The sequence below is a fragment of the Rhea pennata genome, chromosome 12 (assembly GCF_028389875.1).
Source record: "Rhea pennata isolate bPtePen1 chromosome 12, bPtePen1.pri, whole genome shotgun sequence".
NCBI lineage: Eukaryota > Metazoa > Chordata > Aves > Rheiformes > Rheidae > Rhea > Rhea pennata.
In genome coordinates this window covers 7,420,595-7,564,773 of record NC_084674.1, presented here as the reverse complement: position 1 = coordinate 7,564,773, position 144,179 = coordinate 7,420,595, and the positions used below count along the sequence as shown (strand labels likewise).

Below are 144,179 nucleotides of genomic sequence, written 5' to 3'. Positions count from 1 at the left end.
CACGGCCACAAGACACAGAAAGCAGCAGGGGAGAGGACCAACAACCAAGGTTCCCAGGGTTTGAGGCCTTGTGATCTCCAGGGCTAAAGATTCAGCCATTTGCAGAAGAAAGCCTGGACTAATTAGATTTGGGTCAGCGACCCACTGTAGTTTAAGGCTGCTCACTTATGAATTCCTCGGCCACCCTTGTCTCTAGTTCAGACACCATGTCTTGTAATGAAACAGCATTACTCATTAGCTGTTGCAAAGTTCTCCTCCACACACAAATATATTGGAATGATCTGTTATTTGACAGCGATGTTATTCCCTCATTACTGTTTGTAATACCAGCAGGGGGGAGAAATGGATAGTGCAATGTGACTGACTGAATGGGCAGAATATAAAAAGACTTTCAGAGGGAAGCAGATCACTTACTGTTTAGGGGATTAGAGACCAACCATACCTTAAATCATTCTGGATCTTAGGAAATGGACCTAAAATCTCCTGGATCACATGTCTTTTGATATGAGCCCAAGCAAACCTCTTCTTCAAAAATGAAGTTTTCCATTCTCAAATTTATTACGAGAAACATTTTATTTACTTATAGAAATGACCTGAGAGGTGAACTGTGAGATCAGAAAGACAAGGGAAGAACGAGGTACCATCAGAAAACTGATGTGCAACAAGCTTCTAATTCTTGGACAACACATTAGAGCTCTGAGACTCTTTGCAGCAACCTTTACAAGGAGATAGTGAGATGACTGAATATCTGGAGTGTCCTGCTCTAGCTAAGCCTTCATCTCAGCCCCAGTGGACAACTATTTCTACTCAGCTTACAAACACATATCTGATCTTTCTGGAGCCAGCAAAGGAAGATGGACATGACCTTCACCAAGGACTTTGCTACGTAGCTTAATTAAGCCATGTGCCTTAAATATATTAGGCTAGTGTTTCATCTGACCAGTGCTGCTGGCTGCAATGCTTGTGTTGCAAAGGTGCAACACTTTCATGTAGTGCTTTGTTGTCTTATGATATCCTAGAAGAGGTAGAAGTGAAGAATCATGGATATCCTTGCTATTAACAGCACAGAAAGTCGCTAGTGAAAAAGGAGGAAGGAAGGACAAACAATTTGTTAGTCATCACATGCCTTTTAAATCCTCCATGAGGTATTTCACAGCAATGCTAGATCCTCCAGCAACAACAATTGCAGGCATATCTGCATAGACATTTTAGCCTGAATCTATTTTCTGCATTAGTCAGTACAGTTGCACCTTCAGCGCAGTGTGGATGAGAACCCCACCACGCCGGTCATCTGGATTCCCTGCTCTCTGGGGCTTCTGCAACGATGGACCCAAAAGGCAGGGTTACAGGTAAACAGAGCATAACATTTTGCTTAGATTTTACCTATCAGCTAAACTTTGCTGCATCTTGTGTCATTTCATTCCTCTGTGCTACTATCTTTGTTCATTGGAGAGGCACATCCTGTGCCATTTTCCCTGTTCCACTTTAGTCCTAATATTGCCCATGGAATGGATTAATGGCATACTATTTTCTAGTCTAGTAATCTTTGTCACAAAAGTGAGTGAAAGCATACAGTGAAAGTGAAGATCCATCAGCACCACCAGCTGACTGATAGCTCACTGATAGCTAATGCTGAGATGAGAACAGAAGATGGAAAAAAAAGGAGGGGGGAAGAGAAAAGTCCCTTCTTATTTTAATACCAAGAACAGTACACAGCACATATATCGATCTTTTTGACACAGGCTGCAATGAAAATAGCAGCATGCTAGAATGTCATCCTGCTTCAGTGATGGGCTTTTCACACCTCTCCATGGGCACCATGGAGGGTCAGCGATTTGCAAGTGTGCAAGGTAAAAATGTTTGTTGCTCTCTCCGCCTACTGCATCTTGGAATCACTCAGATGACATTTCGAGCCCCGTGCACCACACAAGGTCCTATTTTCTGTTAGGTAATTGGGCAGAGTCACAAAGTAGAGCATGCATCATATTTTCCCCAAATCTGCAACTGATATCATTTGACCAAAACCAGCTAGACAACAATATTTTGAAATGAAATTCATTACATGCATCTTCAGCCTTCCTGCCGTAGGCATGTTCTTCACTGACCTTTTGCTCTCTTTCCAATTTTAGCCACACCACAAGCTTATCTAAAATTTCAAAATAGTTTAAAAATAATAATAATAAAGTACTTGTTTTCCTTATCTCCTGGCAAATCTCTTCTTACTATTTCCTTTCTCCAAGAAAAAGTCATAGCTAGCTACTACAAGGCTAAGACTGATGTTGTTATCCTGAAAAATACCTGTGCAAAGTGGGTTTAGACATTGGCTCTGCTGGTTGAGAGTTTTGTGAATCTTGAAGAAATTGCATGTGTCTGGATCCATTTTGGGAACAGAAGCAGCCTTAGGCTCAGAGAGAAGGTGCATAACTCGTATGATAAAGGAATGAATGATGCTGGATGATGGTAGGGTGCAGGCTATAGTGTTCATCCACTCCCTTCTCCTAGTAAATCTACAGCTTCGCTCAGTTATTGGGAGCTCTTTCCCTGACTGGTTTGGGGCCAAGCCTCAGTAGCTGAGCCCTTTTACTTTCTCCCATCATAACTGGGATATTCGCTTACTCCCCAGGGCCTGGAGAATACTGCAGTTACTCCTTTGGGAAGGATCTCACCAACATCTGGGATGGGTGCAAGCAGGAGAGGCAGCCAGTGCAGAGCTAGCTTTTCTGGGAGGGCTTTTAATCCCCCTTCAACAGCAATGGGATTGTCACCCTCACTTCTGCATCTGGCAGAGTTTCAGCAGGGGATGAGTTGGGCCCAGCACACTTTCTCCCCTAACTATATCTGAAGCGATTTGAGTTTGCCAAGACTCTGGCACTGATGGGCAGTTGCACATATTTATGACTCACTCTCTTTCCAAAAGCACGGAGCATTTGGCAGCAGTTCAGGTACCTTTGTAAGGGATCTGTCCTAACCTCTCAAAAGCCCTGGGTTTAGTAATCCCCACTCAATTGTTTCCTCCTTCAGCCAATTTACATAGTAGTCATTAGGCCTCATTTTTATTGTCTTCTCTAAAACATGCTGAGGACAGGACTAAATGAGGAGAAATTTGATTGCTTGGTATTTCATCTGTCTGTTGCTATCAGTGGGGAGCAGCCATGCAGCTTGGCAACAGTTTGCCAAAAGCCTAAAATATTCCAAAATTAGGAAGACCCAGATTCACACTTCTCCTGACTCCCCATTCTCACAAGCAAAAAAAAAAAAAAAAAAAAGGGGGGGGGGGGCAGAGAGAAGATCATTTGTTTTCAGAATATTTTTGTATGTATACATTCTGCAAAAGGTTAATTGGAAAGAGTGTTTCTATGCCAACAAGGGCTGCGCACAGACGGCTGAACTTGGAGAATCATCCACCCCCGAGCACACATTTTTGATGCATGGATGATGTGGCCTGGTGGCTAGCACATGAAATGGGTTGTTCAGAGAAGTGACTTCTGGGCCAGAAGTCTTCCTGCCTGCAAGTCTGGAGTTACATGACTTTTTCCCTCCCCAACTCAGCCTGGTGGATCCAGCTAAAGGGAAGTCCAGCCCTCATTTTTTCAGACCTTCCCCTTACAGTCTGCAGCAGAAGCTGCCAGCCCTGTGCCCCTGCAGAGGAGAGGCAGGTCTCCTGTCCTACACAGATGTGGTACCTGCCTTGGGAGTTATAAGCAGAAGCCAAGGAATAGCTCAAAGTTAAACAACAGCTGAAATAGCTGCTCCCCTTCTCCATCAAAGGAAAGCAGTCTCTCAGATGACCCCACCACCCTTAATTTCCCCTTGAACTATGCCAAATCCAGTCCCTCCAGATCAGAGACCTGTGTAGTACGTTTGCATGTAACCTGGTACAATGGAGTTCTGATTTTAACTACAAGATTTAGATGCAAATGTCTCATGAAGAAATTAATCTAGTATCGCTTTATTAACCTGTGTAATATTCAGATCATTGTTCATCTGCTCTACAACCCTATCCTTTGAAAATATCTTATTTCAAGTCTGGGGAGAAGAACAACTGGGCTTTTAAAGGCAGATCATTTTAACAAGTACATATTATATCAAATCTCTGCTTTAAGTTAAAAAAAGATTACTAGGAGAACTTGGCTAAAACTACTCAAAAAGGCTGAATACGTTGAAGTTCTTACTGACTCATTTCTCATGAAAGGACTACAATTTGAGCTGGCTCTTGGGACTGTTTGACAGAAAAAGCCTACTCCAGATACTTTTGCATTTTGAAATATTTGAAGTGCAGATGGGGAATGAGGTGGTTGAGGCATGCCTTTGGATGCTATGTTACAGATATGCTCAAAAATTGAAGCATAAATCATTTATTGCAGATTTCTGGGGTGGGTTATGCAGTATTTCTGGTAGATCAGTCTCTAGCACACTTCGAATCATTGTCTCCTGGTAAAGTTCAGCGCATAAAATACAGGGCCATACCCTAGCACAGGTGTTCAAAGCAAAAGGTGTGCCCTATAAGGCCAGCTGAGGCCTTGCAGCTGGACTGGCCAACATCCCCTGGATTGAAAGCACCTCTGAACTATGAGTGTTAGTGGGAAAGAGATGACCTTCCCCATTGCGAACTCAGGTAGTGAAAACAGCTTCAAAACATGTAGCAAGTGTGTCTTGTTATAATGCCAGAAAGAAACCAAGCACTTAGAGCAGCTGAGTGGCACAAACCCCACCTAACCTCGATCTCATTGCAGTGCTATTCTGCTCAGTTCTGCTGGCATGCACAATAGTTTTCTAGAAGGACTTTTTCTAGGTGATTTTGGTTTTGTGCGCTTGGCTCAAGGCTTTCATCTACTCAGCGCTGATTCACCAGGTAATTCGCAAGAACTCACCAGTTCTTGCTAGTTCATAGCTGAATCCCCTTGAATAATCAGACGGACAGATTTTTGTATCATTTGCTCATCTAGACTTTTACACGTGATGATGATATGCCTACAGAGCCTGCGGTGGATGAGGAATTGCATTAGACAGACCACACATGCCAGTCAGGCACTGCATGGACAACTGCAACAGATCCATGTGACAGAGATACTTTGCAAATGATCTACATCAGAGCATCCAACACAGAAGCAAAAAGCTCTCTTGATAACATCTGAGGCCTTCATCCTCGTACCAAAATCAATAGTAATGTTTCCACTGAACAGAGTGGGTACGATCAGCTCATTACAAAACTGGAGCCAGAACCTAGTGTATATTCATAGCCCTCAACCCACCTTTGGGATTCCAGGGCACCATGCTTTTGCTCAAAGCCATTTCTGATTTAGCTAAAGTATGGGCCGAGTTAAATTTAATTTTTGTTTTGCCCTAGCTAATATCCAAAGAACCGATGTCATTTCAATAAGCTTTTTCAAGCCAGTCTTGGAAATCATTACAGAGAGACAGAATAGCTACAAATCTGTACCATATTTTGTGATTGAACCATTTTTAATATCAAGTACTTTGGTGCAAGCCATGTCCAATAATGAAAGCAACTGAACAGCTCTGTTCTAACATGAGTGCACCCAAGCCAGTTTTCCTTGCTTTGTAGCATCTACTAAGGTACCTTCCCGGAAGCAGGGTTGCTGTACCTCAAAATTTTAACTGTTACTAGTGGAGAGCTGCTCAATCCTTAACATTCATCGCAAAAATATGTTTTTGCCGAAAGCTTGCACGGTACACTCATGTTGTCTGTTCTTATTCAACACACAGGTCCTGTCTGCACCTAAGCTTTGCCAACGTAAGTATACAATGATGTTTTGTTTTATTTGAACAATAAAGATATAAGCTATACCAGCAAAAACACATCGACTATAGCAGCAAATAGTCTCCAGGACCAAGTTATAGATAAAAGTTTTGCCAGCAGAGTAAAGTTCCTTAAGGATGTGATTTTTTTTTTCCTGACATTTCTGTGCCAGTAAAAATCATGTGAATGCAGCTATGCCAGCATAAAATTTCTTTTGCCAGCACAGAAACGTTGGACAAAAAAAAAAGAAAAAAGAAAAAAGAAAAAAAAAAACTTCTTATCTCTTATTGCTTTCCCAGGGAGAGTTTCTAGTGCAGACTTAAGAGCAATTTGTATATTGAGGACAGAGTAAAATACTGCATTTGAAATCACTTCTATAAGGAAGGTAGGCAAGGCATTTTAAAGCGCATTTATTCTGTGCAAGTCTGTGCTATTTACAGTGTTCTGACATCATAATTTTCTCATTTGCTTATATAGCTAGAGCTTTTCCACAGGAGCTTTGTAACAAAGTAAGTGTTCCAAACAAATAATTTAAGAGAGGAGGAATTTAATTTGTGCATGCTAACAACTTGTCAGAGAACCAGCTAGTGCCACCAGCCTTCTCGTTCCCTGCAATGGGACGGGATTTAAGCACGCCCATAAGCAGCACTCAGAGCATCCAAGCTGGACAGCCCTTGGGCATCTATTAAGCATCTCTAGTACATCAGATGGCTGCGGTTGTTGCTTAAGGCCTTCATCCCAGATTTACATCAGAGACTCCTGGACTTACAGAATCATTCTCTGGGAGGCCAGGCAAGGTCACTACTGATATATTTGACAGTAATCTACTGCTGCAGTCTGCACCAGAGGAAGTTTCCTAAGATGAGGCTTGCACTGCTCAGGAACAAAGTGATGAAGTGAGGCCAAAAGCCAAAGCACAACTGGAGCTAAAATGAGCAAGGACCACATAGTATAGCAAGAGAGATGCTGCAAGTACATCATCAGCAAAATTAAGCGCAAAGAAAAGATGAATTTGTTGCCAAAAGGAGAAAACTATGACTATTACTTTATGGGAAGGTTTTTGACGGGTTCCTTAATGAAATGATGGCCTGTGCAAGACATTGGCAGGCTTAGGATGCCACGGTGCTCTGATCTTGGGCCAGAGAGGGACTATTTGGGTAACCTGAACTAGAACTGACATGTAGAAGCCAAGTGAATGTTAAGGGAACTTCTCTCATAGCAATGTTCAGAGAAATTAATATTAGGGTATGAACCCCAACTTTATAAGGTAAGACTTCTTCAAGGAGGAGATCATAAGGAAAGGAGGACAAGCCAGCACTTCCGTATGGTTAAGAAGCCTGAGAACATAACCACCCCCCCCCCCCCCCCAAAAAAAAAAGAAGTCTTCAAATACATCTAAAGCCACTGGAAAGAGGAGAATGAAGAAAACAAGGATTAAAATGCTTATTTAAAGCAAACAGTATTTAATATTAGAGTTAGGAACAAATTGCTAGCCGTATGGTAGTTATGCACTAGAATGAATTTACAGAGAACTAGGGGAAAGCCTTGTCCAGGGAGATTTTGAAGAACAGTTTGGACAACATCTGCCCCAGTAGCTGGAAAAGGTACAGTTGATTCTACTGCTACAGCACAGTGGGATTTCTGAGATGACTTGGCCTGTTGTGATAATCCAAACCCTGAGCCATCTGGCTTCCAGTGCCACAGCAATTTCAAAAAAAAAAAAAAAAAAAAAAAAAAAAAAGAACCCCACACACCCAAACTATGGAATTCACATCACCCAGGAGCATTGATTCTTCATCTCTGTGTTTAATACAAACTTTGTTCGTGAGCTTTGTCAAGCAGGTACCTGCTCCCCTTGGTCAGCTCTGAAGCACCCAGCAGTGAGAGGGAGGAAGGGAGGAGGCAGTGCTGGCACCCTGTTTGGGATTCACCAGGGACACGCAAGGATGCAGCGTCTGCGCTTTTGGCCGTGCTAGCTGGATTGTAACGTTTGCTTTTCTGCTATCCTCTAGATGCAGGGCAATAAAATTAGCATCCACATTCAGATTTATAGCCCAGTAAAGGCAAGTTCACTCTCATAAAAACAAGCTCCTTTATGAGACCAGATTTCAGGCATGACTTGCAAGAGGGGAAAATAACATCCCTGTGTAATCCTGAGGCTCATACCTCAGTGGGCAGACACGATAGATATTTTTCCGCAGCTCTGCTTCTGCTGTCAGCCTCCTCTCATCTGCGAGGTCCTCCTGCACCACTGCGAGCTTGGTGTCGACAGCGCACCGCTATCGCCGTCTGACGGCCCCTGCCGACACGCTCCGCATCGCTTCCTGGCCCCGCTAAACACACTGCAACGAGCGTTTTGCCTTATGCGGCAGCCGATCGCCGCGGAGGTGGAGGAGCGAGCCTGCCCGCTGCTGCTCTGCTGTTGGCGCCCGCGCCGTGGCTCAGCACTGCTCAAGGTGGGCAGCGTGGTGCACGCTCCACGTGGTGCGTTTCGCCTCGGCTTACCCCCGTGCAGCAGAGCATCTTCTTATCCCTCTCTCCAGGGGCTCCCTGATCACATTTTTTTTCCTTCTACCCCATTTTAAGGTTATCTTGCTCAGGGAGCTGGTAAACGCAGCTGGAAAAGTCCTCACTAGCCCACCAAACGCAGAGGCAAGAAACAGAGTTTAAGCCTCGATGTTGAGCCTGCCAGGCTGTGATCTGGCCAAGCTGGCCAGGGCTCTGGCTCATCAGTGTCAGGGTACCCGTAGTGATCGGGGCTGAGGCTGTTCCCCCCATGCACATCGCCCGCTGGTGCACCCAGGAAGCCCTCGCCACCTCCAAGCCTCCTTTCTCCAGCTGGACACCCACTCCCCAAACCCATCTGCCCACGATGTTCTGCCACCTGCATTGAGGCCAGGCCTGGAGAGGGGACCAAGGGGACAGCACGGAGTGTCCCCTTGGGAGAGATTTTAGGCTCTGGAAATAAAAGGGCTGTGAATTACAGGGCAGAGAAGCTCAAGCAACCAGAAGACTAAAAGCCACTATTTCTCTCTGTATTTACTATACTGATAAAATACCTTCTTAGCAGCTGGCTGTAATGTAAATCCTCTTTAAGGACTAATGGCTGTACAGGGGACCATTTAAAAAAAAAAAAAAAAAAAAAAGACAAAACCCCCGAACCATCGGCTCCATCAGTGAGGCGTTGAGCTGGGAGATTGCTGATACCGTTGCTGTGCAAGGCCACGCAGACGAGCTCTCCGCAAGGCTGCACGGAGCGGCTTAGAGAGCCCTTCGCTCCAGGATTTTACTGCTAGCCCCAGCAGCACAGAGCCGCTCGGCTCCCCGGCCAAAGCACCAGACAGCGGCTGGATTTCAGGGGGGAATTTTCTCTCTCTCAGAGCAGCACTACTCACCAGAAAAACAGCTAAACCAGCTCCTCTCTCCTGCTACGCACTCGCCTCCTCCTCCGGCAGCAAGCTGCTCGCTGTCCCCAGCCTGCCACTAATACCTGATCCCGCACAAGCCGGGGGAAAGCTAAGCGAGCACGGACGGGGCTGAGCACACACCATGCCAAGCCCAAACCCTTTCTCGGGCTGCAGCACAGGCCGCAGCAAGGCAGCTCCCTGCTGCATCTCTTTGCAGTGCTTGTTCAGCAGGCAAAAAGGCTCCAGCAGCCTTTTTTTCCTGCCAGTTCTGTGAACCCTGGATATATTATCAGGGTCTCTGCAATGTAACACTTCTGTGGGTGCATTTAATAAATAAATAAATACAAAAAAAATCCACACACCTGAAGAACAATTAATTAATTACAGCTTCAGCTCCTTTTGAAGGAGTAGTGTAGTCAGTTGCCTCTCTCTTCATTCCTAGGGCATCTGCCTTTAATCCAAAGTCTTACAGGCTTTCCTAACATATGGAGCTTCTTGTCATTACAGCACTTAGCTTCCAGGATGCTGCTCTCTGAGGATACCCTTCCAAGGTGCACCAGCAGAAACACAGAGGCCCCTGTCAAGCCCACTACATTCTGGGGTAAGACTTGGAGTTCTTAGTGCAATATGTCTCAAAAGCTATTAAAGAGTAGGGATACAGCATACAGGAGTGCAACAGAAACAATCCAAGCAGAGAGCCAGTGACACTGCTGTTTGAAGGCCTCATTCCAATTTCACCTGCATAGGAGGGGATCAGGGAAAACAGTGACTGAAGGAAAAAAAAAGAAGGAAAAAAGAAAGAGAGAAAAAAAAAATCAAAGCTCACAGAGGAGAGAGAAGTCTGGAGCATTGCACTGATCAAAAAGCAATCACCTCTCTCTGTCTTACCATATTGCATTTTTTAGCTCAGCCATTACATCAAATAAAGAGTTGTGTCATTACCTTCTTGCAAGCTGTGACTATTACTGGGTCTTGGATGACCTTTGATACAGAAGTCACCTTAGTTGGGGGATAAGTTGTCCCATTAGCAGTGCAGCTGCTGTATCCTGCTGTCCCCCACACTGTGATAAACTTCAGCACCCCCCACCTTTTAACTTCTAGCAGGTCAAGATGGGGCGGCTGTGCCAGCCAGCCAGCTGCTACTCATGCCCATCGGCTGGCCAGCAGCCCATCCTCGTTTGCTCATGCTTAAGCCAAATTAAGCAGATAATTGCTGGACTCTTGCTGTGGTCCTTCCTGCTGCAGCAATCTGGGTCATCCTGCTCTCCGTAAGACCTAAATTCATTAATACCTCTGAGATCTCTTCACTGCTCCTCAGTTTGGTTGATGTTGGTCAGTGAGTTCAGAAGGTGATGAGGAGAGGAGGGATAGGCAAACAGTACTGAGCCTTAAATCTTGTTTTCTGTCTTCACTAGCCACAGATGAGGCTCCCATCTTACAGCTGTTGTCAAGCTGTGGACTGCTAACCTTTACAGTACTATGGGCTGCACTGGTAATGGTCTTATCTTTCAGGTGATGGCACAGATGGTGAGCCCAGCATCTGGTGATTACAAGTTCTCCCAATGACTAGAACCAAACCCCATGAGATGGCACTTGAATCTAGCACATAGCTGTGGGTTCAGATTAATGCTTCGCAATCTGCTTTCAAGCAGAGAAGTTGGCACAAATAACAGTACTCTTACAGGATTCTGGCTGACTGTTGCCTGGCAAGATTTAACAAGTTATGTTCATGAAATCTGACCCAGTCTGCACCTGCTGACCTTGGCCCAAGACTTGCAACATTTCAAATGAACATAAACCTGCAGATCTTTCACTGTCTTTTTTCTAAGGGACAGTGTATCACCCAGTTAATCTTGATGATCTTCATGTAATCAGTGTACAGATTCCTGCTCGTATTTCTCAGATATTTGCAGAGAAAGAACCTGCTGCGTCAAAAAACGAAAAAGATATCCACGGAAGAAGCAAATGAAAAATAGTTGCTTCTTTGTGCAAAGCTCCATATGTGTAATGGAGAAGAAAAAAGCTGGAGTTGCTTATTATGAAGCAACCAGCCCTGATTCTTCCCTCTGAAGTCCGTGTGGCCTCATTCCTCCGGGTGAAATCAGCTCAGTGACCATTTTGACAGAAGGAATCCTAATGATGAAGCCTGGCACCACTGAGAAGATACAGCAAGAGCAACCATTTCTAATGAAGCTCTTCGCAAAAGAACATCATCTGCTTCTGAGTTGCCTCAGCTGATATTGGAAACATATCTCAATGAGGAAAAGTAAAGAAAACATTACCTTTGAAGTCTTTTAAAACAGCAGTGTAAAGGCAGCCACTCTATGAGGTTTATTTAGATGGTGAGTTTGATGGTTTGATATTATTCTGCTATTGATATTTTTAAGATAATAAAATGAGCCAGCAAAATGATGGGTAGTCAAATAAAGGACCTACTACAAATGCAAGCTCGTTTACTAATGTTCTTAAAGATTAGCAGAACGTGCATTCTGCATCTCAGGACTGTGCAGGGTAACTCTGAGGACAGTTGTCATATAGACTAACACGCCAAATTCCTCTTTCCTTTTCAAAACCCATCAGATCTTCCCTATGGAGCTTTATTTGGCACTTCCACAAATAATGATATCACCTGCCGGAATGTCCCATCTCTGCTATCAAATGTTCAGATTTGTTTGCAATATGACTGAACTCAGTTTTAATTCCAGTATATCTTATCTAATGCTGTCTATGCTTAAAGTATTTACTGTAGGTAGATATGATGTTGTAATTATCTAATTTTATGGCCTACCAAAGTTTTCACCTCGATCATTACAAACTACACTGCAGAACAGATGGCTAATTGACACCATGTAATTTGGCTTTATCACAGCATTTCTTCTGCTTTTTTTTTTTTTTTTTTTTTTTTTGTGAATCTTCTTGCATTTCAAGTGTAAATGCCATTAGAAACCATGTAGTAATTTTGCAACTGAATATCCACAACCACATCATTAGGAAATGACCTTGGAATTAAATGTTTTGCTATGAAGTTTTTACTTGGTAACATGTTACTGAATTTCTATGCTTGGGGAAACTCATTATGTGAGTAGGTAGCTGTAAGATTTTCTGAGTCTGCTTTCCAAGCTTGGCTAATCACACAATTTTAATAGCAATAAATCATTATTTCAACAAAGGGTTGTCTCTTCAGCAGAGATATGCAACTTCTAGTCACAAACGTCTGGATTTATCATGTTTATTAATAGACGTGCTCTACAGCTTTGTCTTGCTTTGTGTACTGCAAGCGGTGACTCAGCTGCCCTGCCATGGGCACGTAAACGTTATTAATAAAGCCTGATTCTGCCACATTTGGACAGATTATGGACAAGTGATAAGGAGGTATTTGCATATGAGCAATGCTATCAGAAGTGCTTGAGAGAGGGTCATATTTTCTGGTGAATTAGATACGTCATTTTCATTGGAAAAGGTCTAAAATTCAGGTAGCATATCAGTAAGTGTATCAAATATGGTAAACATGAGCTGCTAGCATTCCCTGAGGTATTTTGCTCCATCAATAACTTGGAGATGACAAGAGCGAGCGAGACCGCGGCCCTCTGCGCAGCCCTGTGCGGCACAGCAGAGGCATTGGGTTGTGTGGTAGGTGAGCAGTGCCTCCAGTGGCAGCAGCTCTGCTCTGCCTGGCCCTGGCTACACGCTGCAGAATTGAGCAAGCTGAGATTTGCTCATTGGCTTTGCGCAGAAAACATGTGGAACTGCAGATATTGATTAATGGAAGCAGATTTCTCTTTGGAATTAAACAGAGATAGTTTGTGAGTATCCTTCAACCTCGTGTTGAACCTCACAGGAGACAGGCAGCCACCCCATCCTTTCCAACGCTCTGCTGGAGGAGTAAGAGTGGGGATCTCTCATTTTACAGTGAAGCATTTCATGTTGAAGCTTTCATCCCTACTTCATGGCAACAGGAAGACCTGATTGTCACCCAGATCTTGCTGCTGGTGTGGGAACCCTGAGTGAAAACATTTGGCTCCATCGTTATTTCTATATTGCATGGCTGTGCTGCCAAAGGGAAACCAGTCGGTGCTGATGATGGTGATGAGGTCCTAAAAAATCTATACATGGGTGCTCTCAGCATCTCTCTTTGAAAGCCTGATAAGAGCTAATAGCATGAGAAAACCTACAAAATACTATTAAACAAGGCTTCCCAGGAGGGAGACAGACTCTCTTCCTTTTCCTTCTTATTTTCTCTCTGCATGCAGGCAAATTTAGCAGTGAGCCAACATTTACAGCTCTAATTATGAACTTTAGCCCAAGCAGTCATTCTGTAAATATTCTCACTGGGGAAATGCAGATAGGAACTTTGGTGTATGCAGTGAGGTGTACTACTGTGTCTTCAGCTAACTGTGTCAAGTTCTGGTCCTTCATTAAGCTGATTTCATGTGAAGGGATTTTATCTTCCTACCTACTGCTGGTGACAAGCAAAAAAAAAGGGGGGGGGGAAGTAATCTCAATATGTCTTTTACTTTGTTATCTAATAAAACAGCAGAAATTAGTCTCAGCAGCAAAGATTAGCCTCCTTCTAGCTCACACACCTTAATTAAACATGCTGAGCTCTGGCTGGCAGCAAACCCAAAATGTTTTATGCTGTTAAAAACTGTTCACTTGTTTCACTGTCCAGTGTTTCACGCTAATTTTTATACACAAGCAGATCAGGACTTCTAGCAATAGCCTGATGATGATGGTGGACTACCATTTAGAAAACTCCTCGCTCATTTCAGAGAGAACATTTCAGGCAAGAAGCTAGAGATATTTTTGTAAAAATGTCACTTGTGAACCATTTTTCAGAACTGCGCTGCAGACCACTGACACAGTGCCCATAGATCTTTGTATTGCAATATAATCTATTTGAGATCTGTATCTCCAATAAACACTATAGATAACACTGATTCATCATTGCAGTGATAAACCAGCTCCGATTCTGTACTGGTAAGGTAGCTATGCAACCGCGCGTACTTCCTTGCAGCAGTCCGTAAGTCAGCCGTGGCCGGGTGCTGTGCTGAGTTCACTGCAGACTTTGGTTCTGCAGACAGAGGAGTCAATGTGGGAATACAAGCCATCTGGAAGCGCTTTGTGGCATTGCACATGTAGGGTTTTTAATAAAATACTAAGCTTTCTGTGCAAGAATAAGTATGATTCCATAAGGGTGCAGTGGTGTCAGGAGCTTTTTACGATTTTGCAGAACTTAATGGCAAGATACTTTAATTCTCTTTTGCAAAAGGTTTAAGGGACTTCAAGAAGCCTAGGAAAGGGAAAGAGGAGCTGCTCAGGGACAAAAACCCTAGCTGCAGCACCCTACCTGCCCAGAGCTGCAGAGGAGGTATTATTGATAGTCAAACAAACAAGCACAACAAATGAAACTAGCATCTGGGCTGGCCACACTGGACCACAGAGTATGGTCATGATCAATTTTTGAAACACGTCTCTCATCATATCTATTATTCATTACACACTACAGAAAAGGGACTTGCCATTCCCCATGGAGTCTAGGTTGGGCAACACTGCCTCAGAATATAATACATGAGCACGGTCCCCCACCCCGGACAACCCAATGTGTATCTGATCCGCAGCACAGAAGCAGAAAGGAGCGTTTTCACTGCATAAAGACGACATGCTGGGAGGTTTCATTATGTCACATTTGACCTTCCCAGCTTTTCTAATAGATTGTTCTTGTCATCAGGGTCTAACAAAATGCATTACCTTTCTGGCATTTGCAGCTCAGCAGCAAGCACAAATCTTAACTCCGCTAGATTCGTCGGGGGGTCCGGCACTCTGATTTAGTCAGAGGCTAAAAAGCTTATTTTTTTTCCTCTGGAAAGATTGAATTTTAAATCTTTTTGTAAGAAGACAGTTGTAGCTGAGCACTCCTTTTAAACTATACTTCATTCTTGATAGGAAAGATATTAAAGTACATTAGAAAATGTTCAACCAAATCAACTTCTTAAAAATTACTGTGCATGAGATAGTAAAAGTGCCTTTCCTGCCCTGTGTGGTCCAAGAGAGGGCCTCCTAGGACCCTTTTTTGAAGTCCTTGTTCTTTTTCTATTGTGCACTAGTTCATACCAAATGTCCTCTTTACTATTCTTTGAAGACTCTCAGTTTTATGCTTTAATTTTTGATTCCACCCAATAGCTAGCTCTTCACTTGTGTCTATGGCCTGTCTCACCAAAGTCAGCAATAGAGGTCATGTTTTCAACTATACACTTTAAGAGTTATATCACTTCTTGATGTCTATTTTGATGGCAGCTCCATTACACTGAAGACAGCTGCAAATATGTTTACTAATCTTGAAGTAATTCTGTTTTCTGAAGCCCTGTTCTTCTCTCAGCCTCTCCTAAAGGCTGCTAGATATAAATCTGTCCCCTCAGTGTCACCCTCCAGTGGTTGCCTGTTAGAAAAGAGCCTATGAGCACTGCTACTACTGACAGTAGTTATCTTCAAAAAATCTACAAAGTTATCTTCAGCCCAATTAATATAGCCATTGGCTTTAATCTGTTGGTTGTTAGATAAAAGCTTGCAAATGCATAAAAGAGACACCACACCAGTAGGTTACAGATGGATTTCCAAATGCAGCAGTAACCACTGTATTTCTAGGGAAGCAACTCAGGACAGTGTTGCTTCCACTCCCCACATCACTGTAGAGTGAACCAGCAGCCCGTTTGCAACAGGACGCAACACCAGATTTGGAGATGCCAGACCGAAGGGCTGTAGTAAGAGCTCAGGAAGAAGGTAAAAATTGCTGTGCACTTTATCTGCTAAGATTAGGACTCTGAAGGCTCTTCAAATTTTCACCTTTACCTTCTCTGTAGATAAATACGTACATATACCACCACTCTCAGTCCCTGTGTGGAGAGCTGGCATGAAATTGAGTATAAATGCTGTATTTCCTTTACTAGGAAAATTATCTGGAAGAAATATTGTATTAACTGGAGTTCACTAATGCACAGCCAAAAGCTGTCATTAAGTGATACATCATGCATTAAAGATAAAGTTATGGGCTCTAAAACAGATTTGGTAAAGAAAAATTTAACTTATACTAAATTACCTATGGAAATAACTCACCTAAACAGTGACTTAATTCATTATGATCAGTGCTATTATAATAAATATCAGATATATTCATAATTGCACAGCATTTATCTTGGGTTAATGACCTGTAGGAAGGTTATTACACAGGTTTTATCCTTTGGTTGCTGTAAATGGAAATATGCATTGGGCTGGCATGCAGCCTCACTCTTCATCCTGCAGAACAGGTACTGCTGAACTCTCCTGCAGCATGACCAACATGTGGACCAGATGGTAGCTCAGCGTTCACCCAGTGCTAATATACTCTGCACACAAGGTCGAGGGGAAAAGCAGCTTATTTTTGATTGCTCCGGCCAGGAGCTACAAGGGAGTCCATGGCTCAACTCCACCTGCTCCCTCTGCAGCTGTGTGGACCCCCCCCCACACACACACACATATACTTTCTGCTCTGCAGAGTTCAGCAATGTTTGTGCCCCTTTGTGCCTCTTCTGCTTTGCTGCTTTGTTTGCTCTGCAGACTTGCAGAGCACGTTGCGAAGTGCAGAGTTTGCAACTGAGCCTGGTATTAGTGATGTTGGTTCCTTCAGCACAGTTTACCTGTGAAAAGACGGCCAGAAAAAAAAAATAAAAAAAAGATTATCTCAGGTTCATTCATATAGCCCAAGGCTTCAGTAGTATCAATGGAAAACACAGGATAGATATGTCCTATCCCACATCAGTGCTGGATATGTAGAGGAGTTTACTGCTGCTTCCAGAAACTGAAATTAATGATCACCTGGGTGGCAAAGGGATCCAAATAAGGTCAGAGGAGTGAAAAATCAGCTATTTTGCCTGATTCTGGGCTTCATAAAATAATCATACCGTTAGCTGCAAGTTCCAGAGATCCTTTCTGTCAGGATAAAAAGACAGAAATCCATCCATTTTCCTTGTGTCACTAGTGACATGCAAGTTGATCATCCCTCGCTAATCCAGTGCCCTTCAGCCATGTTGGTTGCACTGAAAGCAGAAGCATTGCCAAACAGCAGAAGGTCTTGAGAATCATGGTCCAAGAGGCTGCTTGACTGAGTGCTCTGCCAAATGGTTCATCTTCTGTGGCTGCATCTTTAAGCATAATCATAAGTTGTCTTGGGTTTTTTAAGTCTCAGCAAAGCAATAGGTGGCCCAGAAGACTAAAAAAACCTTTAGTTGCTATTAATTCACTTCCAGGTCTTTCGGTCCTCCTGGATCTTAGCCTAGTGATCATGGTTCACATTAGTTCTTGTACACTTAACCCAGCTTGTCCTGTCACTAACCACAGTTAATGCTTGCAGTGTGAAGAAAGCAATCACCCATCCTGGAAACCTGTGGCTTTTCCTTGGCTAATGTTTTGTCTATCAATCTTTACCTCTCTGGATTCATTTTAGAAGTTGGATTCACTTCCACCTCCATAGATGATCTTTTCATTTTGTAAAGATGTTTGGCTTTATTCACCAAGAACTTAATTTAGAGACACTCTTCAAATCCCCTCTCTGTTTACATAGGCTTCACACTTTTTCTTTACTTTCTATTCATTTTCTATCAGATAGATAAGTCAGAGCTCTGAGGACCCACAGCAATGCTGGAATAGGAACAAGTCTGTGGAGGAACAAGGGCTGTGGCACCTGGTACGCTGAGAACCACTTCTATTCGCAGCTGGATCAAGAATTCCCCAGCCTGATGAAAACTGATAACGCCTGGGATGCTGGGGCCCTAAAGGGAAGAGAGCGAAATAGACATTTTGCAGATGACAAAGAATTGGGAGCAGAGTGTTGGATTAGATGGTCTCCAGAGATCCCTGCCAGCCCCAACAGTTCCGTGATTCTGTGATTTTTGCTTCCTCTAAGGCAAAGCTTCTATTATTGAAAGCAACAGGGACATTTTTTTCTGAAAATGTTTTTGTCATTATCTGAATTTCTTTTAGACATTGCTGTTTCTTTTTTAAGGAGCAGTAACCATCAGTCATGATACCTTTTACCTCCTATCAGCAGGCATAGTAGGGAGTAAACAGCTAAAACTGGAAGTGGTTTATTGTTTCTTAGTATTTGACTGAAGCATGAAAGTTTATATCTTTACTGAAAATCTCCGTTCACCTTTGCTGGATGTTCTTCTTACAGGTATATATATAGCTCTTTTTTTTTTTTTTTTAACTTCCCAATAAATTCTTGGCCTTAACAAGAACCCCTGGGGGCCAGGAGTCCCTGAAAATGTGTTATATTAAAACAAAAATATATTCCTTACAAAAAGTCAGTCCAGGTGCAATGGATTCAGTGAAAATTTGCTTGGATTCTTCCAAAAACAGGACCCAAGGGCTTGGGATGGAGGAGAGCTGTGGCCTGAGTGGCACAGCTACCTGACCCTTGACAGGAGAGTGCGATCCAGCGACAACAGCCTTTCATTGCAGTATCAGATTTGTTCTGGTTTTATTTAAATTGGAAAGGCGAGAGGACTTGGGAAGCTGCCAAAGTTAACGCTATAGTCACTGACAAGGTAAAATGTGCCTTTAAAAGATACACAGCTCTCTTTTTTACAAAGGCCATCACATCACTTTAAAGTTGAAGCTAAACATCTCCACCAAGCAGTTATGGGAAGCATGGATTGCACTCATTCCTGGCTGTGGACGTTCAGGAGAGATTCGCCACCTAACATAACTGCTAGCCTTGTGCCAGATAGGATGGTGAATAGATTGACCAATCTGCATAGTTTAATCGCCCTCAGCACTGCAGTCTACAGCAGTAGTTTGTTAAATTATGGCTAGTGTTCAGCTTTATTTCTTTGTGAGAAATAGCAGCTAGTAATGAAGTAGAACATTTAGCCAATAGTAATAAATAAAAATAATGTCCTTCTTAACCAGAAAATTAGAAAAAAAAGGAAGCCATGAGTGAGTGACCAGTCTGTTCTTCTTCTTCTCTTCTTAGAAATATTACCAAGAAAAAGCCAAGCAAGAAGTTTTAAGGAGACAAATGCACACTCAGAAGTTTATTAGTGTGTCATAGTAGGTTCTTCAGTGATGATTTGCCATCTTATGTTTAAACCTTAAGCCTGTTCTCTGTTAGCCATGCATTACAAAAAAGATTATAATTCTGTGCCCACATAATGCTTTCTTCCCTCCTGCTCCTGGTGAGAGTGGAGTCTCCTACAGCAACAGATGTCCCCCTCTTATCTACCAAAGACATGCTGCTTTTTGGCTAATGCCTCCCATTCCCTGGTATTTCTGTCATCACCATTAATCCTCAGTTCCTGCTGTAGCTCTCTTGTGCCCAGGGCTACCCCCAGAGCTGTGCTGGAAGAGGATGAAGGGAGTAGCACCTCCCTGGAGCATTTCAAGGCCTGTGTTACATGTCTTCTCTCAAAAGGAGGAAGGCTTCCTCAGATGTGTTTTTCCACCTGTATCAGTGACTGACATGGCTTCCTGTGAATGCCTTGGGCATTTGCGCTGTCCTTAACATTTCCACATATTCAGCAGGGCCAAAGAAAGGTCGAGAAGGAAAGGAGCTAGGCTGATAGCAAGAACTTGCTTTTGGGGATCAAAGGACCCTCAAGATCCAGACTTCCGTTGTCCAGAAGAGCTTAAATTTTATCTAAAAATAAAACAAGTGACTGAGTTGCTGTGTAAGCTGACTGCACAAAGGCAATTTAGAATTAAGAATTAAGAATAGACTAAATGTCTAGGGATATTGTTGGCACTGCTTGGTTCCTGTGTATCTACTCATTAGTTCTTTATATGCTCTATTCTGCAAGTGAACGAGATCAGTGGTTGGAGAGATGGGACTCAGGAGTTACTAACTTGGCTTCCTCTCTTCTGTGCCTCATTAGTTTTCTCTCTTGGCATGTCAATAAAATGTTATCTCCCAGATAAGCCAAACACACTGCACTATTGTCTTGACTTCTGCAATAACATTTGGCCTCTATTTCTATGAGAAATAACATTAACTGGAAAGGGTACCTTCTAAAGCACGATTAAATTATCTCCTTGGAGGTACCGTCTGTATGTCACCACTGCAAGCAACTGTGTCTGAGAGGTGATCTGAAGATGAGCACCTGGCAGACATCTCATCCCTACTGCACACAGCCAGAGTACAGCCATATGATGTGCTGCAGAGCCTGCCACAGGCAGGAACATGGAAGCAGAGGCAGGAGGATACGAGAGCCGAGTATCAGACTTTGGCAGATAGTGTTAAATAAGCCCTGATTTAATAGCCAAGTGTGTTGCATGGGACAGGGAAAGGCAAGGACTGGTGCAGCTATCTGGGAAGGTGATGCTGCACACGGGTTGTAAAGGAGTGGGTGTGAAATGAAGGCTCCCTGCTCTGCCAGAGATATACTTTATATTCTTGTGACTTAGGGCAATTTGGGGTTTCCCAAGGCCACCTAACCGCTATGCCCATCAGTGCTTTCTGCAATATTGGGTTTAAGCTGCTTAGCCGCTGCCTGTGTTTGTGCTTGGCTAGTATCCAAGTGCTTTGAACACACAGGATTTCAGTGAGGTCCATGGCATGGAGGAAGCTTGAGTATCCCAGCATGCAGGCTGGGCCCTGACTCCACACTGGGTAGGCAGCTCTGGGATGGAGACAGGAGGCTGAAAGGAATTGGGGGCTGGCAATGGAGAACAGGCTGCATGTACCATCAAGGCAGGAGCCCACCACAGCACTTGTGATGCATCTGCTGGAGGCTGCTTGTCCTGCTTGGCTTTTCCTAAAGCACTGTAGAGGCTGTGGAGGGGGTGGCTGGAGTTTCAGCTGTGGGAGGGACTGAGACCAAATAACAGCAGCGTGGGGTTAGAATGGGCACACTAGGTCCAGGGAATTTGGATCCATATTTCTCAGTGGCCACACAGAGCTGCTGAGAGCATTACAAGCATGTTACAATTGCGGGGAGTGTCATTGGCTCCTCTCCCGCAGGCTTCAGGAGTCTCAGTTTATTCGTCAACACTGTGCTCATAATCAGTAATCTCTGCATTAAGCCCAAAGGAGCTGCAGCTACCATCTCCAGCGGAAGGGGATTAGATATAGCTCTTCATCACTACAGCAGGATCTGAGTAGCTCATAAAAGGCTCTGTGCCATAACGGGAGGCTGTGGATACCAGGACTTGCAGGGCTTCCTAAGCTTGTCTCTGCTCTGGGGTAGGTGTGGAAAGCTCCCCTTCCCGCTGAAATTTGCTTAACCTCTTCAAACAAGACTCCAAAACACAAGCTCTGCCTTGAAAAGCTGATGCTTCACAGAGGCCCCGGGGCCCTCTCTCATGGGGTGGCTGGGAAAGGCCTGCCTTACCTGCTGAGGGGGTCATACATCCCTGTGGCAGGGTGAAGTAGAACTGGCTCAGAAGAGACATGGCTCCAAAAATCACATATTTTCAAGGTGTTTTTAAAAATATACTCTCATTATCTGTATGCATATATGCATCAGTAAGCAGCAAAACCCACCACCTAAGACCCCTTCATGTGCTTTCTCTACTGCTCCTGTCCTGGCTCCCTGACACAAGCACACAGCATGTTAACGAGAGATGTGGGCTCTCTTCTGCAAGCCTTTCAGTGATATACGACCATCAACATTAATATAGCAGGAGAAGCACCATAACCATCTGCAGCACTGACAGAAATCAGGCTTGGTCCATGAGAGCACTGTATGTTTTCAGCAAGATCAGAAAAATCAGCTTACCAGAGTGAAAAACAAACAAACAAACAAACAAAGGTTGTCATTTAATACCCTTGTCTTTTCACCTGCTCCCGAAGATATGAATTTGGACTTTGGGACCTTCCGGCTTTTATTTTGTTCAGCTCGCAAGGGGATGAAATGACTGGGATCCTCGCTCCAAGGAGACGTGCGTGGCTAATATGCAGGTAGTGCCACTGCTAGCAGAGCTCCCAACCTGCTGTGAGGCCTCCGAGCGATCTGTGTTCAGTGGTCTCTGAAGCTGGTTGAAGTGGCTCATCTCTTCCCTAGCAGAAGTGTTTTATGTTCTCCATAGGGGGAAAAAAATGGAGAATAACTGCATAAATTACCAGTGGAAGCAATTTCTTCCCCGACAGTCTTCCCAGTCCTCTCTGCTCCTGGAGGAACAGTATATACCGATTCTAATCAGGCTTGTCGGCTCGTGTCGGGAATTTCAACAAGACCAGGGATCGAAGAAGCTCCCTGCTTTCAAACAGCCAGAAAATCTCCTGTATTGCAGATTGTTCCCTGGTGGCAGAGGCCCTTTACCCTCATTGATCAGAGGAAAAAGTTGCTCATAGGCATTAGCTAGTTACCTTGGCCTTCATTTTCATGAGTAACATGACTGTGACTGCTTTCTGCTGAGCGCCGGGCTTACATTTTAACAAGTTTGATTTGTAGGTGGGACGTGCTTGGTACTGCCTGAAAATCAAACTGATTTCCACTTCCTCAAGCAGGGCTCGCTGCTCACTCACACAAAGCTGAGCGCAATGGTCTTCAGCACCACAGAGGCCGATGCTACAACAGCGAAAAGGCAGTGATTCGCTGTGTATTTTCAAGTGAAGAAAAACAAGATCATAAAAGCTCCCATTACAGATCTCCTATTCTAACCCAGAGGGAAACTTCTTTCATTTTTTACTTCAAGTTGAGGAATTCCAGGGGCTTGTAGAATACTTTAAATAGCTTGCAAGCTCTGCAGAGGCAATGACTGTGTTATGTGATTTAGCACCTGCAAAAATCACTCAGATCAGCAACTTGCCAAAGCAACAGAGTAGGTAAACCTGATATTTTTGCATCTATTTAGAACATGCTGTTAGTGGGAACCAGCTGAGTCTTTCCAGAAGGTTCATATTTCTTTGCAGGAAAAAAAGTGAATGGCACAAAATCCCTCTCCATGTACTTTAAAAAGAAAGCTAGGAGACACCACTTCTCTCCTGTATGAAACATTCAACAAGGCCCAAACTCATTATTTTCCACAATTTTGGTATAAACCTCTAAGCAACAAGTGCATCTGAGAAAAAATGCAGCCTACAAACCATAAGACACTCATTTGGGCTGTACTGTCCCTGTTTCTGCATAACAGACTGAATGGCAGTGTATTGATAGCCATGATTTTTCTGAAAAAACCTAAGCCTTGTTTCAAGTGAGGTAGGACCAAGTGATCCCTTTGCATCAGATCTGCATGAAACTCTCTTCCTTAGTACTGACATATTAGAAGATGCTGTAGGAGCCACATACCTTGAGACAGACTCTTTGTAACACTCACGAGCTCCTGAAGTTACTTTCTGTGTTAGGAGTATTGGGATATTTATATATGGAAACGTACTTCTTCCAAGCGCCTCCAATATCACTAAGCTTAATATCACTAAGTTATTACATCAATAACTTGCAACTCCACCAACTGCAGCAGCACAGCAGAGAAAAATCTGGCTGAAAAGCTGCTGTGAGAAAGTCGGATGTACAGCTGATATGAATCATCATGGGGCTGTTTACTGAGCTATGACTTCTCCAGGTTTCTATTCCACCAGCTCTGCTCCAGTAATTCACACATGACTTCTGCAAGAAGTTAGAATCCCTCTCTGCTGTTCTCCACCCTGACATATGGCCCATGAGTGCTCCTCTGCCACCCTCATCATCTACAGCAGGCAAGCAGCCAAGGATGTCTTGGATGGCACATGGCTAGCCGGAAAGATGTGGGAAGACGACAAGGTGTCTTTTGTTTCTACTTTGTAGCCTTCCCAGCCTTCTCGCAAGTCATGAGGTTTTGGGGTTTGTTCGAAGAAATGGTGGAGTGGAAAAAAAAAAAAAGAGAGAGAATACAAATATGGAATAGTTGGGGGTTAAGTGTTGTCTGAGGCTGAATGGCTGGAGCATGACTCATCTGTGGTTTGAGATGCAACTGCACATTAGGTGAGAATTCAGTATTAAACAGCTTCCTTTTTCTGCTTGGGCACCACCTGCTGGCATGTAATTAAATTAGCATCAGCAGTCAGATACTAAACTCTGCAGTCTCTGAGAGTGTGCCAGGTTTTTCCAGATTATTAAGCAAGGTAAAGATAAGACTTTTTCTTTAATCACCGTGTGTACATCCTGTACTAGCACTTAGTCACTATAAACATATCTCCTTCTGCACCCCTCATGTTTTTGAGATTGTGGCAGAGAGCTATTAGGAAGAACTTTTTCCTCCCTCTAAGGCTGCTGATAGCAGGCAAGATAAGTTGGTAAGAGTTTGAGCCCTTTGGCATGGACATGGAGCCTTCTGGACGAACACAACCACTACCCTTTCAGCTTAGTACATAAATGAATTGATACAGAACCAAGGCAGTCATTGGACCAGTTCCTGCACTCTGCTGATAGCTGGTGAGGGCACTCTGCACAGAGAAAGGGACCAAAACTTCATCCCTTTGGCACTACCTTTGAGGCTACTGGAGAACCTCTAACTGGAGTCCAAAGGAATTACAATTCCCACTGTAAGGCAGCTTATCCCATAGACACTTGTCACAGGTTTCACACATTTCCTCTGAAGCAGCTGGTGCTGATCTATAAAGTTGTGCATTATGAAGGCTGCTGGCTTCTTATTTTAAGGCAATTCATATATCCTGCCACCCAAAGCCTTAGGAAAGGAGCCTCTGACCACCCTAAGGCTGCAATGGTAACCAGACACACTGGTCAGCAGGGCTGCGTCAGAGGTACTGTCAGACATGAGCAGCCCCTCCTTTCTAAGAACCTTTGTGGACCTGCAAAATCATAGCTGGAAGAACAAAAGCAGGACTGGAAGAAAAGTCCTTGGAGGCAAGGGCAAAGTACACAAACTACCCAAGGTCATTTAACCTTCTATAACCCCCTAAATGTAAAACCATTTGGCTGAGAAACAGTGGCCTAGTTCACACAGACAACCCAGAAGCAGATGCAGGCTGCAGTAAGAGCACAGCTGTGGAACTAGTGGACTGGTCCTGGCCCAGGAGGTCTACAGAGGAGATAATGGGGGCAAAGCATGGTTATGGGACATAACTGCTGGCCTACAGATCTGAAGGTGTGGATGTAACCACAGCAGAAGGTTCAGGCCTGTTCCAACAGTCTTTCCTCTTCTGGAAGTCACATATGTTGCTCCCTTTCCCTTGCAGAAGGAAAGGGAAGAGTTTTCCAACCACAGGCTCTTCTCCAAGAGTGAAACAAAGTGGGAGAGGGCAGCTAATGAAAGGGTTTTTTTACCGTGAGTATTAAAAAGCTGCTGATGGTGCATATGCTGGTGGTGGGGTAAGACACAGCACATGGTATCCCACATTCATCCCACGACACTTCTTACTCAGCTTTTGGCTGAGAGCTTCACAGCTGGTCCCAAACACTGTTCTGTTTCTCCATATTGAGGGAAAAAGGTCTTGAATTTGGAAGGCTTGGAGGAAATGAGAAGTGACATCCAAATTTCTCATTGCCTGCAAGATGTGTGTACACCATAGGAGGAAACAAGCCAAAAAATAAAACAGAATTTAAAAGCTTCACTTGTGAGAAATTACACTGAGAGTGAAAAGCCTCCCATCATTTTTGCTAGCAATCTGCTGTAGAAGGCTTGTGGTCTTGTCTCCACAGTACTGTGGGAAAAGCTCCATGTCATGGCTCTGTGAAAGGCCAGGAAGGTCCCTGGAGGCATATGAGAGCATTTATAAAATATCTGCCATTAGTTATCTGGCTTCAGAATAGTGTGACTTTGAGGCAGTTTTTTGAGGCCCTAATCTTGCTGCAGAGCAAATCTTTGTGCATTTTCTTGGCTATAGCATCAGGAGACACAAGACTAACTCCCTGAACCCAACATGTGCATGAAGCTCCCTGGGCTAGGGACAGGCTGAAGCTATCCCAATGTAACCACCAGCCTGTCTGACCTGCCAGGTCACATACAAACATACATATAAAATACCTAAAATATTGTGTAGAGAAGGGCCAGGTGTGCCCCTAGCACATGTCAGCTCCACAGCACACAAGCCATTTGGTGTATCCCTTGGGCAAACACAGCCCCTTCCTTCACAGGGCAGAAAGCACTTGGGAGAGCCAGAGCTTTCAGCAGCATCCTTCCCAGGATGCTTTTAAGAAGGCATAAAGCCTTCTGTGAAAGTCCTCTGAAGTCTTTAAAACAAACTGGAAGAAACAGATGGTCAAGTTTTGATAGGACTTCTATTATTAAGGAATAAAATCTATTCATAAAGTAATGCTGGAAAAATACAATTTCTGAGAACTTTGCACAAAGTGCAAACTTAAGGCAGTTAAAGCAGAAATGTTTCCTTCTTATCAGGCACAGGAAGAGAAAACCAAGCATTTAAAAAGCAAGTTCTGGAAAGGATCATGCAATGCGCAGGATGCATGGAGCTCCAAACACAATTTGTGCAAAGGGATACAGAAACAACCTGAAGCTGACGAAAAGACTTCCAGACTCTTGTGGATCTCTGCTGGTACATGGTGAAGGGGCTTTTACTTGGCAGTCATACATCTGCTCTCTAGCTGCTTCAAAGCTGTTTCACACCCACATACGGATAGAAGAAAAGTTCTCAAAACTGCCAGAAGAGGGATTTTCTAAACACACAAACCTGAGAGATTTCCTAGAACTCTTCAGCATCCAGAAAAGCATGTATTTTCATGGCCTTCCAGTAGCAACAGCACTCCTTCAGCTCTTGCAGAGGTGACTGCAGGTTGGCTCTCAGTCAGCAAAACTCTAGTGGGAAAGGTCAGAAAAAGGAAAGGAAAAAAAAAAATGCACTCAGACCAGAAATTGCATTCATGATGAAAGCAGTACCCAAAGTCTGAAATGTGGGCTTCCCCCCAACCACTGCAATTTCCTGTTGGTCTGACAGTGTAAATAGAAGCATCAAGAAGCAGTATCCAGCGGAGCCACAAGTTTTCTGCTTTGCTTTACTGTAGTTATTTAGATGAGGGTGAGAGTGGCAGTTCCCAACAGAAACCTCTCAAAAGGGCAGCAGAGCGTAGCAGGGCTCTTGCCAAAACTACCCACCTCGTGGACCATCAGAGGGGGAGCAGCCCCTTCGCCAGGTGTGAGCCCTCCTTGCATTGCCTGTAATAACTAATACAGACATGCATTCAATGTGCCTCCAAGCCAGCATATTAAAAAAAGAACAGTGAAAAAGATTTTAAGTGTGGTTTATTAGTAATAAGGCTTTCCCCATGTTGGTTCCATCCAACAACCTCTGCTCATACAAATTTCAAAGAGGGTTTTACCCCAATGACAGCAAAAGGCTCTCTTTTATATGTTTTTTTAAAGCCTATGCAATCAAAAAGCTCTTTGAAGCTCCAGGAGCCCACGACATTGTCTGGAAACATCTGCTTCTATTTTTCTGCTGTACTTTTCCTTGATAGGAAATGAAACCAATCAAATTCTTGTTAGGGAGGAGAGGAAGGGCAGTCTTGTGCTGAAAATCCCCTGTACCAGGCTGAGACGCATGGTCTTGCTCCTCCTGAGGCACCTGTGAAAACCAGATTTCCAGAAGCAGTCCCTCTTGCAGGACTTGGTACTGACCAGGCTGCTGCTGCCAGGGATCCCGAAGCGCAGAGCACCTCTGCTTGCATTGCGTCCAGGTTAGCAAGCAAGTTAGAGAGAACATCTCTAGATCTGTCATTTAAAAGCATCCTATGGGAAGAAGGCCATTTTTTCAGTGTAAAAGCAAAAGTTCAAAGAAATATTACAAACTGCGAGCATTATTTAGTACTTCTTTCACAGCAAGTCTGAGCCATCTTATCTATTGCATTACGAAGAAATTACATTAGATTTCAAAAAAAAAAAAAAAAAAAAAACACCTAGAACTAATTTAGCAGCTACCTTGCTGCTTCTCCCAAAAGGTAACTGCTTAATATGAACATCTCGCTGTCTTCAAAGAGAAGATAAAATCACCAAGCCTATAGGCCTTCCTCTGACTGCTCTCTGCAAGTGCACACAGACCCTGCCAATAACTTATATTCACATATAAAGAAATATCGTAATCAAGAGCAGTCTCATAATATTCACATAAGCAATATTCATCCATGATGAGAGCCAGTTACACATCCTACGTTCCAGGGCAGTTAGCAGAGCTCAGCTGATCCAGCTTGAATGGTGGCTAGGGCTTATATACACCATCACCTTGGGGGTGACAATGAGTCTTAGTGCCAAGCATGCCCAGACTCCATATACTGTGCAGATACAGACCAGTTAAAAGCCAAGAGCCTTGCAAAGTGAGCATGTCTCAAACATGCAAGAGGAGATAACACAAAGATATTTCTGCTATTTTTTCTCCTCCCCACACTTCTGAGCCCAGCAAAAGGGAAAGAAGGAATGAGTGCTCACCTAGAGGGAGCAAGGGTGGGGAAGGAAGTAACATCTTCCAGGGGAGGAAAAAAAAAAAAAAAAAAAAAAAAAAAAAAGCTTATTTAAGCAGAGGAAATTAGGGAAAGTTTTATGCAATAAATGGTGAATTGCCTGCTTGGCCAGACATTTGAGAACACTGTTACCCCAGCAAAGCACTTTTAAACTCTTGAGCTGAGCAGAGAGATGGGACATCCCATACTCAGGGTAAGCTCTGCAGCCTTTAGAATAAAAAGGACCCCTATAGATTTGGTCTTTTGGTTCTGTGGCAAAGGCTCTTTCTGACAGCCATCTCCAGTCTAGCTTTTAGCAGTTTTCATTTTGGTAATGGCAACTGGATTTCTGCTCTTCTCCATCTCTTTTCACAGAGCTTCAAACAGCCTTTAATCACAGTTCTGTCAGCAGCTGCTGGATGCAGCTTCTCTATTTCTCCAAGGATACTTGCTTTAATCCCGTTGCATCAGGCAGCAGGGGACATAAAACAAACCCTGGGACCCAACCCCAAAGTTCTCCTTCCTTCATCATCCCCACAATGTGCTCCTCAACCCTATGCTCAGATTTCCCTCCTGTTTGTGATATGATCAGGACCCTCCTTTCCCCGGAATTCTGTCGACTCCGACAGGCAGCATGTAAATGCAACACCTGCGGTATAAAAGCTACTGGAGAAAATGAAATAGGCATGGGGGGAAGAGCTCAACGTGAAATTTTGTATTCAGCTTGAGGTTGAAAAATCAACGTGTTCCCCACTTACCCACCTGATTTCTACCCCATTAGCTCCAAGAAGGCTATTCACAACAGAATATACCTCTGTATGGTAGCAGGGGAAGGAGTGACAACTGGGCATTCAAAAATGGGTACGGTTTATGCAGTAGGGAACAAAATTTGTAGAAAGATTTGGCAGTGAAACAGGAAGGTTTTAAGATAAGGATTCAATGCCCCTTCTCCCTCTCCTCCTCCCACAGCACACACATGCGTGTGCACACACACACAGAAACACCTGGGATATCATTCTTAACAGCAAAGTCTAGCTGGAAAAGAAAATGATGCCAAACCAGTTTATAATGCAGCATGAGCTGCATCTAGTGGCAAAGAAGAGTAATGCTTCTCATTTGGGGAACAGTTCTGCTTTTTTGTAGAAGGATAATGACCATATTTAAGAGTGGAATTAACACTTCTCTCCTTGCTGCTCAAGATTGGAGCCCAAATTGTATTTGTCCTGCCTTAAAAAAACCCAGCATCTCTCACTAAAATCACAATTCAGAACATTCTAAACAGCAGGAGTTTGGAAGGTGCCATAGAAAAAAAGTCCTATTGACATAGCTACATTGGTTTGTGGCAGCCCTTGGAGGCTCCAGGCTAGTTCAGGAACCTTGTTAGATGAATTAGAAAAGGCTAGTAATCAAAAAAATGCTGTTGTTCCCTGCAGCACTAACAGATGATGCAGAGTTCATAGAGCAGACCTAGGATTTGGGGCAGAAAGACAGGAATACAGACCAGAGCAAGGAAGTTGCATGCAGTTGCCAAGAGATCAGCATGGAAAAAGGATTAGGAGGGAGCAGATGATCTGAACAGAGCAGTATAAAGTCATCTGCCTCATCACTGTTTAGCTGTCTTGTTACGGTAATGAGGAAAGTGAGAGATGTAGGAAGGGTGATGGACTGGCAACTACACAAGCTGCTTTGGAGAAGGACCTGCCCTTGCAGAGCAATTGGTCTGGAGGCACATGTTTGACAAGGGAGCTGATGAGCAGAAAGCTTAGGTGCTCCTTGCTTTCTGTGAGCAACGTTGAGAAGCACGACAGCATGGAAGAGGTGAGCTGGAAAGGATGTGGCAGCAAATAACATTCCATGGGAGAAACTCAAGATAGGAAAACCATGCTCAGCTGGGCTGAAAGCCCAAAACCACAAAGACCCCACTGGAGGGTTCATAATTTACTGGGAAGATTTGGTAATGGGGCATTGCATTAAACCTTGTCAGGTCTGTAAGCATGCAGGCAGTGGCAAAAACCAGCAGGTTTCATTTGCAATCTCATGCCAAGTGCTCATCTGAGGCGTTGCAACCAGCACATCTCATGCCCGGAGAGGTGCCTCTGTGAGCCTTGCTTTGCTTTTGCAATGGCCTGTGCAGCTTTGTATTCTGCTCAGAGCTAAGTAAACCCCAATTACATTATTAGGATCCTCAGCATTTCCTCCTCTAAATCTTGACAGTATACTGACAACTCAATTCAAAAGCCAAGGTGTTTCCTTGATGTGGAACTTTTTCTAAACAGTAGAGAGTACATCAACCCACTGCACGATTCATTACCCTCATTTTAGAATATATGGCATGTCAGGGATAAACCTGTGAAGTTTTGATTTTAAAAGGCTAATCAAGGAGAAAGCTATTAACCAAGGGGCAATGGATTATTAAATAAAATGACAGGAGAAACAGGATGTCAGAACATCTAGTTCTGACTCTTGGAATTGCACTTCTTATCTAACCAAAGTCTTCACTGTGAAAGTTAAAGCAATCTTTCCAGCTGAGATACTCACACTTTTTTTTAAACATGCTGAGAACCTGATCCAACTCCCATTTAAGCATTTAGAACATGGCATTCAATGCACAGAAGAGTGCTTGAAACTCTGGATAGTGTCACTCACAAGCTTTCTCAAGAGCATTCAGTCACAGTGAGCTCAAAGACCAAAGCCTGAGCGCTACCCAATACAAAACTTAAAGTAAATTGCCTTTGACTGACAGCAGGGCTGATTTTGCAGGGGCAGTCTGAAGGGCTGTACTACAACATGTAGTCAGAGTGCCAGGGTAACATTCAAGTCAAAAACATTACTTTTCTAGCATCTCCTTCCAAACAACCTCCCCCTCCCCCAGAAGCTGCTCATGAGCATAAAGAGAAGAAAAAGGAGCAGAGCTGAAATTCTACAAGAGCAAATCACCCTGTTAACAGCAGCAGAGCTGCCTCAGACCAAGAGCTCAGCTTCTGGGAGCCCCCAAGAGGTTATCTGGTTACAGGGGTGGAAGGAGCTGCTCCTAACCTCCCAAACCGATGTCTGCTTTGAGCACACTATCCCTGGTCAGCTCATTTCAGCATCCAGTCTAGGGGCCATGGAGCTATACCAGCTTCCCCAAAGCTTGAAAATTAAAAGCAGCAGTGACCGTCTTTTGGAGGTGTTCAGAGTGCTGCACAGGGAGCTAGGGCTGTCTGAGCAAGCTCAGGACAACTCCAACTTCCCTTTCATCCCCACACCTTCAGCCAAAATTCAAAGTAGCATAGAAAGTCATCAAGAGGACTACATACCTCTCACTTAGGCCTTCAAAACAGAAACCGAATTAGAATATGAAGGAGGTACTCATTCCAGAGCAGGAGACAGAGAAAACTCGAAGACAAGTCAGCAGGGAGAGGTGAGCATCTCCAGACCATGAGCAAGCTGACTGCTGGTGCCCAAGGATTACCATAGCTGCAAAACAAAGTCGAGTGTCCCATTTTTCAGCAGGACAGCAAAAATTTAATAAATGAGTAGCCTTTTATTTTTCTTCTTTTGCCACTATGAGAAATGCTGCTGCTCAGCAATAGCCTGTCTGAACTTTCAGTACTGGCACAAGCAAATGGACAAGGGAGCAATGATCTGCAAGGCAAAGCAAGGGTTTGGGGCTGCCACTGACCAGATGCCAACCCCGAGTAACCACCATGACCACAGCTTTCTCTCCCATGGACAACTTCCACCCTGTGCCCCATGTTAGCACTAACCTTACATCCCCTGCTCTCCAGGGGTGCACCTTTCACTACTGCCCAGCTCCCTCTTTGCCCTGGTATAAAGTTATCCTCTGTGCCACAACCCGAAGCTTCGTCCCATTCTGTCCTCATCATGCCCCAACAGACACAACCGATGTCTTTATCCCAGTTCTCCTGCCGCACGAGCCTGTACCAGTGCTTCCAAAGCGCTCCACTCCTTCCTGCCATGATTGAGACAGCAGCTGCAGCCACCTGATTTTCCCAGCCTGCTGTGCTCACGCTGGCACTCTTTAAGCAGGGCAGCAGACTGCCTGACTAAGCCTTGTTATTCAGCAGCAATCCATTATAAAGTGCAGTAGGATGGGACCTCAAGCAGGGCAAAATGTTCTCCTACAGCAGCTTTTAGAAACCTGGTGTTAGTGCATGACAGATTCTGTCTGGGCCCTAATTAACACAGTTTGCTATAGCTATTTGGCTGAGTTTTTTTCTTTTCTGTTTTTGTGCTTAGTTTCTGTTTTACTTTTCAGTGTTTATTCCTCCTGTGTGAGGCAGATAGAAAGCAAAGCCTTAGAGGCCAGGCAGCATTCACTGCCTCAGGGACAATTACAAATGCATGGCCCAGAGACACACCTGGGGGTTCAACCTTAACAAATTCCTTCAGCTGCAAATTCCCTATTCAGCAATCTTAAATCCCACTCAGCAACTTAGATAAAATAACACACAAGTCAGTCAACACAGGTTACTTATGCTGTAATATATTTGCAGAGCAGTGAGCAATTCCCATGGAGTAGAAGCACAGAATCGCCTGCCCTCTCTCTCCCTGCACATGGAAAGTCTCAGGGAAACCAATGGAGCCTGGGATACAGGACAGAGTGCTGCATGAAGCCAGGCTCTTTCCAGGCTGCTTTAATGAAACTAGAGGCTGTACTGATGCTCCTACCACCATGAAGGGTTCCCCAAGGGCCCTGAGCCTTCCAGCAAGCACCAAATGACTGCAGAAGGGAACTAGTCTGCTCCTCTCAGAGGAGCTGAGGGGTTTAGACAAACCCTTTAAGCATATTTAAAATCTCATCATACAACTCCTTTCAAACACTTACTTAACCTTGGTATTGGTGGATACTTCCTTAAACAAAAGTTGCAAAAGGGTGCAGCTGGGTTACCAGTACCTTCTCTTAGCTGTCTTGGATTCATCCATTCTGCACTGTTGGGGACGCCAGGTTGCCCTGATCTCTACCCTGGTTGTCCTCAAGACTTCACACTCTAGGGCTACTTCAGGAGACCTAGGCAGAAATAATACTTGCTAGTGACCTGCCTCTCTGGAATGCCTCTCCCCGCATTATCAGTTGCCTTCTCTTCTCAATGGGTTTCTAATTCACATTACAGCTCTTCCTCTAGTCTCTGCTCTGCCCACCTGGCCATACATCAAATGCCCTATTAAAGCTCAAAGACATAGTATTTACAGTACTTCTCTTGCCTAGAGTAGCTGCTCTCTTAATGGAGATAAGCCAATATTTGTCAAGACATCTTGCATCCAGCTAGTCTTTGCTTAACGCAATTCTAGTCAGATGCACTGTCCTATAATACTTTTTAAGGGGGACACAAATGACACTTGCACACTAAGCATTAGGAAAGCATAAAACAAAGATCTCCCACCCCACCCCCACTCTACCTTTCATCCTACTTTCTTATGAAAGAAGAGCTTTCTTATGAAGCTCTCCCTAGATTTCTATTCCTTTTCAAAGTCCTTTCCTTCTACTTAAATCCAACTGCCACTCTAGCTCAGCAGTTAGTTCCTGGGATTCATTCTACTTTAGAGCCTCTCTTTGCTCCTACTCCCTCTCACAAAAAAAAAAGAGAGAATGTTTTCCACTCACCTTTTCAAGGGACTGCCTTGCCCCACCCAGCTAGCTTAATGAATTTAATTAGCTTTTGAATCCTCAAAAATTGAGATCAGCTGAGGATGGGAAGGATAAGGGCTTTATTACAGAGGAAGCTGAGCCTAGTTGCCTTAGGAGGGTTTACTAGTCTCAGTGGTGATAATCTCTGTTACAAACCAGAAGTTTTATACAGCTGAGGAGGCTGTAGTACAGTATGCTGCTTTTTAGAGCACGGAAATGATAGCTGCTCAGATTAATAGGTAAGGGTTCTCTTCACTGTCAAGTATCAAGGGGCAATAAATTTGGGGGGAGAGGGGGAAGAGGGAAGGAAGTGATTAGCTTCCAGGTTGAAGGAGCTAGTTGCTGCTCTGCTTGTAGTACAAGAATATCTCTGTTCTTGTACAGGCTCATCTTAAGCCTTTTCTAGGGATTCTTTTTTAATGAAAGATTATCTGTTCTTATAGATTTGTAGGAGGCAACCCTGTCACTTCAGTTTTGGGTTGTGCTTGGTCGTTTATAGAAGACAGCTCTGTATAACTTCCCAGATTTTGAGGGTGCCCAAATATAAGGATGAATGTGAGTACTAGCGCTTGCAATCTCTAAGCTCCCCATACATATGGAAGCATGGGGAGGGACAGATGAGTGTCAGCTGTCCTTGCCTTCCAGTCAATGCCCCTACAGAGCATTTCCATGAAGAAAATTCTTGTAGCTATTTCTATGTGTGAGGAAGTAGTTTGTCCTGGTTTCAACAAATACAAGCTTGTATCCTCTGCTTCTTAGTACTGTCCGATCCTGGTTTTAGAAAGAGTAGGTAGGTTGTAATAGTGTTCCTGCCCCATGGCTGGATTAGAGCTACTCCTTTCTCTTGTGTTTGTTTTCTCAAATTATCGGTCTGAACTCTCTTCTTGATTTCAAGCTCTGAAGTCATCAGTCAGCCTTCCTAACCCAATCAGTGCTGGGAATTACAAGAGCTGAGGACAATGAGCTTGTCTGGGTCTCAGTATCAAGGGTGTTGAGAATAGATAGATGAAAGGAAGGAGAGAGAACAGTCAGGAAAAACTGGTGATATCAACCCTAGGTTAGCAGATACAGTCTGTATGGCCTCTCGGGTTCAACTGATACCTGGATTTTCTGTGGTAAAAGAAAATATTGGTGACAAACCCATCAAATAAGTTCTCTTCTTAAATCAATAAAACCACTCTCCTCTAAAAGGATTTTCTTGGCTGCTGCTATATAACTAGTGTCAAGAGAAAAAAAGCCATCATGTTTAGATGTCAATAGTGTCAGTTTTGCATTTGAGAAAAGCACTTGTCTACATGTCAGTCCTGATTTTTTTTTTTCTAAATTTTCACACTTCTGAACAGAGCAGAAGGGCATTGCCTCTGTCCCGCTCTTCTTTAAAGCCCTTTACATTAACTCTAAGGACTGCCTTGCTGCTCTGACACTGTGTTCTTGGCTGGCAGTTAGCTTCCTTGGCCTGCAATGACATTCAGGCACACATTCTTTGTTAATGAAGCAATACAACAGGATGAGTTTGGAAATGGGATGTTTCCGCTGCAGAAACGCCAGAATACTTACTGTTCAACTTCTCCTGTTGTCTCTGCTGTGATAACACTAGAAGAGGCTGTTGTGGTAATACTGCAGTTATTAGCAGAATTAAACCAAATGTGATAATAGTAAGGCTGTGAAAGAGCTGGGGATGCCCTGTTTAGCCAAGCTGCTCTCACAAACTAGACAGATCATTGTATATGTTATTTCTTTATAATAGAAATCAGTGTCAGCCCATTGGTAACACATTCTATCTAGAAATCTGTGTCCTTTACAGAACTGTCTTTTTTGCATCTTACGGGTGGGGTGGGCTGTGGCAGGGACACTAACTCTCTCTGTAGAGCAAGGAGCCAAACCCAAGCCTCCTACTCACCAAACCAGGACTCCTTAGTTTTAGATGCTGGTTATTTCATTTTCTCCAGTAACTTTTTGTAAAGGAGGATGATTTCATGAGAACACCTGCTGTGTGTTGGCATCTAAAATATTTTTCCAATGAATGTTGTAGGCTGGCTTTATAAAGCATCCTAAGTTACTCTGACTGAGCTTTTGCCAAGTTGCTGGATTAACAGCATCCCAAGAAGGACACCTGAGTGTGACTATCTAGAACAACAACAACAAAGTTTAGTTGCACTGGAGGGAGTTGGATTATGATACTTAACATGACTAAAAAAACATTTTCAAACTCAAGTATGAGTTGAAACTTCCTGCATAAATGGCAGGCCTGGCTCTAACATAGGGAAGCAGATGGTCAGTGTCTACTAGTGTCTATGATTTCCCCCTGCAGCAGTAAGAGCAGGAGGCCCTGCTCTCTCATGACCCATCCCTTTCCTCTATCCCTACCTCTTTGCGGCAGGAACAGTTTAGCTCTTATCCTGGGGCAACAAAACATATTTTGCCCCTTGTTACTGGGTAGCTTTAATTTTCAAAGGGCCTTATCAGTCTGCAAAGAATTTGCTGAGGATTGCAGCTTGGATGTCTGAGCTGTAAGAGAAATTTCAGATTTATGCAGAGTCTACTAGAGAACATATGTGCTGAAGATGAAAGGCAGGTACTCTAAAAATGGTTGAAGTACATTGACATCTTCAGCCTGAGGATGTCCAGGGCCCTTGTAACACTGAAATTATTGTGTCAATAATCTGAAGAATATCATTACGGCTTAAGCATCAAAAGTAATATAATGGCTCTTTGCTGTCAGCAGGTTAAAGGCTTTCTCTGAACTACAATGGTTTCAGCGGAAGATGTATATAATGAGCCTGGCATGGCACAGTTTGTCACAGCTCATTCAATACTGGCAATGAAGTAGAGCTACCTGAACAGTCCCTGATGGAATATTTTTCTAGTTGAAAGTGCTGTTACAGCAAACTGTTACATCAAAACTGTAAGTGGGTGAGTTGGGAGGATTTGGAAAGGCACAAGAGACTGTAGTTCAAAGGGGGCCTTCTCTTACTTTTCAGGGTAATTTCAAAGCAAAAAAAAAAAAAAAAAAAAAACAAAACAAAAAAAACCCTATAGTAGAAAGAAAGAGGATCATCTTGTTGCTCTTTTGTTTTGAAATTATTTTTAAAAGTACAAAGTAGAAAGTAAATAGTAATTCAATAAAAGTCAAAGGCAGGGGATAGCTCCAGTCTCCCCTGCAGCAGCCTGGCCAGAGCACAGGAGTCATCTCCCTCTTTGGGCAGCCTAGTGTCTTTGCAGTCATTTGATTTATTGATTGATTTATTTTGGGGTGGGAGGTGAGCAGAGAGTCTCACTTAAATAGCCTCGTTTTGCCAAAGTCTGCGATCTGCCATGAAATGGCCAGTGCCATGTGCAGCACAGTCTGCAAGAGGTATTAAATTGGTTCACTATTTCTTTTTCAGGATCATAAGCCTAGTTGACTCTCCTATCCTAGTTCAAGTGGTAAGATGGCATTTTGTGGCCTTCAGTCTCTCTTCTGTTTGTACTTGTGTCTCAGGAGATTAATTCTTTCTGATAATGCAATTATAGTAATGAACAAATGATTGCATTGCACATTTTTCCCCTGAAGAAGCTGCAGTTTGTCATCAGGACACTAGATGGTAGTCTCAGTCCAGAAACATTTCAATGGACGTTTGACATTGCAGTGACAGTAAACCATAGCTCTATTCTAGTAGCGTTTGCACCTTAAAATACCATATTCAAGATGAAACGGTCATGATGTGGATATGTTATTAAATGTGAAATCTGTACACTTTGCTACTGGGGATGTTCATACATACAGAAGCTGGTAATAAATTCCCCCTTGATTTCCACCAGTGATCTTAAATCTGATGAATAATTTTGCAATTAGCTATTCCTGAGTGTTACCGATTTAGCAGAAACACTGGTAGAATACAGATTTCTGAAGGTACGAGTAAAAACTCTGATCAAAAGATAAGTCCAGTCCCTGGACCATCTTGATGATTGGAGTCAATAGGATGTTGAATACATGCTAGCCCCTCCTTTTCCCAGCTTGGAGCAAAAGTATGACCAAGTGTTCCCTAAAATTATGGAAGTATATTAACTTTTAGGCTAACGTGTGAAGTTGTCCTATTTCACATTTAGACGGACAGACTATAACCCATGAAGTCATGGTAATTTAATCATCTGTGATCACACTCGTATGTTCTATCTTGCATAAATCGTCATATACTCACTGAGTTGCGTTCATTGTTTTTAGGACTCTAATACGCTTTAAGTTCAAGCCTCTGCTTTGAAGGAGGCAGACCAGAAATTCAAATAATTGTATCCTCCATAGTCAAGCCCCAGCACTGTGTAAGACCTTCCCTTTTCACTTGTTTCTCTTTCCTTGGAAAGTGAAAGTTTTCAAGGCTTATTTTATAGTTAATATGGGTGTACTTATAAAAAATAAAATCCAGATATACCATTAAACTTCCAGGAACAGAAGAATTTAATAGCAGTGCTGAAGCAGAAGAGGCTAAGTTGTTTTCATTCCCTACTGACCAATTATTTTAGGTTATTTAGGATTATTTTAGATGTACTGGCTGGGGAAGGAGCTTCTTTCAGCTTCCCTTGAATCAAAGACAAGTTTCTTTTGACCCCAGTGAGTGTACAGGCATGTTCCTGCTTTCTTTCTTCAGTGTATATATATCATGTGAAGTTATTTTATACATATATATATACACATATAAATACACACACACACACACATATATATATATATATATATATGTATAATGTGGGACATGGAAATAACCTGTTTTTAATTGTGAGATATTGCAGAATGACTGAAAAATGAATCAAATTTTCACTCTGCTGAGAGACTGGGAATAGAATGAAAGGAGAAATCAAGCATATATTACTAGCACCCTGACTGTTTCAGTTTCAACAAATTGCAAACTAGTATTGATTTCTATACATAAGCTATGAAGAGAAAAGAATTACAAAACTTTTCAGCAGCCTGAAAGGCTGGTATCGACCAACTTAGAATGACATTTAGGAGAGCGATGCTTAGCTGATGAAAATAAATAGCAGTAAAATAGCTTTCACTTGTAATTTTTATCTAATATTGTATCAGGTCTGTAATCCTTTGCAAGTGTCATCTAATGCATCACTAGTGACTGGAGAAATGCGCAGAATTAATAAGGAAGGGGTCTGGATGCAGAATACCTAACCACCTCCAATCTTTCTGAAAGCTTTCAGTTTGATGTATGATATTCCCCTGATGGAAGCGCGAAACCTACTAGTTGGTTCACAAAGCGAGTCTTATTCTGTAGTTCCAGCAGAAGTAACACTTTGCGAAAGCACTGTATTTCATACTGCCAATTTGTCTTTATCCGAGCACAAATCTTCAGCATCGAGATCATGTGGTTGTGCTATAGCACTTCTAACAGGAGAGGCTATGGGGCTGCAAACATGTAGATTAGAATCAAATGTATTTTACTGCTTTGCTGCCTTTAATACTGGAAATGGAAGAAGAGAATAATGGAAAGTAGATGGATATAAAATGTTGGGCCGCACATGAAGGGAACTGTCCCAGCAGGAAGGGGAGCAGAGCATGGTTATGGGGTGCATTGGCTACCATGAAAGAAATGGGCTTGCCAGAATACCAAAAATCACAGGAGACCTTTCCCAGAAGAGCATGGGCTTAGGATCCTCTGGAGACCCCTTTCTATTCTGTTGTCCTGTTCCTAACTCTATCATTTCACTGTATGACAAAGATCAGCAGTTTTTAAGGGAAAAGGAAGGAGAAAGTCTTGCTCACTAATGCAGGTCAGCCATTGTACTGCAGTTGGCACTTCCCTACATGTGATATGGTTTTTTTCTCTTGTTTTAGGGCTAGGGAGCCAGTGTGGGATGGAACGGGAGCCTGGCAGTGGGCATTTGCAGATCATGGCTGTGGGATCTGTCCATTCAAACACACAGGTGCAAAGATAACTTTCCACTGTTATCCCAGTGCCCAAAGAAAAAGAGCCAACGGTGCAGGTACCAGGTCTCTGAATGTGTCTACCCAACATCTAACACTAACATATCTTGGTTAAAACTTGCACACCTGGTTGATTTTTGACACTTCTGATGTTCCAGGTGTTTCCTTGTTTCCTGGGATTGGTGGGAAGTGAGATGTGGCAGGGTGTTGCTTGCCTGCCTGGAGCATTCCCAGAAGTGCTGAATGCTTTCTCCAAAAGCTTAGAGCAGCAGCAGCTCCCTGAGGGAGCTTCCCATATTGAGATGAGAAATTCCTAATCAGTGACTGCTACTTTTTAATTGTTAAGCCTGAAAATTACTGTTAATTCATTGTCTCCAAGTATTTAAGGTCTTGCTAAGTACAGGAGTATATTTTCAATAGGATACTTCTGTCTAAGTTTCAGTGTGCGCTTTGCTGGGCTGGAGCTTTAATGTTCATCTACTTGTGCCTAATTGTAAGCAAGAGCACTCTATCTCTTATCTTAGAAATATTATTGTTTGACCAGTATCATACTTGGAAAATAAATGAAACTGAGAAGCAGGGGTGGTAAAAGTTGTGTACAACCAAAAAGAATAAAAGTTCAGGAAGCCTCTCTGTGTATTTTCAGATCAAAATGAACTTTGATGTAGCTGTATATTTAGAAAAAGTGCAACATTTTTCTTCTGACTTGCAAATTAAGCTAACCTCACATCATGAAAGCTGACTGTAATTTATTTTCAGCTGAAGAGTTCACCACATACTTAAAAGACTAAAGCCAAGATCATAATTACATATTGTGGACTGTTCCTGCTGCAAAAGTTTTGCTGATGTCAGGGGCAAAAATCTACTTAGTGAAATGGTTTCTTTGTACTCAATGAATAGTTAGAAATGCAGTAATTGATGTTTCCCATTCAAACACAAAAAGAATCTTCATTTAGATCCCCATACCCTTCCTTTGAAATGCTATTTACCTACATCAGAGTCTAATCAGGTTAATGTGTTAGATGTTTCCCCAATGTAAATTGTATTGGTGGAAGGAATACTGCAAGAATAGAGTCCTCCAGCTCTATTCATTTGCTTTCAATGTGTCAAATTAATTTTGCCACATGGGTAATAAAAGCTGTGCTTCTGTGTATTTCTGTAAACATTGCATGATTTAGAAAGTGTTTATGATTTCTTTTAACAATGAAACTTAAACTGTGCACAGTCCAATATCAGTGGGTAATTTCAGAAGCAACTGAAGCATGTAATTGAGTTTGTCAGTGTAATTGTATTTTGGAATAGATAGTGGTTTGGTTTTTTTAGTTGTTAGTGAGTCTCATATTTAGTGTGCTGATTAATTCTATTAGAGGAGTTAATTAGACTGAGAGGGTGGGGGTGAGAATGGATACAAATCACTTTAAAGCATCACATTTAACTTGGAGCTGATTATTCCATGTACAGAGAAATGATGCCTCTCCCTGTTACTGACTCAAGTGCCTGATTAGGCCTCATCAGTGCAGCCCTACATCTGTGGACAAGGACAAAATGAGAGTATGAGTGCAATTCTCTCATGTGTGAACTTCCTGATTGATGCATTGCAGGGTACAGAGCTGACCTGACATTAAGATAATAAGCTCTTGTGTTTACTCTATAATAACAGAAATAATAATTACAGTGTCTGTATTTCTGGCACAGCCTCCCCATATTGTTTCCTGTAAAAGACAACAAAGAATAAATAGGCAGACACTTGACGGCACTTGCTGGCTTTGCAGGCTTCAGAAGAGCTTGGGCCCAAGCCCATGTGTGGGAATATTCAGCTTTACCCCTGCAAAAAGAAAAGGTGCTTAGATGCTGGAGATCTGGCTATTGCTACTGCCGCTTGCAAGGCACTCAAGTCTGGAGCTGAACACAGCGCTCTGCTGCTCCCTTGCAAGAGGGAGCTGGTGCTCCACTGCTGCAGGTGGTTGCATTGCCTTCTCCTGCAACAGGATCCACAGCTCAGATATTCCCTTTGCATACGTCCTCTGAGATTCCTTTGCTCCCTTGCAGGCAATTCCTTGTGTGGCATAACACTCCAAAATAGAGTGCCTGCAGCTCGAGGTCTGGGTGCTCTGCAGAGAGGTGGGAACAGGGGACTTGGATGTCATCCAGAAGAGGGAGATGAACTTGTCTCCCGCATCTACTGCGGCATGTTGTACGAGAGGCACAGATTGTATGTGGACCTGGGCTGGTAGATGTGATGTAAGCATTTCCAGAATGCACCAGCTGTGTCAGATAACCTGGGAAAAGAGAGGAACGTGTCCTTCCTGAATGGTGAGATGTCCCATTTACCATTCCAACACTGGCAAACTGCACTTGAGGAGCAAGTACAGGCACTCTCCCTACCTGCATGACATGCTGGCTTGGTACTGCACTCAAAATTATACCCTGAAGTGTGGCTGAGCATCATAGCATAGACAGAGAGGTGCTAATGTGGCTCATCTTCTGCACCTAAGCTAGAGTGGAACCCAGGCAGCTCTAAGCCCAGGTGGGCTGAGCTTGAACACTCCTACCCTCCTCCATCTGCACAGCACACCTGAGAGCATTACCTCCCCCCCCCCCCTTTTTTTTTTTTTGCTGGATATGCCAGAAGGACTTCTGATATCTGGAAAAGTGAAGGTAAAAAGTTAAAGGCATCTTTGAGGAATATGGGCTCCCAAGGTAGAGAGGAGAACAGGGTAAGACTTCCCCCCCTCCCAGGATTTCTATTATGGCAGTGAAGTTTCCCTTATGTTCCAGTTAAGGCACACAGGATTGTGAATATTTGAAGGTATCTGACAAGACAAACTCCTGATAACTTCTGAGATCAGAAGGACTGAGAAAAGGGGGAGCTGGAATTAAAAGAGGGTCCTCTAAAATCAAAATATATGAAATATATAAAGAATAGATTTTGAGAAGCTTTGCATAATATATGTCACCTGGAATATTTTCAACTAGATAAACACAAGGTATTATCAGAAGAGCTTTAAAATATGCCTTGAGGCATCAGCTGAGCTGGACAGAAGTCCGGTCTCCCTTCATAAAACTTTAATATTGGAACCTGGTGTTTATCTTTCCTTTAGACTGCAGCTGTTTTCCAGAAAATAAAGACAGATGAGGTAACAGACAGAACTAAACAAAACCCAGGTCAAGAGTCTGCACATTTTCAAAAAACTCTGACACCACGTCAGGGAATTGCTCGCAGGATGCGTGATCAGGCTATTATAATGCTGTCAGTAAGAACTCTTATCTTCGGACTCCTTCCATATACAGATAACACAGTCGTGGTCAGTACAGGTTATGTTTTAATAAGATTCAGAGTGGTAACATCTGGCAAATTCACATGTCATATGCTTCTCCTTCCTCATGTACAAACAGTCTGTGTTCCCATGCTTGTGTTTCCCTTAGATAATGGCTTTCCTCCAACAGAATAAGAATGACTGGTTATCTGCCAGGAATGGCAATGCATCTCATGATGGCATAATATGAAGAAACGATCAGAAACTTTCCCTCTTGGGAAACTTTACATCGGAAACCAGCTGTGATAATCCTATTGAAAGGAGAAGAGCTGGAAATTCTCTTTTGCTATAAAACAGAAGGAAAAGGAAGAGAACCTTGGAAATTCACAGGAGGGTGAACAAGAATTTCTTGTCATCAGCCTCCTTCCTTTGTTCCCTGGGAAGGACCTCCCAGCTACCTCACTGCTGCACAGTGTCAAACAAAATAAGTAAAATGTCTCACTACCATGACTGGAGCAGGGCTAAAGTATCTCAGTAAAGAACCAGACATGCATGCAGGGAGCAACACTGATACGGAGCGGGAGAAGTCAGGGGAGCCTCATGCAGCAGGGCAGGTTGACTGTCCAGGCTTGTCATGTGCTGTCAGGATAGAAATGATCTCTTTCAACAACATCTCATGTGCTGACTATCGGGCTTGAGCTCAGCTGCTGGATTCTGTGGCTGCAGTAGCAATTGTCCAGTGTTTTGAGTGACTGAAGATGCAGATAGATGCTTCTGGGGATATTCTAAAATGCCCAAAGCTAAGTGCCTGTAGCCAACAGGATTTGGGAACCTAACAATGCTTAGGCACTACTGAAACTCCCACCATTCTGCTTTATCTTACTTTAGTATCACTGAGATTCCAGCTTCCTCTGACTAAATTCACCTTACTGCAATGTTCAGGCACATGATTTTGTTTAATAACCTCTTAGGCTTCATTATAATCTGAAGATTAAGCTCTAGCTACAGATAGGGCTTGCATCACTTGCGCAGGTTGTGATATAATCTATACTTGCAGATTTGAGTACTGGATTGATACTGCTCTAATACAAGATTTTAGCTATGTATCCAACAGCTGTACAAGGCAGAGTTCCACAACACACTTATCCAGAGCTTTTTAACTTTCTTAGTTCATGGACCTCTACAGATTTTCTGGGAGAGATGTGGACCTCTGTCTTACGGTTTTATATCTGCTGTCAACAAGCCTGTTTAGCTTAGTTAATTCTGACAGGCTACTCAAACAAGTGTGCTGCTGGCTGAAACCCTTGTGTAACCTCGGTCTTGCAAAATATCCACTCCCTGAGCAATACTGCTATTTTCATCTCTTTGTCAGTGAATGACAGCATTTTGACAACTTTGACTAATGAGTAATGAGCCACAGGAGAGCAGTGAGGAGCAGAGCCATTTTGGCAGGGTGCTGACAGCTCAGCTGGGCTATGCTTGGGGGGGGGGGGGGCAGCTGCACCCCAATGGGTCCTCAGTTGGCATGTATCCCCTCAGACCTCAGCTTGCTGTAGACACAGTAAGGCTTCTGGAAAGGTAATGGGTGGGCAGCTGTGGTGAAGCACAGACCACTCCCCTTTCTCTGCATGGGGAGTTTAGTAATCTGTTCCCAGGAAAAGCTATTGAAACCATTCACCCATAGTGTTCTATAATTTGGGTTTTCTGTTATAGACCCCTAGGGCATACAGACAATTTGCTGAACATCAGGGGTTTGTACCCGAGCCTAGAGCCACTACAGGAGACAGAATGCCTCTTTGATGCTCTTCTGGGGAAGTTTCAGTTCCCTCTAGGGGCATCTCTGTGAATTTGACTTGCTGTCAGTGACTCACCAAAAAGAGGAAAAAGGTTGAGTGAGGTTAGGTAGCCTTCCTCCCTTGCAGTCCGCACCTTCTTTATTGAAAGGACAGCATGAGCTGAAGGAGAAGGGCATCATGTGCTCATGTAGCTGTCTCCACTTTGGGTTTACGGATGGGATTCTCCATGGAGCAGTTGTCTCCATCCACTCCCTTGCTTTGCCACTGGCCCTGCAAAAGGGGTAAACAAAGTGGGACTTGATGAAGTCTTAAAGGAAAAGGACAGCACACCCTATGTTTAATCAACCCTGGCTGCAACCTCTGCAAGAGGCTAGGTCTGTTAATTCTCTTCTCAAAGAGAAGACGACCCTAAATCACCAGGAGAGTGACTCACAGAGTTCAGCTGCTGAAAGAATTTGAATCTGTGTCCCAGTTCTAGCTGCTGTACGGGAACATCAAGCATGTTCCTCCAGTATAGTTTGGTAATGCACAATTGTCAGGGCAGTTTAGGGTCATTGTGCTGCAAACCTTTCATAGCCCTGCTTCCTGAGTCAATTGAAGTCATTGGATCAGTCCATAAAATGAACTGAGAACAGATGTGAGTGATTCTAGTGCAGGGTTTTGGACCATAACTGCAAATGCAGGCATAATTAAGATTTTCCTCCATTTCTCTTACGTGCTAAATGGAAATACTAGATTAATTCAGCTGTGCTGTAAGACTAACTGCAGAGAGTCTCTGGAAGATGTGTTGACATGGAAAACGTCACTACATTGCCATGGGATCGTTACTTCACTTACTTTACCCAGTAGTTAAAACGGACATTTTGTGTCTTTCCCAAACCACTCTTCAACTATCCAGGCAGCCAATAAGGTAAAGTTAATGAGGATCATCAGAAAGTTTTACAGTTTAAGGCTTTTTATCATTATGCAAAATCTACATCTTCATTAATCACTTTTTTTCTTAATGAAGTTGGGGACTAGAGTTTCTGCTGTTAAGTACTCAAAGGAGTTATTAAATCTCTGGCTGTCTGGTTCCCCCATCTGTTTCCATAAAAATGTCCTGCAGTTAGTATTTCAGGGAACACTACCATAAACAGTGAGGGGGAGCTTATAGTCTGAGTTGCAAAAAATGATTCAAAATCCACATTTAAACCAGCCTCCCCTGTACTTTGCAAAAGGGTTAAGGCAGCAAAAGTGAGACCAACAAAACAAGGAGAGGCTGGAAAAACTCCTGTCTTTCCAGATTCAGCAGTCCACTGCTGGCTAGGTGTTAGGATAATTTAATTCATATTTTGTTTTTCAGGAGGCACCCCCAGCAACACATGCAACAGCCAGGGAAGTAGAGAATAGTCTGTAGCATAGCTACTATGTGTGCAGATGGGCTATGGTCCCTGGGCACGAGGTAACGAGGTGCAGCTGGTGGTAAATATCAATCTAGGGATAAGTACAGGACACAGGACCCCGCTTCCTTGTACAAGAGCCCCTGGCCACTTGGTCTCAGTACGCTGCTGAGATTTTATTATACTGAAGCTGTGGCCAAGAGCATGGGCCATCCTTGGCAGAAATAAGTAGCAAAAAATAACCCTGTGCTTGTGCGAGAATGTGGCAGTAGTCCTCACATTAGCTCGTGCATTTGTCTGGTGTTTAAGGAGGCCAGTAACCACACTATCTCCAGAAGGAGAAAGGGACACTGTCATATATTGCACAGAGTCATGCAGCTCTACGCACATTATACAGTCTCAGTGAAGACCTTTTGCTATTCATTAATTTCACAATTCTGTGGCCATCCGTTTGTAATAAAATAGCATAAGCAGGTTTTTGACAGCCAAAAGGTTACGTTTTCTTCATAACCTCTGAATTAATAGACTTCCAGTTGGCATGATGTGCTTCTGTAGTGAATCACAGCCTCTTGGGTGCCATGATATGTGGCCATATCACTGAAATGCTCCTCCAAATAGCCTTCATGGCCCCTTTTTGTATCTGCTCAGTACCAAACAAAAGGGATCCCTAAGTCTTTATATGTACTATATTTACGCCAGGATAAATTTTTGCTGCTGAAAAATTTCCCTCTGTTTTTCACAACAGTGGGACAGGCCCAGTTTCTCAGGAAGGAAGAGCTGCAGGGTGTTGTCTGAACTGAAGCAAAAATGATGATCCAAGAAGGGCTGACTGACTGGAAGGGGTTGACTCTGACGTGCCTGAATTGCCCAGGAGAAAGATAATAAACAGAATGAGGAGAGCAATTGCTTTAATAAATAAACTGGAACATGTGTGCAACCAATACCGCCAGGGGCTGATACATGCCAAAAAGTCTGCTTTTAACATCTGCTCTTCAGCAGCCTTAATATGTTACAATCAGATCAATGTATCTTCTGACACAAATGTCAGACTTCCTATAGCAGTTAGAGACTGGGGGAAAAAGTACATGCATATGCATGTATATACATATATATATAGACATGCATGTTTGTACATAAATAGCCAGCAATGGAAGGATTTAGCATTGGAATCAATACCAAATGGTGCTCCAAAAACCTGGATAAAGAGGACCCATCAGTGACTGATACACAGTCCTCGTGATCTAATATAGTGTAAGGCAGAGTATCGGTACCACTAGTGGCAAATTGTGTCTGTAGATGCAGTATGTTCTCTGTCATATTGTACTAAAAAGACTTTTTATACTTCACCAAGGCCTTTTGGAGCTGCGAAGTTGAGGAAGGGAAGCAGGTGAGGAACTGAGGGTGTAATGATCGTTTTTATGAGTGTTTTCTTACCAGCTTGCAGCCACATACAGCGAAGGGCAGAGAAAGCAAGGAGGAGGGAACTGAGGAGAAAGAAGATGAAAGGAGAGACTATACAGGTGAATGCTTTTGGGCTGACTGCAGTATTCAGCTAAGGACAAAGTGCGAGTAGATGAGAACAGAAGAAAAAAATCCTGCAGGCAGGAAGAAAAGGTGAGCACGTATCCAGTGCTTGACAGTCATCTGGATGAGGTCACTGAAAATCTTGAAGAACTTCTACATACTATGTGCCATAAGAGAAATCAGGACTCCACTGTGTGACCACTAAGTGGTTATGTAGTGAAAAAAAAAGGTTAAAAATCACATTATACTTTAGGAGACCATGCCAGATGAGGGTGAAAGCTCTGTATAGTCTAGGCATGTGTAGACTCTGACTGTTCCCATGCAGCTGTACCTTTTGAGCCCAGTTTCTGGCAAATCCCATAGACCTTGCAGCTGCCAACAGTAGGACTCTTTTAGGAAGGACCAACTTTTTTGCCTGCCTTCAGCATGCCTGGGACAGACTCCAGCTATGGAGAAATGACCCAGCAAATCTGTGTACAGCAGCAGTTTGTAGCTTGTGTGATCATGACTACAAAGTCCAGCTGCCAGACAAAAACCTGGTGACCACCAAGCTGCTCTGGTGCTGGCAGAGTTGACAGTGGCAGAGCTGCTGCCACAACTGCCATCTCTTTTCATCCCTGTGGCATATCACACCTGCATTGCCAGGGCTGAAGGGACTATGTGGTTATTCTGTGGTTAACTCTCCAGCCCCTGAGTCTCAGCTACAGCTGATAGCAGGTTTGGGAGAAGGTACAAGACTGCGCATATCTGTTCTTCAGGTGCAGTCAGATGTTTCCTTTGCCTGTACGAGGGTTTTCTGTTCGGCCCATCTTCTTTGCTTCCAGTAGAGATGTCTGGCAGCATCCGCAGTGTTTTCACACAAGGAAGAAAGGACATGAGAAAACTCTCTCTTTCTTCTCTCAACTTACTCCACAAGCTCGGGGGAATCCACTGAAGGACTTATCACAAAGACTAATGTTTGGCCTGCAGCATTAAGCAGAACTTCTTCATCTAAGACAGGACAACGGTTTGAAAGAAGACTTTGAGGCCTCTCTGATGCAGCAGCACTGTTCTGACAGAATGTGATAAATAAGAGTCGCAGCACCACTGAATGTATTTGAAAGTTTCTCATTGAATGATATGAAAAACACTAGCTATGACCCCAAGAACTTTTGCATCAAGTGACCTCCTGGGCACATGTGGGGAATAAAGTCTTGTTTTTAAGTGCTGCCATCAGTGGATTATATGGGGATAACAGTAACTCTAAAAGTATGCATCATGTACTGCAGATGTCTAATTTTTCCCTCAATACCTCTCCAAAGTACCTATTTTAATGACAGATATGGAACTTTCAGCTGTTGCGTTTATTTAGCCATTTACCAGAACACCAGCTGGAAACAGTAGATTTCAGATAATTTTTATTTCTGTCTAAATAGCAGGGCTCTTTCAAAAAGCCAAGTACTCTGTTGGATGTTACCTTAATAGCTCCAGATCCCAGTTTCTGCAATATTACAGCTGAAATATGTAACTGTGGCTCTGTGGCTCCTACTTGTTCCAGAAAACAGAACCAAAGTTATTAGGAATTTATTCCAAGGATAGTCAGCTTGGACTGGTTGGCCCAAGAGGCCTTCCTAGGATTTATATTTGTTGCAAGCTTTGGAGGAAAGATGTTGAGACGGCTGTAATAGGAACATGAGCACTAACAAAGTCAGGTAAGTTCACTTCTTTGATCATGCCCTGAATATGAGACCAGCAGGTGATCTAGACCAACACAGTGAAGGCTAACTCAAAACAAACTGTTGATAACTCACGAGATCCAACTATTGCAAATTAGAACAAGAAAACGAAGAAGCTGGCTCAAAAATCATGGAAGGAAGATGATAAATATAATACATTCAGGTTCTTTATATATTTGCCTTCAGAGCTGGCTTTTCACTCAAATATGTTTTGCCTTTTCTCTGCAAACGCACCTTCCTTCTTGGGAGACGGAGATTCTCCCAACATCACCTCTCCCCGGGAACGGAGGAGTCGCAGGAGAGCCCTAAGGGGTTTGCTGGAGTTGGCAACTCCACTGGCATGTCAATCACTGCACTCCTGAGGGACAGGATGGGACAGGGCAGCACAGCATTTCCTACCTGCCAACCTCCTCAGCAGGTGGTGACGAGGAGGGTGCCTGGAGGTGCTTGAGCGCTGAGAGCGTGAGGCATCGCCGCTGCCTCGGCTGTTGCATCCAGAAGTTTCCCGAAGTGACGTGCTCAGGGCAAGGAGATCCTGAATTTAAACTGGCTGGTTTTCTTGTTGGGCACGCACTGTTCGTAGTGGTTTCCTTTTCCGTATTTCCCGTAACTTCAAGACAAATCCTCGACTGACTTCGTAATTGTTTCCCTCTTAAAACACACGACTTTTTCTAATGTGTTTAGTTTTTGCTTTCTAAACAAATCTTTGCCGCAGGTGGAAGGAACTGTGATAGCTACCTTATCATTGGTTTATCAGCACTCCAAATGACTTATACTTAGGGTAGAAAATGTTATTTTATTCGAATTAGATTAGAAAATTTTTAGAAAATCAGAAAAAGTAGAACAATCTATTTAGATTAGAAAAATCTCGTATTTGAATGTTTGATAAATACTAGCTATCAATTAAATAGCATTAAGTGATACGTAACGATAATTATTTAGCAGCCAAATGACTAATGCTTTAACAGGAGAAAACCGGCCTCCGGCCCGGGCCCGCGGCTGCTGCCCTCTCTCCGCACTAAGGGCAGCGGAAGGGCAAACGGGCAAGCAACGGCTCCGCCGCGGCGTCTCCGCGCGCCGTGCGCATGCGCGGCGCCCTCTGCGCCGGCACAGAGAAGGCAAGCGCCGGCGGGTCAGGGGGCAGCAATATGGCTGCGCCCACGCGTACCCGGGAGGGACGGCTGGAGCCGGGGAGTTAGCCTAGTTCTATGCTGTGCTGTTCTGTACTGTCCTGTGCTGTCCCGTCTGAGGGGGGCCGTGGCGTGGCGTGGCGCCGCCTCCGCATGGAGCCGCGGGAGTCGTGGGCGGCCTTGGCGGTGAGTGCGCGGGCCCGGGCCTGGGCCTGCCCGTTGTCATGGCGACGCAGCGGCCTGTTCCCTCCCACCCCGCTGGGAACGCGGCTCCTCGGCAGCGCCCGGCGTCTTCCCGTGTGTTTCCGCGGTTCCGCCGCTGCCTTTGCGATGCCGGCAGCGCCGGGCTGCAGTTCAACCAACGCTCAAATAAAATAAAAAAACCACGATTTTTGGGGGGGTTTTTGGCTCGCAAAGCCGCTTCTCACAGCTTACCCCCGGCAGAGCCGCAGGCGAGCGGCTGCTCTTAGCGACCGGCCTTCTCGAAATCCTGCCGCCTGCTTCCAGCTGGGGGCTTAAAAACACCGTCGGGCCCCAGGGCTGGAGAGCGGCGGCCCCGACTGCCTGCTCGGGGGGCCGGTGGCTGCCGCGGCCCGTAGCTACGAGTTAAACCCAGCAGCGCAGTTGAATAAAACCAGGGTCCAAATTTATCAAGCAGCTTAAGCTTCTGGTAAAGATTTTCTAGCTCAACTCTCTCTAATGCTAGTGTTACTGAAAGGCGGTGGAGAAAGCGCGTTTTTAGGTGTCTTATTATCTAAAAACCATTAGCGGTTGGCTGCAGGCGGTGTGAGTGTGTGGGTATCGTCGCCCTCTGGCAGGTGCTCCATTAGCTGCTTCATGAATTTAAATGGCGTTCAAGAGACCAAAGTTTGAAATGCGAAGAAGCAGTTAGTAACTTTTCATGCCTGTTTTAACGGTTGGCTAGATTAAATTTGATCAATGTTATTTGGAGTGGATAAGAACTTTGATGAAGAAGAGTGAGGAAAAATCAATGCATGCAAAATAGCCAAATAGATTAAAAGAGTAATTAATTTATTGATTAAAACCTTAGTAGTAGATAGTGAACACCTCTCTGAATCTTCTATTGGCACTAAAAAGAAATTCAGAGTAACATGCAGTGTAATATGTTTTTGTTTTTGGGCAGGGTCAAAAATCTGTGCTGTTTCTTGCGTGCTGTTCTATGTGGGGTAGATTTCAGCAAAGTAAGTCCTCTTTTCAAAAGAGTAATGCAGCCAAATAATGTATCATAATGGATTAATCCTAATTATTGACTCTTTTGAATTGAGGTTTTCTGTATTTTTCAATCTTGTCCTCTTTTTTTTAAGAAGTAATTATTTCCTGCAGATCAGACCTGCCCTATAGAAGTTTCTTCTAGTTTCTGTGTTTCTAGATGACATTACTTTTCTTATTTATTTATTTATTTATTTATTTAGCATTGGTTGAACTAATTTTTAGGATATCGTCTTGTCTCTAGAATTGACAAATAAAAAGCTTCCACTCTTCCTTTTAACTTTCAAAATTTATATATTTAAAATGATTTTTTTAAAAAGTGTAAGAACAAAGTTTGCGAGGAAAACATGAATGCGTTATCTAGAGATGTTTTGAGGGGAAACTGAATTGCCTCTGTCCTGTGATTTTTTTATTATTTTATTTTTTTTACACAAACTCTAGAGGTAATGGTTGTTCTGTGCTGTGTCATTATGATAAGTGGCATTTAATGCTGTCCTGTAGCTTATGTACAGTGAATAGTGCTGCATTGCTTTGCTTGATATTTAATCACTTTGAAAAGTACCTCTTAAAAATGGTTCCAAAGTTGGGATATTTATTGCTTTCTCTCTTTTGTTCAAGCTTCCTTGTTACAGCTGTGGAAGCTACTGAGGTCTGTTTAAGACCATCAGGTACAATTTGGCCTTAGAATGGATACATTCTGAGTTTACTGTAGTACTTTATTTTAGGCATGATTCAAAGGCACTGCTATTTCACCCCTGTGAATATTGATGTGCTTTACTCCCTGGTTTCATGTTGAAGGCTGGTGGAGTTGCTGGTGTCTGCGTTGACTTGATCCTGTTCCCACTGGATACTGTGAAAACCAGACTGCAGAGTCCCCAAGGATTTAGGAAGGCTGGTGGCTTTCGTGGCATCTATGCTGGTGTTCCTTCCACTGCTATAGGATCATTTCCAAATGGTAAATTTTGTCTGGATTATGCTTTCTCCTCCTTTAGGTGGGACCTTATATAGTATAGGACGTCCATGTCCATGGTTTCCTTTCTTGCAGGTGGTTGTGTATTTGGATTCTGCGAGGAGCAGCTTCTAGGATTGTACAGTATTGAACAAACTCTGTGAGGAATCCTGGAGTGAAGGCTGCTATGTGTTTACTCTGAAAAGCTCTGCTTTTGTGTCTCTGGTCTATATTCCAGCTAGGAACATGTCTGAACAGGATCTCTTAAAAATATGCAGTTTGTATCTGAGGCCTTCCTTGTGGTTTAATTAACCTATTTCAGCTTCACATTGTAGTCGGCTTTTCTGACATGAACAGTCCTTTGGTTTGGCTTTTGACAGTGGGTGGAACTGAAGCCTGTGCTAATATTTAGAGAAACCTGTCCCACTGTTAAGGGGGCAGTGTATTTTACTCTGTTCAGTATCTGTATAAATCTCAGTATCGTAAGCCTCATTCTGTGGTAAGAGTAGTATATACTGATTAGTGTAGCCCAACATTTCCAACAAATCTAAAATAACTCTGAAATTTATCAAGTGGTATTTAACTGCAAGTATTAAACACTGCTGCTACTTCTTTACATGTCCCAGGCATATAGCCCCATTGAAGTGTTCATGGCTATGTGTTATTGGTCTATTCTGACTTACAGAAGCATCCTAGGGCATTTCCAGGTGCCAAAGAAGGCATAAGTCCTGCTTTCCGTGGACACTTTTGCTGTACTGGAAATGCATAAGAACTCTTCAAAGTGATTGAACATTGGAGGTCTTTGAGCTAAATGCCTTTGGGATACTATGCTCTTCTTTCTCTCCCTAGAAATAATTACCAGGCACTTAAAATTAGAAAACATCAAGGATACATTTGAAATTGAAACTTTAAAAAGGTAAATACTTGTAGTCCCTACAGTGAAAGAGCATGTAAAATTCCAAAGGCCTCTGTCCATTTCCTCTTCATACAGAGGAGGGGAAAAAAAAAAAAAACTCCAAGCTATGCTGTCAGTAATAATTGTTAGGAGAAGTTTTGCTGACAAGTCCACTGACACCTTCAGATGTTTGATGTCCTTCATAAGATGATATAAAAAATTTCAGTTCTTTATCTTGTCTCCTCTGTTATCTCCTTTTGAGGTGATAAGCATCTTTTGATTAGCAGCAGAAGGCAATTCACGTAGTCCTTCTTTACAATTAAAATCTGTTCCCCTGTGAGACATGTCAGTTTTTTCAGGATTTGCATCTTTAAAATCTGAACTCTGTTTTTATCTTTCCAGTGTAAGGCTGAGAACTGAAATTGTCTTTAGGAGAGGGAGTAACCCTTAAGGTGCAAATGCCTTTGTAGATGACTGATGCAGTGAAAAAACAGGTTATGTTGCTATGTGCTGATTAGTTTTGTGTGTTTCTTGCCTACTAGACAGAGTACTTCAGAAACTTTGAAGAATTTTCTTTCTGGAACTAAAGTGTGAAATATTAAACTGATCATTGCTAGGAAGATGCTACTAAAATAGTTTTGCAGACAAGCAGACTCAAGTGCCTCCCCCCCCCCCCACCAAACTGCTCCATGGACCTTTTTACAAAAGGTAAAGATCAGTCACCAAATTCAGGTAGTATGGAAGAACCTCATCTCTACCCTTCCAATCTCCAAATATGGAAGATATGACATTCCAAAACCTATTGGACAGTCAGGAATATTTAACACATCTTTTTGTATCTCAATACTAAATACTCTCTTGAAGTCCAGATACTTTTGATAGTAATGGGAGGTTTGCCAATGATAACTAAGGGTGAACTTCTGGAGGAAATTATCTGCAGATTGTGTTGATACTGTTGTACTGTTCTAGGGCAAAAATAGCCTGCTTTTTTTTTCCCTCCCCCAAACAAAATATTGGAATAATAAGTGACAAAATCTACTTCTAAATATTTTTGTATTAGCTCTGTGATAGAGGAACAGTTAAATGACTGTGTATTATTGAATTTCAGCGGCTGCATTTTTTATCACCTATGAATATGTGAAATCTCTGCTGCATCGTGGCTCTGCATCATACCTGACCCCAGTAACACACATGGTGGCTGCCTCCTTTGGAGAAATGGTAAGAAAGAAGCTCATCTATTGTGAGAAGAGAGGAAAGGTTTTCATAAATTCACTCCTCATAGGAGGAGGAGTTCTTAGCACTAAAGAAATGTCATGGGTCTATCTGAAAGTGACTTTGTATTCCATTTTAGGATCATGAAATGAATTTCTCTGTCAGCATGCAATACCAGGGTGACTGGGCAATCCACAGATTTGCTGAGTTGAGAGTCTGGTTATGGCCAGAGCTAGTTTGTGGCATTTCAATAACAGGAATGAACTTCTTTTGTAAATAGTCTGCAGCAACATACTTGTCCATCAGTAAACACGGAAGATGCTTTACCACACTCTTCTGCAGTGTAGGCCTAGAAGTTGTTTTTCATGTGTGGTAAAATACACAGACCAGCTTGAATATTGTGTTAAAAACAAGGAGAGTAAGGTTGGTTTGGGAGAGTTGAATCAAATATTTACCAGGTTCAGCAAGACACTGCTTTCCCCAAATATTCCTCTTGTTTTTAACTGCAGTGTTGGCATAGTGTCTTGGCAGTGTTCCGGGCTAGGTGTTCAGCTGTAAATGTTAAATTACTCTCCCTGCCAGCACTGTCAACCTCCTTACTCTTGGTTTTGGCATACTGAGTGTTTCTTGGCACTGCAGTGATGAAATGGGGTGTGAACTGCTCTTTCCCCACAAGTTTGGGGGAGGGTGGTGGGCTGTACTGAATTAGTCTTTTTGGCTTATTTACAATTTAAAATTAGCCCGTGACATGGAGCAGAAAAAATGTACTGTGTCTTTGATTCCATATTCTGCTTTTATTAAGTGAGGTTTTTGTATCTCCTGAAATTGGCTTCTCATTCTCCTCACATATACCTCTGCATTTATACTCCCCTCAGTGGCCTAGCTTACTTGTAACTCAGCCCAAACTGCTAGAAGTGCAGATGGACCTAGGCCACCTCAGCTTAGCAACTAGGTGCCACAGTATTACAACAGCGTGGCCTAGCTACTTCCCACAGGAAGCAAAGCGGTAGTTCAGCTCTTCCTACTTCCCTTGGTTTCAGCTTTGTTTCCCAAGTGATTTTTATTCTCACATGGATATGAAGCTGATTAGGCTGAATGTGACAGTAGTTTCATATGCCAAGCACATGAAGATAGCTGAATGCAGCATCTAATAATCACTTTGGCAGTGGTTACAAGCAGGAATAGTTGGAAGATGATAGATTTAGGGGTGGATGGTATACTTTTCTGTTGCCTCTTCAGGTGAATTCTTTTTGAGCTTGATTAGACTCTGTGCTGTCAAGTTACAGCTTCTGACTTCAGTCAATGCACATAATTTGTTTCTGTGGAAATCTTTTGAAAGCCTTTAGGAACTGGCAAGAGATTCTTCACCATTGTAAAGCATAGCCCTTAAGCTCTGTTTGCCTTATCGACTCATGGGACAGCAGATTTAAGAGGTTTTTTAAGCTTCCCAAGTGGACAGCTCTGTTTCAGAATCAAGAAATGATGGTTGGCCCCATGAAGAGGTGCTAGTGTTCTCTGATTAAAAATCCACAAGAAAAGCCTCTAAAAAATCTTTTGTGAGTGGATTTTTTTTTTCATAGTGTACTTCCTTTACCTGTGAGGATTCTGTAAGAAAACCACAGCTGGACAATATAATTGGCAGCAGCCAAAGAATGGTTGGCTGCTGATGACTCCTTCCATGATTGCAGACTTGTTGCCTGAACGTTCCCAGGTGGTCTGTATACTTGTGACCCTTATGAATCAGGACTGTACTGCTTTCTTTTTCATCTGACAAACTGAGGTACAGCACAGTCAAATTACCTGCTCAGGGTTGTCTACATCTGTGCCTCAAGCGCAGGGCTCTTGCTACGCTAAGGCCAGAGAAATGCGTAATGATAGCCATTGAAATAGCAGTCTGACTTGATGGTATGGAAACTGCAATATTGTAAGAATCATTTCTCAGCTAATAAGATTCTGCTTTTTGCCAGACTTCCCCCTCCTGTCTCTCCCCGTTGGTATGGTGGGAAAACTAAGCTGTAAAATAATTGAGGCAGGGATTTAGAGGTTTGCTGCAACAAGCCCATAATAAAAATATCACAAAGCAAGATCTTCTCACATTTGTTTTATATCAAGTCTTAGCCAATTTATCTATCTATCTATAAAAACTGCTACTCAAAATTGCATCAGAGTGAAAGTTATAATTATAGTTTTATTGATTGGTCATTAAGTTTTAATCAAGGCATAGCCACTGGGACTATTATTTTGTCAGTAGTTTTTTTGTTTCATACACACTTTTCTTCCCTTGTACACTTCAAATAATTGCTTTTGTATAAACTGCTTTTAAATGTGAAATAATAAGTCAAAGATTCTGTCATGTTAGGATTCCCAAGACACCTTTTCGCATTCTCAAATTGTCTTTTTACAAAAAGGAGGAATTAAGATTTAGAGCAAGAATCTGGTATTGGATTCCTAAATTTGCTGCTTGTTCAGTGGTGAGCATATATGAATTGGCTACCTTCTTGTGCATCAGTAAAATGTGAAGACTTGCTAAGCTTAAATATATATTAATGCTGACTAATATGCTGTGAATGAGTGTTAGCACAATGTACCCTGTTAAAAATAATAGTACTAACAATACAAAAGGTAAAAGTCTAAAAATGCAAAGGTTGCATCAAGGTATGATAAAATATGAGAGAAATCAATCAAATGAGAGTTCTTGGTTTTTATAACAGTCGTTCTTCTGTATTATTTACAGCCCATGTAAATTCATGGGGAGCATAGTCCCCTGGAATTGGGTTGATAAAATTTCCCAGTTACGAATTGGGAGGCACAAAACCAAGCAGTAAAAAGGCAGTGACTATAGCATGTGTTTTCCTTTTAGACAGAAGGACTATAGAAAGCTAATCTCATCTCCAGCAGTGAGATAAAGAAAAGGACACACAAAAGCTGACCCCATTAAATGTAATTATTTTTTTCCTATAACTGAATCTTGCTATATAGGGACTCTGAATATCCCATAATACATGAGAAATTACTTACAAGGGCAGAGCCAAAACTCCAGAGGACAGATATACACTCTATCATATCATCTCATCAAGAAAGGTTGAAGAATATAAGAGTTGCTGGGGGGGGGGAATCCTTAGTATACCACTGTATGTAACTGAAATTCAGAGCTATGAAACACACTTACTGCACGCAGGGCATTGGAATTTTTCATCCTGACTCTATGTTGCCCTGTGTGTTTAGTCTGCCTGTATCTTTATAGTGAGCTGCCAAATGTGCTTGGAAAACATGATATCATAGCGGGTGGAAACAAAAACCAGATGTTCTGAAATTTTACATTTAATATTCTGAGGTGGTGTAACTTGGAGAAGAAGCAGTATTTTTAACCTCCTAGTGCCCATTTTAAATACCAACAGGGTGCTTATTGCAGATCCAAAGTTAATTGATTTGTACAGGTTTTTCATGTGAGCTTCATAGTAATAGCATATATGCTATAATTGCAAGAAACCTGAGTAAAGAGAAGTTCCCCTCCCTGCCCCCGCCCCCACCAGCTAACTGCAAACAAAGTTTTATGGGACGAGTTCAAGATTGCCCCAGTTTGGCTCATGAGGTTTCCTTCATGAAAGCCAAAGTGCTTAGATTCAGCGCAGTTAATTTTACATCCTACTGGCTTTTCCATGGAGGTGAGAATAAAGTTGTTTGGATGATGTTCTTGAGAAGCTTGCTGACAACAGTCTTTTCCACCTAATATTTAGATATTGTTATGGTTACGATCTGAGGATCTGAGCTTTGCAAGATATTTAGTGGGAGTTTTGGGCTGTTGCTTGTAAATATCAGGTCTACTTTTATCTTTCTGGCATTTTTTTTCTGTTTTTAATTGGGCTTTTTTGGTGGCTTTGTCTTTCTTCCTACTCTGTAGGAAAATAAACGACTTGACTTTCCATTCACTTGTGAGATGAACTGTGGGGGAAGAACGGAGAACCAGGATGGAATGTAGATGTCCTTTTCTTTTGGCATTAGTGCCAAAGCACTAATTAGTGATCAGCATTAGTGATGGTGTTCTGGAAATTGATTACTGCTGAACTTATTGGATTGCTATTGCCTTTGTGAAGTTTTCCAGAGTTCTCTAGGATTACAGCATTGGAGATGTGTTGGCAGTGTGCAGTGCATCCACAAGCTTATCCCAGGTTACCCACAATAAGCTGGTGCATCTACACAGTATGCAGTGGCAGCAGGCAGAGGGAGTAGCTTGGATCCAGAAGGCTGCGTAGTTATGTGAATAATACAGTGCCTGCGTTAATTGGGCCTGTTCTGAGTTCCTGAGTGAGCTTGTTTTCAACCTGCTTTGTGTGTCTGCTCTGTAGTCCCTTGAGTCATGTAAACGCTTGACAGGCTTGCAGGTCCAGGAAGGCATTTCAGGTCTGGCTGTGAGAAAGCGAAAACTCAGGCTATACACCAAGCTTTGCTGGAGTGTGAATCTCTTTGGTAAAAATGGAGACCTCAGCTGTGTTCTTCTGGAACAACTTTGAATGGTTATGTAGAGACTGCTCCCTCCAAAGTGATAGGCTTGGCTGACTTCAGCAAGAAGGATTTTGCTGGAGCTGCACGCTCAAGTTTTCTTCCAAATTTGAGAAATAAGGGATGTTAAATCCATTTGAATTGAAACATCCAGAAATTTGTCACTGGACTGGGCAGAGAGGATGAGAATGGCTGACTTGCTGTGCTTTGTATAACCTAAACAAACTAGCAGGAGCAATGAGCTCAAGAGAGTATTAACTAAAACATGGAAATGCAATTGGACACTCAACTCTGCCTCCTCTTGGCTTAAATAAGTAGGTAGGCAGTGTCGTGTTACCCGGCTCCACGTGCAAGGTAGGGACAAGTATTTCAAGGTGAGATTCCAATCTCACTTGTGTATTCCAATGTGTTACCACTTAAGACTGTGATAAGAGCAAAGTATATAGTTCATTTATGATTACCATCTGACACTCAGTATTAATAACTTGAAATTTTTTATCTGCTGCTAGGATGTGTCAAACAGAGAAGCTTCTTAATGTAGCAGTTAGCTTACTGGGGAATCTGGCTAGCTTCCTCTGCTCATCCTAACTTGTTTCTTAGAAGAAGTAATCCCAAATGCAAGCAAGACGGTTTACAAATCACATTTCTGTAGAATGAACATTTTGAGAATAATTTAACATTAAAAGAAAAGAAGAAAGGAAGGTGAGTGTTGTAGTATTTTTAGGCTTGTTTTTGTGAAGAAAGGAGGCATATAATATCATGATGTCCATGTTTATCTGTCCATTTTTCAACTCCTCCTTCCTTCTGCTGTGACAGTAGCTTTTGAAACAGTTAACTAGTTCTAATGTTGTAGAACAGCAGCAATCTCGGAAGTGAGTGTAAATGTCATGTGGCTACCTGGCTAAGTCAGAGAAGAAACTCACTAATCTGAGGAAAAGCATGGAAGCACAAGCCAGACGATCCACAAAGAGGTGCTGTGAAAGCATCTGCAGCAGAATAACTGTTCAGGGCTTGCAGCACAGTAAACACTTGAAGATCAGATTGCAGGAATCAGATCTATAGGAGATGGAACAGCCCCTTGTGCCACACCTTTTAGCTATTTGAAACCCCCAAACTTGCATGTGGGAGGATGTGGTTTTTCAGTTCAACAGGTAGGTTGGACACCTTAGGGAGTGTTTTTTCTAAGCTAGCCATCATCTGCTGCACCAAGAGATACAGTAAGTGCTAAATCACCTAGGCTTTGTGTTACTGGCTTTGAATTTTTGACAACTTTCCATTTTCTAAGAACAAAACAAAGTGAACTAACCTGTGTCTAAATGGAAAGCCACGTTTTCTATTTTATATCCCATTGCCTCCCAACTAGTGTAATATGGTCTGGCAGATAAATCTGCCTCTTCTCCCAGGTGATTCCATATCTTAGTCCCTGTTTGTTTCTACCATTTCACAGCATATTTCTGTTGTAGCGACTAAACATGGGAACCTGTGCAGTCGACCTGACAGCCTTGATTCAGGTGGTGCTGAAGGAGATGACGTAACCTCTTCTGCTCATCTTGTAAGATTTACTGAAGGGGAACAGAAAACCTCTCTGTCTCCATTACTGAAATGGCCTTAGCTTGGACAGGTCCTGTATCAGGCTGGAGCTCTTTGGTGTCTAGAGTATTGGACTGATGACAGGTCAGTGATACAGGAAACACTTGTAATATTCAAAGCTTGATGGAATCTCTCTTACAGCACTTATACTTTCTAGGTTATTATTGTTGATCAGTGCTTGCCATTTTGGGCCTCTTTTTGTGCTGTGCATAGTTGGATGTTTACGGCCTTGAGCAGTGGAATGTGCTGATCCTGGCAAAACGAGCGATGGTGCAGAGTGCAGCAAGGTGTGTGGTCTTTTGAATTCATCATGATGGATTTTGAAATACTCATAAATTAATCTAGGTGAGGTCAGGTCTGCAACACAAATGCTCTAGGATTTTTGCCAAGCCATTACGCAGAAGTGTAGCTGAGTAGTGGTCAGAAAATCACTGTGAATATAAGACTGCTGTCATGAAAAGCTAGTGGTGAAGGAGCATAGTGAGAACAGATGGAAGTCAAATTAAAGCTGCAGCTCGAAATTGCTTGTAAATAAATATGAATAGAGGCATGAATCCACAAATACAGCCAACAAATTCATCATACAATTAAAGGTTAAAGCAGCAAATTAAGAACAGTCAACACCTAACCAGCCACCCATGCTGCTCTTTTCTTGTATGCTCTGTTAACTGCATGTTTTACGTATCCTTCATCAACTCTTATCTGTTCAGCTCAGGACTTAAAGCACACTGTTACTTGGAGGACAGAAGCTTCATGTTTGTCGCCTCTTTTATTTCAGTACTAGGACTGACTAAAAATTACTCTGAGCTCAAGGCATTATTTAAAGAGGAAATTTAGATTGGGTTAAAAGTAGAAATAAGAAGCAAATAGTTTAAAAATGACTTCCTGATAGGATAAGTTGCAACCCAGGAAATCGGCCAGAGTTAGCTTTGGCAATGACTGAGGTCATTTAAAATAAGCTATGCTTATTCCAAGGTAAGGTTCTATATAGAATTTGTCAGGAGTGACTCTCTTTTGAATAGCTCCATATGTGGACAAGCCAATAATCCTTTAAGTAAAGAGGCTGTAGGAAAGAGTAAGGGATCAATTAAAGGAAAATACTTGATAAAATACAATATAGTTGAAATTTCCATGTTTTGGGCCAATGTAACCTCAAGAGACAGAGCAAATTGTAAAATACTAGCCATCTTTCAACAGGAGACTTAAGGTTTTCAGAAAATATTGCCTGTGTTCTCTTGCCTGGAATCTCATTAACGTTTGTCCTCCTGTAACACAGTCTGACCCCACTTAGCTCTTTGGAAACAATTTTATACTGGATGGGATGCACCATGCTACTTCGGAAGGGAACTTTGGCTGAAAGGACAGTTTGGCTGATGGATGGAGTTAATTTCTTGAGACTTTTAAAACAAGTTTAACAGGCTAACAGTGGTAGAAGAGTTGCTAGGATAGATTGGATCATGCAGACAATATTGTAAGTTGAGTTAAGGGCCTGCCCTTCTTCTACCTTAAGGCTGTTTATGTTTAAGAGTGGTAGCAGCTGATGATTTGAGCAGTGAACCTTGCTTCAAAGCTCCAAGCTGGTGTTTTGCTTTCCCTATTCTTTGCCTGTTAACTGATTATAATAGGGTGACAGTGTTCCTTCTTGCTGTGAAGAGAGCTCAACACAAATCTCCACTGTCTGGAACAAAGGAAACTGGCCACTTTTCCAAGGCGTAACTGGTACAGCTGATGGAGAGGTAGGCAGGGAGCCTCCAGCAAGAAATTCACAGCACATAGTTGGGTGATTGAAGAACTGAGCGTGAGGAAGGAAATCTAAAGGTGAGGCAGAAGTCCATCTTGAGCCATCACTTAAGTGATGGACGAGAAGCCAGTTGAGAGCTTCAGGCAGCTGGGGCAAAAAGTTTTGGTCAAGATGGGCTGTGTGAGGGAGTGTGCGGGGTGTGGGTGATCCTCTGGAGGAGAGAGAGGAGAGCTCTGGAAAGTGAGAGTAGGGAGCAGTTTTAGGATTGACAATAGTGGAATGGAGCAGCACCCTGCAAAACAGCTCTGCAAATTCCAGGTAGAGTCATCTAAGGTAGAAATGTGGAGGAAGTTGAAAATATTTTTGCAGAAGCTCCTGTATTCCAAACGCTTGCGACTTTCAGCCCCTCTGAAAGGTCTCATCTCTGAAATAGCGTGTTTTTTCAAGCCCTGGGAAGTGCTGAGATCTAAGGGATCTTGCTGGGTGAGATTGCTCTTTGAAGAAATGTTTCCTGCCAGCATAGAGGGGAGCTGCAGTTAACTTAATGAAGGCTCTATTATGTCAGTCAGAAGAAAAGACAGGACAAAGAGCTTGACTTTGTCCAAACTTCTCCATCCAAAGTCCATTAGTCAAAACTTGTTCTTTCCATGGGCTGTAAATCAGGAATGGAGTTACCTGTTACTGACCCCAGCAGCTCTTTACAGGGATGAATTTAACTCTCCTGGATGAGCACATCCAGTGTGTGTGTGTGTGTGTGTGTGTGTACATATTGTGTCAGTGGAAATAAGATTAGCATGATCTGAGGTTTTATTTTGAAAGTGAACACTTATTCTCAGGGGTTGACAAAGCAGAAACTGATAGTGGACAGTATGTATAAGGGGCATCTTGCCATCCCTGGGGACAATTTCCTAATTAAAATAGGTGTTGTGCTTAATTTCTCTACTTCTGCTGTGCTTTTGCAGGTAGTACAGCCTGCTGATAAGCATGGAAGGACTTACTTGAGTTACAATCCACAGAAAATTACAGACCAGAGGCTTATATTTTAATTCTATCTTGATCAGAAGGGCAGAAATTATTTAGGTGAAGACTTTATTGTTGTTTGAACTGTTACGGGTCTGTGATTGCAGCAGTTCAGCTTTCTCCATCCAAAGAAAATATGAAAACAAACAACAAATGTGTATTTCATGTTTCCTTCTCTTCTGTTAATTTTTATGGTAAGGGAAAGGGTTAGGCAGTTTGTCTTCTGTCTGTAGATACATTCTGTGCTTCCCCCCTACCTTCACCACTATGTAACATTCCCAATCCAAGAGCTGTGGCCAGAACTTCAAAACAGTTATTTGGAAGATGAAATACTTTGCCAGTCTTACAATATTGCATGGAAAACATTCAGTTTTCCTTTTCTATCAGGCAGCTGTATCTCACTGAGCTTGGAAAAACCAAACATATAAACAGAATTTAGGGAGGCCATGGAAAGCTCTAATGCTGAATTTAAGGTTTGTTAAAAGGCTCTTACCTGAATCAAGATGGAAATTTCCTCTGCTCTTTCAAGATCCAGAGGAAACCTGAGCAATTTAAGATCTCTTTGATTTTTTTTACTTACCTATTGTTTCAGACAATCACTCAGGTATTTGAGGAATATAAAATGACTTTTTTTCAGATTAAAAATACTAATTTGCTACTTACAAGGGAGTATCTGACATAAATGTAACATAATCTGAGTATCACAGTTTATTATCCTATTTTGAGGAGCATCATGTGAAAAAACAGAGCTATGAAGTAGCTTTTGTCAGCAACGTTATGGACAGGGCTAATGCAAAGTGCATAAAAAAAATCCTTATTTCTTTGTCGCCTTGAAAAGGGTTTTAGAGATTGCTCCATTTTTCTCGGCTTTTTTATACTATCTCAGCATAAACTTGACTCTCAAGAATGAGGTGAGAGATTAGGATTCTGTTTCCAGATTGACTGCAACCTAAACATATGTCCTTTTATAAGTCTCAGCGTCTTTGTCATCGTTTTTGTGCAGCGGCTTTTGCTCTCAGGTGGCGTAGTGATTATCTTGCACAGATATCGTGAGATTTAATTTTAATGTCTCTGCTCTCTGGATACAAAGTTGTAGTGTCATACATTATTCTTAATCAAATAAGAGTGTAAACTTATGCAAATGACATTTAAGAGTAACTCTTCCCCAGGTATGTTCCTTTAGTGCTATATATAAAGTTGTATTTGCATGGTGAACATCAATTAAAGCCTCCCAGACTACTCAGAAAAAGTTGCTAAAATAACCTCCTTGTTAGGAACTTAAAAATTAAAGTCCTGAAAAAGACAATGTTGTAAAGGGTTCAATGGTGCAACCGAAAAGCTTGCTAGACCTTATCACATGCTTTTTATATCCAATTTTCAAAGCAGGCTTAGCCACATAAGCTAAAGTTTCTCTGGGAGTCACTGTGCCCAGGTTCCTAAGTCACAGCGCACTGACATTATTCTAGGACAGTTCTGTGTCCTTAAACTGCTCTCTCTCCCCCTCCTAGCAGAATAGCTGGGTAATTGCAGTGTGGAAAAAATTTATTCTTGATCTTTACCCAAGCCAAGATTAGTGCAGAGAACAGATCAGTTTGTTAGCCAGGAGCACATTAAGTGACAACATTTTCATGGTTTGGGCCCTTGGTCCTGGCGCTTCAGTATCCTGTTTTAAGAACAGGGATTAAATCGATCTCATTTTAAACATAAGAAGTGCTCAGGCAGTATGGTAATGGGAACCTTTAAATGCATAAGCCAGATCCTTTACTGTACAAGGTCCATGCCAGGCTGCATATGGAAACGCTTTCTTAAGCTGCTCTCCTTAGAGTTAGAAAGCTGGGAATAGCGTTGTACCAGCTGTGTCCCCAGTTCTCAGGAAGAACCTGCCATGCATGAACCTAATTTAAATACCCTGTATTAGCCCTTAACAGTGACTGCAGCATCTACTCTGTCCTGTTTCAAATGTTCCTGGATCGTCGTGTGCGTAGATCATATGTGCAAGGTTAATAGTTTGTAGCACAGTTACCTAAAAACAAGACACAGTTTTCTCTGGTTCTCTTCTAAATCCTGCAAAACCGGTTGTGTAGAAAATGGTTTAGCCTGAAACACAAAGGGTGGAACCAACAGGCTGATAGTCTAAATGGAGTTGTTAATTTTTGGGGTAATAGGAGCAATAGCTCTGAAGACTGGGAATAGTTGAGCTCGTCTCTGATGTGTTTGTCCTGTGATTGGCTTTGATTAAGAGCAAGAGCATATTGGATAGAGCAGCAAGGACATGATTGAATTGCCGTTATGGTAGTTTGCAACTGAGCGCTTGTTCCAGCATTTGCAGTGGATTTTCTGTCAAGGCAACATTTGCTATTGTTTCCTGAATCTCAGCTGAGTAAAGTGATGTCAGGGTCTGTTGTGTTTTATATTCTGGGATGTGCTCTCATTATATGGTCCAAGATAAAAGGTGTGAAAAAGGTATATTTGCTCTAGCAAGTAAGCAAAATAGCAACAAAAAAAGAGCAAGCCCACCTCCTGATTTGGTAGTATATGAGATATCACTAAAGGAAAAGGTGTATAAATATTGGAACATAGGGTAAGAATTTTTGTTCAGTGATTGCTTTTTCTTCCTTAGGAAAATGGATCTAAAATCTCTCCTACCTTGCCTAATGGCAGCACTTCATTGTTTGCTGCCAGTGTCTTTCCCATTGCCATCTGCAAAGACAAGTTAGCACAAATCTGGTGACTACTGTTATCTTGCCAGTCGAGGTTAAGAAATTTCCCTTCTCTGTAATGCATTGCAATTGCAATGCATTTAGTGCCTGTGCCCTTACTTGATGGTCGTCACTGCATGCTTTAAAAGCCAGTTCATGATTGTGACTGATTCCTGAAGCTTGTGAAGACGAATGGCATATTTTTCTCAAGCACTGTTAATAGTCTATTTTGTCAGCCCGTGGAGAAACTGGGAATTATAGTTTGTTCTCCTGTCAATAAGTAGAAGTGAATGACTTCTCTTGAATTCAGCCAGCTACTTCACGTTTCTTTGCCATGTTAATCATAAAATCATTAAAAAAGAAATCTTGGGTAGGAGTTTTCTTCAGCCATTTTCACACTAGGCTCTGTTCTCTGCTGGTTTCTCTGGATTAGTAGAGAGGTGTGTGTATGTCACAGGTTCTCTGGCTATTGAATCCAGGATCTGGGTTCCGGCATCTGAACCGCGGCCAGGGTGACCAACTTGCGTAGAACCATGTTGTAAGCAGAGCTATCCTCTCCTTGTCCTTTTTTATGTGCTCTCTTGTTACTGTCTAAAGAAAAATGTTAGGTAGCTTCATGTGGATGGATTAGGTCAGTATTGCATAATTCTGAATAGCTGCTCCAGTTTTAAGCAGGATTGGCCCCTGTGCAGAAGTTAGTGTTTTAACATGAGATGCTTTCAATAAACATTGCTGAGCTAGTGTAAAAAGGCTCTGTGCGTGTTTCTGCTTTACTTGTAGCAGGCCTATTTTCTTTAAGCTGCAGCCAGTTAAAAAGAGGTTTCAGGTATACCGAAACAAAATACTTAATTCGGTATATGCAAAAACCTTTGTTTAGATTTAAGTAGACTTTTGAGACTTTAAATATACTGGTCATTCTCCAGGGTCAATTGAGACATTGATCAGAGCAGTCACAACCAGCGAAGTCTGGGTCAAACCCGAATCAGACCAGAAGATGGCAGCCTTGATACATGCAAGAAACATCCAAAAGTTAAAAATTTTTTGCAGAACTGGCAAGAAAAAACTTTATCTTCACTTAATTTGAAGCTATACTGCCTTAGTAATATATAGATAAATGTTAACAAAATAATCACACTTTTATTTTTGTCTCTTACTATCTGATGCAAATAGGTGAATTAAAAATACACTGAAGTATCTGAATACTGGATTCAGCAGTTTCATCCAGTTATGATGTAAGTCTAGGATTTTTGAAATTCAGTACTCTAGTTCAGAGGTAGTTATAGTAGTAAAAGGCTAGTCAGGTAACAGGTGCTCAAAATTGTCACACCAGCATGTGTAAGCTACTCTGTGAACTAATAATCATTTTGTTTTTAGCTTTTAAGATCAGGCTTTCTTCAAGCTTAACGCTAAAAATACTTGAGGCTTGCTTTGGCTGTCACTGTTTTTGTCCACACAGTATGTATACATGGATGTTGACAGGGGAGATTGAATGCCTGCTACTTTGGGCTGAAAATTGGAGGATTCTATACCAGACCTAGTAAATAAGCAAGGAATTTATAGGGAAGTACTCATTCCACCCCCCACCCCCCCCCAAAGTTGATCTGTAGGATCTTAATTCTATATTTCTACTTCCATCAACAAATGGAAATAAACTCCAGAGCTCACTTGAAATGTACTCTGCCCCTATCAATAGACTACTGTTGTCTGATGCCTTAATGTATGCTGCGGTAACGGAGGGCCCACTTCTGTACTCTCTCCATTTCTGGGCTACACAGATGTCTGATAGAGAGCTAATTCATTTCTGAGTCATCCCTAAAACCAGTAGGATTCACCAGGAATGGCCTGAGTTTGAGGGGTTGTATTGTGCTCTTCCATGGTAAGGAATAGGCTTCATTTGGTGCAGAGCTGAGAGCTTAAGAAGTAAACTTTTCTTGTGATGCTGGTAATTAGGGAGGTGAATGGACTCTCCCTACGCAAAGTCAAGGTTTCTTAGTTACATTATTGCCCTCTGCATCTGTCTTTCTAGCCCTGTTTTCTTGCCACTCTCTGTAGCTTGTATCTTCCCATGAGACCCGTCAGGAGTTTATTTTTGTGGGGCTGTAGGCTGTATTGCTGCGGTACCTGGGAACCCTAGTTAATGCCAGAACTGTTATGCTGCCCAGCCAGCACAAAGACCACCCTGAGTGAGTGGAGCCTGGGGGAAAAGGTTGCATATGTGTAACCGAAGTACAGGCACCTGCATAAGATACAGTCAGCTAAAGCAGCGTGAAACTTAGCTGCCCTATGATAATTGCTCTTGCTTTCACCTGTATGGTAGTGTGCAGAACAGCTTGTTTTTTCTATTAGTTGATGCAGGTAAAAGCATACATGTAGAGAGCTGCTACTGCAGAGCAGCTCTGCAATGGTATTTTTGATTCTTGCTCACGTAGTGGTAACTTGCTTACAATTTTGAGAAATCTGATAAATATCTATTGGTAGATACTCTATCAGTGCTAGAAGGCAGTGTATTAGGTCACGCTGATGTTGCTTGAACAGATTTAGTACCACAGAAAACTGGGGGATCTGCATCACTTGCATTCTTCTAATTTTTACAGTGTTACCTAGAAGATACTGGAGTGATTTAGAGCTGAATACAATAAACTTGAAATTTCTTTTCTGAACCCATCTATCACAATTTCCTTTTCTCTTTGTTTTCTTTTTTCTTTAACCTTGTGGTCTAGTAAGACAGGTGTGAAGTTAGTGGTGCATACTTTCCTTTAGAGACCTGTGTTGACTGACATCAAAAGACTGCCTGAATTGTTATTGATAGTAAAGTACACATGTAGAAACAAATAAGGTAACAAGCTGTAAGTTCAGGTGCACAGTGAAAATGTCACTGTTCAGTCTGATGCTGGCAGTTGCTGCTTACAGCGTTTTTAGCACCAGAAGTGCCCTGTGGAGCCAATCTGACGAAGGAACCTAGGTGACAAAGCTTTCATAACTGCACAGTGTAATTACTTCTTTTTTTTGTTCTTGGGCATCCGGAGATTTCATTGCAGCTCAAATTCAAATGGGAGAAACATCAAAGTTAATTTGAAACAAAATGCCCCCCAAGTAGTTCTGGGGAAATAGAGACCTTACTTTGTAGCCACCCTTCTGGTGCCAAAACTGGAACACCGTAGATGTCAGGAAGCCACGCTGGGTTCTTGGTTGAATAGATTGTTTTCATCTGAGCCTTTTTAAAGTTTTCCTCCTGTCTTGATATTTTTAAGGAATAGAAAACTAATATAAGGACATGAAGTGTTATGAAGCATGAAGTTCTATAAATATTTATGCTGGACTATCAAAAAACTTGACAGTTCTTATTTTCTTGACATATTGGGGTCATTTGTTATTTTTGACCCTGAGAATTGAAGAGCCCATGGAGTTATAGCTGTTTGTAATGACTCTGGGATATTGTTGTCTGGTAAACTTGTAAGAATGTAACAGGATAACAGACCTTATTTCTTAGTCTCTTTATGAATATGAAACTTAAACTCTGTACTATGCTACAGACAAATAATCATTCAAGTTACCAGTAGCACTTGGGTATCTGCGGTCTGGCAGTGAGTTTCTGAATTTAAACTCTCTGTGGCACATGTGAATTCATGAGTTAGTGGTTTATTTTGCCACTTCAGACCTAGAGATTTCACCTAGCTTACTGTTGGTTTTAAGTATTCAGTGATTACCTTTACTCCTAGAAGCTGAATTCAGCACAGTACATTCCTGAGCCCAGTACAGGGTGGACCTGAAGAAGGCTATAACCATGGCAGACCTGTGTTATTTCCTGTGTTTTGCCCCCAGTCCCAACACCATTTTAAGTAGCCCTGAGACCAACTGAAACAAGCAGCTCTTCTTACTGCCTGTTTACCAGCCCTTAAATGTTTTTTTTAGAGAGGTGAAAGGCTTGTAACTCTTCCACATTTCAGTGTCCTCATTCCTTAACATTTTGTGCACACAACCTTAACTCCGATCCCAAATTGTAGTGACAGGTGAACATCTTAAAAACCAAATTAACTTTTTCTGGAAACCTAGAGCGCCTTTTTGTGGCATCCAGCAGCAAGCACCTTTCTTGTATAGTAAATACATTGAATAGGAAAGAGTCAGTCTGATACTTTTTCCTCCATTGAAATCCGATGTGCGCTTAACGGGAAGCCTTGAATGTTTTGTGTGCACTACCTGGAATGTCTCTTGCTCTTGGTCACTAGAGGGCACAAGGGAGCTAGCTAGGAAATGCTAATTGATCTCATTAAGTCCCAGGTCTCCCTTTTAGATCTCAGTAGTTGGGGGAAAATTCCTGTGGCTACCAAAAGGAAGGATGTCTTCAAAATTTTGATTTTAATCAGTAATTTCATCACCCAAATCCATTCCAGCTTTGGAAGATAACTGAAGCATTAATTGCAAGGCTACTCTCATCTTTCTGTTAGTACAACCCTGAGTTTAGAAAGCACGTGGCTCTGAGAGCAAGTGGGTAAGCTTCTTTTTAATACACAAATTTTCCTGGTTTCTCAGATTTCTATACCTATAACAATCTCCTAATCTGCTAACTCTATGAAGAGTAAGGAAACAAAGAGAATTGCTATCTGAATGTATGGTTCTTTTACAGGTTGCATGCCTCATACGGGTTCCATCTGAGGTCATCAAGCAAAGGGCCCAAGTTTCTCCTTCCTCTAGTACCTTTCGGATTCTCTCCCACACCTTATATCATGAGGTAAGTTCAGAGCAAAATTTCAGTTAAGTTACTTCATTCTTCATACTCAGGGCCATATGTGATAGAAGCATTCCTACTTAATTGTAATTCTGTTATGTCCCAGCACTTTTCCATCAATTCTTCTGTTACTGAGAACAGCAAAAACATGTTATGTTTGAGGAAGCCTTGCCCTTCACTCTCACCGAACAACTCTTATACCTCTTGTTATTTGGGACACCTACATTTAAAAAACAGGGATTTGGCTTTCCAGTTTCCAAAACTGTACTCATATTTATGTGAACAGTGCTTGTCTGGAGCAATAGGACATTGAGTCCCTGTATCCTGAACTTGCTAAATGACTTCCAGTTTTTGAAGCATGCTTTGGTGGGAGGGAATATCCTAAAGGCATTGTTTCAGAGAGGCTCTGTGGCAATTCTGGAAATGAGTACTCTTCTAGTATCAGTAACTTCTGAAAAATAAGGCCTTTTATCATCTTTTCTATAGTTACACTGCTCCTTCCTGTAGAACTTGTTTGCTACTGTTTTTACTGTGCCTCATAAGGGGTGTTTTTCAAGTCATATTCCACAAAAGAGAAAGTGGCTCTGGAAAACACTGGGGAAAAGTATAGTACAAGTTTCCATGTACAAAAACTAGCAAAAAGAAGAAATAAATATGATTCTTTAACAGTCAACTTGATTTTTTATTTGCTTGCAAATGAAAACTATTGTGATAACTCTGCCCAAGAGAGTCCCTGGAATTTTTTCGCTGTGACTTGGTCATTCTGCTCTAAAAATTGCTGCTTTTCATGTTTGTGTTTTTTCCACTTCTTTCTAGCTGACCAAAGAACTGTAAGGTTTTGCCAAATAGTGGAGAAACTGTCCTTGAGGATATTTGTCCAGATTTTATACACAGATGCATAATGAATACTTTAAATAACTTTTGAAACAAAGTCCATCATGCAGTTTAAAAAAAAACCTGTCTTAATAAAAAGCTCTGAATCAAAGCTAAGAAGCTAGACATATGTTCAAGCTGTCACCCTGTATGTTCATTTTGCATTAAGCAGATAAGTAGTAGTTTCAAGTTATGCATGCATTTGGGAAACAGAGTTAGAAATAATGTGTTTCTGTGATTCCTTGCCTTCTTATTTTTAAATGTAAGGTATATTTTCTTCTCAATGTGATTCCATAATTGATTATTCTGAACAGTGGTTAAATGCTCTTTGAAATGAAGATAAAACCCTCTGGCATTGTAAATCATGGAATACAGTATATAGTGTTATAATCAATGTAATCAATTTGTTAAAAGTTCAGGTCTAACTCACAGTAAATCTGTAATGCTTGCCTTGTGATCACCAATAAATTGTGGTCTTTGGCAAGCTAATTCCCTATAGATGATGCTTTCTTTTGTTGGTTTACAGGGTATTCAAGGACTTTATCGGGGATATAAAAGCACAGTATTAAGAGAGGTAAGACAGTTCTTATCTTCTTTTTGAAATTGATTCCTTGTGCTTCACCTTATTTGCCTTTTCTGAAGAGATACAGAAGTAGTACAACTGAGATCAATTGCTGTAACGACATACTTTAAATACTAGCTTATTTCATTCTAGGTTTAATATCAGCCTATAATTTCATAGAATATTGATAATGTGCATTAAAAAACTGATACGTGCAAAAAGTCATCGATCTACTTTCCTGTCTCTTGGTTCTGTTGCTGCTAAGTCTTGAGAGAATGGAAGTATGTGTATATTAACATGATGAATATTATAAAACAAAGTACTGGAAATTTGTTCAAGTCTTGTGACTACATCACATGAGGTATGTATTCTAACAGTAGTGAACTGCTGGCATCACTCCAAGTTTGGCACAGACAGATTTAGGCTTTCTTTAAATATATTTGTCAGCAGATGCCAAGAGATTATCTGTCATCTGTATATAGGGAGGATTGTGCTGCTCTTTTTTTTTCTTTCTTTTTTTTTTTTTTTAATGTGTGAAAGAAATGCATTTCTTTATCCAGTTTGTGGATGTGGTATAGCATTACTTAACCTAAATCAGAAGTACCTCACTGTTGGAAAGAACTGGAGCTAAATATGTTTTGGCCTGCATGGCAGAAAATAGTTCCTAAACTAAAATCTTTTCATAAACATATTATGAATTTCAGCATTAGTGTCATGGAAATGTTTGATACTCTGTGTAGACTGAAGACAGATTATAAAAGGAGTAGAAAAACACTTCTGTTGGATTTTTATGACTCTGGCTTGTTCCCACTGAGTTTTGCAGGTAAGCAGAGGGTCTGATCGTGTTAGGTTATGGTACGCTCTTTGATACAGCTGCGAATTTAGCCTTTTGCTTATCACTGGTGCTCTTCTAAAGTAAATGGGATTGTGGCAACTGAGACTGACCCAAGGGAATCTTGACACTGGCCAACAGCCTTGGCATTTCTGACTTTTTAGATCTTTAATATGGCATCTGTGCAGCTTCTTGAATTCTTGTTTTGCATACTGGGTTTCCTTTATGGCTTCCTTGAAATTTTAAACTCTTTGGATATTCTCTTTGAATGTAAAACCTGCCCTAACATTAACGCTCCTGTAAAATGTATTTGATCTTCTCTGAACTGTTTCAGATTAGCCGGTGCATGGAAAGATTTCTTTTTTCCTTTAACATATGCTGGTGAACTGCCAGTCCAGAACTTTGCTTCAGAATCAGATCCCAGGGGCTGTCATTTGACAAAGCAGAAGTTGAACCATGAGTATTTCAAATAAAGATACAAGACTTGATTCCTAAGAAAACACATCGGCTATTGTTCAGAAAGGGTTCTGCACTTACCGTGCTCAATGTGACGTGCATGGGTTTGTTCCCTTCTTACATAACACAACTGAGTAAATTAGGTTTGGATCTTTGCCTCATTTTTAAACACAAGATCAGATCTGTTGGCTGTGTTGCTATTGATAATAATGCCAGTTGTGGAGGCTTTTCAAGCCATTCATTCAATAGTTAGTTGCTTTAAAAAGCCTTTCTTCACACTGAAAACTCTTTTTAGGACAGTTGTGTTAGCCAGCTCCTGTTACAATACAGGATAAAGGTATTACCTAAAATAAGAAATCCCAAATGTAGTGTTACTTAAAATGCCAACAAATGACAGACCACTAGAGTTTATTTTAGAGGCTCTGAATATTTCAAAAATTAGTTATTTTTGCAGAGATGACACCTGCTTTTCTGAATCATAGCCCCCACCATAGCTTCATCCTGTACTTATTTTCTGGCTCACTAAACACATGTTATTCATTTAGATTTCATTTGGAGATGGGCAAAAAAGGCCAACAAGTCATTTTGATTTCTCTAAGGGTTCTGAATAAATGAATAAATTTAGATGTCATCGAATACAGATTTTGCATACTAACAGATAGATAAAACACATGGTTACAACTGGGTGCTGTTCTCCTTAAAATTTGTTTTGACGTATGTCAGGATGGTAATTAATTTGCAGACGAGAATCATAGCACAGTGTGTGACCCTACTGAGATAACTTTGTTTACTCAAAATGGCAGCACTTTGCTGGAAATTTAATTGGGGTCCTCTTCATTATGTATATTCATAAAAGATCCTTCAGAACTGATTTCAATTGAAGTATTGCTTTTTGGGAGAATCTGTCCAATAGAATGAGAAATAAATGATTACCAAATGAAATATGCTTTCTCTTCAAAATGAAACAAATCATAGTTGATAGTAAATTCAAAGTTTTTTTTTTAATCACCATGTTAAGAGTGTTGCATTTTTCTGACACTAAGTGTTGTAGAGCAATAATCCATTTGAGTAAGAACAGCATATTGAACTTCCAGCTGGATGGATTATTTTCAGATTAAAAAAAATCTGTACTAGTTCATCTAGTTCGTTATTGGACACATTCAGGTAACTGTGTAGCACAGGTACTCTGGTACTTAATTCAAACTGAATTTTATGCTTATAGAGTTTGTTTGCCTGCCTCTGTTCTTTGCTCACAGAAAATAATTTGTTTGATTACAGTGGAGTGGGTTTTTTTTGTTAGAGGAGCTTCAGTGCATGATTTCTCATTTGAAAAAAAAAGGCGTGGGGTGTATTGGAAGAGGCAGTGAATAGAGTTCCTTTTAGGAAGTGATATTCTTGCACTAAGGAAATACTTAAGCCAGAACTAAAGAAAAGTTAATTTTAGCTGTTACTGAAAAATAAAATTTTGCATATGGTGCCATGCATATTGCAGTGCCTGAATAGAGCTCTGCTTACCAGTTTATAAAGGAAGTGAGATCCTGAAATCTTTTCTTGCTCTCTTTTTACCTTAGCACAGTAGATCTTTTCAAGACAGTCTTATTCTGCTCTGTTTAATCTGCATTAGCCACTTTGGTGTGAGGGAGTTGTTTAACCCTTCATTTTTGATTTTTTTTTCTTTCACTTAGCTTCTTTATTCTCATCAATATGCTTTCTGCAAAGATGACTATTAGGACAGGAAGAAGGTGGCTGAATATATACTGCTTTTTTGAAATAGATATCTGAGTGAACCTCAGTGAAGAGAGAAAATTTGAGTCAAGCTTAGAAGTCTTGTCTGTGATTCTTCTCACTTACTTTGATGCATCCTCCCTTACAATCTCCATTGCCTCTTGGTCTTTACATCTTACTTTGTTAGCTTCTCTAAACTAGTGCTTAAAAACTAAAGGCAGACAAGGAACAGTGCGTCATCCTATTGACAGTAGCAGTTTGAAAGGGACATCTGTGCTCCAAGAGGAAAGCTTTTCTGATAAAGCAAAAAGTAAGAGTCTGGTTCTGAGGTTGTTGAATGAGATTTTGAATAAATGGCAGGCATTGGAGACTGAAAAGATGTGGAATTCCCATGATGCCATTTCTAAGGCAAATCTAAGTGAGAATCATCCTTTTCTGTGATAGTAGTGCATCTGTGTACACCAGTGAGGAAACTGGGTCATGCTATTTGGAGCAGTCAGTGGACAGGTGAAGTTATTCATGTTTTTCACAAGACAGAGGAGTTTGTTTGTAAAATCTGTAGCCATCTTATAACAAGGCAGGAGTAGACTTTAAATCCACTGTAAATCCTCTAGAATTTCTTAATGGGAATGTAGTTCTTCTGCTGAGACCTTATATAAACAAACGGAGCCAGATTTTTAATTCCTGCATAATTCATTTTATTAACTATGACCAAGTAGAACATCTGTTAAAATTCCATAATGTTAAGTTCATGGGAAAAAGAGAGAAACTCCTGAGTTCTCTTTGGAATTTTTCCATTTCCATTAACATTACAGGACTCTAACAGATGTCCTAAAGGACATTATTATCAATGAGAAGACAACCTAGAAGAAAATGAAGTGCCTTGACCGGTTTCACTGAGTACAATAGCTTGCTGTACAATGAGTTGTTTTACTCTCTGTGTATCTGTATGCAGGCATCAGCTTCCCAGAAGCAGTGCCGCAGTTAGCTGCAGTGTCCCTTCTGTTGTGAATTACTGTAGAAGCATTTGAAAGAGGTGGAGTGCTGAGTGGGTGTTTTGTGTTTTTCATCTAATTTGTCACTTCTAAAAACATTGCAAATGGACAGGGCCTTGAGCCCAGAAGTAGACTGAAAAGAGTAACTAAAATGAATATTAAACTCTTCTCTTAAAGAGGGTTATCGGCTCTTTATGATTCACAGATGACTTGAAAAGAGACTTGAATTGTTTTCAAATGTCAACCTTTGCTAAAGAGGTAGCCCTGGGTAAGCTAGTCCTCCATACTACGTTGCAGATTTTTCTGAGGAAATTTAAGCTCTTTGCTCCTAATGGCCTCCATTCAGGTAGGTGTAGCAATGCTGCATTACTTGTAGCGATGCTTCAGAGCTTGTTGCAAGATCTGAATGACAACTATTGATAAATTTGAACCCACTCTTGCATAGCATGCTCTTGTCTTTACTTTCAGTGAGACAACCCAGCCAAGACTGAAAGGTATGTATTTAAAAGTAACTGAGAGATGGCAGACTCAAATCTCAAGTAAGTCTCTCTGTCCTGAGATAAGGGTGTCCTGAGACACCCAGTATACCCCCTGGGCTGGAAGTTACCAGTCCTGTGCCAGGAATGGGGAAAAGGAACAGATTTCCACATCTCAGTTTCTCTAATTCATATCTTGACATTTTAACTAAACCGCTAATAGTGATTTCTAGTACTGCTGCAATGGAAATGGTCTATTTTACTGGAGTTCCTAACACTTTAAATTAGTACAGCTGTTTTTTTGCAGTGTTTGTGAGTCAGAGTCTTAAGTGGACAAAGGCAGCCACTGCTATCTTCAGAAGAGAGCTCTTTGTGGTATATTTGTTCTGGGGAGGAGGAGAACAACTAATTAAGAGTATGTTGTTGTTGCAGCACTGAGTGACAGCAGTGCTGTGAGAAACAGGCAACAAACTTAGACTTTTCCAAATCTGGAAAAGATAGGAAGTACTAATGTCTCACGAGGAAGAGGTATGATTGTGTATATGCAGCAGAACTAGTATCCTTTTATAATATATTTACCAACAGGGGTAGGGTGGTTGCATAGTGAATCCTTTGCAGAGGAAGAGGAAGTGAGCATAAAAAGACGACCAACGAAAAAACCCCTCCTAAATCACTTAGGAGAAGGTGAGAGGCACTCTGCAGCAATTACAAGCAAAATGGCTCTTAAAGGCACACCTGTGGCACTTTCCTAAATTTAGAAGGTCAGTGCATAAAGGGTTTGCATAAAAATGTGAGACCCAGCTGAGACATGTTGAAACCTTGACTGCAGGAGGGAGGGGATCTTTGAGGGTTGATCTCAATAGAAAACAGTTCGCAAACAGGGAGTATAGTTTATTTATCCACTAAAGGTAGTTTTGTGTACTTTTCTTTTGTTAGGACATCCTTACATAAATATCCTGTTCTCCTAACTGTTATGCTTTTTTTTTTTTTTTTTTTTTTTTTTTTTTTTTTTTTTAAGTTATCTTTGTGTTGTTCTAGGACAGAATGTTGTTAAGACATTCTTTTACTTGCACAATTAAAACTTTGATCTTCTATCATTTGCTATGTATTACAAAGCAGATGTTGATAGAAATAGGCAAACAGGCCACTAATACAGTGTTTGGAAAAATAAACATCCCCTTTAATGAAATATGTGCAGTATCTGTCTTTTGTTACCTTCTGGAAAACTAACTGGGATTTATTTTAACTTGCTGTTTGGGATTGGCTACACTTAACCAAGAATTTGCCAGGCAGGATCTGTAGGATTACGACTTTTGACTCCTACTAAACAACTAGCATTTCTTAGGCTTGGATATTTCCATATAGAACAGCAGCAGTCACATGAAATGGATAGGAACTGTTTAACTAGCTAGTCCCTACCATGTGGAAAATGTGCAGACATTAGGTAATTTGATTAATAGGAGTAAGCTGGAAAAATAAGTCTCTACTTTTCTCTCTTAACTGCATTCTTCGAACACAATTGTGTTTTGGAAAGTGTATCGCTGGGATTATATCCACTCTCTGGTAGAGTACTTGCATCTTTCTAGATTGTTATATGTAAGAGAGTTTCATTTTGGAAGGTGCATAGGTGTTAACGGCAATTCTTGCAGGGTAAGAGCAGGGGATAACTCCATGCTCTGGTGTAAGGCTCAAGCACGCTCTAGGAAAAAAGAAATCTTTCTAGTTTATGAACTGGAACACTGATAAATGGACCAAAGGAGTAACTGTCCTTCACTGTTGTGAGTTATTCATCGCGCTCATTAGCATCTCTCTACAAACACTAGGATAGAATTTGGAAATGAAAGTAGAGATCTAAAAAGGCACCTAAATGACTTTTCAAGCACACAGAATGGCCTTGCTTTTTCTAATTTACTAGTGTTGGAAAATATACTTTGTAACATGCCTGAATGACAAATAAACTGGCCAGGATAGATGGAAATAGGAAGCAAATTCTCTGTTAAAAAATTTTGTGTCAAGCATGTGCAGTGATCTCAGATTTTCCAGTTGAATGCACTTTCTTTTTCAGGCTAGGTGCAGTATCCATATATACTGGTTAGAAGCAGAATGTAACCATCCTTTCTACCACTGATCTGCAGTTTAGCAATGAACCACGGAGTTACATGGTTTGTCTGACATAATGGATATCTACAGATGAAAAGAGCTTCGTATATGCAGAGCATTTCTTTATTTAAAAACTACAGCCTTGCATCTGAAGTCTGTGAACACACAAACCACTTTGAAAACTAGGTACACTGAAAACAGTTTGTGATTTGATGATGCAGACCCTTTGTAAATGAATATGCATGCAAGTGCAGTCTTGCAGGAAGCATATTTTGTTGCATGCTTGAAATAGAGATACTATTTCCATACCTTCTGTGTAAGCAGCTTGATAAAACATTTTTTTGTAAGCCATGCTTTCTGCAGCTTTAGTAGTTTAGGAATGTGTTTTTGTGAGTCAGTAGCAACAGCAGGGCAAGGGCAAGTTGGGAGGAGGCATAAGTGTAACTTTGTGTGTGTCTGTGTCCCATGCTGTATTCCCATTTCTCTCTTTCCCCAGCAACCTAAGAACAAGTTTCTTTACATTGGTTCCCCTTGATTTTCGCATGTTTGGCACTGGTTCAAAGAGCTTGTTCCCCATGTTATCTGCAGTGGCAAATGTTAATATAAATTTCCCCACTTCCCACACCTAAATAAAATTATCTATAACAAAGGATCAGGAAGTGATTGCAAATCCCTTATGAAGGAAAACACACAAAAAGGATCCTTTTGCCTGATGAGAATGTGAGATTGTAATAAGAGAAGGGACAGGCAACAAGAGATTCCTCATGGTAAGAGGAAGGGAAGAGGCTTAAAGTTGTAGGTAGCAAGCAGAAGTGATTTTAAGGGATTAAAAATAGGTTAGCAGGTAGTCTTGTTGAATGAGTAACATCTTTACAGCTTCAGAACTTTCCAAGGAAAACTAAGGGCATTAGAAGTAATGGATTAACGTAGAATCTTTGGGTCATTGTAGTCTGATAGCATGACATTGAAGTCGGTAGGGGTCACTACATGTCTAATGGGCTTAAATTGTTTTGCGTATTTCTGTAAGATTTGGCTAACCATAGCACTTGAAACTATTTAAAAGCAAAAAGAAACAAATTTGTGGATTTTCTGACCAAATCTAGGATTTTTTTTTTAATTCTGCATCTGCATTCCACTATAGGCCACTATGTTCTGTCTACTTTCTTTCTGCTGTTCTCAGTGGGAGATGAGATCTCCTGTCTAAGTTGTGTAGTAATCCTGCAGATGCCAGATGCAGATTGCCAGGCTATCTCTGGCAAAGACTCCGTTTCATTTTTGGGTGAAACAATTTCTGTATGTCTGTGCTGAGGCAGGTCGTTGTCTAACCCTAAAAATATATGAGTATGTCTGCATATACGTAAAAAGTGTACAAAAGAACACATGAATGCAGAGACTTTTAAGATATGAGTTTGTAAGAGCAGTGATATCCCTTGTCAGGGATCTTGCACTCTCTAAGGTGAGTAGTCCTGTAAATGTGTATGACGGTCTGAAACAACAAGCAATTTAGCAATATAGGATTGTCTCTTGAGGATGGAGTTCTTGCTTGAAATAGTCAAAAAGACTTTGACAATAGAAGACTTCCACAGCCAGAATCACGCTACTGTCAGTATCTGTTTTTCAGCATTTTGGCTATTAGCAGATGTACAGAAATAAGATAAGGAACAGAAGCACAATTAAAAAAAAATCAGCAATCTTTTGGGGGAAAGATCAAAAACTTTTTCCCCAAATTCCTTGTATGATGTTATGTGAACAAGCAGTTCTGCTTTAATGCCAAGACTTTAGCTGCGGCGCTGGTCAAGAGAAGATGTACTTGAAATGTAGCTGAGAGCCTTTAGCACCTGCAAGCCCCCAGCCATGAACTGAGTGGCGACTGTCATCTTGCTTTCTCTTTTATCAAAAGCATGACGGTTTGAGATTCAGTAGCTGAAGACGGAGGCCTGAGGGCATTGACACGTGAGCTCTAGCGACTTGTTTGAATGAGTCCCCTCTTCTCTGCCGGGAGGTTAGCACCTCTGTAACTTGAATCAAAGTGGCACTGAAGTAGTTGGCTTTGAACTGCAGTAGCCGAGGACCTGATATATATGTGTGTGTATATATACTGGCTTCTGCAGGTTCTGATACAGGGTAAAGAACCTCTGGCAGTGGAGTGAAGCAGACAGCTGGCAAGAAACACCTCATAAATCACCCCAGCATCAATTTCAAGGAATTTGTCATCCATACCTCGATATCACAAGTGCTGATCCACACGCATCCATAATAACATATCTGTCAGTGGTGCTCGCATTGGTTGGATCCTTGGCATTTGAATTACTGTTTATGCAAACTTTTCTTTTGGCAATGGTGATCATGATTTTCCACCTGTAGGTACAACAGCAAAATTGGAGGGATATGGCTAAAGCATGTAGAAGAGAGGAGACTGATTTTTTAAAAAAAGTTGTTATAATTTTTTTAATATCTGGAGTGCTACTTTGGAGTAAAAATAATTCTACCTATCCCTAATATGTCACTACATTTTATTTTTACATGTGTACATAATAATTGCTCTGTTATTTGTTCATATCTATATATAGTTATGTAGTTAGTATAGTATAACTATATACTATAGTTATAGTATATATCTGGTTTTATTTAAATATAAATAAAATGTTAGGCTTCTGCTGAGAAATCTGAAACTAAAAAGTCGAATCTGAAAGCCAAAGACTATGAAGACTGTGAAAAAGAAATCAGATCTGCAGCGGAGAGCTTATATAATTTATCACAGTTATGGTAATGTTCTGCAAATACGGCTAGAGAGACCTGTGACTGTTTGCAATGAGAATAGTTCTTCCAAGTGATTAACGCAGATCACACTTGAATTTTGTGGAAAGACTAGTTTGTTAATAATCTTCCAGGAAGCAAGACTTGATTCCACTGGTGTGAGTGTAGCAGAAGTGAGCCCCAACTTGGAAAATGTTGAAAGTCATACAAAGCTTCAGAAGATCGTAAGGGCCAGATTCAGCAAGTTTGAGTTAATGGAGTAAAAGAAACAACTTGTTTAGCTTGTTTAAGGGGAAATCTAGGGAATGCAGTCGTAATCGATATTTGTAGCGCTTTTTGGCAGGTGAGATGCCAAAGATGCGAAGTCTCCGTACGGGCACCTTTGTTCCTGTTAGGATTGAAGCTCAGCAGCCTTTTCTGTTTCGTCCTTGCTATGGCATGTTGAATTCGGTGCTGCAAGCTCCCATACACTAGAGGGCACACAGTGCCTGTGATTTCTTTAATGTAAGCTTGAAAAAATGCTTATGGCAAGGCAAGGGAGCTGCTTTTAGGATGACCTGCAGATCTTGAAATTGGCTTTGCTTTCATCCTGCCCCTCAACCACGCCGCAAAGCAAACATAAAACTTGAAGTGAGTAGCACTTCAAATTTTATGTTACTTTGGGGAGTAGTCCCATTGAATTTCCTGGGACTAACTAGTGCAAGTAAATGGAGTGAGATTTTTAGTTTGGGAACAGCCTTATGGATTCCTATTTTTCTTTAACTTTTGATTAGGTTTTCGTTTGCTGTGGATTGGTTGAATGAGGTCTCTAGGCTTGTAGCACTCCACATCTGTTCTAGCCCAGTGAAATAGGGCTACAGTCCTGTTTTACAACAGGAAAAGTCTCTCTAAGATCCATCCTCTCCTGAGCCATCCTATTCGATCATAAAGAAGGGAAGAGAGGTTGGATGATCATAACACATTTATTAGTGTCCATGCTAAGACTCTATAGGCTATGGATTAACCTCTTTTAAGTTTTATTTCAGCATCAGTGTTTGCCAAGATTTTGAATTTGTTTAGCTTGTTTGTTTTTAAGAAAAATATGATAAATGTTATCATGTGTTTTGAATTAATCTCCATGTGTTTTGCACCATAATTTGAGAACACCATTGGAAAATGAGCAGTTCTAAGAAACCGGATCTCCTTAAAGGTGGAGGCCTTTCTGTCCATGTAAAATTAAATTAAAAAAAAATATATATGTACATATTTTGGTAGTAAATGCTGCTTTTTCTGTCCTGGATCACCATGATGATCAACTGCAGTCACTCCCTGAGAGAGCAAGTGGTTAGAAACTCAGTGTCTCCTGCCAGACAGCAGAGAGTCACAGGGGTTGGTGGAATATGGGGAAGTATGAGCAAAACATGATTGTAATCTGGACCTGTGCTGCATTTGGGGCCTGCCCATTCAGGTAGCTCTGATTCTGAAGAGCAGTTTGGCTGAAGAGCAATGTGTGTTTGTCCCTCTTAGGAGAAAGGACTCCCTGATTTTTTTTTTTTTTTTTTTTTTTTTTTTTTTTCTTCCCAGAGTTCAGGAGCCAGGTTGGCTTTGTCTGTGTGGAGAGTGAAGAGCTGGCAGTGGAAGGGGAGAGCTGTCACTTAAAATGTAGCTGGAGGTGAACATGGGGGCTGGAGCAGCTGGCAAGGATTGTAATGCCCGCGCTCAGGTTCGACTGCCCTAACTCGAATCTCACCAGAGCAGAACTCCTGGGCTATAAGCTTTGTTTACACGATTTTCATTATTTTTACAGAAATGTAGGCAAAGCAGGCCTGTTGTGTATGCTGCAGCTGGAAATAGTGTTATTAAAGCAGGCTCTTCTCTCACTTTTATTTTTCTGTTAATTTTATAGAAGCAATAAAGTGAAAGCTCTACAAATTTTCTTTTTATTGAGATTGCGTTCTTGCTTTTTCAAAGCCAGCAGGCCTGGTTACAACAAAGTAGAGCTTGGCCTGAACGCTTTGGCATGCCGCTGCAGATGGAGCAATCCTCAGGTCACTCTGCCAGATCTGGCTTTTCCAGCCTTGAACCTTTCCCAGTTAAAGACCGCTAGCGATGCGCAATAGGTGACATGGAAGAATTTCTGTCATGACTAAACTGAGGCCTCTCTGCGCTCTTTCAGACAAAACAAACCCAAAAGAGAGAGAGAAAGAAGCGTAAGCCATGATACTACATGTGCTTGCTGTGGAAGAAGAGCTAGTACGCTGTTTTGTGCAATTCTTTGATATTGCACGGTCTCCCCCTTTAGAAAGGGAAGAGCAAAAAAAGAAATATATTCAGACATCACACAATAACTAATAATATGCTCATTCCTCAGGAGGTTATTTGCTCCATTCTTGCTTTCGTTGGTATGAAATTCTAAAGTGCAAGGTGGACATTTTAGGAGCCTTATGAGATTTAGAACCATGAGACACTTGACTGAATGATGTCTTGCTGACTTCGGTAAACAAGATGCCAATTGCAGCACAATTTGGCCCAGTATAATTTTGCCACTCACTACATACCTCATACGTTTTGGGCAGATTTCCTTCCCCCCTCCTCCCACCCCTCTAGTATTTTGCCTTCTGGCCTATACAGCTGTGCTCCTAGTATGCTTTCTATTTCTGGAAATGACCCATGCGGTTAGGTCAGTTTGTTTTAGCCTTGCTCCTTGTTGCTGAAGTAGAATAGCACATTTCTCCTAACTGCATGAAAGCCAGGGTAGACATTCTTGGTAAATATGATTAATGGGCCTCTTTGCTTTGCAGTGCAGCTGAAGGCTTCCTGAAAGTCTATGTCAGCTAGGGTACAGCTCCCTAACTAGCCTTTACATACAAAAGTATGCCTCAGATTCAATTATGCTGTTAAAGATACTTTTATTCATAGTTCTTACAATTGAAATATGGTAATAAATTCTAAAGAAGGAATGTCAGAAAGAAAAGCAATCCATAAATAATCCCCTTCAATCTGTTATCTAGAAGTTGGTTGATTACATTGCCCGTGACTGAACACAAGTCTAGGGTTAGCGAGGTGTTTAAGTAGCTTACCCTGGTCAGCATAAATGGTAGTGGCTTACAGTTGATCACAAGTCAGTATACAGAATATGTTCATAGGTTACTGTTATGTTTATTTCCAATAGCATGACTTAAATATGGCCATTCATAGAATTTGATAGAAGATATCTCATGTTGTCATTTTTGTCAGAAAGAGAAACATGATACTTCATGTTATCTTGATGAAAAATATTGTCCAGAGATCCCAGATGTCCAGAAAGAAAGCACTGATGTGAGTGACAGTGAAGTAAAATTTGTGATTTGCATCAAGGAATGTTCAGCTAGCACGTTTCCAAGTGTTAGTGAGCACCTACATCAGTGAGGGCACTTTGTGAATTCTCAATAAAAAAAACAGAGGCTGGACTTCTGCCCTGCTGGTGGGAATAGTTGGCCTCAGCTCAGGCTGGATCCAGCTAGGCTTTCCTGGTGACTGCTATGCAATTGTAATTGCAGACCTCCTGAAAGGAGCACATCAGCATTCTCAATAATTGAGTACAAGTCTTAATGGCAAATAATCCTCTTGAAGGTTTTTTTTTTTCTTTTTTTTTTTTTTTTCTCCTTTTCCCCCTTTCCTCCTACTGCAATCAAAGGAGAGCTTTGTTAAGGCATTAACTAACGAATTAGTTGCTAAATACTGGTAATAATCTATTTCCTATAGATTGCTTTTTAATTACACCCTAAGCTGTGCGATTTTAGAAATCACTTCTTTGTGGCAAACCAACATTTATGGATGTTTCCAGCCTCTGTAGCTAACTGGCAAAAACCTCACTTCTTAAAGCCTCTGGTGATAGCCCTACTTGGCTTATATTTTCCTGTCTTCAGGAGAAGTACTCTTTTTCGATCTTTTTTCCCCAGTTACTAATATTTTAATTTTCCCATGTTACTTTCTGTTGTGAAACTGTAGTTTTAGTTTTACTTTAATGTACAATATGTAAGTTCTCATTAGATTTTACATAGTATGGATACTTCCACTGAAATGTTACATAGAAGAAGTTTTCATATGAGGAAAAGGAGAGAGAACTTATTTTTATATGTACTGCTTAATGCAAATGAGTATATATTTTGTTAATTTGTGTTTTTTATATTCCTTGCTTTTTCTCCCCCGACTTAAGTATACTCCATACCTCTTCCAGTATATCATTCTCCTTCCTTTCAAACTTGACTGTTCTATAAAGGAGTACAACCATCAAAAATGGCAAGCATTAAGCTTGATAATTAGTTCAATATACTGACCAATTTTGTGAATTACCAGTTCAAAGCAACATATGGACATGGATGAAATCAGATTTTGGCATTTCTCACTTAGATTGTTTCAGGACACCGCTGGAGCTTCTTTGATCTGTAAATAACTACTGCAGTTCAGTGCCTTACTTAAAACATATCAAAAAATTCATGACTTGTTTTTAGCTATAATCCTCATTTCTACTTATAGTTTTGAATCAGATTAATAGTTACTCATGTTTTGAGATTTCATAGAGAAAGTTACCAAAGATAGCTCTTTTCATTCTTGATGTTTTAATAGATGCAGCAGACGATTTCTTCTGTGCCTTAATGTGCACCCAGAGTATTTAAACAGATGTTGTATGAAGTCAGAAGCAGCCATCTCCTTTGCTGTAGTTCCTCTGCAACCTAATGGAATTGGTGTCTTCCTTTGCTGTTGTCAGCAGTGTAAAATATGCGAACCATTGGTTTATTTTCACTGCGCCGTTCAGCAACTTACTTCACTAACTCCTTTCCCCGCTCCCTGCTTTAGCTTGCACATAGCAGCCTTTTTCTCAGTTCTAAACGTTACAATGGTTTTAACTGTGATATGCCACCTAGCAGACACAGCTTGAGATAATCAGGTAGTCCCTATTTGTTACTTATAGCTCTTTAACATTGGTCTATGCAGGTGCTGAATTAGTTCAATAAGCAATGTTACCTTTCCAAAGTTGATTAAATACCCTACACCTGGGTTTTCTGGGTAGCTATGAAAGGGCTATATAATTTTGAGGGGGGGAAGACTCTGGAGAATTATGGGTCCTTGGTGTTTTACCATCAGCTTTGCAGCTGGGTAACTCCATTGCTTCTAGTTTAACTCCCACCGTTTTGGTTAGAAATGCTTTTTTTTTTCCTAATCCAGTGTTCAATTGTAGTGCAGCATTGGATTTCCCTGTTGTTTCTGTGTTTTGTTTTTGTCACACAAATCCTCTGCGTAGTTCGCTGTGTGGTTACCCGGATTCCACACAAACCACTCTCTTGATGTTTTCATAATGCTTTCAGGTCTACTTAGATCAAGTTCTTATCCTGTGTAACCCCAAATCTAGCTCTGTGCCCAGTGAAAATTCACTGTAAAAACAAAACAAAAACATAAGCTTGTAATTCAGCTGAAGGATGAGTTTTTTCTGCAAGGAATCCCATTCCTCTTCAGTTTTTAGTGCCTTGATAAGAAGCCAAATACCTCCCGCTTGGTATGACATTTATTTCTGTGTGTGGCAGATGAGAAAACCCATGTAGGAATGTTCGACTTGCTCAACTGGATCAGACCCGTGTTCCCTCCAGTCTGCTATGCTGTGTCTGCTTGGGCCCAGATGTTAAATCTGCAGGGAAGCCTGATGGTACAAAAGGTGTCCTACCTTTCCAAACAGTTGTTTCCACAACTGACAGCTGCTGGAAGATCTTCCTCAGTGATTCCTTGTTAATATGAGTACCCTCAACAGAAATGATGTTAAAAGTAGGTACTAAAAATCCCAAACTTTTACATTTTTTTGAGTGATTGCAGCTGGCTCATAGATTGCTTATTCCAATAATTAATTTTTTTGCAGCAACTAATATTTATTTTCTGGGATAATGGATAACTTGAGGTTGATCCTTCTTACATATTTCCCCTTTATCTTTCCCCTCAAGCCACTGCACTCGCCTTCCCTTTTTTATTTCTGTATTCTCTCTCACAAAACATCATATTATACAGATAAAGATTTTAATCTTTGTGGGCCAAGTTCTCCTGCTGACTTCCGTGTCAGCAGAACTATGTGCTAACAAGCTGGGGCACAGCCGGAGACCATGCATCTTCCAAACCCGCAGGGCGGAGGATTCCTCAGGGTGCCTGCCTGACTCTTCTTCAACTTCATTGCAAGGTCCTTCAGACATTGCAGTTCATTGTCTGAAAAGTAATAACCAGAAGAGTGGCAAGCACAGCTACGGGCAGAGAAAACCGTTGAGAGATATCTCACGTTGAGAATTCTTGACAATTTTGGAATAACTTAATCTCACACCTGCTATGCTTGGCAGTGGATTTGGCTTCCAAGTCATGGAAAAAAAACAGCCGTACACATCCAAAGAACCCTGAGGTCTAGAGATACGGTGTGGTACAACAGAAAGACTTGACATGAAAATGTAGCTGAAGCTGTCATGAAAAAGAAAACAACTGAACTGGACAAGGGAAAGCTGACGTGTGGCTAGGATGGTATGATGAAGAGCACAGGGACAATGAGGGCTGGTCTGAGAAGGTAAAGGACTGCCTCTGTGAGGGCTGTCGGGTTAAACTTTCTCAGCAATATTTGCTCTGTAGAGTAATATCTCAAGTTGCTGAGATTTGGTAAAATTGGATTCTGAAACATATTAGTCCACTTTCAGTTGTCTCCAGCACGTGTGTCAAAACTATATCCATCAGATCATATTTTAAATATTTTTAGTCACTCTTTGGTTTTCTTATTTCTTTACCCTTTTTGATGATCTGACGTGGGGGTGTGTGTGTTTATATGTATACACACACGTATATGTTCTCAATTAGTGCTAACGCTTCCTCTTAAAGTATTCAGTAGAAATTTTGTTTCAGATTCCCAGCTCTTTCTCTGCAGTGCTCTTTATTGGGGTTTTTTTTTTTTTCACTTTGGTTGGAAGTCTTGGTGTGTGTGTGTGTTTGGTTCATCTTTGTTTCTGGATAGTTGAGAGATGCTTATCTTGAATACCTAATGGTACTAACAGTTATTTTTAGAACATGTAGTTTCTGAAAGAATGAAATTACAAACCAGAACCAGGAATTTCTGTGGCAGGTCAGGCACTTCTGGCCCCAGATGTTGACTGGAAGAAGAATAAAGCTCAAGCTGCCTCTACAAATCACTGAAGTGTTCCTTTACTTGATGTTATTATATATGTCATGTACTCAGCAGAGAGACAATATCAATATATCTGGTGGTGTACTGAATTATGTTCTCTGGATAAACTTGGATGTTATTTTGTCTTCTCACTATGCTTTTTACGATTCACATCTCACAAACTACTGTGACTATAAAATATGAGCTATCTTTAAAAACACAGAAGTGTGTCTCCATCTAAAGTCTATGGAAAAAATCTCTAGGAAGTAAAATAGATGGTATGGTACTGTTTCAAACACCAGGCAACAAAAGAGCCCTGGTGTATTTGTTTTCATTCCCATACTTTTGAGAGCCTATCTCATGATTGTTGATGCTTCATTCAGATTTTAGGAGTGTGCTTGAATAAGAAGTGCAGTTGTGTGATTTAGGAGGCTGGTAAACTTCAGTAGGTTATGAGCACAGCGTCTGGGAGCAAACTCACCTTGCCTAGCTGTTCCACATGCCCATGAAAAAGAGAAAGTAAAGAAGAGAAAAAAAGCAACAATTTGGATAAGGAAGAAATGCTTACAAATAAACGTTTGGGATCAGCAAACCGTGGGGAGAGAACTCTGCCAGAGATCCTAAAGGCCCTGTTGTGTTCAGTATGGTGAAAGGCAAGATGCAACAAATCTTTGGTGTCTACTTAGTCCTTTATTTTACTCTAAAGTTTCTGACTGGATATGTTGTGCAGAGCTACAGGTCAGGTGAATATAAATTGTGCTATCGGAATTTATCCGGCCAGCAACTTAACCTCTGACTAACCCTGGCAATGGTACAGCATTACAAATGTAGTCTTCAAGGAAGGATGAACAAATTTGTTAAGCCATTGTGCACAAACAAAAACTTCAAAATCAGGCAAGAATATCTCCTTGTTCCACTACTTTGTCACTCTAGGATGTATTTATTGCAGCCGAAGCTAGGAAAATTCCATCTGCCCATTTATGTTCTGTAGTCAGAGTTACTAAATGTACCTTTCCTAGTCTTGTCCAACTCATATGTTTAGTTTTGTGTCCTTTTAAAAATTTCCAGACCACCAAGTGTGATGGCTCTCAGCTAAGCATATGAATATCCGTGGTTTTACAAACTAACCTCTTTTGTTAATTTACATCAACAGAAGGGATCCTGAAGAAGGGAATGTAAAAGCACTATTTTCTTGACAATCCTAAGTACCTACACCAGCAGTTTAGGAATTAACTAACGCAGGCTACAGGAATCATGTGTATTCTCGAAGGTCCCGAAAAGGAAAAGTGGCCCCTCACCTGTGATTCCATTTTTACCTTCATTCCCTCCCCAAAAGTACCAGGCATGCAGAACTCCCAGGAACAGCAAAGACAGAGATTTATATGCTTAGTACTTCCAGAAGCAAATCATGCTCCTTACTTAAGTGCTTAAACGTGGATTTAGCTCTTTAAGTATATGACTTAGAAACGTGCCCTTTTTTGTGTGTTTAAGGGATGGATTGCCAAATTTTCTTTTTTTGGAACTTCCCACCATCTTTAATTAAAAAAGGGAAGTGTAATAAGGAGCAGAAGTAGGTTATACTGGTAGGAAGAAGCCAGCTCGAGGATCTAATGTGAAATTCATGCTACGAAGGTAGATGGAAAATCCTGTTCACATTATGGGACATACTTAGGGTTTTGAAATTCATGGAGTGAGATGTGGATGCTGCACTCTTAGAGTGTGTGTGTGTTCTGTAAGGAAATGATGACAATTGCTGGAGGAAAATTGCTTGGTATTTTCAGGGATTATTCTGAAGGCTCTGTTTCAGTGGCTTTCACAACTGTTCAACAGCTTGCAATGGGAGAAAATTAAATTCCAAGGTTTCTTTTACAAAACTGTAGATTGCAGACCTTGTAGATGAATGTTTATTGGTTTGCCAGTTGTCCTGACCTCCTAAAATGCAATTTGCTTTGTATTACTTGAAAGTAAAAGAGAGCTCTTTTATTCCTTCTCTCCTTGTGATTTTGTATGTAGGGAAGACTCTGGGTAGAGAAAAAATCCTATATTCTTACTCAGAGACCTAATGGAGAATGGCAAAGCCATTTTTAAGCCAGTGGTTGATAATATCAAGCTAATATCACACATGCATTTGGTGCCGAGGGTAGACCTGTCTTTATGGATTCCTTTTAAGAGTCTAATGAGCTTTATGCCTTGCGATGCTGTGTGTGGCAGATGGATCTTAGGAAGGTATTTTTAGAGGCCTCCCCCCATCTTGTCTTCTAAAGGGGGTTTTATTTGCACATTCCTAGCATAAAATGAGGTATAGAGTCTTGGCTCCTCCTGTCATGTTTAGCTGGAGTGATACCATCGGGACACACTGAAACGTGGGACCGCTTGCTGAGGTTAATTTTTGATCTCTCAGTCTCCTGGGAAATGCAGATCTTGAAGCAGTAGGGCCTAGGACAACTTAAAATATTTATTTTCCTGAGGCCCATGAATCACTAACACAGGGAAATACTTCTAGTGTAACAAAATACTGTGTATTTAAAGAGAATTCTTTCTTTCTCTCTGAGGACAAATGTGACCTTGATTAAATTATTTCTATTTTTAATCAACTTGAAGGTCCCTGAAACTTATAAGGTTCTCTGCAGCTGTTCCTCAGACGTCTGCCGGCATGTCAGCCTCACAGATTTCCCCATCTCCTTGGCAGGACTAAGGACTCTAAAAAGCCACAAATACCGTTTTGGGGCTAGGAGAGACTAAGTGGTACTCTGAGCATGAAAAAGGCTGCGTGAGTGAGGCATCTACAGAACTTCCCCACAGAGACTGATGTTAAGGGAACTCTGTTAGGGAGTGCTTTGACTTTAACAGAGTTTGCCCCCCAGACTCTGGATCCTCTTTCTGCTCTGGTGTACTTCCTTTCATGCAGCATGTTTCCTTTGAGGGCAGATCTCACAGGGTCTTATTTTACTTGGTGGTGCTCCAGCCCCACGAACCAGAATTATTTGAGTTTTAAGCAGCTTCACCATTGGTTTGCTGCAGGTCTGTGGTGGCTTTTTTGTCGTCTTTGTTGTTTCATCTCTTCTTGTGTGCGTGTTTTGGATGGCTCCCTGTTTTCAGTAGGAAATTCGTTAGAAAATTTCAGTAGGAAATGAGTGGCTGTTAGCTGCATGCATCCTAGTTTCCCTGTGCATTCTTCCAGTAGTCCCTGAACGAGGTGCAGTTTACGCCCAGCATCCTGTTCTGAAGGCCATGGTACCTTTTCTTTACTGAAATGGTTTTGTAAACAGCAGAAACCTGGTTTCCTGAGGACCTGTAATCTGCAACACCTCTGCCTTCCCCACTGTGCTGACTCCAGCTCTCCTTTTACATCCCCAGGCTCGCACCCCTCCCTGCAGCATCCCAGCTCCCTCCCACAGCCCTTAGCTGTTGGCTGAGCAGGTGATAACACAAGCTGTGGCACTTCCATACATATCCATGTGCTGATTGCCTGCGTCTACGTACACACGGAGTGCCTGGTGGACAACCGAACAGGTCGCTGCTGAGCTAATGCTGCAGCCTTTGCTGCAAAGTGGAGTTGCTGCTTTGAGTCTCTCTTCTCAGCCCGGATGCTTGCAGATGTTTGAGAGATTTTTGTCTGACTTCACAGCATTTTTAGGAGCTTTGTATCTCCAAGACCTCAATTTGTCTGGCTTATTTGCTTAGTATTAGCCAGTGAGTTCAAAAGCTAAGGAAAGGGGGGGGGAGGAAGAGGGCAACATTATGCGCTGCTTCTATAGTAAACCAGTTTAAAAATGCACCTCTTTAGTCAGATACAAGATGTCAATAAATATTCCACTGAACAGTCTATATTCTATTCCTTACTGGTGCAGTAGTGACATCAATTTTTGTATTAAAATAACTACATTTATTGGAGCCAAACTATGAGCATATGACAGAGAGGGAAACCTTATTACATATTAAATGTTATTATCCAAGTGATTAACTAAAATCTTACCATCTAGACATTGTATAGTTGGAGCTGAGGGAAGGCAAAACCCAGCAATGACACTGAAATTTGAATTAGGCCCATGCCATGGTATTCATAATTGGCAAAAGCATGGAGTTTTACTGTAATAACCCAATACTGTCATTTATCCTGTCTCAGATACCCATTGAAAATGCATGGGCTACAGTCCAAATACCTGTGGAGATTAACAAGTTTAAGGTATAGTATAGGCACTCCTAAAACCACTCAGGGATTAAAAATGAAGAATGCTTGTTGCTAAATGTCCTTTAACTTTAGCAGCCCAGAGTCTGCCTGTACCCAGCCATGACACAGTTCTGAGATACCATTTTCCTTTTCCTGGTGGATATGAGACCACTTTATTGGAGATTTAGTTATGGACTTCACTCTCTAGGAGCAGAATTCCATACTTTATTATAGTGAAATTCCTGAAATAGCAAAAATGAAGTCTATAAAAGAGGATCAGGCAGTTTAAAGCAAAGATAATAGAATTGCATATTGTTGTATGTGCATTGGGTTGTAATGGACCTTACTAAGAGTGAAAATAACTGCAAACCTAGTTTGCAGAATTGGAGTGTACTGTTGTTGGTTTATTTTCAGTTAGTTATATCCGTATAAAATAACTGTTATAAGAATGGCCTGCAAAATCTTTTTCTTTCAAGGCCATCTGATCCTTGCTTCTGTAGTTTTAAGCCTTTGCACTGGTAGTTAGTCAGGTTTTATGTAAATATATCAATGTTATTTCTACCATTGGTGATCTTATTTCTACAAGCACTATTATTTAACTGTCAAAGGTGTTTCTGTAATTAAATTTATATTGCAGCTTAATAACAGTTCAGAGAACATAAAGCTCCCAATGTGTTTTAGTTCCATTTGAAAATGGATACGCAGGCTACAGCTTGGATAAGAGACAATAAAATTGGATAACATTTTGTGACCAAAAAGCTTTTCTATTCAGTCGCATCTTAACTTTCCAAAAAAGACTTTTGTGGAAGGATGTTTTGAAATATTTTATTACAGTACAGAAAAGTCACAATAAAATAGAACACTGAACCTTTTCTGTATACTAAGAGCTGTTCTGCACTCCAGACTCCTCTTAAGTGTGAGCTGCTTCAGTGGGATGTTTGCAGAATCAGACTTGATTTCAGGCAGATGGAAGATATCCTGGTTTTCTTTACTTGATGAAACATGTTGAATTAACAGGAAATTACCAGTACCTTTTCTCTCACCCTTTTGTATTTTTCCATGAGAATAATCAGGAGATATAAGAAATTTGTTACCTAAGGAAGAAATGGTGAATTGTCTTTTGGCGATAAAGAATTCACATTAGAAAATCCTGGTGACCAAAAGTATTTTGTGGATTTTGAAAACAGAAGTATCATGAATGTGGGAACAGTCCAGAAGATACAGTATGAATTAACTTTCTGATCAAGCATACAGGAGTAGCTTTGGGTAAAAGAGTGTAGAGTTCAGCAATGCTCCCTTTTAATCATGAGCTTTCCCCCAATATATCCTTTAATGGATATTAAAGGATAAAGCTTATACTGACAGAAAACCTTTTGATTACCAGTGCCTGTAAAGGGCAGATGGTATCTGCTGAATGTGTTTTAATAGGAGAAAGTACTGAATATAGATTGAGACTGTACATATTTTCAATCAACTGTGTCTGTAAATTCCATTTCAGTGTTACCTGTGCTTTGAAGACCTTGAGATATTTCATACATCTACAGACATCCCATAAATTCTTATCCATCCCACCTGCCTGCTTGTGCTAAGTTCCTGCTGTTACAAGTAGAGCTTTGATGAATATTTAGGTTGCACTATAAAGTTCTTTCCTTCTAAGATATGAGTTTTCCTCATGGAAAAGTCTTTGTTTCCCTTTAGAGAAACACATAGAAGAAAAAGATTGTGTTAGGTGAGATTGCAACTCACCAGTATTGCAAGAGGAAAGCGAGCAAGCAGTTCTTGCCAGAGCAGTAAAGAGTAATGAATACAGTTCCTTAATGCCCCCAAATACTGCTCAAAACAAGTTTAGTAGTACTTAGGATTTTTGGCACTGAAGCAGTCTCTTTCCTTAGTTCTGAAATTATTGCGGTAATCTTCTTGACAGATACTATTTTGTGTTTGTTACATGCTTGCTAAACTTGTGATCTTCCCACCTCTTAAATACCTTTCCAACCACCTATCAGAAGTACCAGTCATAGGAACTTTTTCTTTTTTTCCTCCCAGGAATCAGTTATGCAGTATGGATACAGTTTTACATATGCAGCTGTCTGAAAACACAGCTATGCAGCTCCCCTTTCAGAAGGAGATACTTGCTGCATCAATACCAGCCAAAGGTCCAACCTTTTAGTGTTATGTTAATAGGAGCAAGGGTGAGACATCAGTGGAAGGCTGAGTTCTGAGATTTTCGTTAGTACTTTCAAGTGTTGTTACCATCCTTGTAAAGCTACAGGTAATCTAGTGTTCTTACTAGAAACGTGTGCCACTTATCTGGCCGGAGGGCTTATAAGGTTTTAGACTTTCATTTATTTTCCTCCTCATCTTTCTTTGCTTTGCTCTTCACAAACGACCTTTCTACCAAGCTTTGTAGTAGGTAGCAGATTGGTTAGAATTGACCCTATGATAGGTCTTCCATAGAACTTAAATTGTTAAATGATGAGGAAGACCTCATCATTTAGTAATTTAATTTGAAGTATTTGGTTTCTATAGAAAGTCTCTTATACATGTGTGCATACACTCCTCTAAGAGAAAAGTTCAGATATTGTAAGTACAAGGATTGTGTTGCAGTATTGGGATTTGACCCCTCACAATCGTGATGGAGTGCTCAGCAAGAAAGCTGGATCATGTACGTGCTGCTTTAGGATTCCAAACAAAAGGGGAGATCTGCTGACATATATATTTTAAGTTGCTGGAGGAGAAGATCCGTAACTGAGATGTATTCTTACAGAAATACTTGTCCAGAAACATCTCCTCCTTGGAGTTTTGCTTCTGAATGCAAAAGTAACCTGTAGTGGAAAGAGAGGCTTTGTTCTCAGGTAGACTTCATGTGTGTGACCACTGCGCGTCTGAGCAGACATGCTATGTTTGGGTCCTTCAGCCACTACTATAAAGTGAGTAATCCATACAAACCCAATCAAAATCAAGGCCTTGTTGTTCTACTGGCTGTAGTTGCAACAAAAGTTTATCTGTGAGCTGAAGATCTTCCAGTCCAGACAGACAAGACAAAGACCCACCATTTTTCTCAGCCGATCCATAAAGATTTTGCCTGAGGTTACGCTACTGGCTTTCTATACAGCTGGAGAATTCTTCTGATTCCCAGACCAGTTTTATAAATTAAAGCCTATCCTACTGCTTCACTTAAGGGTTTTTGAACTAACATTTGAACGCATAGGTTGCATTTTGCTACAGTGGCTGATGTTGCTAACGGTCTTCTCTGAGATTTAGCATACATATGTGGTGACTCCTCTCTGGTTCACTTTTGAGCCCCAGAATAAGGTAGTCCTGTAGCTCAAGCTTCTGCACCGTGGCATGTCTGAGACTATGTGGCCTTTCACAGACTCTTCGGGTTATACTTGTTTCCCACAATTTTCTGCATGTTTGTCTCTAAACGAACCATGAAATGATTCAGTGCCCGCATGTGGTTTTAATAACAAGTGTATGTGAGCAAATGACAGGAAACAGAATGGTCGACTAGAAGTTTCCTGCATACGTTATGGGTTAAAATCGAAGTAGGTTTGTAGCACAGTGTCTATCAGCATTGGTTAGTTACTCATGGGTTAATGTGATGTTTCGGAGACTTCTTCATGAGACTTCTATCTAACAACTGCTGAATGCTAGAAATCTGCATATTTAATCAAGGGCAGATTTGAAGCAGTGGAGCAAGCTCCGTTTTGATCTTCACTGTGATCTGATTGTTTTTCTGGGAGGTTTGTGTGTTGTTGTTGATTTTGTAGGTTTTTTTGTTTTGTTTTTTTGGTTGGTGATGTTTTGGTGGGGATTTTCTCTTTGTTTTTATGAAAGACTAGGAAGTAGTTTTTTGATCTTGTCTTCGAACTTTTTAAGTAGAAAGTCAAATGAAGCATCCACATCTTAAAAACTATGAATCCGGTAGATATACTCTGGCTTTGGATGGGCTTTGCAGAGTCCTGAATAGTCCTTCTATCAACCACGTACCCTCAGCTATGCAAAATGCTTCTGAAAATACCTTGTGTCTTTCATTATTATTTGTGAGAAATTAGTATGTCCTCAGATTTTAAAAATCTGTTTTTCTATCCTTTTCTCTCACCTCAGAAATATTCCACTCTGATGTTTCTCCTTTCATGGATGCTGAAGTGAAATTGTCACAAGCCACTAGTCCAAGATTGGGACAAGAAATTTCTTGCTGTCAGATGAAAGAATCTCTCTTAGGTTGTTGTTCTGACTGTGTGTATTTCTCCTTACTCCCAAACTTGAAGGCTTAATGTTGGTTTATACTTAACCAGCATTTGTTAACAATCTGGTTTAAGCTTGTTGATGAAATACACAGAACTGCTGTTCTCTGCTTTGGGACTGATATTCTTGTATGTGAAAGGCTAGAAAAGCATTAGAAAAGACACAGGGAGGAAACATGATGAATAAAGATACAGTGTACTTGAAAATTTTCTGCAAAGGGGAAAGGAAAAATCTGTTCCTGTGCTTGTGATGAGAAGGTGAAGTAGTCATGACTAAAATTGTTCTGAGGAACAATCCAGCAATGCAGCACCCAAGTGGATCATCCGTGCAGTCCATCCATTACAAGAAGCTATTAAAATGGATTAGACAAATGTGTTGGAAACAGGTCTTGATCTTGGTCAGGAGAATGAAAGTCCTTCATATCCTGTTTTCCCCCTAACACTGTAATCCCAGGGAAATACAGGCAGAGTTGTAAGAGAAGGTGAATGAGAGATGCTAGGAAATACAGCCACTGCTGCTCCATCTGTTTCACAACAGTACTGCAGCATAGAATAAGAGTCTGCAGTAAATGAGGAGGGTGAAGTCCATTAAATTTGTTAAACTCAGAGTCTCTGTGCCTGTGTACCTGGAAGAGATTTTTCTCTGTGGGGATTTTTTCAGTATCTAAATGACGTGTCAAGGTGATTGCATTGTGTGGAGGTACCTGAACTTGGTGTATAGCTGTGTACATGAGCCATTCTGCACCATGGTCATTTGTTCTCACTGTAGTCTTTGGGCATCAAACTTGATTGAAAGCATGAGTTAAATTGCTCATGTGAAGAGCTTGGATCTCCTGGAAGTGACCCTTCCCTGAGACCCTGTTGTTTAGGTACTTAATTGCAGGTTAGTACTGATACCCTGAACTCGCTACTTAATAAGGAAGAAATTAAGAGTTGTATGTTCATAAAAACCTTATGTTCTTAGCTCATTGCCTGTGTGCATGCAGGTTTGCTGACTCCAAGGCTTGCTGATGGTAGGAGCTCACTGAGGCCGAGGGAAAAGTAGCCCCCTACAGCTTCACTTATCTTCTACCCAGCTGTGGATGTGGGGGCCAACCGCAGGCAGCATATGAACTTCTCACAAAGCAAAGGCTATAATATCAAGGCAAATGTTCTAGAGGAGAGATGCACTGTGCTGAGCCAAAAACGTCCCAAGATATTGTAGATGGTAACACCTGTATGCAGTTATTTTATCTCTGGGCTCATCGGCCTTCAGGAGCTGAGCCCTATCTTAAAGGAGCTGTCACAGCAATCCTCATTTGCCTCCAAGGTGTCACCTGAAGTGCTCCTGAAGGTAATCAATCACCTAATAAAAAACACTCTTTGACAGTAGGTGGAATTTGGGAATTAATTTGCACCCCTTAAATGAGGCTTCTAAAACTATAATTATCATGAAAGGAAGAAATGAGTTGTGTCAGGTGTAGAAGTGATTTATTTAGCAAGGATAAACGGTCACCAAAGTGGCACTTAAACTTGCAGTGTCTGTACTGCATTTCTTCTTAAGTGAACTAGCGATTATATTTGCTTTGCTTCTCATATTTGCAGGTTGTGGAGCAAATCTTCAGTTTGTGTATGAAGTGTCTGGTACAAAAGTGACCTACAACAAATTATTGCTGCCTTTTCCACATTACCTTGCTTTAATGTGCTGATCAGTGCTTCTTGCTGCCCCATCATTCCCTGCTTAATGTGTTATCCCCTGAAGAGCCCTGGCTTCAGAGGACACTGCATATCCTGTGCGGCCCAGCCTGCCATTCATGTTTCTTATTGTCTCTTCAAATGGTGGATTTTATGAAGTGGGTGTTGGAAGCATCAGCAAATAGAGAAGGAAGTTTTATGTAGTTCAGTTAGCTGGACTGCATATGGCTCATATAGCTATTACTTGGAATAACAGGAAATTGAAGATGCGTGATTTTCTCTCTCTCTCTCTCTCTCTCTCTTTTGAATAAAAGTTTGAAAATGCCTGAGATCTATATCTATTTCTGAAGGTTATGAGGGAGCAATGATTTATTTGGTAAAATCCAGAGAAATGTGAGAATAGCAACATTTTAAAAGCAAATAATTTACAAAAAAAAATTGCCTTCAAATAGAGCAAATACCCTACTAAAACTATGTTGCAGAAGTCTCTAACCCATGTAGCAGAGCATTTGGAGGCTTAATTCAGCTGTGTAAGTAAAGGGGACATGGACTTCATTGCAGCCTTCACTGTGAAGTTGCTACAAACAACTCGTCCTGGTTGCTACATCTGAAAAATATCTTTGTTACTGATTGTAATTTTCTGGCTTCAAAATGTATGTGTGGTGTGCAGATACAGCAAAACTGTGTCACATGGCAAAAAAAACCCATATTTCATATTAACCTTGCATTATTGGTGGGCTGGTTTCTTAGCCTTAAGAAGATTTCTATTCATTTGTGTCAAGCTGATTTCTGTATGTACAGGTTTCTGGGAAAGGTTGTGCCTGATTATTTCCCTGTACTTGTTTGCCTGGAGTTAAGATGACTTGGAAATGGGATCATAGAATCAGTAAGGTTGGAAGGGACCTCTGGAGATCATCTAGTCCAACCTCCCTGCTCAGCAGGGTCACCTAGACCATGTTAGACAGGGTTGCGTCCCACTGGCTTGATTCAGAAGACTTTTGTATGCGATGAGAAGACTTCTTGAATTAAATCCCCATACTTCTTGAGAAAAACCTGTGTGCAGGTGAAATCGGAATGCCTTTTTTTATTTAAATTTTAGCAGCGTTGTGTCCTACGGTCAGAAATTGTTTTTGCTGGTAGGCATCACTAACACAAACAAAATAGGCAACCATTCAAAAAACCTCATTTGATGCTATTTAAATTAGAAATACCATATTTTAGTTTATGGGTACTGACTGATTGCAGACAACTTATATGAGCAAGGTGTGTTTGTGAGTCTTTTCACTTAGGAGCATAGATTTGGAGAATGCTATGCAAAATCCTTTCAGTATAAACTAAAACCTTTATTCTCCCTCCTGCTCTGAAATTTTACCACAGACTGTTTTTACTGGATTGCAGAATTCTTTGGAAGTGCACTGGAAATATTTTTCACGAAATGAAGTGGCAAAAATTAAATGCTCTGGAATGCAGCTGAAGGGGCAGTCCAACTACCCTAAGCATGTCCCGGTTTGCTTGAAATATGGTTGCCCTTTGCAGGCACTCAATTCATCTTGAGGCCAATTTTAACAGTGCACAGTGCAGAAATGACTAACTGTTATGACATGCCCTGAACCAGCTCCAGTTCAGCTTGTGTAAATTCTACATGTGGGGTGCTTTTGGAGCTGACAGGTGGAATTTTATTGTGATTGTATTTAACTATTCTGCCACAGTAAAGGCTTTTGTTGTTTATCTTGCTAAGCTGCTAAGTGTTGCAAAGCAAAGGAGCAAGTTCTTTACCCGTTTATTTATTTATTTTTAATCAGCGCAGTCTTGTAAAGCCTGTTGGTCAGTGCCTAGAAATGCAAACAGGATCTTCCCAGCGTTCAGTTCTGCTTTCTGAGTGGGTGCTCGCCGGCTAGCTTTGACCACGGTGCATCATGCCTAGTCTTCCCCTGGGAGGGCTGCTGCTGCACGCGCTGTGGTGGCAGTGGTGGTGGTGGAAGCGGCTTGTCCTTGTTTTAGGCCTGCCAACCTCAGAACTGAGTCAGCCAGTACTGACTTTTTCTTAGGCCATGGTCATATACTGTCTTCAGGCTGCACGGCCAGCAGAAGAGGCTACAGCCCCCGGTTGCTTTTGGCTGTCTGTTAACCTGCCTTACTTGGGAGGAGGATGAAGGTGGTAACTTCTCTATCCCACCAGTTGCAGCTGAAGGAAGAAATGCAAAGATATAGTAGAGCTAATTTTGTCTTGAATTCTCTTAGTGTCCTGGAAATTCAGCACAACAGGCTGTTTTCACCATGTGTATTAGCATTTCGGCACAGATTTGGGAGCCTCCTTTCCGCTGCAGGACTTCCAAACTAAGTCCCATCATTTACTGGCTTCATGTCAGCTGACCTTTCAGAATTGCACGTGTGACTATGGAATCACACTCTTCTGCAGGCTTGTTAGTTCTTTCCATGATCCCAAAGACCACTACCAGCATTTGGTAGCACTGTTTAAAGAAAAGTGTTAACAATAGTATGGCTTTTGATTGAAGGCCCAAGTTGATTTTTACTTGCATATTACTTAGGCAGCTTTTGGTTTTATTGTCTGAAGTGATTTATTAGTACTTATTCTGAGATAAAAATTGTGAGTGTCATAAGTGAAGAGAATGTCCTGGCACAAATCAGAAATTCCCAAGGAATATTAATGAAAAATGTAATTAAAATGCATCGAGGTTGAAGCATTTTTGGGAAGTGAAGTGCACAGTGTGCTAATCTCCTTGGAAAAAATTCTGTTGAAGTCGCCTAGATACATTTTATGATGCTAACACCACTCTGTGCCTTTTCAGCCCAACAGGTTACCAACATTATACTGTAAAAAGCATTTGTTTTCAGGTCTGTCCGTTTGTTTTATTAGGCAATAACACTGCTTTCCTTTCCCTCCTTCTTCTTTTTTTTTTTTTTTTTTTTTTTTTTTGTCCTCTACCTGCATGTTAGTTTTTCTTTACTGCGCTGTCTGTTGCCCAGTTCTTTGAGTCCAGGTATGTGAAGTTCAGCTTCAGGAATACCATATCTTTAATCAGAATCAGTGTTCCTTTTCTTCAGATCTTGCCTCACAATTTCTTTGGGATAATTTGGGATAAATCTCAGTGCATCTCAGGATGAAAGGATAATCGTGTACCTATTACTGGGTCTGTGGCTGGCACTTAGGATAAGGCATCCAGGTACTGCAGAAACAGAAGTCCGCTCTTGAGCTCTACCTAGAGAGTAGGTTCTTCAAGCAGATACTCAATACAGATACTCAAATGCTGTGCACTGAAAAGGTAAAATTTCTGGAGATTCCTTGTTTTGGAGTATGTCTGTTTTCCCCAGCTCTATTTTTGTGTTTGATTTTGATCTTTCCTCTCAAGTAATGTCTGTTAGCGTGAAAACTGTAGCATTGTTGCTCTTCTGTTTCCCAGCTAGAATATAACTGGGAAGACTGCAGTTCAAATATATGTAAATATCATATACTGTTTTATATAGCAGACAAAATCCATACTGGGCAACAAGACCTAAAGCATTGCACAGTGAATTTTACAGAGCTGCCTACGACAGCAGGGAACCGGCGAACCAGCCGCTTGGCTATGATGGGCATTTGACATGGCTGCAACACCGATTAGGAAAAGAAATCATCTCAGTGGAACCTTCTGGATGTGAAATGGCCTCTAAATGAATTAAAGCTGCGAGAGCAGCATTTCCCATCCCTTTCCCCCCTGAGGCCAAGCTGCAGTAGGCGTGCAATTTGGCCTTCTCTTTTTGGTATCGATGTTTTCCACAGAAGTTGGTTTCTTAAAAGGGCCATGAGTGCAACAGATGCTGCACCCAGACCTGTTGCATGAGAGAGGAGCTTGCTGGAGCTGGTGGGATCCGAGTCCGTCTTGGAGCCCTGGCAGTCGCACTGGCTGCTTGGGCTTTTCTACTGCTAATAGTATGCTAAAACCTCTTGGTGGAGCTGCAGTTGTGTAACCATTGCTTTATCCCATGTTGGGTGTTTGAGGTCACTTTGAGTTCTTTATTGTATATCTGAAGTAACCCACAGAAAAGTGTAGACTATTTTCTTTGGCTTTTCTCTTCATTCAGCACATTGGTTGCAGCCCCAAATTAGCAGAAAACTTTGTTTAGGCGTCAGTTCAACAAAACACTTTGGCGCAGCTCCAGCTCTGCAAGAGCTTTTAGATTAATGGGAAGTTCGGAGCGTAAAGAAGAGTAAGGAGTCTAAAAACTTGTTTGGGTCTAGTCTTTAATGTTTCTAAAGCATAATCTTGTTCCTATTCAGCAATAGTTAAAGTTAAGCATGTGCTTAAGTGCTTTGCCAAGCATGGAGGGGATGATTTATACTTGTAAAGTGGAAGCTTAATAGTGTCTACTTTGCTGATCGTAGCTCTAATCAGGATTTCATAGAACAAGAGTTAGCTGCCGTCATGCTTTGCAGTTCAGTTCCCATCAGGCCCTGGAGATAGCCTGACTCTGTAGCTGGGATGTATGAACAGCCCTACAGGGTGACCAAGTGAAGAAAAATAAAGTTTAACACATGTCTGAGGGCATACAGATATTCCTGTTGCTCAGTTCTCTCTCACTTGTTCACCAAGTACCCGTGTTCCTGTGGATGTTGTTCCCTTACTCTTGCAGTCTGGCACAGTTTCTTTGTCTCTAAGCCTGGATAACTGAGCATGAGGGATCATTTTGCTTTGGTCTCATGATTTAACCTTGTTTTTGTGATAGATCCTCAAGGCAAATAGAAATAAGGTGGCTGTATAAAAATACACAAATGAATTCAAAGGCCTATGGTGAAAGGATCTTCTCCATAAATTGCTTAAAGAAAAAAAAAAAAACACACAGATAGACTTGGATGAGCGTAATACCTTGTTTCCACCGGTCTTTTTAATGGTTGTGCAGAGTTGTGCAGTGGGGCTAGACTCCTTTGAGGATGCCTGCAAGAGGTTCTTGAAAGCAAACTCCCCTTGCTCTCGGCATGTTGGATTTGCAGATGCAGCTAGGCTCTTTTAAAGATTTTCCCAGCTTGCTGACAGGCAGGAAGTGTGTTTGGGGGGGTGCAGTTTGCATGACGGCTTTCCCAGGGGCTGCACTGCTGTGGCCTAGGCTGCAACTCCACACCTGGGAGGGCAGCGAGTCCCTGGTGGCCGTGCAGGGTCTGACCTGACATTGTCCAGCTGTTACCTGGGGATGGGGGTGGAAAAAATGCTCCATTAGGAGCAGCAAGTAGCTCTCCAGCTGCATAGGCAGGGAGGTCTGCTCGGTCCAGGGGGCTTCCTGTTTAAATAGTTACAGAGTCTGCAGAATTGGTTAAATCACCAAAAAAAAAAAAAAAAAAAAAAAAGAAAAAAGGCTAAAAAAAATAATAAGGGAGCCATCCTTCCTGTATCTGTACGTGCATTGTTTAATTGTTTGTTTGGGTCTTGATCAAGTGCTTGTTGGGGTTTTGCAATTTGCTTTAACTGGTTTTAGATTAGGTCTTTTGTAATGTAAAATCTGATTAAAGTTTGTGAAACTGTAGCCATGGTTCAGGAGAGCTCATGCCTTAATACATTAAGGCTAGAAGAGACAATTATCGTAAGGTAGTAGGTCCCACTGTGTGACATAGGCAAGTAAGTTTGCCCAGTAATTTCTGCAAGGCCCTATCATGTGGTTGGGCTAAAGGTTTATTAAAAAAGGAAGAAAATAATCCAGTCTTGATTTCAGGCATACAGAATAGTCCAACTCGTGTGCAGGATTTAAGGATACATTTAAGTGCTTTGCTATAAAGAGGTGGGATATTAGACATGTGTTTTAGTGCTTTACAGAATCAATTCCTATTCAGCCAACACTGAACAGAGAGAATACATATGGTGAAGTCTTTCAAGGAGCTTACGGAGATCGGTCCTTTAACCCTATCTGTATTGACTTGCCATTTAGGCTGCTGTATAACTGACCACTAACTTGGGCCTGCTCAAGTATCCTCTACGTTTCCTCTTCGGTTCATTTTGTGGGCCCCCATTGGGGTACTGCCCATGAGACTGTAAGCACTTTCCAGGACAAACCTATCTCTTCTTTTACCTGTGGCATGCAATGCAGATACGGCTCCTGGTAAATAGTTGGAAACATCTAGGCACACAAGGAAGCTTACTAATGCCCCATTTTGATAGGTATTTGAAAAATTTTGTATGTGTGTGTGCATAAACATGTGCATGCATGTGTGTAGGATGCATTAGATGGCTTTACATGAGTAGCACTTCCTAAATTTGATGTTCATCTGCATTTTTTCTCTTTGCCACATGATGGAGATAATGATGTGAGATATATAAACACTACTGTATGGTTCTTGCACTCTAAAAACAAAAATTTCAACCTGGGTTACTGTTGCCCAGTTGTATTGTTGTGTTACAGTAGTTGGTGCTGTGGTGTTGGTTTTGCCTTAGACTTGGTGGAAAAATTTTATCAAAATAATTTTTTTTAAGCAACTTTTACCTGTCTAGTTCTGCTCTTCCACAAAAGGCAAATATGCAGGAAAATCCTTTCATAATCATGAGAGTTATCAATTCAGCAAACCAAAGTTCCTGTTTGCTAAGATATTCAAAAATGTGAGTCACATTCACTTCATTGGGACTTTAGGTTATACTTGTATGTTCTGTAGTTTGGGCATGAATATATCTACCAGGAGGGCTATTACATCCGCTTCTGTAAAAGCAGGGAATTGACAACAGGTTCTACCTAGGAAGTTGGAAAAAAGCACATCCTTAGTGTGTAGTCACACCATGAGTTCGACTCTCCCTACATCCTGGGAAGGCCACGGTAGTATGCAAATGATTTTATCCACATGTTGTATCTGCTCTCTTCTCTTTTCTCCATCTTGAGCATGGATCCTGATCCAAAAGCTGTTGAAGTCATGTGTGCGAAACTTTGGATCAGGCCCATATGCCAAGGAAGAGATGGATTTTCCCATGGAATTTTTTTTTTAAGAAATTCAGAAAACTCCCTGTGAGAGAGATTTTTAATTTTTATGGTAAGAGCTATTGGGTTATATTTGTAATCATAATGTAAAAACAAGTCATTTGTAACAAAATTACTGCAGCTCGAGATACATCCATGAAGGGAGGAGCAGATTTACTTCTATTCTCTTATTTTTTTATAGCTGTTACTCTGAGGGCAGGAGTTCTGTGCAGATGTCAGTGCAGTTATAGCTACACTGTTGCCTGCTTTGTTTGACTGAATATTTGCTGGATGAAGCACTACTCTGCCTTATGAAACAAACATACCATTTAATTCTTAGTGCTCAGGTCCTTGCATCGTACTCAAAAAATCTCTTTTGAGGAACTTTTCAATTATGTGGTATTGAAAATCTGTCAGTCAAATGCCTTCCTGTAAATTTATTTTCTTGGATTAGATTTTTATATTTTTGTACTTGGAGGTCTCACTTGGTAGTTACCTTTATAAGGCATTTTTGTAATTATTGTCAAATTAAAAATAATGCGTGTATGTAAAATGTATATGAAACGTCTCAAAGTTACAGAATTGAAGTGCTGCTCTGAATAGCAGTGCATAACTGTATGTGTCCACATATTTGTATAATAGTTTCTCCAAATGTTAGGCTTTTCCTTCAGAAGACTTTTTCCAGAAATGTTGTATTCCATGCTCCAGGGTTCTGATGTTATGTTTTTTTCATGAGAAGATTAAGCCTTCATGGTCCTAAACTCAATGCATGTGCATGACTTAAAGGCATTACCTACCAATAAATAGGAGATTAGCTGCGGCTTGTGTATTTCCTGATCAGTTCACGTTTTTTCAGATGGCTCGTTGTTATCCTGTTTCCTTTAACGATGGGACACTTTAATGAGTTTGCCATCTGACATACATCTGCTTCCTGTTAAACAATACCTTCATTCTTCCAGAGCTGCTAAACTCATCTTTTAGCCTACAAGATTTTTATCTGTGCCTTAAAAACAGTGTGTACAAATTGACATTAGCGTATTTGCTTCGTTGCTGAAGATTTTTTATGTGTTGTTTTAAAGATGGAATAACAAAGCGGGCATCTCCTTCTGGGCTCCTCTCTTGGAGGCGGGGAGAAGGTGGCCAATATTTGCCTTTTTAGGGCCTGATCAATCCCAGTCCTACTTGAAATCCAGTAAGATCAATTTATTTGGCTAACTTTAGACAATTTCTAATACAGCTTTTCTGTCCTTACTGTGAAAGTATGGTGCTGATGCAGAAGATGAGATTTTAAAGGCTGCTAATATGTTTCTTTGTTAATTTGTTCCTTTGTGAAAACAGCTTCAATAGCTAGATGAGATTTCTCTCCTGTTGTGAAAGGTTAAAGCCTTCTGTGGTCATCAGGCTCTCTTTACACAGACTCAACACAAGATAGGTTCCTAGATCTGCCTCTGTGCTTCTCTTATTCCTATGTGTTGGGAACACACAGTCATGGCAGATCTCTGTGTTTTTTCCCTCTCTAGTCCACATTGCTTCTCTGGAAAAACTTTTTTAACCTCTTTTTTTGTTTCATCAAACTATTTTTCTAGTGGAGGGGAAACTGGATAGAATTTCCCTTTTATAATACATTTTTTATCTGTCTCTGCTTAATACCCTTTTTATGTTCCCCTTCTAATCAGTGTGCAGCGCTGTTGAAAAGAAAAACCTGTTGAATGTGAACTTCTATCACATAGGTCCAGAAGACATCTGTGATAATGGCTTGTAACCAAATTAAGCAACCCTGCAGGGCATGTAATGTTTTGTCTCATAAAGGAATTTACTTCCAAACATTCACATATGCCAGGTGACAGGTGGAATTACTTTGGTTTTAGAGCTGGAAAAACAGAGGAAGCAAGGTGCAAATATTTATTTGAGGATTAGTGGATGTTTGAATCAGAATAATGCTTACAATTCAGGTATTTTGTATTTCTGCATTTTTACAGCTTGTAGTTGTCTCCCCAGCTCAAACAGCGGTTAATGTTAATTGCTTGAAAATGAGGGAACTGCAGATTACCTTGGGCAGTTGCTGGTTTATTGACCAAAACCTGTGTTTTAATAGTATTCCTGGCAGTGTCAAGGTTGGTGTTTCTGCCGTCGTGAATGCTGTCTATCTGCCCCTGGCAGTGCTGCGGAGTCACACATTCGACACTGAAAGATTTTCAAAGTTGTTCGCTGCAAACGCAACTTCAGAGTTTTACCTGTGATGGCCCTGCTTTCTCCTACGCTCCTACTGCTCTTTGGCTTTGTGAAGTTGTGGAGGAAGTTGCTGTTTGTGGACTTGGGGTTTCATTGTGTTCCTTAAGAAGTAGAGCCAGAGATGGTCTCCTTCTGGTCATTGTTATACTAGAGTTGTCATGTTTGCTTGAAGATTCTTGTTTCTAATTGCCTCAGTGTTTATTAGCAGAGCCGTCTATCATTTTTTAACATATAAACTTGTCTGTTCTTTCACTATGCTCACTCCTTTCATCTCTCAAAGCTGCAGAACGCAGCTGATGGCCTTGACAGCCTTTCATTCATGTTAAGATTACAAATTACCTTCATTAGGTTCCTTGTGGAGTCTGCAGTTTATCAAGTAGGATCTGGGAGGCAGTATTAATTGAAGCTCTACAAGAAAAAAAGTTGACTTTGTCAGCTTCAGGATACTGCTGAAGGTGGCTGTGCCGGGTTCTTCTACACCTTCACCTTTAGTCTGTACTGTGGAAAGCTACAGTGCTTTATATCGCACTATATATAATTATGTCTATTGGCACGACCTCTGACATAACTGAGGGAGAGGCTTGCTTCATCTCATGCTCTCTCTGCAAATCCTATTATGGGGAAAGTTTATTTATAGTTAGAATGTCAGTGTATCATAACCCAGATGTATTGTGCAAGTGCATGAAGAGTTTTAAGAGGACAAGACACTGAACCAGATTTACTGTGGTGGTGAACTGCAATGTTTTGGTGTTAACTGGTGGGTGGATAGAGTTGTTTTATTGTGCTGTAATGTGTATTTGAAAAGAACCAACTCTCATAAAGGGACTGATTTTAAAAAAAAACAAGAAAAAGAAACAAAAACCTAAAGCAAAAAAATAAATGAAAGGTGAAAGAATTATGATGGAGAGACCTCAGTTGGCACCTACAGTTCAGCTTACTGTGGTGGCATACTCCGTACAGAAATGCTAGCATTGCTGAAGCCTCTATTTGTGAGCCTCATTAAAGTGCTTGCAAGTGACAGGTTAGGTGCAGTTTCAGAAAATTCAGTGCTAGCTTCAGTAAGTTCTCCTGATGCTGGCAGCTGTTCTTGCCATTGGCCTTTATGACATTAGAGCTCCCAAAATTTTCTTCATAACCATCAACTTTTCGGCCGTTGTTAATGATGTAGGGAACAGTGAAGGTATTGGGGAGAACAGTTTTAGGGACAGAGATACAGTTTTGGGAACGTTGAGAAAGCTCTTACTAGGTGAGCCTGTTTCCTCCGCTGGCTTTTTAGCAGATCTCTCCGTCGGTATTTACTCTAATGTTAGCGAAAACAGATAGCTTGTTCGAAGAGCACAGCCCCACTGAAGTGGAGACAGAGAAAACCTGAATAAACAAACATGTGCTGCAGATTAGTAAGAACATCTGTAGATTTTATATTGTTTTAAGAACACATACCACACAGCTTTTCGTTTCTTATGCTTTTCTAGTTTCTCCTTTTCTTTCTGTCTCTCTATTTTCTTCTTCTTTTTAAATATATTGCTAATAAAGGTTGGAGGTAGAAAGCACAGCTGGACTCTGCATGACATGCCACTGTTTAATTTCTAGCTTGGAGGATGAGAAGAGTAGTAGTTTTATTGTATGCTAGAAGAGAATAAAGCCACATGCAAATTCCAGCCATGAACATCTGTTTCCTCTTTATGTGAAAGAATCCTCGTATTTTGAAGGGAATCCCAGTTTTGAAGGGACTGATGAGGGTTCTTTTTGTTGTTGTTTTTTTTTCTTCCCTTTCTCCTCCCCCTAGTCTCTCTTCTTTTCTTTGCAACTCCTTCAGCATTCCCTCCCTGCTGTCTGGCTGCTGAGTTTCCTCCTGGAAGATGTCAGCTTGCAATTCAGCATCACATATTGAATGGTGGAATTTTGAATTACTTAAAAAGGTTGTGTTATAGTTATGAAGACTGTTACCACTGCATCTGTGTTCAATGTTGATGCATTTCTACAGGCCTAATTTCAAGCTCCTCCTTCAATTTTTCTAATTTAATTAAACAGTATTTGATGAAATTTCTCTGTTTGGAGATAAAGCTCTAGTACATGCAAGTTTTTTTTTTTGTTTGGTTTTTTTTTTTTTTTTTTTTTAGAATTGGAGATTTATTTTTCTGTTTCACTGTCTGTGAATTTTAACTGTTTCTGGAAGTTGCTTATAAAATAATCTTTTAAAATCCTTCTGTGTGAGGAGAATTATGTAGGTCTGTAAAAGTGAAAAGAATCTGCAACATTTGCTACACTAAGTTAGGTATCGGGTGCTAAAGAAGGGCCAGATTAACTGACAATTTCGCTAACCTATAAAACATTTTACAGTAATGATACAGCTGTCTGGGAGCTTTACACCTCTTCTCCTTCTCTTCTCCTTCTCTTCTCCTTCTCTTCTCCTTCTCTTCTCCTTCTCTTCTCCTTCTCTTCTCCTTCTCTTCTCCTTCTCTTCTCCTTCTCTTCTCCTTCTCTTCTCCTTCTCTTCTCCTTCTCTTCTCCTTCTCTTCTCCTTCTCCTTCTCCTTCTCCTTCTCCTTCTCCTTCTCCTTCTCCTTCTCCTTCTCCTTCTCTTCTCCTTCTCCTTCTCTTCTCCTTCTCCTTCTCTTCTCCTTCTCTTCTCCTTCTCCTTCTCCTTCTCCTTCTCCTTCTCCTTCTCCTTCTCCTTCTCCTTCTCCTTCTCCTTCTCCTTCTCCTTCTCCTTCTCCTTCTCCTTCTCCTTCTCCTTCTCCTTCTCCTTCTCCTTCTCCTTCTCCTTCTCTTCTTCTCGCACAATTATATAACATCAAGCCAGACATGAGAACTGGTACTCTCTGTCTATTTTGTACGAACATCAAATGAGAGGTTGGTGGAGCTCGCCAGGGTTTCGTATTTGCTGGCAGAAAGTTACCCACATGTGTGGACCACATTTTCATTGTTGCCTTAGCCTATTTCAGGCATAAATATCGCTGCCTGGCATGGTATGATTCTGTTCATTGCTGAAGAGCTTTTCTTTTAAAAAGAAAAATGTGAAATGGAATCAAATGGTAAATGCTGCAATTGTTCAAATTGAGAATTGTCCCCAAACTGAGAAATTTTTGTGACTTCTGTCATGGTAGAGGAATAAAGGCTCATGTGACATCCAAAGACTTTTTCATTATTGGATGAATTACACTTGCAGAGATATTTCTTTTTGCATATATTAATCCTACTTTTGGGTGTAGGCTGTTTAGTCTAGTTTCTTCGGGAAACTATGCTTATGCAAGCAGGGTGTATGCATGTATGAGCACACACCAGTGTGTACAGCTCAGCCATTTCTTCCTGCCCAATACCTTCTGGTCCTGTTGGCCACAGAAATGTGGCAGAAAGGCAGAGGCTGCAAAGAGAAGTTTAAACTCCCATATGCTTCTTAAAAATAGGGGAGTGAGGGGAGAGTATAAGTAATCTGAGGGTTTGAGGAAGCCCTGCAATGTGAACCTAACTTCTAACAAGAACTGCAGGATCAGTATCGCAGACAACTGTGAAGATCCTGGTCGTGGGAAGAATGCTGATCTCAGCATTTAAATTTTTAGGCTTTGGAGAATTTGATGACAAAAAAACCTATGGGAAGCCAGACTGTGTTTAGCTTCCCTGCCCATAAAACTGCTTGTGTGGATTTTGTTTTTAAATCAGGATGTTGTCAAGCAGGCTAGGTTGGAGATTTTGAAGATGGAGAACATTTCTTGTTAGAATCTTCTGAGTGCAAGTGAAGGTGCTTCATTGTTTAGTTTTGGTCCTTCCTTGTTTGTTGGTTTTTGTAAGTTTTCAAATTCTATTAAAGTCTGATTTATAAAAGTTGAGGTCCTTATCTTGCACATCCCAGGAAGGATGGAGCCTCATGACTGTTAGATCGCACTGACCTGTGTCCTAACCCTTTCCAGTGATTTTGGTAGGCCATGTGTTGCAGCATTTTCTGAGACTCATGGGGAAGTGAAAGCGATAATATCCGTCCAGTTCTGATTCCTGCTAAGCAGGACACAAAAAGCGAACATCACTAATGCTGAAAAACAAACAGCAGTTGTGAACAAATTTCCTCTTTGCCTGAAATGCTGCTAGCTAGCAATGGAGATAAAGAGTTTTATGTAAAAAAGCTTCCCTTGTTGTCTTATTAACAGCTGCATAGTTTTACCACTTATTCACAAGTGTAGAAAAACAGCACTTTGAGACTGTGTATTTGAAAGCTTACTTTGTTTGGTATACAGTTGGATGGAGCATTTCCTTTTCTCTTCTTAACAAATTTGAAGCAAATGTAGTGGATATTGTTTCTCCCCCCTTCCCATTTTTTGACTTAGATAATAGAATATTATGTTGCTTTTCATTTTACATTGCAAAGAAATCATGCCATTTAACTCCAGTTCAGCAATGATGCAGCAGCATGTGGAGATACATATATATATATATGTATCTTCTCATAAAGGTATTACTGCACATTACTGTCAAATAGCTGGACTTTTCACCTAGTATTGAAAACAAAATGTAATTGCCACACTAGAGTTTCAAAGCCCTGATAAATAAGAGCCATGTTTGACCTTTATTGTGGGGCTTTGAGATGCCACCAGGGATATTGCTCACTGTTCAAGATGACAAATTTCCTCTGAGATTTCAGTTTGTCAGCTCGATGTACAGGAGTGACATTGATTTCTTCTCACTGCCATTTCCTGCCTGAATAGATAACAAATTTTCTGTGGCAGGTGTCTGTCAAGCTTAGTTTTGCCTGGCAGATTAACCTAATAGACTCATTTATTAATCATTAGTTGCAACACAGTGAAGCAGACAATACTCTCTAACTCTTGTGTTGTTCAATAGATGTACCGTTTCAAACTTCCTTGGTATAAACTGAATTTAAATGTAATATGCTGCTCATATCTCTATATTGAATGTTTTTAATGTGCCATTATGTATGTTACAAACAGTAAAGATTTATGCGTTAACTAAGTATGGCCCTTTTTGAGCATCTACTGCTTCTTATGACAAAAGGTGCGTATGTGCTTTCTAAGACTAATCAAATAACACAAGAACTGTAAAATCAGTGCAAATAAGTGAAAATATAACCCAACATGAACCATGTTTGAGGACATGAAAATAAGAGAGTAGGAGAAGAAAGTAGATACTTGGAAGGAGATCTAAAATTGGGACTGACTGGCTGTTGAAGTGGGGGAGATAATGGAGAAACATTTAGTAAGGGGCAAAAAAGAGCTACAGATGCAGCTGCAGTACAGTTCTGGCACAAGTTTGTATTGCTATGGGGACTCCTTCCTCCAACATGTCTTGAGACAGAGAATGGGACTGGAGATAGCGAAGGCAGGATGAGTACCAGAGATGAGCATTAGAGAGGACTTATCAGAGCACTGAAGAAATAGGAAGAGCCAGAAGAACTTAACAGTAAGACTGGAGGAGTAGAAACTCCAAGAAAAGGCAAAACCATGAAAAATAATGGCTTCTTGTTGTTCCTCTCTGTTTTCTTAGCCCTTTCTTCATGGGTGAAAACTGACTAATTACATGTGTTAGTGCTGCACAGCTTACAGTGCTGGAGTAGAAGTGTTCGGTGTGTTAGGAGGATTGGTTATGAGGCATTTATCAGGGCCAAAGCAGTGAAGGAGCTGGAAATGCACAGACACTGCTGGGGATGCATAGCAGAACTAATGAGCCTAGCTAGAGATGCTGACTGTTGTTGGACAGGACCACCTCTCATTATAGGTGATGAGTGAAGGGAGAACCACAAAGCTTCTCCTTGGGGGTTTTGGTTGGGTTTGGTAGCTGTTTACAACCTGCTTTTAATTCTCAAGGGATCTCGTTAATCTGAGATCACTGGGAGATGTTCAAAAAAGTTTCCTTCTGTTGCTGATGCCCCATTTGCAAAGCCTTGGTTAGAGCAGAGCTGGTTTTTAAGCCCATCGTTTGTGTGTATTACTGAAGATGATTCTTTGCCAGGCAGTGTTCCTGGCCTTGAGAGTGTGTTACTTGAACCATCCTGATGGCTCTCTTGGCAGGGACTCAAACCAAAAATGTCCCTGTACTAGATCATACAGCTTATTGCTCTTCAAGGCCACCCTGGTAACGATACATTAACCTCTCAGCAGGGAATGTGATAAACAAAGCAAAACTGCTTTAGTGAATCCAGTCATTTAATGGCAGCATACATAAAGTGTCCTTAAAGATTTGTAAATGCAGTAAGCTGCAGTTCACTACTGAACAATAACTGTTTCTAATTTAGCCAGTCGAGAAACATGTCAACCTAATTTGCTTTTGTAACATTGTGGGTTTTTTTTCTTTTTTCTTTTCCCGTCTTCTCTCCAGATTCCTTTCTCTCTGGTACAATTTCCGCTCTGGGAATCCTTAAAGGTAAGTCCTCTTTAATGACAGAAATATGTAATGTGTCCCACAAAGGCTTTTTATGGTAATTTACCTAACTTGGTTATCACATCCATGGACACAGCATAGTCATGCTATAGACTATGCTGTCCAACATAGTATGTACCAAGCTGCCTATGCTTGGTGAAGGTCTTTTGCCTGAATCTTGGAAAAATAGCAGGAATCATCTAAATCTTGGTATGTGGCATGAAGACTAAATCTTACTCCCCAACATGCCAGAAATCTTATTTGCTGCCCTAGCTAATTTTATTGATTGAAGTAGAATGGGAGTTATTTGAATTGTATGATAATACTTTATTATTTTTATTTAAATTTTTTAGCATATTAATCTTTAAAATAACAGGAATTGTGACTGGTGCAGAGAAAGCTGATTGAGCCTGTTTTTGAAGACAGGGAGAGACTCAGTATATCATTGACAAGCTATTTTGATTGGCTTTGTATACTTTATTTGAAAGGTCATTTAAAGAAGGTGTCAGTCAGATGATATTTTAATAGAGCAGTCTTTCAGAATGATGCACTGTTCTCCCACCTGCTGCTTGCTTTGTTTATCATGGACAGAGTCAGGGTCTAATGTTTAGAGCACAGTGCTGGCTTTGAAGCTGTGTAATTTCTCAGTCCCTCTGTTTTCTCTTTAAATGGTGATGCTGGTTACTTACTCACTGCAAAAGAATAAAGGAAGCTAGAGTTTTCTGTATTTTTCTGGTGCTTTGAGGTTCTGAGTTCAAAGCATGGAAAACTATTGCAGAACTTTAAAAGCACTATAGCAAAATGTAATATTTATGAGAGAGGCAGATAAGAGAGAGAGAATAATTTTCTTTTTGTTCAGGTGCTGGGCTTCTGAGAAAGTCTGCCTTAAAGCATGATCAGCTATTTTCTAGCAAAATGGTAGGCAGAGGCAGCAACAATACTGGTTCCCTGGATAGGCTCAGCAAAGTCTGTAGGCCCTTTCCCCAGAGGAGGCAGATTCAGAGCAGATCCAGTTTACATTCAAACTTTTGGTACTTTCTAGAGAGAGCAGAAGTTGTGCTGGTGGTTTTGGTGATTTGGATGCTTGCTTCCCTGGAACTTAGTTGAGCCTTCAGAGTAATTCCCCATAAATGCTGAGCAGCTGTCAGCCGTTAACTATTTGTCTTTCACTACCAACCACTCTACAGCCTGTACTGTGTGTTGCATTGCTGGGCCTTTGCTCCATTTTGCCCTCAGAGGCTGTGGAGGCTTGGCTTCGTGCCTTCCTCCTCACTATTCTGGCATTCCAGCACCCCTGCAGATGCTCTCCATGAGGACCCAAGCTGGGAAGAGGTAATGAAAAGGATGGGAGCTGCTGACAGGCTTCCTCACCCCTTGCTTCTCCTAGTTAGGAAGGGTGGCTTTATGTTCTCCTTGGTTGTCACAACAGCTAGTCTTTTCTCTGTGTAGCAGTAAGTTAGATTTTTCTAGGAGGATGAGCCCACACTCTGAGCATTAGCATCTAGAGGCTTCAGTGGGAGTCCGGTACCCTATGCTCCACTGTCGTTTGCAGAAAGCAAAGGTTGTCCCAAAGAGCTGGCACTTCAGATGTAAGAGGAGTCCACTGGTAGGAGGAGTGTGAAATATGAGCATTAATAAAAAATGAGCTGGATTTTGTAGGTCCTTCATGTGCTCAGCCTGATGCAATTTCTGGGTATTGTCCCATTGCACAGGGTAGCTTTGGCTGCCTTATTAGGAATCTGTTTCCCTGCCAGTGTCTAGGAGCGGCTTTCTGTAAACTCTGCCGTAGTGATGCTGCTGTGACCTGCTGAGTGTCAGTGCAGCAGCCTGCTCTGGGAGCAAGAGATGGCAGAAGTTAAAGAGAGAAAGTACAGTGTTTTCTCCAAAATCACATTAAATGGCAACATCATGGAGTTGTTTTCAAAATGTAAAGTTGTTGTACCTAGTGTTCCCGTAGCTGTGGCAATAAAATGTGTTGTTTAAAGTGCAGGCTTAAGGAAGACAGTTTGAATAAGGGAGTGAATCACTAGAATGAGACATTGTGTTTAATCTAAAGAGGTCAGTGCAGATCTGAAGAAAAAACAAATCGGGTTGGTTTGTTCCGTGGACAGGTTGCAACATATTCTTCTGCGTATGGAACTGAGAGTAGAAATCCACAAAAATCCATCTTGCGTGGTTCAGTCACTTTGGCTCAGCACATGGAGAGAGCTCAAGGTTTGTCACATCAAAGCCGGGCAATGAAAGTGAGATACATTTTATTTAGCTGAATTAAGCTCTTAGAAAGCTCTTAGCTCTTACTATCTTACCCTGACAGTACAAGAAAGGATGAAAAATGTTGTGGCCCCGTCAACTGGGAGAACAGGGCCAGTAGCATCACTACGAGTCGTGGTAGGACTTCTCAGTAAGAAGAGGCGGGAGTGCAAAGGGCAAGAGATAAACAGTGCAGAGCCCAAACATAGAAGGGTTAACTGATGTTGGTGGTTTGATAACATCCGAGCAACTCTTCTGTGCTATATTAATGGGATTACTTGGGAAGGTAAATACTGAAACAATTATGTATTAAATATGTGGTGTTTGTTTCACAGAGAACAGTTCGAGTGTTGAGACTGGGTGATTTTTATAGACATTGGTACAACGTTATATAAGCTGGTGGATGGTTGTCTCAGTCTTACACTTCTCCGAGCAAGCTAATTTCCTTAAGAATAAGGAAGAAATACCTTCACACTGTAAAGGACAGTTAGTGAGACACATGGAATAAGACCAGAATTTCCTTTTCCTTCCCATATGTGCTGGCTGCAGCCAGCAGAAGATTGTTAGGCTTAAAGAAGCCTAATAAAGGCTGGTCATAGGCAGCGAATCAGGTGTTTCTCTATCCCTTTTTGTTGCTCTGCTTTGCTCCAAGCAGCTATTCATTATGGTTCCAGCTGGCTCCAGCCACTTAGTTTACAGGCACAATTTTCTTCTGCTTGTGAATGTAGAGCAGCTGGTCCTGTGTGAGAATAAACTTGCACGCCATGCAGTAATGTAAAGTGAGTTAGAAAAAGGAGAGAGATCACTTAAACTGCGCATGCTGGTAAAGGTGGTATTGCCATGCATAGCAAAAAATAGTTATTGTTCCAAATAGTCTTTATTTCTATTTAGGTTAGTGACTCTTAGATCACAATGACTTAAGAAGCAAGAATAAAAAAATGATGGTGACTTTAATTAAAAAAACTCTCATATTTATTTTGATACAGCATCCACTGGTATTATGTGTGTTTTACATATGTCCTTTCTCTTCCCAAGGTTCAAAAATACAGCAATTCTTCCTTCCCCCCTTCATTCAGTTTATGTACAGATTATTGATATAAATCAAGAGAGAGAAGGACACTGTATTATGATATATTACATATCAGGACAGATGTAATTCTTTGCTAGGGTGATCTAGTGTAGTGCTCCTCTGTCTTTGCAGCCTCGGCTGTACTTCACTTGGCTAAAACAATTTTGGAGTCTCCTCAGAGTCTGGGAAGAGAAGGGGTGCTTCAAGTCTCATTCGCTGCCTGTAACAGCAACCGTGGAAGGAGCACGCTGGCTGATTACCACTGCAGCAGTTTGATCAGATTTAAACTCTCTTAGATGGGACTAATGCTTCTTGAGCCCTTCTCAAAGCCAACTGGCCAGGAAGAAAGACAGCAGAACATAGGTGCAGTATGCTTCTAAAACTGATATGCCATCCATATCAATTCTATTTTTAGAATAACATTGTAAAATACAGTTCTTCTGCATATTGCCCTGGAATTTCCAGGGTGCCTCTGAAACTTGCTTTTGAAATACTGTATGTGTTTTCTTCATTGTGGAAATCTCAGATTATAGGACTGCATTTTTGAAGTGAGATTTTTTTGTGGGTTATAGGGAGTCTAGCCCGTCTCGCTTGCTTTGACTCTGCTTCTGGGAGTATGTAGTCTCCACTCATCTGAGTATAGCAGTAGAAAGTTCATCACTTCTTCATTAGCGTATATTTTGCTCTGTTTAGGTGTTTTTTTCTCTATAATTTCTGAGCGTCTATCAAAAGCATTTCGAAGATTTATTCATTTGTTCCATGTTCCATTTTATCCCATAATTCATCTGTTTTAGATCTTACTGAGAATGAAGACAACTTAAATATCTGTTTTAGGGATATTGCGGAAATACAGGGCATCAGTTTGTTCAACAAAACAGGGGTTTTGAAAAATCAGAATCAAGAACTCACTGACTAGTTTGAGTGCAGCAACATCTCTTCAAAAATGCCTGCTTCTTATGGCTAAGTGGAAATGATCAACCGAAAATCTGAGTGTCCCTAGGACAGCAATGCTTTGTATAAGATGAGCCTTTCTCTTAGGTGAAACAAGGCTCAGAGCTCTTGGTTTTTATATTTCTTTTTCTTGGCTGTTGCTTCAGAGCCAGTAAGAGTTACTCCAAAACAGCCATAAATGGAGAATGCTCTCTTTATAGACCAAATATATGGTATGTCTATAGAAAGGCTCTCTGATAGTCTGTGAGGGAAGGAGCAGATAGGGCAGGAGGACATAGATCTCAAATTAGTGTAACTGAAAAATAAGATTTTTTGTTTGTTTGTTTAAAGACAAAAAACAAGCGTAGTATAGTGGGAACCTGTTGTGTTTTCCATTAGACACGTCTGATTCTGAGATGAGACACTTGCACATTGCTAAGAGTATGTAATGTCAGGGTCATGCTGACTTCACCCTCCAGAACGTGTGCCAAAGAATGCTGCTCTTGCACATGCAGCCTCTCTAGGAGGGCTGTCACAGACTGTGCTGCTTGGCTGGCCTGGCTCCTGGAGGCAAGATAAAAATCTTGGACTGAATACACTGAAGGTGAAGAGCTGGCTTTTATGGCACTGAATGGAGCCAGAACTTCCCTTAGTCTTAGTGATGGGCAAAACTCAAAGCTCTTAGACTTTCTGCAGTTATAGCTCACTTACAGCTAAAACCAGTGAAAAAGAATTATGTAGGATGAGTTTGCTCAAAGCTCCAAGTCTCTCAAATTAGCAGGTATTTTGTTGCACTGTCAGGGTTAATAGCTAGAGAGAGAGAGCTGAGATACATGGGCAGATCTCTCTTTGGGGATTTTGCAGTGACTGTGCTGGCATGTGATAGCAGCAAAAGGCCCTGAACAAGCAGAAGATTGCCCCAAGAGAAGCAGCGGAAGAGTGTGTGCAGGCACTTGCCACCCGGTGAAATGGCCAGGGCATCGCAGTGAGGGGAACAGAGAGAGTCCAGCTGTTCCTCCATGAGGTTGAGTAGTGACAGAGGGATCATTGGGTCAGAGCAGGAGGTCTCTGTGTTTGTTCCTGAGCTGTTTTCTCTGCACATACTGAAGAGACTTGGGACTGGGTTTACATGTACTCGGGCCCCTTTCTTTTCTCTCTAGAGAAACGCAGAGCTCGAGAAACTTGCTGGTGGACTGGACTCTAGATCTAAGTGGAGGCACTGAGCACACGTGCTCATTTGCTTGGTCCTCTGGGTCCTCCCCTCCAGGACTCTCTGCTTCTGGCGGCCTCTCAGGCAGCCTGCTTTGCAGTGTAGAGTGTGAAAAAGTCTGGTTGTGAGGGTGGGCTCAGGCCTGCTTGTAATCGTCAGTGCAGAGGTGCTTTCGAGACATACCCTGAGGCATGCTGTGCAACGACTGTTTAGTGGGTTTCCATCTTGTTTGGAGCTCGTTGCACCTGATTTTTAAAGTTAATAAGAACAAAAAGTTTACAGAATGCCTCTGCCCAGGCAGCTGGGGTCCTGAGCAGTAATACGTGTTTATAACTCCACCATTCAAACAATAAACCACATGCTATTTCCCTCCTAAAATTTACAATCAAACCTGTTGCTGTTTAACAGAATAAGTAGAAAATAGGCGTGTGTAGCCAAACAGGGACTAAAATGGCTTTCCCTGCTCTATACTTAGGTGACAGCTTTCCCTTTTTCCTGCAAAGCAGTCTAGTATTTCTTTTTTGCTGTGCTCGGCTGCATGTAAGTCAATAGTAAATGAAACCCAGGCCCAGCTTTAAACCCATTTCCTTGCAAGCAGCGTAATAAGTGCTTTACCATACCTCGCTCCCTCTTTGAGTACCGATCAGGCTGATTTAAGGATTAAGTCCTAATGGTTAAATAATGCTAACGCGTCTGCCATTTGCTTAGGTGCTGTATCACGAAAACAGATTTGCGCTGCGGCGTTTCAAGGCGTGATGTAACTTGCAGCCCGTGCGGAGCGCGCATTCCTTTAGCATAACGGCTGCATTTTTCGCACAAAAGAACAATGTAGCCAACAGCTGTTCAGCAAACAGCCCTCGCTTTATTAGTGTCACAATAACTGTCATTCACATGGCCTTTAAGCACAGTCGAAGGAACGCGCTCCGCCATCTGCACCGAAGAGCAAGAAACAAATGCGATCATTACTTAGAGCGCTGCAGACACGTCTGAAAAAGTCAGATGGTCTTGGATCGTCAATGCGCTGTTTGAAGCAGCAGAAGTAAAACAGACTCGCGCGGTTTATGGATACAGGGCCGGATTGTGATGCTCTTGATCATGCTTCGACCGTGAGCAGTTCTCTGGAAGTCACTGAGCCTGCCAGTGATGTCTGGAGATGTTTTTGGTAGAATATAGATGTAATCAGTTTAAAAGGACTCACCATTTGACTCATATGCTTTCTTCTTGCTGAAGAGTCTTCAAAGACTGATATAATTCTTCCATGTAGTGTATTCACACAAGTCAACATGGAGCTCATATTTATTAGCAGGTAATAGCAGTGCACCTGCTCAGAGAAAGTTGTTCTAACTGTGAAGTAATTTTTTTAAATTGCTTTTTCCTTCACAGACACATAGCTTCACACTGTGGAAGCTGAGAGTGTCTGGTATATTATTCTCTGCCTTGCCATGGCAGCGCTGATTTGAAGACAGTTTTTTTTTTTAACCAGGCTTTTAGCACATCCATTTTGATTTACATTCAAATGGGTCACAGACATCAATGCAGTATTATATGGGGAGAAAAAGGGAATGAAATGCTTTTAAAATGAAAAATACGCTGTTGCATGTAGGCCAACCTTTTCTCTCTTTCTCTCAATTTATCTGGGATTTGGGTGGGTTTAAGTTCTAGGGCCAAATTCACTGCTGGCATAAGTGAGCATAACTCCATTAGTGTGATAGCAGTCTCAACGTTTATGTCAACAGTGAACTTAGATCACTGAATTTTTCCCATGTTAGGGCTTGCATGTTTCTTGCAAGATAATATACACATGTACTGCACATATGCTGCACATATGCACATAAAAATTCACTGAGGAGGACATTTAGCTCATTGCTTTTCCATTTTATGTGTAGAAATTGCAATCTGCTTATGAATTCCTTGCTTCTCCTGTAGCTAATGTGCCATGCATCTGTAAGGACCAGCCATGCAAAATGCCATGTTGCAAGTAAAATACCTAGTAGCAAAGGCAAGCATGAAGAATACTTTTCTTTCTTCAGTCTGCAGGATTATGCATACACACAAATCAATATGATTAATTCAGAGAATTTTTTCCACTCTTGTGTTATCATGAAGTTGAACACTGCCTAGAACAGAGGGGTGCATAGAAGTACTACAGATGCTTATCATTGGAGTGAATTGTAATATTTACTCAGCTGCAGACATGAAGTTTAGAGTATACCATGAGCCCTGCTTGCCTCTTAATGACTGAAGAATGATAAGGCATCTGCCTTAGACGCGTCTTGTTCTCTCCTGTGCTTCTTGCAGCTTTTGAGATGTATTGGCTTGGTCATCAGGTGTGAGCGAGGGATGTGAGTGTTGCACTTTCCTAGTGTCTCTGTAGCCTGAGGGTCCTGAACATACAAACCAAGACTCCGCTATGCTGCAAGCACAAAGCCGAAAGATGATCTCTTCCCCAAACGCTTGCCACAAATGTAAAGTAAAGATGGCAAGCACATAGGTAACAAGTTATGTGAACTAGTAAAAAATTATTGGCCAGCTTGAGGCCAGCTGTCTTCAACATATGTGGAGCCTTGTCAGTGCCATTCTCCTGTAGGCACCATAAAATCCCTCCTATATTTCAAAGAGATGATCTTTTCTTTTTTTGTTTGTTTCTTAGCGATTGAAAGGCCTTTGATATATCCTAATACTGTTCCAAAGTGCCTTCTGCTAAGTAAAGTGTGGTGTCCAGGTGCTCTTATATTCTTCTATTAAAGCAGCTAAATAATGATCATGATGAGAAATAGAGGAGTGGCCTATGGGATGGAATGAGGTGGGATCAGGAGAAAGAAAAGCTTTACTTTTCTTTCACTACTTAAATGTAAACTTGAACTCTTCTCTGCAAACATTGTCCCTATAAATACTTGGAAATCTGCGTTCAGGCTTCCCACTGTGTTCGACCCCTTGGGGACACACTTGCTGTATTGCTTTACACGGTACAGCAATGCACAGCGAGTTTTACATATATATCACATAGGAGTGTTTACAAAAAAAATTAGCATGTGATTGAGCTGGGAAGCTGCAGAGGGCCCCAACTGTACAAGTTTCCATGCGCTTCAGCCAGAAGATTTATTTCCAATTTGTTATTCATAAGGGAAGAGCGAGAGATTGGGATGGGGTCCTTTGAAGTGGGAAACAAAGTCTTCTATTCAGCCTTCAGCTTAATAGAATACACATGACACAGGCTTGGCATGGCGGCCTGCTTTCATGTAATGTGCTCGCTGTCGTTTTGCTTTTTCTAGGCTGTGAATACTAGTGGGAATGGGTATTGCCCAGAAAAGTCTCATTATCTCATGCTGCCTTCTGTAGGATAAGCCTAGTGTAATCAGGTGGGAACTATTTGTGGGGAGGGGGAGAACCAGGCTGATCAAATTGTGGCAATTATGTTGCTAATAATTCCCTGTTTATACTATCATGCTAAAATGACACATGTAGAAAAAGCAGTGTAATTACAGTGCTTATGCAGGCTGTTTGCAGGCACCTCTGCGTGTGCTTAACCAGCTCTGGGGCTCTGAAAGGGGGGGGGGGGGGGGGTCATGAAACATGGGCTTTAATCCTGCCTCTGACACTAATCTGCCGCGTGGCCTCAGGCACATCGCTGTGTATCTCCCAGCTCTGGCTGGGCTCAGTGGCAGGGCGGATTGAGGGAGAGCTCCTCTGAGCTGGTACAGCATCTAGGGTAGTGGAGCTGTAACCGAGGCACAATGTCGCTGCAGATAACAAGCAGTTCTTGAGCAGAAGTCAGTATTTTGAAGATGCGTGATAATTGCATGTATTTCTTTTCAGGAATAAGGCTGTAGTTTTTGCCTGTTTTTTCAAGCGTCTAAGAGCTTCTATGCTTTGCTCTTTATTGTACTAGGTGTAGCACAAAGTGAAATGTTTTTAAAGACCTGACAAGCCCATCTTGCTGTAAAGCCTCGTCAATTAGTGGGTCCCTGGGCTAGAAGAGAAAACATGTGTGACCTTCAACACATCAGTTTGGCCTGCAGCGTGAGTGTGGTTAGGAAGAATGTGGGCCAGGAACTTGCTTGTCCTCTTGGCCCTGTGACACTCGTTCCTTTTGGTTTCCCCTCCTTCAGGGCTGCTGCACTCATTCCCCACTTCTCTACTTTGTATGTTCAGGTCTGGAACTCTGAGTGAATCACTGAAATCAGAGATGGAAAGAAATGTATGAGGTCATCTCAGCCAGCCCTTGCCAATGCAAGATGATTCCCTACAGAAGGATCTTTGAGTGCCTTCTAGAGTCTATTTTTAAATGACTTAAAGGAGAGGGCTTTCCTCTCTTCCCTGGGGAGACTGGCTCCACAGTTCAATAGACCTCACTGTTGGGGAATTTTCTTCCTGTTCTCCAGCCTCAATTCTCCTTTTGCCTAATTTAATTGAACTGTTCCTAACTCCACCCTTCTAAAAAATTTTCCATATTGCATGACTCTTGCAATTACCTGTTGTCAATTTGGAAGCTGAACAGATGGAGAATTCATCAGTGTGCCTTGCTTGGCAAGTTCTGTACTCTTTGATTTCCTAGGACAGTTCTGTACAGGTTCTATCAGAAACTAGATTTCAGAGCTGCATGCCAACAAATAGGAAAATAGCAATGACCTTTTGCTGCTTTTTTGGGCAAGGCCATTAACATAAATCCTCTCCTGACTAAGACCAGACTGGCCTTCCAGCAAAGCCATAGAAGTCTACATTAATGTTCTAGCTTTCCTGTTAGTCCTCCAGCACATCTTCTGTAGTGGTTTTTGCATAACAAAAGTAACTGTTTTGAATTCCAGGGTCTAGCTGTAGATATATACATACTCGGGGAATGTTTAATTAAAAAACACAGTTTCTCTGTTTCTGTCAAGTGACCCAAGCACTTAAATTTCTAAATCTTGATTTTCAGTTTGAGTTTTTTTGAGCACCTGAGGTTTTAGGAGAGCAGGTTTTGAAAATGGGATTTATGCACTTGACAATACTTAGATATTTTGGAAAATAGCACTCTTTGTCTTATGGGATGTGCATGTCCTACAGCAGGACCAGCTTGCAAGAAAACAGAATGTCCAAAGAGTATAAGTTATTCCAGAAAAGCTACTTAATGGTTTGAAGAATTATGATTCCTTATTTATTTATTCATGGGATGAAAATCAGTTTTTACTGTGGGTGACAGTGGAATAGAAACGCGTACTGAAAACACCAGGAAAAAGAATGACTAGCATTAAAGACACTGAAAGCCCTTTAGTGCTTTCGTAAAGCAGAGCTGCAGCTATTTAACTGTGGCAAGATACCAAACATCATTGTGGCTGGCCATTGTTTTTTGAACAGTTTGATTTTTAAAACATTCAACTAAAGTATAAGCAGCAGCCAAGTTGGAACATGTGAGTCACAAGGACAGCGCATTAAATGAAGAGTCAGCAAAAAAGGGAAGCAAGGATCCTATTGCCCCAGTGGACTGTGGTCATATTGCAGGTTGGGAGGCTGAGAGCAAGAACTCAGCCTAGCGTGGCTATCAGGTTGCTTTCAAGAATATTTTATAGCATAGAAATAATACGGCTTTTTTTAAAAAAAAGTGAGATAGTGCCACAGCTATAAAATAGAATTATTGATTTCTCTGCGGTGGGGCTCAGAAGGGCCAAAGATCTCATGCCTTTCCACTAAGCGCTGCTCTTAACATAACAAAATGGAAATCCCTGCTCCAGAGAACTTCCACTGTTAGGCATTTGAGGAGATGGAAAAGGGGGAGATGAAGTGTGCCTGGAGGAGGAGGGAACAAGGTGACCGTAGCTGGCGTAATAATAAAACACCACCCCAGCATGCCTTGGCCTTCGTTGCTGATACCAATCTGACTCATCAGACTATGTTTGACTTGATCCTTAATACTTGTTTTTAGAAGGCACCATTGGTGTTAGTGGTTTTAAATGTGCATGTTTAAATGACGTTATGAATTAAATGGATTGGAGCATGGTGTGTGGGAGCGGTGGAGGGAAGAAGGGTGTGTGGTCCCTAATGACGCCAAGTGGAAAACAGAGACACACCTGCCTTGCAATAGAATGGGAGTGATAAGAGTGAGTTATTAACGATGGGGTTTGGGGGAGGCAGGAAGCAGAAGGGGCTGGTTTACAAAGTGTAGAGGGGGGCAAATGGGATTCTTACCCCATGGAGCCAGGGACCATTTGTTGGATGGGGGCATTTGGTGCAACTGGGCTGAACTGGTACTGGATAGTGCGTGACCCCTCTCGCCCCCACAATGGTCTGCTTTGCACTGTTTTATCTGCCAAAAAGAAAATAAACTCACAAAGTATTTGCTAAGTTGCATGGCCACAGGCTTAAATACATACATATGAAATCCCTGAAAGCAATTTACTTCAAGCCCTCCTCAGTTCCAGACATCTTTCTCACTCCATCTGCTTGTTTGAGTACACAAGTTTCCTGGGAAAAATCACTTATTACATCACTGAAAAATGCCACAAAAATAGCTTTTCACTTAAGTTCCCATCCTCAGAGTTAACTCACATGGGGATCAGATAGATTCAAACATTTAATAACTTTTTATTTTCCTTTCTCTTTAAACACAGGATCTCTGGTCATGGAAGCAGGGTCACGTGGTGGATTCTTGGCAGTCAGCAGTCTGTGGAGCTTTTGCAGGTGCAAAGGATTATATGTTATACTGGGAAAGACTAAAGAAGAAAGGGAAAAATGTGCAAATCTATTAAGTATAGCAGAACAACATTCTTTTGTAACTCAAGTTTGTTTAGAAGAAAATGAATCCAGTTGTTGTTTGGAAGAAGGAAAATCAGCAAAGGAAAGAGAAGGGGAGAAAAAAAGACAGACTCAAACAGGGTGTCTGTTTGAAAGACAACCAATTTGTTTTTGACAAATTTCTGTTATTTAAAAGCCAGGGGCCTGTCAGTCAGGCTTTGCGATTATTTCAAAGTTGATTTGTGAAATGCTCATCCAGGGGAAACTTTGCCTGGGTGCGGGTTTGTGCAGCTGTCTGCTCTGAGCAGGTCCCCAGGGGCTGAAGTGATTGCAGTGAGAGGCCGTGATTCACCGTTCATGTGACGGCTCTGACAGCCGTGTAGATTAACTAGAGTCAGGAGAGCAGAGGCTAGCACTGCACCAGCCCCAAGGCAAAAGCCTTCTGCAGGAAAGAAAAAAAAAAAAGAAAGAAAGAACCTGAGGACAAAACATCTGGGCAATCTCCAGACACTAGAGCAAGAATAAAGAGTGGCAGAATACAACACTGCACTATTTATTACCAAACAAGCCAGAAGTTAATTGAATTCTTCAGGAGGCTTCTTTCTTGACTTTAGCTTACTGTAGCTGTTTCAAAAAAAATAAAAATAAAAATAAAAAAAAAAAAAAAAAAAAAAAAGAAAGATCTACCCCCCACCCCCCAAAAAAAAAAAACTCATTTAATGACTCATCAGTATAGCTGACAAGTTAGAGTGAGGAGAGACTCAACTGTCTTAATAGGAAAAGCAGATTAGTACTTCGCAGATGGATAGCCAGAGCTTTTCCCCAAGGAGCTAAAATACTTTTTAAGATTCCAAATCAGTAACAGAATATGTGGAAAAAATAAATCCTGTTAAAAAAGAAATTATAGCATTTCTTGAAATAGAGATTATCAAAAGCAAAGCTTGTTCTTTGATGACTTAGAAAATCAGAGCCATTACTTTGTATGTAATTTTTTAAAATAAGCTCTGGTAGGGGAATTGAAGTATTAATAGCAGCAGAATTCCAGCAGAGATTAAACTATTGAGACTTCATTTTGATAGGCACTGTGTGTACACATGCTGAGAGAGGATTCATTGCTTTAATTGTGCGCAGTTTAGTAAAGCAGGCACACAAGCTGTGATGGACTAGTTTAGGTAGAATTCATTCGAATTTGGGGTAGAGAGGATATATTATGTGATTTTTTTGTAGTCTCATCCAGCCCAATTTCCAAGTTTATGTAATGGGGAGGGACTTTTATTCTGCCTAAGATCTGGTCTACTTTGGGATTTTATACTGCCTTGATCGGTGCAAACAAAATCAGAGTGCTTGTATTGAAGCAGGGTGTCCTTTCTGTTTTGAAACAAAACAAACTGGCAGACTAAAAATGCTTTCAAATGGACTCTGTACATCTGCAGGTGTGATGGGGATCGTTAATTTAACTCTGATCTTTTTACAGTCATATTGATACAAAACCTGTGTTCAGGCATGTTCAGAGAGCTGGAAAGGTTATCTGATTTACCCAAGGCCTTGAGGAGTAATTTCCTGAAGTCCAATTCAGTGTCTCAATTGGAAATCTAGTGCAATGTCTCCATTTCCTTCTCTGTACATATTGTTTCTGGCCAGTTATGCTTGGACTTGCTGCTGTTTGATGGATGTTTGCTCGTGTCTGCTCACTCTCTAGTAGAAATATTGCAGAAGGAGCTTCCAGAGACACAGTCACGCATGAACGGTTCGCTATGCTTTGGCACACACTTGGGAGACCTAACACTTTGTGCATGGGGAGACACCAGGTTCTGAATCAGCACAGAGACTTCCAGGTTTGTGGTGATGATAGATGAGACAGTTCAGCCTAAATGACTTCAGAGGAACTATTTGCAAAGTAGAAATCTTTGGAGAACTGGAGTCTTGGTAGGTCGTGTTATAATTGGTGATGATATATTCTACTGTAGTGCCTTATGCCTCTAGTTTCATTTCTTCCACCCTGCTTTTTCTTCTTTGTTCTTTCCTTCCTCATTCTTCCCTTTCCAGCAACCATATTTTTAACTTCTTCCATCATTTGTCCTCTGAGAGCTTGCTTCAAAACTCTCAAGATTAAAATTTTTTTGAATCAGAACCTTACTCTTCTATCTCCATTCCCTTCCTCTGTAGATAGGTGATAGGCAGGCCCAGCATTGACCTAATCAGGCACTGCATCCGTTCTGTTACACTGAAAATATTCAGCCCCTTTGCTGAGTGGAGGAGGTGGAAAAATAATTTCTTACCTTCTGAAGATGGAACCCACAGTTAAAGAACACTACCTACCTATTTACAGCTTCAAACAAGGGGAAAAAAACCAAATCAAATCTCTCCCCACCCCAAAACCCCTAGTACCCCTCAAATAAAATGTGCATGTGCATCAGAATGATTTAAATTCACCATATTATAAACCTTGCATGGAAAAGGAGATTATTCAGAAAACAACCTTTAGACGCAGAGATACTATCAAATGCCACCATGGTAGCAGTGGGATGGAGAAATCATACAGACACATTCTTCTCTCGTGTTCTTTGCTTGAGTTCAATACTTACTAAAAATATGTTACAGATCCTGAGGAGCAGGGCTATAAGCTGAAACAAACAAAGAAAAGTCTTGTTTGGCTTCCCTGTATAGCGCACACACACATATATGTTTGTGTCTGTATGTACTTGTTAGCTCCCAGCGAAATAATGGATTATTTGGCAAAGATGGAACAAAGAGCAACAATATATTGAATTCCATCCCAGATGCCTGTGAAATGGCAGCGACTTAAGCCAAAATGCTAGGAGAGGTTTGACTCTTCCTTGTTGTGTGCAGATGTATAAAATATATGTATGCAATCCGCAAGTTTTTTATAGAAATGTAATAGACATGAGCATAAATATCAGTTAGAGATTTGGAATCCTCTCTGTGTCATCTGTTAATAATTTAATCCCTGGAGGCCTTGTCTGGTGTTATGATCATCTCTGGTGTCTTAACTAGTGGAGATGTTTGTAACGGTCTAGGAGAGAAGGAAGTATCTGAGCAGGCGGTTGGAGAGGAGCTCAAGGTAGATCTATATTGTATTTTAAGTCTAAAGTTGTGTTCGAACCAACCTTGCATCTGAGCTGATTGGGTACCAGCCTGGATTTGGGCAGAGGTTTTGACAGGCATGAAGCAAGTGCTGCAGACATGTCCCTGTGCTGCAGACAGACCAGAAGTGTTTTTGTCTATGCCTGGTACTCGAGTCTTTTTTGGGCTTGGCCGACCTAGACAGCCCGTTCTGCCCCTGAATGGTACCGGGGCAGATTGTCCCGGGAGAGGTGCAATGGGATGTTTAATATGTCTTCCATGGAGCTGGGTCCATGGCAAGGAAATTCTGCCATTAACTGTTAACTATTGTTGGGAGAGCAAAACATTGCCCTAAACTAGCAGGGCAGCTGCTGCTTGTCAAAGAACCTGAGTGTCAACTTAGCACAATTGAAAGTTGTCTCTACTAAAGACACCCTCTTTCTCCCAGAACGCGTGGTTTAGCATTAATAATTTATGCTCTGTGGTGACAGAGTCACAGGCAGAGAATAGAGGTGCAAGCCTAGTGAATAATAAAGCACTAACAAGAGCTTTTTGCACATTAACGGAGAAGGTTTCCCATCACTTTTTGTGTTGATTTAATTAACTCTGACAGGATTACATGCTGTGTCTAAAAAGCCTCTTTAACTCTACAGCTCTGAATAAATTTTGGAGTAGTTTTCAAGATTTCCCTTCAGTGCCTTCTTGGACCATGCTTCTAAATCTAAATTGCTAAAATCACTGGAGGAGAAGTGCTTTTTCTCTTGGTACTTTTGCTCAAATCTGGAGAGCTTCTTTCGGGATGGCTTAGCTCTGTCATTATCAAGAGTTACTCTTGCAGTCATAAAGGACCAGGATAAAATTCTCCTTGAAACTTAACATAATTTCAATAAAATACAAGTTCAAATAAGAATTGATTGAATGAAGAGTTCTGAGAAAGACCATCTGTGAATTTGGAAATTTCCTGCTGTGAGAGGATGTTGTGAGGTTTAGTAGGGTAGGATTAGACCTGATGCTACTTAGTGTTTCAGCTTTAATTTGGCATTTAGTGCTAAATCTGTCCTGGGGAACCTTCAGATTCTACAAAAAACAGTAATAAAGACAGGCAATAATACAAATCATCTGGATTTTCTTTTTTTGTTTACCTGAGGTGAGCTGATTCAAACAAATACATTTTAATAGCCAATACAAGTTTGTATCTCTTGAAACAGGCTTGACTTACAGAATAGGGCCAATGTTTTGGAAGGGATGCTGGGGTCAAACTATATGGAAAGTCAGAATCAGGAGAAACCCTTGTAATACCTGGTCAGAAGTGTTCCCTGGGCCTTTTAGAATGAGTGAGAAAAAGCTAAAGTGATGAGGAAAAAAAGATGCAGTGACTGAAAAGGAGCTTGCTTTACTCCCTTCGTAGGATCTCATTTGAGGAGTGTTTGAAAGAACCAGTGACATATTTTGCTATAGCAACAGCGAGCTGTGCAGGCAGCCACCTTACTGCTTGGACTTAGGGTTAATACATGGTTCTCAAGTGTTCACTTTGTGTCTCACTTTGTTCAGATGTTTCTCAACTTTTTATTCAAATGTGACAGCAAAAAAGGGTAGAAAATGCCAATAGGAAACTAGGAGAATACCCAAATCTGCAAGAATTTTTGCTGTTACTGCCCAGTAAAGGGGAGTTGTTCTCTTTGCTTGGCCTCAGTTTAGCAGGTGTCTATCACTATCACTTCCACCAAGAACCGCTCACTGGGGAAATATGCGCAGCAGACGGATTTTCTGTTTAACACTCTGCTCTTAGGAAAATTTAGGCTGCTCAGTTGACTTGTGAATATAGCGTCCATGTAACTTCTTGAGAGGTGGGTAATGGATTTTTAAATACAGTGTGAAGCTCTGTGTTCCCATTAGAGGAGTCTGTCACTCCACTAGAAGTGTTAGCAAGCTAAGAGCTTTCTCCCTACGTACGAATCTGTCTTTATGCCAACCCACAGAGACCAAGTCACCCCTGGGTCCTTCTAGGACAAGGGAAAGAAGGAGCCTTCTCCAAGAGTGAGTCAGTCCATCCATCTGGGCACAGACTGTGCTCCAAAGGGTGTCTTTTTCTTTTTGTCAACTTTTCAGAGAAGCCAGAGTGGTTAGGGATGTATGTTTGGATGCGATAAATCTTTCCCCCTCCCCCGACCCCAGTTACCTGGATATCTGATTTTCTTAGATGCAGAGCTGAGCAGACTCCAGCCCTGTGTGGCAACTCTTGGAGGAGATGGTGATGGCAGGATTGGACTAGATAAGTGACAGAGCTTTTAAAGAAGATCTATTGTGCTTTCCTGTGTATTGGACTATCCAATGTACACCCTCTTATTTTGAATGATTAGACTTTGCTTCATTAGTTTGTATCTGTTTTATTAGTCTGATGATTGGGAACAGTCATATTGTAATAAGTTCCTTTACCTGGTTAAAGTAGGTGGGACTCAACAGTACCTCACAAGCTGTAGCTTGTTCTTGGATGTATGTGCAATAAAGTTGAGGAGGTCTGTCTAAAATCGGTCATTTAGGGTTTAGGACAGAGCAAATTGGTACAGATTTACCAATCAATTTAGAAGGACAATAGCAACAATCAAGTGGTTCGTAAGCACAACAAGCAGCAGGACAGTGACTACACTAAATGCAAGTTTGTATATACTTGATGAAAACATAAGCTTAAAACTAGCATTGATTAAGAACTATGTTTTATTGAAGGCAATCAGTTTGAGAAAAATAATTGTTGCTGTTGTCTTTCTAAATTGATTGGTAAGTCTGTACCAAATACTTCCCTGTGACAGAAAAAAGAAACATTGAAATGTTAACAGAAGAGCTTGAAAGATCCAGATATTAGCTGGGAAAAAATGAAAACCTAATCAGCCTTGATTAAACCTTTCAGATAAGAATGTTTGGGAACACTGTATCAGAATAAATTGTACTTAGTCTAATCCTTCTATCAGCTGAGATTGAATCTTCTGCCAATAAGAAACTCCTGAATGCTTAAAAAATTTGCTTGGGTCTGATAAGGAAAATAAGTTAGTCTTACCAAAGTGTTACTGTCAGCTCTATAGCTGAGTGATGCATTGAGATCTTTGCTTGATACAGGCCATGTGGTTTGCTGTTTTAATTTTATCTTGTTCTGTGAGCAAAGGAAAGGCTTCTACATCCAAACTTGCAAATCTACTATTTTCCAATGAGATTATTTTTACTACTCTAAAAATACATCACTGACATGAGTACCAAAGTTTCTAATCAGATCATTCTCTCAAAGCCTTTGGGTCATTTAGTCAAAAACTGACCGAGTCTGAAAAGAACTTTGACCTTAAAGAGGTCCAAGAATGGGCTGGAATCAGGTTTTTGTGTTGGCTTCTAAAATACAACCTATATTTTGACTTTTTCATGAGGTCTCACTGCTAGAAAGTTCCTGGCAAAGTGAAACTGATGGGTCAACCTTCTGCGAGCAGAAGCTCTTGCTAAGGCACTCTCGCTAGCTCACTGGCTCGCCGCTTGGGGCTGTTGGTTAACTCCCCTTCCCTGCATTCTTGTTTGAGATCCAAGGAGCCGCATGTTTGCCTTCCTACATGTCCTAAATTGTCATGGAACGTTCTTTAATTAACCTTGAGAGTCAGATGGGTGCCAGCTGGCCCAGCCCCTTTTTGACAGAAGTTAAGATTTTAATTTTTTAAGGCTAAAGTGACTGAGGAGGGGAATACAGGTAAAAACACTAGCCAGTGGAGAAGATGGATTTTTTTTCATTACTTCACAGATTTTTTTTTTTAAGTGTCCTCCCATCCCAAGAGAAGAGAGATCAATTTTTGTTCATTCCATAAAACTTGGAACAGAAGATAGATTATTTTTAGCTTATTCCCTGGATACTGTGTAGGCTTCAGCCTTGGAGCCACTTCTTTCCACAGTCTAGCAGATAGAGGATTTATACAAGCTCCAGAGAAGAAAAGAAGGGAAGAAAAATAGAGATTGAAAACAAGTCTCTCGTCTTCCCTCCTTTTTTCCTCTGACTTCACTTACTGCTGTGCTGCTCCTGCATCTTAACTGCTTCCTTCATTTCACCTCTTCCTGAACATGAATTTAGTTGTTTAAAATATTGAGAACAGAAGAAGGAGAGAGGGATTAGAGTTAATTTTAAGATGGAGGAAATAAGGCAAAGGGGGTGTAAGAGCCCAGGAGAAAAAGCAACAAACCTGGTCCTTAAGTAGCCTGAGAAGCTGTGGCTGTAGCCACAGGGTTAAAATATGGAGAAATGTGCGAATTTATGGGTGAGACATGCACAGGGACAAGCCTAAGATTTCTGGCTTTCAGTAAAAAAGCCACAGCTGAGCTGGCTGCTCTCAGTGAAAGTAATGAGCTCAAAGGGTGATACTTGGGAGCAATTACAGACAATAAAAATGCCTGTGAGGAGAGGATGACACTTGCGGGAGCTCATGGCAGCAGACTTCTGACAACTTCAAGGAGTCTTGGGCAGTTCCAGATTGTTACTTTCAGAAATGAAGCTGATGTCCTTCCTTGGAGATGAGCTCCATGCCAGACACTGTCTTGTCTTCTTTTCTAGAAACAGAATCCTAGGTCTAATACTCAGAGTCCAGATCCTGTCTATGTATGTCTGTATATGTCTTGTAAGCAGGCTTGAAATGCACACTCTTCAGGAGCGTAGCATCTTTCCTCTCTTTTTATTCCATCTTTCCAGTATTTTAATCGTCAGACTTTAATTCTCAAGACAGAGCACAACACAATGAACTTATTTTTCTTTCTCTGCAAGTAAGTAAACAGGTTCTTTCTGTAGACATGCTTGTCTGTAGACATTGAAAGTGGATTCTATTACCCTAAAGCTGTAAGGTCTTTGTATGTTTATATATGTACAGAAACAAAAGAGCACAAATCTCAGCAGGGGCATTTGGATTTACAGTTTATAGTATAGAATAGTTCTTTCTGTAAGTCAGCACACAAGAATAAAATGCTCTGTGTACAGACATTTGACAAATGTACCTATTTTCTGAAGTGAGGAAACATGCTGTAGGCATTAATAATGAAGCAATGTTGACCATAGCCATGGGAATTAAAGGTAGTGTGGCATTTATATTCAACCAACAATATCTCATTTGTGTTTGGTATTTTAATTTGCTCAGGTGGATTTGCAGCTGCAGTCACCACACCTCTAGATGTAGCAAAGACGAGAATTATGTTGGCAAAGGTAAGTGGTGGAGGAGGCCAGCAGACAAGCAGGTGAATGGCTTGCGTAGTTTCAGAATTTCTTAATGGTCACAAAAGAATGAAATCCAGCACTTACAGTCTAATGACTTTTGCTCTGGTCCTCAAAGACAGGATTAGATGTAAACAGACACTATGCACACAAATAATGAAATTGTTGAGCTCCTTTCCTTGAATTGCTTTTCTTGTCCTTTCCCAGAGGAGCTGTCTGAGAATGACCTGCACTTGTGCTAGTCTTGAGACTTCTGGAGTCTTATGTGGTGTCTTCAGCAGAAAATCCTCGGAGGGTCAGATGCCCAAAGTTAAACATCCCATTGGGGATTTATTCCTTTGATGTTTTTGAAAATAGTTGAGATTGTGCATGTTTTTCCCAAGGAGGCCTTGGTACTCGCTTTTCTGTCCTAAAATTTCAGGCCACAGATATCATAGTGGCATAGTTCTGCCAACCAGGGCAGAAGGAAAATTGCTTGTAAGAGTATCCATTAGCATTCCTATCGTTGCCTTGCTGACCCAGACACTTTCAGCAGGTGAATATTCCTAAGGCTTTTTCCCTGTCCTGAAAAGAGCTGTTGTGGTCACAGAGGTCAGGCATCTTGAAGTTCAAGGTGCAGATTTTGCCCTATTGCTAGTGTCCTTCAGCAAAGGGATGTTTCTTGTTGATGACATACACCTCAGCTAAATCACACTCATCCATGCCCACCATGTCGATATTATGTTATGCATCTCTCATTGATCAGTGTTGTATCTGGTGCAACTTCTTTGCCTCTTAATAGTGTGTGAGATACTATTTTAACAACTGGGTTTCGTTTATGTCTGTTGCTCTCCTGAGTAACTGTGTCAGCATGGGTAAGGGAATGGTGGTGCTTTGAGATGTTCTGATACCCTTCAAACTGCATCTTTATGTTAGTCATCTCACACTAACTAGATCACACATGTAATCTAATAGTCTGTAGACCTGTTGTTTGGCCTGTTTTCCACTCAGGGTGATTTTTGCTTGCAATACACTGCTCATGTTTTTTTTAGCCATTATTTGTAATTTGTGGTTTTTTTTAGTAAATCTAAAGGCTGCTGTCCATCAAGTTTGGAAGTCAGCAAGCAGCAAAGTCACTTGTCGATGCTTTAAGGATGCATGTAAAAATGTAAACACTTTATTAATGTTTTACTCCTGTGTCAGCTGCTGGGCATAGAGCGGTCTAGTGCAGAAGGCATGGGAGCCCTGGCTCTGTAACTAATCAGATCTATGAGCTTGGGGTGATTACTTTATGATTCTGTGCCTTGATTTCCCTTTCTGCCCTTTGCCTCCTTCTTGGAGAGGACGACCTTTGCCTGGACCCGGGTAAGGAGACTGATTAGGACTTCAAGAAGTGCTGTAATGTAGCTCTAACCAGGAACAGGGAGCTCAGTAAATAAAGCTCGATAAATCTCCTTGGCAGCTGTTTTCCGAATGGAATGTTTCTCTGTTTTTATGGTGCAGGCTGGTTCCACCAATGCAAGCGGGAATGTTCTGACTGCTCTCAGTGGCATCTGGAGGACACAAGGCCTATCAGGGTAAGAATATTCTGAAGAGCACATCTCAGTTGCTTGCATCTCCGGTTGTGTCTGGGGCACAGGATGGGATGGTGTGCTTATATTTAAATGCTATCATACAGAAAAGATTTTGATTGCTGTGCACAGAGCGAGGAAGCAGCTCTCAAGTAGCTAAGAACAACTGTCTTGGGTTGGACTGAAGGTCCCTCTAGCTTAGTAGTGTACTTTCCTGGTATAATCTCTAAGATTAGCTCCAGACTTCACAGCTAGAGAAGGTAGATTTGTGTTTAATAACCCATAATGGTCTTTTTTCCAAGAACACATGCATTTGATCTGCATCCTTGGCATGCACAACATCCTGTGGCAGAGAGTACCACAGTTTTACCTGAAGATGTGTGCATCACCCGTTCTGAGACATCAGAGAAGGCCAGCATGGGAGCCACATGTCCATGGTAGACAACCTTTTCCTTCTTTCAGTAGTTTGATACTGACTTTGAAAACACTAGCAAAGTGTACTCTGTTCCTCTATATGCTCTGCTCTAAGACGCATGGTGGGAGCAAGAGATGCTGCATGGTGCTGGCAGTAGAGATGAGCTGAAGCCAAAGGGAGGAGGAACAAGGGAGCAGTGGCAGGATTTTGCAGGTTTGCATCCCCTCGCTGGAGTACTGTTTCTGCTGCAGCGTGAAGCTTAGTGAGGCTGTGCGCCTGGAGTGGTCCCAGCCTGGCATCTCCCAGCACTAAACCCAGCACCAGCGAGAGAAACACCTCCAGGTGCAGAGGCCAAGTGTACAGGAAGGATGAGCGCAGTGGGTCTGGCAGTGTGTGCACTCAGATTTGTCCTTCCAGTCAGGCTGGGGGCTTTGGGATGCTGGTCAGGGCTGGTAGCTCCAGTGGTGGTGGCTGAGCTTCGGTTCTAGATGAACTGTGCTCTTGCTGCCCTGCAAATGGTCTGCTCTGTGGCCTGGCAGAAGTGACTTCATGGGAGAGCACTTATGTTATGCATAACGTACTGTACCTTCCCTGTAGTCTCGCAGACGTGAGCGCACGTGAGCATATGCCCGCTTGGATTTCTCCAGTGAGGCGCTTGTTACAGAAACACAAATTTTTTAAAAACAGGCTTGAGCTCGAAGTGTCATTCTATGCAACCACAGAGCAGCTCTCCAGCTGCTTTCCTACTGTGGCTGAGGTGTGCAGATGCTGTTCTGGGCTTTCTTCTGACCAGTCGGAGAAGGCTGGGTTGATGTCCATGCAATCTCTTAGCTGCCTCCCTTTGCACATTCCTAAGGGTGAGAATTGCTCTTCTGAGCTTGGGGCGGTGTTGTGAAAAAAAGTCCTTTGCTAGCGTTTGTAGAACACTGAGTGTCTCACAGAAAAAGGTGTCACAGGCCTATAAATTATTATTGTTTTTTATGGACGCCTGATCCATTTATGTTACTGTGCCCTCTTTGACTGGGTGAGTCACAGTGGTTATGGCCACTCAGAATGCCAGTACAGAAGATACATCCTTAATAACTGCTGCCAACTTAGGCTCCTTCAGCCCATGAGTAAGGCTTGTGCATCTATCAGTAGGGCCTATACCCTTGACCTGGAGGAGAAATGAATTTTTTTGGGGGGAGCTTTAGTTGGGACTTCTTGTTGTAATTTCTCATAGGTTTTTAATCAGCCTGATGCGGCTGATGCTTTCAGGGTGCTATTTTAACATGTTTAAACTGATGCTTGATGTAGAATGTTCTTTTCAGCTTTGCAGGAGATAGTTTTCTGTTAATGTCTGAGCTCTGCTCACACAACTAATAAAAGTTCAATACTCATTCTACACATGTGGAAATTAATTCAAAACAAATTGCAGGAAGTTCCTGGACACTTATTCCAGGAAGCCATCCAGCTGCTGTGCCCCCACCGGGCTACTTTTATAGTTGTGTTGACTAAGGCTCTTTCTTCAAGACGATAAGGTGACCTACCTGCAGGCTGGTCCAGGTCCTACCCTGCTCCGTGGGCTCTATGGCATGTTTTGAGGTAGACTGGGAGAAGTGAGGCCGCTTCTGCTGAGGAGTTGAGTGTTGGACTTAAACGGGTATCCTGGTGTGGTCTCAGCTGCAGAAACCTTCCCCTTCCCCAAGCCAAAAGCAGAAAATAAAAATGTGTATTTGTGTTCTTTTTACAAGGGTGTTTCAGCAGTGCCCTTTTCTAAACAACCCCAAGTTAAACTCTGTCTAAAGATAGTACCCATGGACTAGGACCAAAGAGAACACAGTTCTGCTGAAATCAAAACAATAAGTGATCTGGAGAAAAAGTAACATGTAAAGTAGGCCAAGCTGCATCAGCTGCAGGGAAAAGGAAGAAAGTCTTGGGAAAAATAAACGCAGAGGCTGCCATGCCTGCTGCCAATTATAAATCTATTAATCAAAAACAATAAAAGTGTCGGGCTTTTTTGGCCAGTTGCAACATGAAATGATTTATGACTTCTCTAATAAATCTCATACTTGAAGAGGAAGAATTCTGGGGGCAGAAAGATGCATTGCTTATTGCCACCTTATTAAAACCAGAGCACAGGACTCAACTTCCTGTTTTACACCTAGTAAATCCTTGTGCTTCGCACCAAGAAATTTAGCGTCCCGTTCTGTCCAGAGAGGGACAAGCCTGCAGTGACAGAATAGGTATAAGATTAATGCGGCAGTTTGCCTGGCACTCCGGGTAAAGGGGCTATTCGCATTAATGCAGACTTGCATCTTTTCCGAACGCTCTTCATTCAAGGACGTGGTGGCATTCACAACTCAGTGGTGAGAAAGACAAGTGTTATTTTTACTGATAGGAAAAATCTGGTCAGATGACTTGTCCCAGCTTGTGCTTAGCTGGTGACAGAGCTGGCAGTTTGCACCAGGAGTCCCATTCCCTCGCCTCTGGTCCTCGGCCGAGCTTCCCGGTCCAGGCTGATTTAATGTGGCTGGCAGCAGGCGCTAACCGCGCTCTTCTCTGGAACCTGATCTTGCAGATGTGAGTCGTAAAAGCAACCCCTATGCTGAGGGCTTGCTGCTTGAAGGAATACAAGCTGCTCAGAGGAGTGAGGTGGTCTCATTGCAAAGCTGCTTTCAGGTAAAGGCGGTGGTTTTCCTCAGCATGGATACCTCTTTGGACTGGAGTGTAATACATAGGTCTTGTGGCCCAGCACAAAAAGCCTTTTCAAGCTCTGCCCATCTCTATGCTGTGTCCAGGCACTGCAGTGCCTTTTCCTGAAGGTGACTTTAGATAGCTGTCCTGGTTAGTCTCTGTTGAGTAAAAATTTGCCTTAAGTTGCTGAGTTGTGGCCCCAGAGCTTCCCTTTGACTCTGGAACTGTAGAGCTGGATACATTTTTGGGTCGGGAACCCTGCGGTGAAGTGCTGCACCCTGTGGGAAGGGGGACATCAGCCAGGTCGGAGAAGGCTTGTGCACCCCACTGCATTAACACACTTGGCAGCCAAGCGTCACTCTTGAATTTAAATGCGATTCCCAGGTCTGTGTCTGCTGCTAAGCCGTTCGTTGCGTGGCTGAAGAAAGCATGACGTATCTGTACCTGAAAGCCTGCGTTTATTCTTTGCCAGTCATTCCCGTGCTGTGCATTTATTACAGCTGTTGATCATGATGAGAAGGCGGCGTTGGAGCCGTCTAGCCTGTGGCGCTGGATCTGACTAGCAGCTCGCAGAGGCTGCTTAGGCAGAAGTGAAAACCAAGGCAGGTACCAGAGCAGCCCGCCCCAGGAGCAGCACGGTGTAGGTTTCTGACGGGGAGAGCAGAGAGCCATTTCTCTCGTCCTGCTTTTGAGGCAGTTGTGGCCTAGAGGGGTCAGTGTGCCGACACGCTGGAGTTTGCATCAGTCCTGCAGCAGATCTCAGCTCGCGCGTTCAGGCCAGCGCCTGAGCTGCTCGGCTCTCTTTCCCTGTGGAAACGTATAGGTGTGGGAAGTGCGGACTTGAGAGGCTGCATGGGCAGGCGAGGGGAGGGAATTGGGGGTCGCAGCGCCAGGATTCTTGGAAGTGATGGTTAGTAATAGATGTTGCCAGGGCTGCAGCTTCTAGGTAACTCGGTTATGGACCCCTGTTTATGTAATAGCCGTGCCTCAGATGGGCTGTTCTGTAAATGAACGTCTGCCGTTGCTCCTGTAATCAGGGCTGCCTAATTCGGCTGGAGAAGGATGGTGCGCGTGTTGAGAGCGACGCTGCACCGTTGGATTTGCCCTATCAGCGCTCTGTCCGTACATGCCTTGTACAAATTACTCTGTTTTAAAGCTGTCATTATCGTAATAGACCCAATTGCTGTCTAGTAAAGCCATAAAATGTTTCCATCTGCCTGTGCGCTCCAGGCTCCTTAGCAAAGCTCATTACGACAAAAACCAGAGTAGCTGCAGCCAGAGGTTTCCCAAGCTCGGCGTGAGTAGCAGTGCGGAGGCGGAGGGCAGAGCGCTCCTACGCGCCCCTGGGGACGCGTGCTTCTCCCGCGCGGCCCGAGCGCTCAGTGCGGTCTCGCTCTCCCGGGGAATTACCCGTAATCCCGCTCTGGAAAAGCTCCTCGCTGGGACCGTGATGAGTTAGGTTGCCACGGCTGGAAAGCCGAGGGCAGCGGTGTCCCCCTCGCAGCTCGGCCGGAGCGCGTCGCGCGAGGGCTCCCGCCGTGCGGGCGGTAGATCGGCGGGGGCATGCCTAATAGGTTCGAGCCTAACGTTTAATCCTTGCTTACAACTAAGGAAGCCTGTAATCCTCTGGTAGGCTACATCGGTCTATCCTGAAGCTAAGAAACCAGCTATGAGCTTAGATGTGTCAAGTAATTGGCTTTGCATTAGTTTCCTGAAAGCCTCCAAGGACTGTAGGCTCGGGCACCGCCAGATCGTCGTGGCTGAGCGTGCCGCCGGTTCTGCTGGCCCCGGCTTTGCGGCTGCACGGCGGTTGAAGGGAGCCACTGCAGCGAGCGGGGCTGTCGCTGCGGGGTGGGGGGCGCCCGGCTGAGACAGTGGGCCCGTGCCTCAGTTTACCTCTGGGCGGGGGTGGCCGGGGCACTAGACACTTCCTGTCTGTCCGCAGCCCTCGGCGGGGATTTGGCCGGACTTTTCTTTCTGTAAAGCAGCCTGGAGCTTCCTGCACCTTTGTTTCTGCACTGAGGAATACGGGAGAGGGGTTAAAAAAAACCCCTTGTGAGTACCCTGTCAGTAAGGCCCAGACAAGGTCCTTCAGAGAGCGGTGTGGTGGGATCTGAGGAGACAGCGAGAGAAATGCTCCTGGCCGCGTTTCCTGAAGCCCCTGCAGGCAGCGGTGCTGCGTCCGCTCCCCGCTGAAGCTGCCTTTCTTGTGCCGTCAGCTTGTTTGCAGGTGTCGTCCCGCGGATGACAGCGATCAGCCTCGGAGGCTTCATCTTCCTGGGCACGTACGAGAAGACTCGGCAACTGCTGCTCTAACCCAGGCCGAGGATTCCTGCGAGGGGTCACGGAAGAGCCGGCGAAGCCACTGGCCCGGAGAAGGGATCTGCCTGGGAGCGCAGACTTCCTGCTGCCGCCCCTGCGCTGCACTCCGGCAGCTGTGCGGCAGTCTGAGTGCCACTTTCGCTGTTAAAGAAAAATGTAAATCCTCAAATAATCCAATTTCCCAAACATGAAATTGTCCTGCATGGAAAGTGAGTGAAGTCATTGCGAGAGTCGTGCCAAAAAAGTAACGTTTGGGGGGTAAAGAGCTAATTATGGTGGCTGAAAAAGGCATTATTCACGCTCCTGCAGGGGAAATGTTTTGCAAACCTCCAGAACGTGGGCTGAGCGAGGAGCCTGGAATAAAGCAAGTTTTCATAATTCAGTGGCACCTGCCTCATAACGCAGGGAGGGTTTTACTGTTAGTGGCCGGGACTGATAGAGTTACAGCCTGTTGCCCTCCAACAGCACAGAAAATATTCCAGGTTAGGAGGGCTCTTGGTAAAAGAAAGACAGTAATCCATTTGTTTCTGATCTGAGCCATATTTGTGAAAGTTTATATTCCTGTTTATACCTACAGGTGCACAGCAAGCATTCCTGCGTGGTAACCAGGGCAGCTTTGTTAGACTCGCATTGCTCCAGGAAAAGCCCGAGCGTGCTTCATTTTACAGCTCCGCACGTCGCCCGTAGCAGTTATGCCTTTTTTTTTTTTTTTTTGGTCTTCCTCGCTCCAGAAGGAGCGGGAAATGACGAAGCCCAGGAGGGCGCCTGGGAGAGGAGGCAGGGCAGGGAGAGGGTGCCCGAGTTGCCCGGCTGAAGTGCCGATGGATGCTCCGGGCTCCGCTGCTGAGCGGTCCAGCTGCGCTCCCACCGAGGCGGCGCGTAGGGCTGCCGCAGGCCCGGGGCGAGGTGAGGGGCGCGAGCGAAGCCCCAGCCCGGGGAAGGCGCTGCCCCCCGCCGGCAGCAGACACACGGCCCCAGCGTAGGGGCTCCCTGTGGTGCAGTTATCGCTCTTCTTGAGGCCAAAACTTAGAAAATAATTGGCAAACTAATAAACCAGGAAGAACAAAGTAGAGGTAGGATGTTTTAATATATCTATTTATTTATTTATTAAGAAAAAAATTTTTGAAATGGAGACTTTTAACCAGGTGCTGGACTGGCTGGTTACTGCTGCTGGTTGCGATGGCACCGTGTGGCAGAGCTGCCCACCACTATTACTGTTGTCTCTGTTATGAAGTATATTTTTATTTTGTATAGAGAGAGAGAGAGTGAGTAGAAACAAATTTAGGGGCATTTGGGTGAAAAAGCCTTATAATTCAGTCTTAAAAGCTAAGTTATATTTTCTCCTAAAACCGTTTTAAACCAGATGAGAGAGTGAGTTAGTTAGTTATTACAGTTGGAGAGTTGTTAATTGCTAGATCTGAAAATAATTATGCTGCACTTCGTTGGGGGGGGGGGGGGGGGGCCAAGGTTGGGCTTTTCTTTTCTTTTTTTTTTGTTACCTAAACTTCGCAGTTTTTGTTATCACTTTGATTTCTAACTATGCTGCAAATTGTTTTCACCTTACAAACCTAATGAAGTCAAGTGTTGGCCTTGCAATAGATTTTTTTTTTTTTTTTTTTTTTAACTTTAATGTATCAAGGCCCACTGAACTGTGGCTGAAGCCTCCCTGGCCGCACTTGAGCCCGGGGCCACCGGCCTAGCAGAGCTATTTGCTGTTTGCCGTGTGACTAACTAGTTTTCAACAGCCCCCAAGTTCTCCCGTTGCCTTGCGTGGACCAA

General features: G+C 41.8%; 1 protein-coding gene across 4 annotated transcripts; it reads left to right on the top strand.

Moving 5' to 3' along the window:
- Positions 1 to 50,867: 50,867 nt before the first annotated feature.
- On the top strand, positions 50,868 to 142,609 carry SLC25A26 (solute carrier family 25 member 26). Of its 4 annotated transcripts, XM_062585425.1 has the most exons (11): positions 50,868 to 51,053; positions 52,896 to 53,052; positions 55,050 to 55,159; positions 71,328 to 71,432; positions 72,829 to 72,876; positions 114,924 to 114,968; positions 127,009 to 127,078; positions 135,364 to 135,428; positions 136,920 to 136,993; positions 137,290 to 137,424; positions 142,298 to 142,609. In XM_062585425.1, the coding sequence occupies exons 1-11, from the start codon at positions 50,946 to 50,948 to the stop codon at positions 142,392 to 142,394; spliced, it is 1,014 nt and encodes a 337-aa protein (XP_062441409.1). In that variant the 5' UTR covers positions 50,868 to 50,945; the 3' UTR covers positions 142,395 to 142,609. The 4 variants fall into 4 exon arrangements, with proteins under 4 accessions (XP_062441409.1, XP_062441410.1, XP_062441412.1 ...); XM_062585426.1 differs by lacking the exon at positions 114,924 to 114,968; XM_062585428.1 differs by lacking the exon at positions 137,290 to 137,424.
- Positions 142,610 to 144,179: the final 1,570 nt, after the last annotated feature.

Bases quoted from the DNA above. Each gene is read 5' to 3' on its own strand.
- SLC25A26 (XM_062585425.1), top strand. From the start codon at position 50,946: ATGCTGTGCTGTTCTGTACTGTCCTGTGCTGTCCCGTCTGAGGGGGGC. The intron at 71,433-72,828 runs GTAAGTTCAGAG...GTTGGTTTACAG, and splicing joins CCCACACCTTATATCATGAG to GGTATTCAAGGACTTTATCG. The intron at 137,425-142,297 runs GTAGACAACCTT...TTGTGCCGTCAG, and splicing joins ATGGGAGCCACATGTCCATG to CTTGTTTGCAGGTGTCGTCC.